Source organism: Asterias rubens, chromosome 12 (assembly GCF_902459465.1).
Source record: "Asterias rubens chromosome 12, eAstRub1.3, whole genome shotgun sequence".
Taxonomy (NCBI): Eukaryota; Metazoa; Echinodermata; class Asteroidea; order Forcipulatida; family Asteriidae; genus Asterias; species Asterias rubens.
Genome location: NC_047073.1, coordinates 12,809,334 through 12,953,512, shown reverse-complemented (window position 1 = coordinate 12,953,512; position 144,179 = coordinate 12,809,334). Strand labels below are relative to the sequence as shown.

The 144,179-nt window shown below is 39.0% G+C and overlaps 6 protein-coding genes across 10 annotated transcripts; 2 read left to right on the top strand and 4 right to left on the bottom strand.

The window, feature by feature from the left end:
- Positions 1-2,330: 2,330 nt before the first annotated feature.
- LOC117297775 (transforming growth factor beta-1 proprotein-like) lies at positions 2,331-8,297 on the bottom strand. Its single transcript, XM_033780923.1, has 2 exons — positions 7,817-8,297; positions 2,331-3,777 (listed from the first exon to the last, which is right to left on the bottom strand). Exons 1-2 carry the CDS (start codon positions 8,223-8,225, stop codon positions 2,948-2,950), a joined length of 1,239 nt encoding a protein of 412 aa, XP_033636814.1. The 5' UTR covers positions 8,226-8,297; the 3' UTR covers positions 2,331-2,947.
- Positions 8,298-34,468: 26,171 nt separating this feature from the next.
- Positions 34,469-39,093, top strand: LOC117297773 (E3 ubiquitin-protein ligase Topors-like). Its single transcript, XM_033780922.1, has 2 exons — positions 34,469-34,575; positions 36,689-39,093. The coding sequence occupies exons 1-2, from the start codon at positions 34,469-34,471 to the stop codon at positions 38,943-38,945; spliced, it is 2,364 nt and encodes a 787-aa protein (XP_033636813.1). The 3' UTR covers positions 38,946-39,093.
- Positions 39,094-42,942: 3,849 nt separating this feature from the next.
- On the bottom strand, positions 42,943-60,423 carry LOC117297409 (cysteine-rich protein 2-binding protein-like). The gene is made up of 16 exons (XM_033780430.1): positions 60,288-60,423; positions 59,841-59,926; positions 59,098-59,317; positions 57,831-57,945; positions 56,921-57,049; positions 56,154-56,308; positions 55,181-55,326; positions 54,526-54,645; positions 53,904-54,024; positions 52,873-53,140; positions 50,227-50,347; positions 49,690-49,884; positions 48,121-48,236; positions 45,514-45,722; positions 44,458-44,639; positions 42,943-43,901 (listed from the first exon to the last, which is right to left on the bottom strand). Exons 2-16 carry the CDS (start codon positions 59,892-59,894, stop codon positions 43,728-43,730), a joined length of 2,325 nt encoding a protein of 774 aa, XP_033636321.1. The 5' UTR covers positions 59,895-59,926; positions 60,288-60,423; the 3' UTR covers positions 42,943-43,727.
- Positions 60,424-60,576: 153 nt separating this feature from the next.
- LOC117297410 (beta-galactoside alpha-2,6-sialyltransferase 2-like) lies at positions 60,577-121,446 on the top strand. 5 transcript variants are annotated; one of them, XM_033780431.1, is made up of 6 exons: positions 60,577-60,725; positions 87,676-87,948; positions 106,266-106,907; positions 108,009-108,436; positions 109,723-109,830; positions 117,114-121,446. In XM_033780431.1, exons 2-6 carry the CDS (start codon positions 87,916-87,918, stop codon positions 117,475-117,477), a joined length of 1,575 nt encoding a protein of 524 aa, XP_033636322.1. In that variant the 5' UTR covers positions 60,577-60,725; positions 87,676-87,915; the 3' UTR covers positions 117,478-121,446. The 5 variants fall into 5 exon arrangements, with proteins under 5 accessions (XP_033636322.1, XP_033636326.1, XP_033636325.1 ...); XM_033780435.1 differs by lacking the exon at positions 60,577-60,725 and adding an exon at positions 75,444-75,461; XM_033780434.1 differs by lacking the exon at positions 60,577-60,725 and adding an exon at positions 83,150-83,214.
- A 381-nt stretch (positions 121,447-121,827) lies between these two features.
- LOC117297772 (alpha-N-acetyl-neuraminyl-2,3-beta-galactosyl-1,3-N-acetyl-galactosaminide alpha-2,6-sialyltransferase-like) lies at positions 121,828-124,424 on the bottom strand. The gene is made up of 4 exons (XM_033780921.1): positions 124,093-124,424; positions 123,756-123,866; positions 122,932-123,039; positions 121,828-122,179 (listed from the first exon to the last, which is right to left on the bottom strand). The coding sequence occupies exons 1-4, from the start codon at positions 124,422-124,424 to the stop codon at positions 121,828-121,830; spliced, it is 903 nt and encodes a 300-aa protein (XP_033636812.1).
- A 5,596-nt stretch (positions 124,425-130,020) lies between these two features.
- On the bottom strand, positions 130,021-139,270 carry LOC117297771 (alpha-N-acetyl-neuraminyl-2,3-beta-galactosyl-1,3-N-acetyl-galactosaminide alpha-2,6-sialyltransferase-like). Its single transcript, XM_033780920.1, has 6 exons — positions 139,231-139,270; positions 134,957-135,033; positions 133,302-133,604; positions 132,450-132,865; positions 131,922-132,029; positions 130,021-130,303 (listed from the first exon to the last, which is right to left on the bottom strand). The coding sequence occupies exons 1-6, from the start codon at positions 139,268-139,270 to the stop codon at positions 130,021-130,023; spliced, it is 1,227 nt and encodes a 408-aa protein (XP_033636811.1).
- Positions 139,271-144,179: the final 4,909 nt, after the last annotated feature.

The following is a 144,179-nucleotide window of genomic DNA, read 5'->3' as shown; positions in this document are numbered from 1 at the left end:
GTTATCACGCGCACGTGCAGAAACAAAATGAGCGTTCAGAATGGGAGACTTTGGGACGCTAGGTTGCAGCCATAGATGTAGAATTAAAATAACTAGATCGGCCGCGCGTACATACGCGCCATTGCCTGTGTAGAACAAGTTTTGGTTCGCCATGGACGCAGTAAAAATTTCACGTTCGAAAGGCGACGCGCGAAAATGAACACGGGAGATAGGCCTTTGACGCGCTAAATGTCACGTGCTGACGGCAAAAAGTCACGTGCTGACGGCAAAGCACAGAAAATGTACACGGGAGATAGGCAATGGCGGCCCCCATGCCAGAACCCGCGTATGTACGCGCGGCCGATCTAGTTATTCTATTCTATATCTATGGTTGCAGCAGACTTACCAGGTAAATTACCATTGTTTACGTAGTTCTGAGCGTGCGCACATGACCGAGATTTTACCTGGTAAGTCTGCTGCCACCAAGCGTCCCAAAAGTCTCCCGTTCATGTTTGGTCACAGACCACGTCGACAGTGCCCCTTTAAGTCATGTTGAATAATGATGGTTATGTCTCCAAGAGTAGTTGCAATAAATAACAATATTAAACTACACTATACTGTTACACTATACTACTTTTTTTTTAAACAAAGTTGCGTGTTTACACACGTGCTAATTATGAATGATATTATGAATATCTCCTCGTAAAACACATAATTATTATTTAAGAATAGTAACACACACATTTATCTATGACCATCAAAATATATACTATGTTTATAGGTCCAAGAGAAAACTATAAAACGAGCGCCAACAATAACTACCTTATAACTTATACCTTAGTGACGTTAGTTAAGCATTTCTTACTGCTATTCACTGTGCAATGACTTGTGCACTGACTTGTTGAAAATCAAGCATTTTGGGACATATTATATTGTAAATACCATTATAGTATATTAGTTGCATTTCATGCATATATTATTCATAGAGTACAAACACATAAATAACTTAGCTTTAAATAAAATAAATAAATAAAAAACCGCGACCCACCAAGTACGCTTGGAATTGTGTACAGGAAAGAAGAAAAAAAGTGAGTAATATTAGTATATTAATATAAATAATAACTGGAATGATGCATCGACAACATAATCAATAATCGATTTCCACCTCTGCGATACTTGGGTGAGCAGGGCCGATTTCACAAAGAGTTAAAATTGATCTTAAAGGGACATGTTGCCTAGGGTCGGGCGAGTTGGTCAATGAAAAGCGTTTGCAACCGTTTTGTTATGAAATACATGGCTAGAAAGATGTTTATATTGTGTTTATAATGATTCACACAAATAAAGTCTGTGAATGAACTGCATGGTTTCCTTTGGAGGATTCAAAATTGTGACTATATTTTGAATATTCTACTTTAAAAACATCTTTCTTACCATGCATTTCATAACAACACGGTTACAAACGCTTTTGATTGACCAACTCGCCCGATCCAAGGCAATTTCCACTATTAAACTGTGCATCAATAAAATGTGGTGGTCACATTACAAATCACTATACACTGACAACTTATCTTAAGACGAATCTTATAGTGCTTGGTGAAATCGAGGAGCCCTTTGAAATAGTGAAATTTCGATGCAATGGCATTATCCATAAATATAAATCAATTTTTCGTTTTAAGAAATTTGAAACTTAATTTGTTTTGTGAGCAGTTCGTGTACAGAGGTGTATTAATGATTTTTCATAATCTAGTGAAAGAACATTCCTGCCGAACATTCGGTACTTATTGTTATTTATTACTATTTCAGAATAGTCTACCGACAAAACGTGCATTATCTCGTCACGTCTATAAATCAACCTATAACCCTAACCTTTGACCCAAGTGAAAGCAAGTAATGCAAATTACAGGCAACCAGTTCATTGAGGGTATGAAAGTGTAATACATAATGTCCCGTGATGTACCTGAATGACGTCACAGGCCTTAAAGGAAAGGCACACGTTTGGTAATAGTCAAGGACCAGTCTTCTCACTTGGCGTATTCCAACATAAGCATAAAATGACAAGCCTGTGAAAATTTGAGCTCAATTGGTCATCGAAGTTGGGAGAAAATGATGAACGAAAAAACACCCTTGTTGGACGAATTTGTGTGCTCCAGATAGGAATAAAAGACTTCTAGCTAGAAGTATTTTTCTATTTTAGTGAGAAATTACCTCTTTCTCAAAACCTATGCTACTTCAGAGGGAGCCGTTTCTCACAATGGTATATACTATCAACAGCTCTCCAATACTAGTTACCAAGTAAGTTTTTATGATAATATTTGTTTTGAGTAATTACCAAACGTGTACCTTCCCTTTAAAAAGTGCGTCAGGCCTCAATACTCAATTATTGTCGTTGTGACAGAACATTCACAAGCTCCAATGTTTATGATCGATAGAGTGTGGGTTCGAGTCTTGGTTTTGTGACAGAACATTCACAAGCTATGGTGTTTCTGATCAATGGAGTGTGAGTTCGAGTCTTGGTTTTGACACTGTCTTGTATCCTTGAGCAAGATACTTTTTAAACCGTCCTTCGGATGGGACGTAAAGTGGTTGGCCCCGTGTGTTGTGCAATAAGGATGAGCCCTGGTGTTTTCTGGTGCGGGTGTCTGCAGATTGCACAGCATCAAATAGTAAACCGTACCATTGTGCTATGCTCAACTCAAACCACTACCACAGCCAAGGCCTACTCGGTTAATTTGGACATAGTCTTTTACAACAAGGGAATTGGTTCAGGCAACAATTTGACAGGTCAAAGGTTAAATCCTGATTGATTCTGAAAACTAAATATAACTTCGTAAAACACTTTTCTATCAATAAATATACCAGTGAGGATTGGAGGGCTGCCTGCCCTACCCTGCAACCAACCATAGGGGATTCCCCTTGATTAATCGATGAAATAGAAGGTTAGTTATCTAACTACGAGGTTTATTTGCTTTCATAAGCATTTGCATTCATCAACAATCATGTCTGGTTGCTCAATAAATTCAAGGTCCCCCGTGGAGTTAAACATCATGAGCCAGAGAGGGCTAAGTTTTGTGGGTGCACAGCACGGAGGGCCCCAGTCTGTGGGGTCGAGGTCGTGCATAAGGCTCTTGATTCTTGAGTACTCGGTTGCAACTCGATGATTCGTGGGGCACGTCCCCGAGCACTCGTACGAAACGAACGATGTCGGGAAGCATATCCAGCGGTGCCATCCGAGCTCCCGGAACGTCACCGTCTTCGCGTAGCGGCAACACTTCTCTTCATTGTCGCTGTCGGTGCACGTATACGGATCCCTCGCTGCCTCCGATTGCCTCCTGTCCCTACGCCGCGAGTCATAATCTTCTTCATAAAGTATCTCTACTCGTGGATGGTTAGGCAGCGTCAGTCCCGATGACCCACCAATGAAACCCTGGTCTAATTGAAACACTTTGTCCGCAGAGTGACCACTGACGACTACGACTAGGGCAAGCTCTGTGCCGTTCGGGTGATTGTTCAACCACGATCTCACGGCCTCCGTTATGTGAAACGTTTTCCAGCCGGTTGAGCGCAGGGAGAGCGTCCGGGTGTCCAGGAGCTTGTGGCCCCCGTCCACGCCTCCGTTGCGGAGGTACACAGAACATTCCACCCTCTTCTTGGAATGGCGAAGAGGGCGTGAGGTAGCAGCATCCAAATAGAGCTTGAGTTTACCGTCGATGACCTCGCCGGACTGTCTCGTGCGACTGCTGAAAAACAACGTGACTGGCTTCGAGAGGTGGTCGAAGTGGATTGTTTCCCGTAACGAACCTAGAAATTAAAATAACAAATCAAATTATTAGAATAAAACAAAAACAAGCAGATTGTTTCCATTCGAATCTAGTAATAAACAAACAAATCAAAATATAGTTAGTAAACAGAAGTTAATTGTTTCCCTGCTTCCCAAGACGTGACACCTATGTCAGTAAACAAGACACTTAAACCATGATGCGTTGTCCTTCGGATGGGACGTAAAGCTGTTGGTCCTGTGTGTTGTGTAACATACGTAAATTAACCCAGTAGATTTATCGGAACGGGGTTCGTCCCGGTGTTCCTGGTTAGATTGGCAGCATTTTTCGCCACAGCACCTTGTAAACCATTACATGGTGCTATGTAAAATGAGTAGGTCTCATAATTCAAACGAGGTTCCCACATACCTTTCAGGTCGGAAAATAACGAATGTACGCTTAGAAACAACCGTACCAAGCGCCAAAAAAACGGTTCATAGATTTTAGAAGGGCGCCCTCATCATGTCCCATACATAACTCGGACAAGACTTTATATAGCGACTGTAATATACACGTACAGAGTATCGACCCCCCCCCCCCCATAACTGAAAACAAAGAATACTTCGTTGAAATGTAAATTGTCCAAGTAAATTTTCACATTTTGAATTGTCCTCCTTAAAAACGGTTTCGCCATATCACGCGATTTGGTTAAATGCAATCTTAATACAATCTTCACGTATTTCCAGTGTACTCCAAAGTAGTAAAATAACACCATGTAAATACACAGAAGGACAGGTTCTTATCAGAACTAAGTAGAACCCAGGTTTTTCCAGCTACTCTAGGGCAGCAGAACAGTATAAAATGACAAATTATTATTTGAGCTCTGTAAACTTTTAGATTGTACTCCATCTGACAGTGCAGCGACTCAATTAGACATGCTGTTATAAGAGCGGTCTGCAGGTAGCTCTGTTAACCGGGGCCCATTGTCCCCATGGAGCTGCTAAACACGAACATTTGCTTAGCATGGAATTTCCTCCTTTTCTAGGCTTCTAGGAATAATATAAAGCACATACGTTAATGTATTGTGATGTGATGTAATGTAATGTTATCTTGCTTGTTAATTGGTGTGATGTAATGTAATGTTGTCTTGCACATTCATTGATATGTTGTGATTTATTGCATGTCGCATCATTACAAAGCTATATTTAATCTGAAGGTATGGTACCGGATTAGTAAGGATTAAACAACTATTGTTTGATTTTAGTATGAAAGCTAATAACTGATTAGAAATTTCATACGTCGAGCCATGTTTTCTGAGAAAGCTGTATCTGGAAACCTTTTAAATGAGCAACAGGTGAATTCAGTTGTTACAACCAAAACTAATTTACATGCTAAAAATTGTGCGTGGTGTTTCACTTTTTTTTTAACCCAAATTTTCACACACTTTTTTGTATACTTTTACCTTTCCCTGGATGGCTTCTGATTTTTACATTGTTAAAAGAATGTGTTTTTATACTAAAAATTAAATTAAAAATTAAAATAAAACGAAAAGAAGAGAAAGGGCATGTTGCATTCAACTGCAAAGAAAAGATAATTGTTATCTTACAAAAAGTCCATAGAATGTTGTAAAATCCCTGGACAATTCGCTTTTCCGGCCATATCATATCGTTATCGTTATAATACTCAATTTATCTCTATACTTCCGTCTGGTTTTATGTTATGTAAATAGAACTATCATAATTATCCCCAAATGTCTTGAAATAACATTTGTCTGGTCCTTGCTGTATGGTATGGCTAGGAGGTAATATCTAAGTAATAATTTGAAAATTTATTAATGCACAAATCAATTGACAAAAGAATATTTTTATCGTTGCACACACTTTTTGCGCTATCATGGTGGCAAATTTAAAGCAGTAATCTTGCCCTCGCTGTTCATCGATTTAGTTCGAACATTCAGCAACACCATAACTTGTCATGAACATCAACATATTGAAACTTCGAGTTGAAGCAGGTTAACTGAATATTGAACTCAGATAATGTTTTCATCGCGTTTACTTTTTCGTGATCAATTTGGGTGGCTTTTGGATCGTTTGCTGCGGGACTTTTCAGTTTACTGTCAGAAAGCATTTTTTTCTAAGGTCTGTAGTATTTAAGGGTGTGCTTGACACCACAAGATAGACAAGTAAAAAGTAAGCAACCAACAAATACAAACTATAATAGTAGAAAAAGAAAAAAGAAAAAAACTGAGAACAAAATAAAACATCCCAATTCAATACGTAACATTCGAAACACCCTCTAAATTCTATGAATAAACTCATAATTTAAATAAAAAAGGAAAGGAAATAAATAAATAAATACATCAAAAAATAACATTTTCTTACTTTAATTTTCTTATTTTAAATACGTGGACAATACATTTAAATGCACACAGGCCGTCAGGGAAAAGGCAAAAATCAATAAAATCCCTAATAAGGAAGAAGTGCCCCTTTAACAGCCATACATTGAAAACAAAAGAGATATAAATAATAATAATATTCAAAAACTAATAAATGCTAAGAATAAAATGAACAAAAACATATCTGGCGGATCCCTTACACATTACTATTATTTCCATGGCCCGTAGTTTAAGTAATGTCTGAAGCAATAATGGTGTCACCCTATCCCTGGAGCCGAAGGGTGATCAAATAATATGATGCGATTACGAAGAGCATGAACAAATCTTTCGCAATACGCTTACGATAAATCGAGGTCGGGTTGCAACAATTCTCGCCACGTGCGATATGCCCATTCTGTACTTTGTTATAAGATAAACGTAATCTAAAATTTGTTGCACTTGAACTTTTGAAGTATTTCAGCTATCTTAATAATGCAATAGTTAAATTGTCATAAATTGTTTCAAAGCTAGTTTCTGCTAGCATGTTCCTGGTGGCCGGAGACACCTTCAAAAATGACCTTGATAAATTGATAGGTTCAACTTTAGGTAGTGGCATTATTTACACGCATCCCTCGAATATCTTTATCTAATACCGTGCCTAAAGGCACTGGACATTGTTGGTAGTTACTCATAATACTGGTTAGCACAAAAACTTTGGTAACAAGGAATGGGGAGCTGTTGATATTATAAGACACTGTGAGAAACGGCTCCATCTGAAGCAACGTAGTATTTTAGAAGGAGGTAAGTTCTCAATAAAGTATTTGAATCTGATAAAATACTTCAACAAGGCAATTCAAACAAAGATAATGGTCGACTCTACTTAACGTTCTTAAAACAATACGCGATTCTCGAATAGTGATTCTAGTTACTTTGAAGGCACCGCACACTAATGGTTATTACTCAAAAGAATTGTTGGCATACAGATCTAGTGGTTAACAAGCAATAAAGAGCTGTTGATAGTATAAAACATTGTGTGAGAAACGGCTTCCTCTGAAGTAACGCAGTTTTTGGTAAAGAGGTAAATTCTCACTCAAAATATTAACAAACTTCAGGTCTGAAGTCTTTTATTGGGAATCAGAAAGCACACAAATTAAGTGCGAAACCGTGAATTTTTTTTTCATTATTCTCTTGCAACTTCGATGACCAGAGTCAAAATTGTCACAGATCTGTTATTTTATGCAGATGTTGGGAAAGTGCCTTAACGTTCATGAAACAACAGGCGCTTCTCGAATCATAAGATTTACCAACTTTCATAAGATTTGCTAAAACGTTTTAAAGTCTTACTCAAGCAAACCATGTTGACGTCATGCACCTTACTATGTTACTCCAATGGCCAAAACAATATTTGTTGCCCCACTTTATCATAATTATTTGGAAACGTAGTAAAATTGCTTTTGATATGGCCAATGTAAGTCAGTGATAATTATAGGGACATTCTAAATCAGGACAGTAAGACGCATTTTGATTGTTTAAAAGGGGAAAGGGATTTCCCACCAAAACATAAATTTACACACAAATTATTGTACCCTCTTTTTTGAGGATTATTACCTAATTTGACAAGCCCTGACCAATTGGCACAGTTAAATGTATCGACCAACTAGGGAGACAGTAATATTAATCAGCTGAGATGTATATAAAATTTACATACCGGTAGAGTGAAATTGATGCACCCTCCTCTGTTTTTCTGTTTGATGGTGGTCCTCCCTCTTTGGGAAGACTGATTTGGCACCTTGGTATAATCTGACTGTCTTTTCGTAGAGACTCCGGGCTTCTTCCATCCACTCGGGAGTAACTTTAGCCCAGGCCCGGGCGAGAACTTCAGGCGAAGGAGGCTCAGTCATATTCAGCGAGGCCAGGATGGACTTCTTAATCGCCTCGATGCGAGCTTCATGTTTACTACCACTTCTCTCTGATTCCGTACCGTTACCTCCATGGTGGACGGGTATACGATGGGATGACGGCATGCTTGTGGTAAGCTCCATGCATAACAGCATCGTACAGAGCAAAGGAATCAGTACTGTGTGTGGCTCTTTGGTAGCGGACCCCATATTCCTCATATCCGTTAACAAACAGATCGTACGGCAACATTAAAGACGAGACCAGTGTGCTGGGACGAGACACGGCCGGAGTTTGCGCTGACAGACTACCCCGTCAAGCTGCGAGGGAACTGGTTTAAAGCAGCGCACCGCTATTCAGGACCCTGTCACTCCATCCAAAGTTTATTTTCAAAGTCACCATGACGTGGCCCCTTACGGTTATTGCGGTTACCAGTCCTCGGTGATGGTTGGCCGAATATTGACCAATCACAAAGAACCCTTTGCTTCAGCTGACAACTTTGTAAGCCCACGTGAGTCACACGGCGCGCACTGCCTGTCATTTCTAAACATCAATGAAGCATCCAAAACCCGCCATGGAAACGGTAGACATCCGATCATTCATATTTTGTTCTTTTCATCCGGAATTGAAAGCTCACAAAACGCCCTCAAGTACTCGGTCGGATAACTGGAATGTGCAGAGAATTACTTATACAAATTGTTCTTGCGAAATATGTTGCGTCACAATGCCACACGCGCGGACGTAATCAATCAAACTGACGTCATCACCAATGATGCCCGGTCAATAATTCGCGGTCGGGTGTTGTATTGTTCCTATACACAGTAGTCGCAGATCAAGCAGTATAACAAAATAAACCGACTGTTTTTGAGTCGAGGCGAGATCTGATTACGCTACCGGGGTTAGAATATAGACGTTTATACACGCTGTTACAACTTAGGTAGTTTTTTAATAGTTCAATAAAACTTGGGGCAAATAAAACATGAGTTTTTTAACGAGCGGAAAGGCGGGTTCCTCCCTCCATTGTGAATGAACAACTGGGTATTGCGGTAACATTGTGGGGCACTGGGTGAAGTGGTGAGCCGGTTGCGGAGTGGAGGTGGATTTGTTTAGTGCCCGGTGTTCATTACACTTTGGCGTCTGCGGTTGCCTACCAACCAGAGGGGCTGAAACAAGTCATCGGTCAATATCCATGCATGTTGAAAACAGAAACTGAACCTACTTCGGTGGTTTGACTTCTCGTCAAACGGAAATAGTCTTAACGACACTCTGTAGGAAATGTTCGTAATTAAATAGAGAATTATTTTTGTGTTAATTCTGTAAAAAAAAAATACCGTTTTCGCCGTAAATAAAAGAAAATCCGTAAACTTGAGGTTGGATCTATGAGGTATTCTCGAGGTTGAATCTATGAGGCATTCTCGAGGTTGAATCTATGAGGCGTTCTTGAGGTTGAATCTATGAGGCATTCTTGGGGTTGAATCTATGAGGCTTTCTTGGGGTTGAATCTATGAGGCATTCTCGAGGTTGAATCTATGAGGTATTCTTGAGGTTGATCTATGAGGCATTCTCGAGGTTGAATCTATGAGGCATTCTTGCGGTTGATCTTTGAGACATTCTCGAGGTTGAATCTATGAGGCATTCTTGAGGTTGGATCTATGAGGCATTCTCGAGGTAGAATCTATGAGGCATTCTCGAGGCATTTGGGGGTTAAATCTAATAATGCATTCTTGGGGTTGAATCTACGAGGCATTCTTGAGGATGGATCTATGATGCATTCTTGGGGTTAAGTCTATGAGGCATTCTTGGGGTTAAATCTACGAGGCATTCTTGAGGATTGATCTATGATGCATTCTCGAGGTTGAATCTATAATGCATTCTTGGGGGTTGAATCTATGAGGCATTCTTGAGGTTGATCTATGAGGCATTCTTGAGGTTGAATCTGTGAGGCATTATTGAGGTTGAATCTATTAGGCATTCTTGAGGTTGAATCTGTGAGGCATTATTGAGGTTGAATCTATTAGGCATTCTTGAGGTTGAATCTGTGAGGCATTATTGAGGTTGAATCTATGAGGCATTCTAGAGGTTGAATCTATGAGGCATTTCGAGGTCAAATCTACGCTTAATGGTCCATAAGATTGGTTGAAGATGGTATAGCAAAATGACTTACGTGGCTGTATAATGGAATTTGAAATCGACCTAGTTCTTTAACACGCGCGATGGCCTTCATTCTGTCTTATCGTGAATGATAGTAACGAGAAAAATTATAATCATCAATATAAACAAATCTTTATTTGATAGAATACTTATTTCACTACATTCAAACTATAGCGCAATTGTTTTGCTGAATCATCTTTGATTCCCAACGTTACTTGTTTGTTTATTTACTTTTGTTTGGAGTAAAGTCCAGCCAAAAAAAGTATGAAGCGACTAAAAATAGCCACAGCTTATTTAATTCAATTCAATTCAAAAATGGTTTTTTATAACATGACTCGCAGTTAAAAAAACTGAATTGCACATGTCAACATCATAATATGTTAAAAAAATTACATCAAGTAGAAGTTAACATAGAAAAGGACATCAAATAAAAATTATTATTATATACATTGGCAAAAACACATTGGTAAAAAAAACCCAGTAGGCACAATTATTATATATACACACATAACTATATTACAAGGCATTTAACTTATAGTTATTAATAACCTTAATCCATAAAGACCCGATAAATCCGTGACAAAAACATAAATATATAAATAAACATGAATTTTTTGTTTTTTTCAATTTGTCCATAAGTAACCAAATTTTCTGAACAAGTCACTGATATTGAAACTTTTTTACTCTTTCTATAAATTCATTGTTTATTATCTCTTAAGCCAAACGCAAACCCTTAAAGGTTAAAATAAATGACAACTAATCGACCAAAACAAAATCCACCCCCGATTGTCTTTATTTTGAATATTACAAAACATATCCATCATTATCCCTGACATTTCAAGAACAGAACTTTGACTTTGTGGTATTGTTTTTCCACCTGACAGAAATAATTAATTTCATTATGTTTTCACGAATCTCTCTCACCACAATCACAGCCTCGTTTCATCGATTTTTCTTCCCCCAAGCAGCATTCATGAGAAAACCAGCTGCTTTCATATCGACAGACGAGTCTAATATTTACTGGTCAGAGTTCGAACTTTGGCTTTTTAATTAAAGTAGCCTCGCCCACTGTTTGTTATTTTATAAGGTAGAATTTTTATACAAACATTGTGTATACTGGACATGGGGCGTGCCATTTGGTATTTGCACTCAGTGGTCAAGCGTGCTTGGTGTATCTCAAACCGATTATAAGCACTGATAACTTTCAATCGCCGTTAAAAATAGATCTACTATCTCCCAGTTGATAAAAGTTGTGTAAATAATTATTGTGACAAGGGGTCATGTCACCTGCACCACCACTAATCTCATTTATCTCATATCTTGCAGAGTGTGTGGTGTTCAATATATAGGTGAAACAAGAACTACACTCAAGAGGTGTTTCTACGGCCACAGATCTACAGTCAAGACCCTGAAGCTAGATACACCTGTAGGTCATCACTTCAATCTTCCTAATCACTCCATTTCTGACATGATCTTACAGGGCATAGAGGCACTAAGGCAACCACAGAGAGACTGTGCGTTTGAGTAGGGAGAAACTCTGGATTAGACGCCTCCAGACCTTTCAACCCCTTGGTCTGAACATCCAAGAAGGAAACGACTAATAAACCTTTTGTTTTGCCGTCTCCTTTTTTCCCCATAGCCTTTTAGCCTGAGCCTCATTCACTAATAAATTACTTTTTACCCAACCTCACCACCCTTGATGTTGTCCTTTGTGTTTCCATCTTCTTGCTTGTGGTCAAGCCAGTCCCTTCCCTTCACCCCCCATTTTTGTCCCCCTATTCATTGTTTACCCCCTGCTTTTTTATGTATGCTTTCTAACCCCATTCATGTATTTCCACTTCACTGCCTATGTTTCACTTAGTTACTTATTTAGCCTTCGAGAAAGACTCTGCTAGGGTCGAAACGTCAGGCCATTAACTATTTTTTGCGTAAATAATTATCGTGAGTTTTGGCGCGTTGATGGTCACTTTATCGTCTGATCAGTTTGATGATGACTATCTCCCTCAAGTATTTTTACCGCGCGACCTTTTTTACAGGTTGTGGGTCATCTCTGTAATTGTTGTTTGTTTTGTTTTTCAACAGCCGACTTTCTGACTTGCACACCCGCCCTGTTGCTGTCGCCTTTGTTTGGGGGTACCCTGTACCTATGATGACACTTGTTGCAATCATTTTGCCTGCCATAATCGGTTTGGCACCAAATAAAAATGGAAACACAATGTTATCGATTTCATTGCCCAAAAGGCGGGGTATCCTTAACTCATTTGTCTTGTAGCGTTATAAGTTTGAATTATTGGAGGTAATCGTAGGCTTGGGTTTGAGTTACGGCGTAGAGCGGTATCCGCCTACCTTTATTTTCTAGGAGTGGATATCACTCTACTGCGGAAAAGTTTTATTTTAAACAATATTGTGGATTTGGCAATCGTGCACGTCTTGCACGTATCCCCCTCCCCCTTCCCCCTCCCCCATACCCAATAGCTATGCCACTGTACAACCTGAGCCCAATTTAATAAAACTGCCAAATTACAAAAAGCTGAGCCCAACAAAAGCTAGCACAACAAAACATTAACCAATGCCCTCTATTCAACCGAATCCGTTATTGGTTACGATTGCAAAAACGCACCCCATTATGCCGTGTGTGGTCACCGTCTCGATCTGTGTCACGTTAGCCCCGGGAGGTGATCGGTGTTACGACCCGTAGACACGGGGGCGTGAGTGGCTTCTGGTTATACCTATAGACATACCCGGAAGCCATGTCCGGTCGAGCTGGGCTTTGCACCCAGTCATCCACCCACGCGTTGCTTGGCAAAAAAGGAATATTTGGGTAACTGGGTTTGTTTATGGGTTTTTCGATGGAATTAACATCCTTAGTATGGATTTAAAATGTGTACAGATTGCTTTGTCATGGTCATGGTATGAAAGTAAGTTGGGAGGTCATTGTAAGTAATATAAGACGTTATATATACCACACCCATGAGCAGCAAATCAAATTATAGGTTTGAAGTGCATTATAAGAAATGTGCGGAAGTTTTGTCGTGCGCTTTTGAAACATTACACTTGCCATTTAGTGAGTCAAGACTGTGTTAATAGGCACCACGTGGCCGAAAAGTGCGCATTACGGGGACACTTACTCACAAAGCTACGCAACCAAAGTTAGTAAATTAATGACGTCATCAGGTGAATCGGGTCAATATCACTGAAGAAAGTTAAACGTGTACCCAACACAGCTAATAAAACTACACCGCCTAAGTTTAAAGCCACGCCCTTGACGACGTCACAAGCCATTTTACGCTCTGTGCTGTAGACCGGTGAAGTAAGCCGTATTATACGGTGTATGACTGATGTCTGCGTGATGGCACGGTATTTTCTGGAAGACGGGATCTATCTTTGTCATCCTCGTCTCCAGGGTATAAATAAGGCAGGCGCCATATTGGGTCACAGATGTGCCCTACTTAATATTGGCTGACTTTGTTTAACGTATACATGTACTCCCATCTGTCGTGAACGTAAAAACAGGGTCAACACTTTGGAAACAATTAATTATGCACATTTTAAAGTAGGAATTAGGATGTATAAAGCGTAAGTGTTAAAACTAATCTTATCTCGAGTTAGGACGATTTACTCGTCCCGGTTAGGACTTCCTTAAGTTTTCAATATAAGGGCTAGTCACAACTCTTTGTGAAATCGACTCCACGTTACCGAATCTTCCTTGCTGCATACAATGGGTGCGTTCGATTAGCTTCCCCGGGTCGACCCCGGTGTGTGGCGTTTTCTTTTTCCAGGACGAACGTGTGCAGATAATTACCCACGTTCGTCATGGAAAAAAAACACGCCACACACCGGGGTCGACCCAGGGAAGCTAAACGAACGCAACCATAAAGGACCAGATCCTTACTCTATACCGTGTTGTCAATGTTTGATAATTGCTTTACGTAGATTGATGTCTTGTTTTGAAAACTGGACCTTTGAGCTCTCTTTTAATTGCTTAGGCAAACACGCACCAATTAGCGCTTCAGATGGTGTAGACTGCGTCTAAACAACAGTCACGTGAGCAATTAGTCGAGTGACGTTGTCCCTACGTCATGACGGTGTATGTACACATAGCTGCGGTATAGTGGTCGACTGTGTCAGCTTGCACTCCGGTTCGGATCATCGAACCGGGTGCCCAAATACATAGAGCCGTCCCAGCAGAAAAAGTTAGTGTGTGCTTAGCACAGATAGTTGTGCGTGTCACGTGGTATTTTTGGCTGGTAACCTTATCCTGGTAAGCATGTTATGCTGAAGCAGCTCTTGAACTGCTCATACACAAAAATTGACTTGTTGGCTTATTATTGAGGAACGTAAAACATTTTTAAAAATAATATTCCTCATGTGTTACTATCAGCACTGACTGCAGTGTCCCGCCACTGACTGCAGTTAGTTGATCTCAAGTTGCCCCTATTGACAATGACCTTGGTATCGTCACACGAGGCAACTTTTACAGGCTACCAACCGCAACAGTCAATGCTACATGATAAACTTTGCTTGCAAAATCACATGAGTATGTTTAAAGGCAGTGGACACTATTGGTATTACTCAAAATAATTATTAGCATAAAACCTAACTTGGTAACGAGTAACTAATGGGGAGAGGTTGGAAGTATAACACATTGTGCGAAACGGCCCCTCTGAAGTGGAGTAGTTTTCGAGAAAGAAGTAATTTTCCACAAATTTGATTTCGAGACCTCAAGTTTAGAATTTGAGGTCCCGAAATCATCTGAAAGCACACAACTTTTTGTGACAAGGGTGTTTATTTTTTCTTTCATATTTATCTCGCAACTCTGACGACCAATCGAGCCCAAATTTTCACAGGTTTGTTATTTTATGAATATGTTGAGATACACCAAGTGAGAAGACTGGTCTTTGACAATTATCTATAGTGTACACTGCCTTTAAAACAAAGTCGTACAATCATGATCTTGTACGAGTGTTCAGGTCACAAAAGTGTCCCTCTTTACGGCGTCCGTGCGGGACACGCTTATAGCTTGCACTTTCGACCCTGTTCGTAACAACCGCAAATCCCTGGTGGTTTTGGGGTTACAATCCTCACCTTGCCATGAATGTCAGGCGGTGGTTACGAGCCGGATATTTCACCCCGTTACCAGCTGACAACGATTCATACCCAGAAACACTCACCACTTAAAGATAATATCAATCAAACGCACGTACACCTTTGCCAATTATCAAAGACCAGTCTTCTCACTTGGTGTGTCTCAACATATGCATATAATATTAACAAACCTGAACATTTGGGCTCAATTGGTCTTAGCCTGATTCGTCTGACGTCATTCTTCGAGGCTCGTGAAAAACGCCAGAGACCGGCTTCAGAAACCGGCGTGTAGTTTGACGTTTGACCTCCCACATTTGACCTCCCTCACCCTATCCACAAGCGGGTCACGTAGGGCTGACCCAAGGTGCTCTGACGTCACCATGAAAAGAGTCACGTATACATTTCCAAAAATAAGTTGATTTTTTTGAAAAACAATTCAACAAATCATAAGAGATATTTTGGCTTATGAATCGTTACAGAAAATTGTAAAACGATTTAATGTTTTGCCAACATTCGGCCGGCGGCCATGCCAACCGGACTGAACACCTAATTTGATTCTCTCTCTTATGTAATGAAAACACAAACCATCGTTGCTCTTATGTATACAATGAACCATATAGAGCTTGTGGGTTATATACGTGACTGGTTTAGAAGAAGCTATGACCCTTATCAGATGACGTGCCTGTTCTTGCATGCCATGCGAGTGTCACGCGCTCGTCACGCGCACGTCATGCACTAGAACTGTGAGTGTGCAACCAGCCCAGCCGTCGATTTCACCAAACTCTTCCTAACTTAGAAATAACCTTAGGACTTAAAGGACGAGGTAAGTCCCGTATCCGTCCTTAGGACGCATTGAACTCATCCTACTTAGGACGGGTTACTCGTCATAACTCGAGATAGGATTAAAGATGCTATGTCAGATTTTTTGCCGATTTGACCCAAAAATTTAGTTTTAACATTCAAACGGTACTTTGATGGGGGTAGAGAAATGTACAAGCTTTTCATTTGAGCCGTTGCTCGAAAAAGTCCGCCAATTATTAGTAGCAGTGAAATAAAATGCCCACAATTAGTTTTTGTCGGGATCCCGACAATATATCACATGGCCAATTCTTATGTATTTTATAAGAAACGTTTTGAATTGTTGTCATGGTTCCTGAGTTTAAAAGTTCGTTAGAGCGGGTGATACTCTTTGAAATACCATTCACTCAAAAAAAAAAAAAAAATTGTTAATGTTTGGGGCCAAAAATTTGACATAGCATCTTTAATCCTAGCGTTTCGTGAAATCGGCTGCAGGTCCTATACTGAACCCAAGTACGATTGCAACAAGACCTACATTAATCTTCACTGCAAATCAATCGTAGTTGACATTTAAAGGCAGTTGACACTATTGGTAATTATTCAAAATAATTATTAGCATAAAACCTTTCTTGGTGACGAGTAATGTGGAGAGGTTGATGGTATAAAACATGGTGAGAAACGGCTCCCTCTGAAGAGCCATAGTTTTCGAGAAAGAAGTAATTTTCCAACAATTTGATTTCGAGACCTCAGATTTAGAACTTGAGGTCTCGAAATCAAACATCTAAACGCACACCCTTCGTGTGACAAGGGTGTTTTTTCTTCCATTCATATCTCGCAAGTTCGCTGACCGATTGAGCTTAAATTTTCACAGGTTCATTATTTTATGCATATGTTAAGATACACCAACTGTGTAGGCCAGTCTTTGACAATTACCAATAGGGTGCATTGCCTTTAAAGGCAGTTGACACTAATGGTAATTACTCAAATGAATTATCAGCATAAAACCTTTCTTGGTGACGAGTAATGGGGAAAGTAGTAGAGGTTGATGGTATAACACATTGTGAGAAACGGCTCCCTCTGAAGTGCCATGGTTTTCGAATGAGAAGTAATTTTCCACGAATTTGAATTCGAGACCTTATAAGACTTGAGGTCTTGAAATCAACCATCTAAACGCACACAACTTCGTGTGACAAGGGTGTTTTTTCTTTCATTATTATCTCGTTAGTTCGATGACCGATGAGCTCAAACTTTCACAGGTTTGATTGATTGATTGATTGAATTTATTCGGATAAAAATACAGCAAGAACATACTCAAAATACAAACATGTCCTTAACAACAGGAGAAAAGACAAAAACAAGATAGAAATACTGCAGAAAATTATCCAAGGATAGCCCAAAAAAGCCAATAACTTAGACTTATTTCCATTGGGGTCCTTAGGGGTTTGTTATTGTTATGCATAGGTTGATGAGATACACCAACTGTGAAGGCTTTTTTTTTTTTTTTTTTTGCTTTGTGAAACCGTGCAGGAATACATTTTTATTTTTCAAATCTCTTGAAAAGATTGTATAAATAATGACCATAAAGATAAACAAACAAGTTGACACCCTTCGGGTATGACTTTACAAGAAATGAACATCAACAAAATACAGTTTACACATGTTTTATATAATGTGAAAAGACAACAAACACAGATTTTCAGTTTACACATAAAATATTACTTACAATGTACAGAAGCAAAAAATAAAAAACCTTTCAGCCCAAGAAATATTAGACCAAAATATTATTTTGCGTAATACAGAAGCACCATCCATAAACCTCACATCGTGCTATGATCTATTTCGAGGGTTCGTAGCAGCGAAATACCTGCTTTGTGTAGTGTCATCTTACATGACATCTTTGGCCACGATTTGTTAACAGAGTTGGAGTGCATCCGTCAGATGTCACTCTTTGTAGTGCACCAACACCCACAAAGACCTCAGAAAATAATCCAGTGTGGACTTAAAGGTACTACACACTATTGGTAATATTACTCAAAATAATTTGTAGCATAACAAAAACTATTTGTGAGCAATTGACAGATATTGATATAGTATACAACATTGTGAGAAACGGTTCCCTATGAAGTAACGTAGTTTTTTAGAGAAGGGGTATAATTTCTCTCTCAACTTAAACGACTTCAGACCCGAAGCCTTTTATTAAGCATCTGAAAGCACACCAACTTGTACCACAAGGGCGTTTTTCCTTGCATTATTCTCTTGCAACTTCAACGACCACTTTAGTCAACATTTTTACAGATTTGTTATTTAATGCCTAGGATGTTAGGATACACCAAGTGAGAATTATACTGGTTTGACATTTTTTTTAGCAAAGGTGTCCAGTGCCTTTAAGCAATACACTCCTACGATTCGAGAACTCAAAACGTAGGAAGAAACATAAATCCACCCATTTTGTTTATTGATCTAAAGATTTCATCATCTGTGCTCATCTTTAAATGTTGTGTTTGGAAAATGATTTTGCGGTTAAGACCTAAACATCAACCTTACAAAGGAGTCCGTTTATTTTTAATTTTGCAATAGACAAACGAAAACAAAAGGTTATTTGAAAAGAAAACCCATCTGTCAATGCGGTTTGGCTGTCTCACGGGAATCGTCTTACATTTGCATCTTGTAGATTATGGTAACACAATATCTTTATGTACAAAGATAATCGTAGTGAAGCACAGAAGTACAGTCATTCACAACCATTAAGTGTTTACAAGTGCTTCTTGCGAATGCTCTTCAAACAAATCAAGTAAAATTTGACCTTTAAGAAGGTGCAGAGGCGAGGTTGTTTCAACAATATTGGAATCAATATGCGTAGGGAAATCATGAAAGAAAACCGAACTACATTGTCTTGATGCAACCTTTGTTCATGTATATATAAATATATTATTTGTGTTTTGTTTGCATTTATTTTTGTGAGTGGCAGGTTTTTTTAATCTTAATTTGTGTCCGAAAACGTCATAGTGATATAGCAACGAATCTGAGCATACGGACAGTATCATTTCCGTATAGAATTGTGCATGGGGGTATCAGAGGGTGCCGCCATATTGGTTTCCTCCCATTCGAACAAAGCGAACCAAACCGAGGCTGGAAGTGGAGACAGTCTGTGGCCAACTTCACAAAGAGCAGACATTGATCACCTTTACTTTAAGTCAATCGAAGGAACTAGTATGTCTAAAGTGTAATGTCACAAATCAATCAGTCATAGCACGTTTATTCAATGTTGCAAAAATCACAGTAATTAAAAATGCAAAAATAAAATAGTCAAAGTGATAGTACGAGTACATTTTATAAAGGTAAAACAAAAGTGAACTTCAAACAAATTGGTAACGTCCAGGTCCGGGGAGAAGCACCTGCCAGTTATGATTCCAATCTTATGGACGGACACTAGTGGTAATACTATGACAATTTGTTTCTTTTATGAAATCGCCCCTGGTCTCCTTATTTTGTTCAGTTCTAATCAATTTCAAAGTGAATTGGATTTGTGGCATTGCATGGTGAGGTATCAATATTTATTTGGTTTGTATTTATATGGTAACACCATGTGTAGAGGTAGAGTTAGTTCTTTTTAGAGAACTGTCTTAATAATATTCTATGGCCTACCGTTGAGTATATTAAATTTTATCTGATTGTTCGGGAGACTTCTCAGTTCTAAAAATAACTGTCCTGCTTTTAACTACTACCCGGCGGAAGGATATAACTTGGCTGGGACGACTACTGTATAGTAAAGGAATACTACATTGTGTGACAACTGAAAAAGGGTAACGGGTTGCCATCCCATGCGCATTGATAACTTATCGTCTTTTCCTTCGCTGCGTACGCAGAGTTCACACAGTGTTGTCAACAAGAACATGTACATGCAAGTTAATTGAAACAAATGTAATTTAATTTTACAAAGAGCTTTTCTTTTAAATCTTTCATGGACTCTTTTAAAGTAAACGTGACTACTGCTGTGCTTTAAATAGTTCTATAACCCTCATACTGACTGCTGTAACAGCTTATAGACAAGCTGCCACGAACAGAACATTTCAATTTAGTTGAGTTTCATAATTCATTTCTAGTTTACAAAGAAATTTCCACCTTTACTAGACACATTGTGCGATTGGAATGTTGCAAACTTGCATTCTTGGAAAACAAGGGCGAAACTGGATTAAATTTAACATTTAAGTTGAATACTTTCTTTGTTATAAAACAGTCGTGGAAACAACCTACTGAACCGAATAAAATTGTTATTCAAACCACACAATGATGTACTATTATGATATTTTAGGCGACTTGTTCAATGACACAGAAACCCTCTGGTGTGGCACTGGTGCATCCACCAACCGCTCCATAAAGGAGAACAAAGCTATTTCGTGAGTTATTTTTGTAATAATTTATTGTTGTTGATTGGGAACAGTGAATGGGTTTTACGCAACGCTGCGTTTGAGTTTGCGGTTCATGGCAGACAGGGATCGGCCGGCCCAGTCGACTGAATCACGGCCTAGGGTCGGGAGGGGGTTACCCAGTATTCGTCCGTACTAAATGAATAAATGACCTACAAAATACAGTCATCATGAGAAAGGTGCTGCCAGTGGCCGTATTGTTATAACATTTCCTGAAAGGCTCCGAATCGAGAAAAAAATAAATGAGACATGGTCTATAACAGGAACTTGATATCGAGATTTGTTTTAATAGATACATCTTGTAACTAAGTAAATATATAATAAAGTAAATATTTAACGAAGTAAACAATATGCCTGCCAAAAGCTGGGTTGATGTTCTTTTCTTAAACGAAATTGTGGAAATTGCAAATAAGATCTGAGGTGGATTTCAAATAGGCCTGGAACTAAGATTCATCTTCGACACTGGACACTATTGGTAATTGTCAAAGACTAGTCTTCTCACTTGGTGTATCTCAACATAATATATGCATAAAATAACACACCTGTGAAAATTTGAGCTCAATCGGTCGTCAAAGTTGCGAGATAACTATAAAAGAAAAAACATCCCTGTCACACGAAGTTGTGTGCTTTTAGATGCTTGATTTCGAGACCTCAAATTCTAGTTCTGAGGTCTTGAAATCAAATTCGTGGAAAATTACTTCTTTCACGAAAACTACGTTACTTCAGAGGGAGCCGTTTCTCACAATGTTTTATACTATCAAACTCTCTCCATTACTCGTTACCGAGTAAGGTTTTATGCTACTAGTTATTTTGAGTATCACCCAAAATCACGTGACCAAAGAGGAGGAATTCCTCCTCTTTTGAAGTTTTCCGAAATGTTCCGGACGTGTTGTTGTCAATATTCGGACAGTATCGTTGATGTTCGGTACGGACTCGTAATGTCAGTCATGTCGGCCGTAGATCCAGGAGTTTTTTTGCCAGTTATTGCAAATGCAGGCGTTGTGTCTAAATAAAGCGTTTGCAAAGCGATGCGACAAGTTCAAAATATATAAACCTGGGAAACCGCTCCGGGATCTGGTAAGTTGTTGTCCTTTTTCTTCAAAAATATTTTTTTCAAAGGTGTTCTGACTTGAGTGTTCATTAGACATTGATTGAGGATTAAGTTTCATGATTTTTAAACGTGGTAAAAATGGGGCTAAATCTGGTGACTAGCTGTCGACATTATACGTGTTGAACCAGATTGTCATTAATTGACGATCAAAATAATCTCGTAACCCTCCGGCCTGATGGCGGCCGTTGGGAGGAGGGTTACGTTATCGCTAGTAGTAGTACGTGCAGACATGGTTTCCCTGGAGATGACCCCCGACCCTGACAAGTTGCGTCATGCTCTATTTTTAACCGTGGGTGATACCTGACCTAAGATTTTTAACAAGAGACGTCAAGGGAATCTTTGGTCAGGGAACCAGACTATAGAGTTGTGCACTTAGCAGACGCGCAATCGCGTCTGCGCCACGCGCCCATTAGCCGTGTACAAAACAGCGCGATGTTCCCTCATTTGCCAACCAAAACGTTAGTGCGCACGCGCTATGTGCAATTTACATATTTTATGGGAAGGGTCTATTGACCTTATTTTTACTCTATCTACACTTGAACTTGTTCCGCAACTGGGTGAGGGTTGCAGTCGTATCGCTGTGCAAAATTTTACATTTTTGAGATATAGTTTTTTTTTTACGAGGGCACTTTTTGGTTTTGGGTTATGTGTTTTGTGCTCATCCTGACCGAACTACACCATTTAATATCTCAAAAAGGCTCGCAAAACGCAGGGTGGGTCCCTATCTCTTTGTAATGTACACATATGAAGATGTACCAATAAAGTGCATTTTTCCGATAATTTGCAGAGCAGTAACCTTCAGTTATTACGAAACGAGTACAATGGCTTAATTGGTCTTGATTCAAACTCACCCGAAAGATTTCGTTAATTTGGGTTTTAATAATATATTCTCAGATCTAGGGCGGGTCGATCGAAATGTTATAGTAGAGCTTGCAGTGTGTGCATAACCCCCCAACGGAAGTTTGCGTTTGCACAGGTTGAGTTTCCCCGCCGAAAATGGGGTTCATTTCGTCTACCGTGAAACCACAACTATTCGCCTCGAGTGCCTTTTCGACATCAATCAATTAAAGTGTGGCAGAAATGAAATTCTTAAACTTTATATGACCGTGTGATATTGCTTAAAGGAGATATACATCACCAGTATAGTAGTGCACTACTAACACAAAATGTAGGCCCAAGCCTAAAAACAAAATAAATAATATGAATGCTTACTTATAGTTATAATGACAAAACTAATATTCTTGATTTCGTGGACACGACCATCGACAGTGTCCGCAAAAACGATGACTGGAAAATATTTGTGTTTGCCTCTGAGGAACAGCCTACAACTGCAGATAAGCGTCGCGACTTTGCTTATAATTTGTATGGGCATGTGGCATTTTTATACGTGATGTTAAACGCGTTCCAACCTACACTGAATTAATAGATCATTAAACTGATCAAAATTGATAATCAAATTGGAAGACACACTCCTTACATTTATAGATTATGAGGGAAGGTTAAATCATGATGTAAAATCTCGTTGTTGTCCAGTTCGTACACATTATTTTACAATAATTGTAAATAATTTGTACGCGAGACTAGCTGGCTTCTAATAAACAAATAAATAAACAAATACAAGAATCATGATCACAACAAATAATATTTAAATATAATTATATAAGTAATTATAGATGTAAAAATTATTTGAATACAAGTAAATGGAAATTTACCTACCTAAGCTATCAACAAAAATCAGACAGATCAGGATGCGTTTTGCTGGCCACAGTTACAGGAGCAAAGACGAACCAGTGTCCAATATTGTTCTGTGGACCCCTAAGCATGGGAGGAGGAAACCTGGTAGACCGGCACTAACGTACACTGACATTCTCAAAATAGACACGGGTCTGGAATCAGCAGATTTCAAGTCAGCAATGGGGGACAGGAAGGCTTGGGGAACCATCATGATTCGAGGACATCACTCGACTTAAGCAAGGTAGCAAGCAAGCAAATGGAAATTAACAAGACAAATAATACACAAAAGACAAAAAAAAAATAAAAAAAATAATGATTTGAAAGGTCTTAAAACTTACTGCACTTGCTGACACCTGTCCATAACATAAAATGTGATTCCCTTGCCATTTTTTTCAAATCCTTGATTTTTTTTTAAGAGTTCAGACAAAGTTACACTTATAATGTTACCTCCATAAATGGTTGATTGTGATATTTAGGCACCTTTCCTTTAAGGGCCGGTAAGTTTACTGAGTTCATTGGTAACCGCAATTCAAACACCTGTCAGTATAAAGATAATTAATGTGTCCCCGTTCGTAGAAAATAAAAGCCAGCCCTATTCTGTTTGAGGCAATTGATTGCAAAGATGAACCAAAGCACATTATGTGGTTTGTATGAACTGGAGACTAAAAGATATGGAGTTTATAAGAAAGTACAATGTACAGCCCCCGTTTACATGCCCCCCCCCCCGCCTCGATCCCGGTCACCACAAAGTGCTTTCAAAGACTTTCTGACAAAATTGACATGAAACGCAGGCCTGGAACTACAATGATCATCAAAGGCACTGGACATTTTTGGTAAATACTCAAAATATTTATTTGCATACAAACTTACTTGGTAACGAGAAACGGTAGAGCTGTTAATAACTGTTAATAAGCTGTCAATAACTTACAACATTGAGAAAGAGGTAAATGTTTTCTTACTCAAACTTCAGGCCTGAAGTCTTTTATTATTAATTTGGCGTCATCAGCTGAGGGCACGACAAAAACAAGAACTTGTGTATAACAAGGCAATTTTTTGGGTCATTACTCGCTTGCAACTTCGATGACCAATATTGACTGTCAAAATTTTCACACATTTTATCAGTAGGAACGCTGGTGACTTTAAGGATGTATGCGAGTGTGAGTGTGAGAAAGTTGTGTTTGCATGAAAGGATTAATTGAGAGCCATCCTATAAATAATTGACTCCCCCCACCCTCAGTCAAGTATCTTCTTATTTGAGTTTGAATCACCAACCCACCGATAAACCGTGACAATTAATTCACTCAATCCAATGTATTTTCTAGCAAGTAGCCGTCGTTAACTCTCTGCGGCTTTCAGAAAATAAAACAAAAATCGGCCTACACAAAGCAAAACACTTTTAACACTTTAGCTCATCAAGACGATATTATGTTTAACATGTTTACGGGGCCAAACAAAAAGTGACCGCATCATAGTATCTCCTACTGTGTCAGAACTTAGGAAGGTGTCGCAGAGAGGGGGGGGGGGGGGGGGTTGTCAGCTTTGAAGAAACAAAAACAAGAATAAAAGGTCAGCCCGATATTTCCATATTTTGTGACGTATATTGGTGTTACACAAGTTGCAAAATGCCTTGAAATGAAAAAGCGGGGGATGGAGTTTGGGTAGCATTGTGAGATGTGTCATTATGGATTTTTCCTGATCCCATGGATTCTGCTAATTATAGTCTCCGCCCAAAAGGAGTCCATCCTTCTTTGATCCGCTAAGCTCGAAAGCAAGATTTTAAAAAATGTCCTACAAAATAGAACCTGCGATTTTACCAGAATCGAATATGCATCCAGCACCGAAATTTCAGAGACTGCTACTGGTTATACAGACGGTGTACGAGTATCTACTGGATGATGTGACAAAGTTCAACCACAAACCCACCTCCATGTCCCATCTTTGTCCCTGTGAGTTGGGCGGGCGGGAAATTAAATTTTATATATTTGTTGGTATTTTGTGTAAGTGATTCGTAGCAACATAGAGTAACACCACGGGGACAACACTCAGAAAGCACTCAGGTGCGTGTATTAAACGAGGCTGCGTCGGTGGCGTAAAATCACACCAAGAGGGGGCGCTACATTAGTTTTTATGATAATTACTGCGAAATACTGCAATTCATGCTGGTGTTACAGCCACTCTGCAGTGTAATGACTGACCTTCAAAAAAAAAAAAAACAGCCTGAAGTAGAAACCTATTTAAAATAGGCCTGTACATTTTTATACCGGCCAGCCCCTATATATGGGGCTCTTTTTCCCCGAGGGTCCACCATCAACACTCATGTAATATTACCCATTAATGGTAAAAAAGCATCCCCTGAACTTGTACGATCAGTGAATATTGACGTAACCTTTTTTTTCAATCTTCAAATGAAATTTTATCCGTTCTGTTCTTTTGTCACCCCTAAAGAAACAGATCGCGTAACTCGGTGTAGTTCCGCTGTTTGAGTGCTCAGTGGTTGCCGTCAAATAACATGTTTCGTTTGAATACAAATAACTATTTTTTAAATTTCGGCTTAAATCCAATTGTATTGCACACAAAATTCTCAAAAATTTGCAGAAGAAGAATACGACGGTGCTTGGAGGTCAATTGAGTCACTAAACCGTCGTTTACAGTTGCAGTTATTATGCAGCAGTTGCATTTTCCCCTTTTTTTCTTTTTGATGCTAATATTAAAATACCAAACGTGTTCAGTACCTTTAAGCAGAAAATACTGCTTGGAATTTGTTTAAGTAAACATTGAGTGGGGCATCAGCCACGACAACGCAAACTTAAAGGAACACGTTGCCTTGGTATAATAGATGTTAAATTTGCATCGGGGATAAAGAATATTAATTTTGGTTATTACCCATATAAAACCGATGTGTGTTAGCACTGTATACTCAGTACTTTCCCGAGTCCTGTGAAAAAATATCACAGGCATGTTATTCGGGTGGGATTCGAACCCACGACCCTTGCAATTCTAGAGCAGTGTCTTACCAACTAGACTACCGAGGTTGCCCGGTAGCTAGAGGCAGTTTGAAGTCCGTTGCCTTGGGTCGGTCGAGTTGATCTTTGAAAAGCGTTTGTAACCGTTTTTTATAAAATGCATATGGGTAGAAAGATGTTGTAAAAGTTGAATACAATGATCCACACAAACATGCCTCGAAATTGCACGGTTTTCCTTTTACCTCGTCGACTAACACGGTCGGCCATTTATGGGAGTCAAATTTTTGACTCCCATAAATGGCCGACCGTGTTAGTTCGCACAGTTAAAGGAAAACCACGCATTTTTGAGGCAAATTTGTGTGGATCATTGTATTCTACTTTTAAAACATCTTTCCAACCATATGCATTTTATTTAAAAAAAACGGTTACAAACGCTTTTCAAAGACCAACTAAGCAGATCCAAGGCAACGTGTTCCTTTATAGTAAGTTTGGCTGATTACCTGTCTCTGCTAAGAATTTTATTCTGTGCTCAGCAATTTTTTGTGCTCAAGGCTTTATGAAATAATGGGCCGACGAAGACAACGTTTCTATGACAAAACTTACATCAGACGTCAGTGATCGATCGTGAATAGTGTATATGCTCGCTGGTGGGCGTTTAATTGTCGTTCACTTCGTCGTCTGCGCCCGTAGCTTGAAATTTACACCTTAGCTGTAATTAATGGTTTTAAGGTCATACAAGTAATTAATTAAAGGCAAAGAGTTGTCAGACAAAATGTCATGACACTTGGCATGGGGTGCTATCTTTGTGTGCTGGCAGGGGGTGGGGCGATTAGTTGGTGATGAAGAGGACTGGCCGGTTCTGGCTTTGCACAATCTGGGGACGACGTGATAATCGTTTACCTACAACCACCATACGTGTAAATTGTTTTAGGATTCTACGGAATTTGTTTTCTTCTTGTTTACAGTTAAAGAAGCAATCGGAAGAGTATTGCCACTGTGCCTATCTCACGTCAGAGGGAGCCGTTTCTCACAATGTTTTTGATGGATCAACAGTTAGGCTACCAAGTAAGTTATTATGCAAACAGCTATTTCTTGAGTAGTTACTAATATCGTCCAATGCCTTAAAAAGACCTGCTTGAACGAAAATGTACAGTCGTGAACTTTGCTGAATTTCATTTAAAATGTTTTCAATGAATAAGGAAATCGAGTCATTTGATTATAAATAAATTTTAATTGTGTAAAAAACAATCATTTCGTATACCCTTATCCAGCGCTTTTCTGAGAGATTTGCGAATAGCTCTGTTACGTAATCACTCTCAAAACCTCATAGTTGGGAGCTCCAATTTGTAAAGCCGCTTTGTTGCAGCGTGGGGTAAAACAAAACGAACTCCCACAATGACGTCAGCGGCATTGACCTTTGACGCGCGCTCTCAACGGCAGAAGTGTTTTTAGTTTTTCAAAACCTTTAGGTTGGGGCCTGATTTTTGAATCGATAATTACGAAAAGTTCATAAGTGTACACATATCAAAATTACATTAAAATGGTCAACAAGTGCATTATAAACAAGGTAAAATACCACTTCCGTTAAAAACATTCCGCTCGGGTAGCTGCTACAGCTTTATTAATTTGGGCGCTGGTGATAGATCACGATCGATTTGACCATGGAGCAATATTGACAGAGGGGTCTCGCAAAAAATGTTACCATACTCTATACGGAAGTAACGCCCGACTATCCTCAACACAATTAAAAGGGGGTGTCAGATGCAGTTGTGTCCGCCATGCAATAGTTTATTAAAATTATATTCAATTCGCTGCCAGCAGTAGAATTACATGAACAGTTACATAGTTAAAAATTTGGAGTAAAACATTACATTACTATTTAAAATTGCCTAAATCTTATACAGAAAGACTGAGATGGAGAAGTACTGTACACTCCTATAGGGAGGAGAACAGTTACTTAAAATTAATTAATTAAACATATGAGGAAAACATTACAATCACAATTAAAATGGCGTAAAAACTATCACACTCAAAAACGGAGATTATTTAGAAAACAGTTCACTCTCAATGGGAGTCAATCCAAAGGACCGCAGTCAGGGACCAATCCACTTCATGGACCCCCCCAAAAAACAGTGGCACTGAAAAATTTAGTGTTTACCCCTAAATCAAAATGGACCGGTCTCCAACTGCAATCCCCCAGACCAATGTGCAATATTGTGTCCGGGGCTATGCAAAAACCGTCCGGTGGACATGTACATGACTGTACATGTATGTGCGCGCGTAAGCGAGCGTGCATGCACTGAATCTACGTATATATGCAGCATGATTATTCACGTATTTTGTGATTGCAGCGAATACCCAACGGCCGAACATTTCCCATGCCATTCGTGACATGCACTTAGCTTTAAAAAAAAATTGCGAACTTGTTCCGTCGACCAAGGGCATTTTTTTTTTTACTGCCAGGACGGTTTAGCACGGGGGGCGGACACAACTGCATATGCCGATGTGTCCGGGCGACACGATTGCATTATGCAGCAGCGTCCGGGCGGACACGATTGCATATGCAAAACCGTCCGGCGGACATTATTGCCGAGGACATTATTGCATATGCAATAATGTCCTCCGGATAGTATTGCACAGAGGACATATTGCATGCGACAGGGCCACTTGGCCTAAAAACGAAATTCCTGTAGAGACCATACTAGTCGTATCTCGATATTATAACAATCTGTATCACTGGGATAAAATAGTTACCTTTTTAATAACCGGGAACGTCGTTATATTGAGGACAGAAAAAAAAACTAAACACAAACCGGAAAATGAGATTCGTGTCCTAAGAATGTACTCACTTTATAACCAGTCCCCTTTACAGGCCTGATATTTCACGGACGCAATGGAGGCGATTGCCTCCGTTGCCCCTTGCCATTGCCTTGGTGCCCTTGAAATGCTCCTATAGAAATTTACAATTTCCTCATAGGGTGCCATTTGCCAAAGATAAAACGCCTTGGTGCCCTTGCCCTTTCAAAAACGAAGCATACAGCCCTAACTCTATTATAGCTGCTTTAGCACATACACAAGCTAAGCTAAACAAACTTATGCTTACCAGATTAAAGTTGCTGGTCAAACTAACATGTACAACTTCCGACTGGTATCCTGCTCATTTCTGCTTAGCAGAACACTGTTTATTGGGAACAGAACCTCGATCTTATAACAGTGCTCTTTAAAGGCAATTGGTAATATTGTCAAAGACTAGCCTTCACAGTTGGTGTATCTCAACATAATTTATTCATAAAATAACAAACCTGTGAAAATTTGAACTCTATCGGTCATCGAAGTTACGAGATAATAATGACAGAAAAAAGCACCCTTGTCACACGAAGTTGTGTGCTTTCAGATTCTTGATTTCGAGACCTTAAATTCTAAACTCGAGGTCTCGAAATCAAATTCGTGGAAAATTACTTCTTTCTCGAAAACTATGCCACTTCAGAGGAAGCCGTTTCTCACAATGTTTTATACTATCAACAGCTCCCCATTACTCGTTACCAAGTAAGGTTTTATGCTAATAATTATTTTGACTAATTACCAGTAGTGTCCACTGCCTTTAATGAGAGCGGGCCGTGGTTCCACTAAATACGCCATATACTTGAAATTACGAAACAAATAACAACTTTCTAGTAAAAAAAACAAAAAAAGTAAATGAATAATGGAGAGATTGTTTCTCGTTACCTGTAGGCTACTGAATACAATAAGTCCCCTGCCCCGCTAATCTAGACCAGGATAAAACTAAAGAAAAGAGAGAAAGACTAAACAATAATATTAAATTATTTATTCATAGTACATGTTTTATTTTGTACAATAAGTTTTTATAATAACAATGGAACTTGTAATGCGCCATGTCTGTCAAATAGTGACACTTCTGGCGCAAAAAACAAAAACAAAACTAAGGTGACATCTGGGCCCAATTTCATAGCGCTGCTTAGCGGCCGATTTTGTGCTTACTGTGCTTTTTCTATTTCATAGCACTGCTTATCGTAAGCACACGAACAGTCATGCTAACCTTCCGGTGCCTACTACACGAAAATACCCTGGGCCCAATTTCATAGAGCTGCTAAGCACATAATTTGCTTAGCATGACATTTCTTCCTTAATTGAAAAAAAACAGGATTACCAACCAAATTTCCATTTATTATGCTTGTTACTGGTATTCAGCCGTTTATTTATTCCGAAAATCACCCAGAAATTTTGTTTGTAATCCTGTTTTTATCAAGGAAGACATTTTTTATGCTTAGCAGCTCTATGAAATTGGGCCCTGGTTGGAACCAGAAAACACATAATAAGCAGAGGAAACAACTTATTAAAAGAGATGGGTTTTTATTCCATTCTTGAATGCGAGATATAAAGTCTCCTTTCTCATACATACCCTACAATCTTGCACCAAGTACAATTTCAAACACTCCAAACTCTCATCTTGTAAACTGTCCCAAAGCCTGGCTACATGTACTTAATCTGTGCCATCCCACACCCTCCTTTTGCATATCTCTACATCCGGATGCTTGTCCCATTTCCTAGATTTATTGTTCAAGATACTTGGAGCAACATATCTGGGTCCAATTTCATAGAGCTGCTAAGCACACAAATTTGCTAATCATGAAATTGCTTCCTTGATAAAAACAGGATTACCAACCAAATTTCTTGTTGCTGCATATTGCTTATTACTGGTATTTAGCTATTGTTTGTCAACTCTAAAAATCATGTGGAAATTTGGTTGGTAATCTTGTTTTTGTCAAGGAAGAAATTGGGCCCAGGTAACACTATCTTTGACACAGTTTGTATCTTGGTGAAACAAAAGCTGATAAAGCAGATGAATAATAATTGTTAACATTTGATGGTTTTGACTTTCTGTTATCAATGGACAAGGGCTTGTTTTCAGTTGACCACCCCCAAACTAAATGACACCTGTTCTTTCACATTGATAACAAAGGTGTAGATTTCTTGATAAAGATTTAGATCACACACCTTTGTCATTAAGACATTTTCACATTATCTTCCTCAAAATTCTATGGTTTCAAATTGAGTGGACGGTCGACCCTGTTAGGGTTGAACCACAAGGATGATCATCACCTGGCATTATTTATCAGCAAGAACATCGAGTCCGAGTGCTATCAGTGAGTGGAAACATCATGATCTTGGTTTGAATCTTATTCAACATGTTCAATTTCAAACAAATGGTTGAACTGTGACCGACACATAATTGAAGCCCATCCCTCTGATCGCTTTCAAAACAGAGGAGTTGAAAGTAATAAAGACCCTTTGGTCACCATCGTTGATGAAAGGTGCACGCGTAAAGGGCTATAATTGGCCGAGAGTCATGTTAAGCGCGCAGTAGACTCATGCATCTTTCTTCAGCTGTTTTTCATCAAAGATGGCGGTCAATGCAGCATGTGTAATCCATCTATTGGATCTGGAACGCCATTATCAATCTTTGTAGTTTTTAACCTGCTGCTTTTTCAACATGACCGATCAACATTAATATCTTTTATTGTTTATTTTTCAGCCTGTATCAATCCACTGGAAGATGAAGGCCTCAGCATGATGTCTCCAAATGACTCTATTCTAAACTTGTTATTGGTAATGGGATTGACTGTCCCCCAGTTTGGTTGCGGTTCGTCTCTCCATCTTTCCTCTGGTCTGGTGTCCCCCCTTCCCTCCATAATAAGGCATCCGGGCATTGATTGCCAAGCTCCAAATGTTATCTGTTCTGCGGCAATGTGTCCTGCCAAGCTCAATGTTCTCCTTTTCACTGTTCCTGAGATGTCCTGAACCGTGTGCTTTTCAGTCATTGTACCAGGGCCCATTTCATAGCGCTACTTAGCGGCCGATTTTGTGCTTACTTTGCAATTTCTATTTCATAGCCCTGCTAACCGTAAGCACACGAAAAAACATGCTAACCTTCCCGTGCTTACCGCACAAAAGTAAATGATGTCACAATGCAAATCCACGCTAAACACGCAATATGGCCGCCCAATTTTTCTGCTAACCTGTGAAATACGCTAAGGCTAAGCAAATTTTTCTGCTACAGTAAGCATACAAATTTGCTTACCGTTAAGCAGCGCTATGAAATTGGGCCCTGATCTTTAATAAATGCTTTTTTCCATGGTTTGTTGAGCTGTTGCTAGTTTTCTTTCCATAATGTCCAGGTTGCAACTTTTTAAGACAATGGTCTTTTTGTGATCACAAACACCAACATTTCCAAAGCAGAGTGTTTTTCTAAAGGCCCGTATGCTTCTTTTTTGAAAGGGCACGGGCACCAGGCATTTTTTCCCTGGTAAAGGGCACCCTATGTGGAAATTGTAAATTTCTACTCGATCATTTCAAGGGCACCAAGGCATACGTAACCAGGGGGGCATTGAAGCCATCGCCTCTGTCATGTTTGTTGCCTCCGTGAAGTTTTAGGCCTGGTGATGTGGGTTTCAGGTAGCTGACTGCGTAGCCCAATTGTTGAGTCCCTAAAGATTGAGTGTTTGTAAAACACCACTACATTCTCTCTCAGAGAGAACATCTCATTCTTTTCCAACAGCTTTCTGCATCATATGTTGTGCAGTTTTTTCGCTCCAACTTTCTTCATAGAATATTCTTCGGAAAAGCATCCATGGAGGTATCTCAGAATGTTTGAGACGTTCAAGGAGGTGGTAGAGCTAACTGTGGGTAGACTCTGAGGGCAGCAACTCGGCCTGCGTAGATGACGTGGCCCCATGCTATCAGGACTACACCAAATATAACCTGCAGATAGTTTTAAAATACAAACAAAATAAATTCAATTGTTATATCTTTATGTTTCTCAGCAAACAGTTTTTAAAATAAAATAAATTGTTTATTTGTTGTGTTGTCATTTACATGTAGCCTTCAAGAAAGACTCTGCTTGGGCAGGTTCGTTCCGCTGTAGACCCAGTTACTGGGGCGCTGTTGGCCTACTCCCTTATTTTTTTTGAAGATTGTCATTCATTATCATGGGGCGTACAATCGATAATGACAAGTTTCAAAGAAAAAAGAAAAAGAAATACAGTGCCCCAGTAACTGGGTCTAGTTCCGCTGCATGGACCTCAGACCTCATTATGTATAATGCCGTTGTTAATAGTTATGAAGGTGTGTGTGTGTGTGTGTAGACTGTAGTGTGTGTAGGTAGTGACTGACACTGGCACAGACAATAATGACTGGTGACAGGGTCCCTGTTTGCCCACTCCATCATGGACTCCATCAATCATCATCCATGGTTGTTTGCCCAAGTTCACTTTGAACTGAATGAGATAACAAAATTGATAGAAAAAGAGGTTAATCGGGGCTCCCTCTGACCACTAAATCCTACTTATGACATGTATGACTACGACCAATATCAAATAAATAATATTACATTGCTGCTTTACAATTACATTCAATTTCGAATGTTATTTATAAAACTACAAATCATACAATTAATAAATAAATGTGATTTGTCAACACAAATAATCATAATAATGCATTGTCAAGTCGGTTTACTTACCACAGAAACAATTATTTCTGTTGTTTTTTTCCTACACAGGGTCATGATGAAAAGTAAAACACAATCCCCTTTAAACAAATCACATGAAGCTCGCTAACTTAGGTTAATCAGGCTCCTTTTTTATGTTTAATTCACAGTCGTCAAAACGACAATGTTGCTGTACGATTGTAAACAATACCAGGAAAACCGATCCGATGTAACGACAACTGTGGTTGGCTTTAGAAAACACTTTTTCAATCTTGGAGCCAATCACAAAAGGTTTTAGTTTTAGAATGAGAGAGCGGAGTGATTAGTCTGAGCAACAAAACAAAACGTAGCACAGTTTAGCGACACCGAGTCCAGCACCAGATCAAACTTGTTACCTAGTCGTTTGTGCGTTACAAAAAGGCTATCTCGTGTGTTATTTCGCTAAGAATTGCACACAAAGAACTTGGCAAGTTGCGTAATCTCAATTCGTTTGTGTGTAATCAGTCAAGAGTCATCAAGCGCTCAAGAGATTCGTCATTGAGACACAACATGAATAAAAATCCTTAAATTCCTCCGAAGTTTTTTATTATTTGTCGTGGTAAGTAAACCATAGATATTGTTTATTAAGTAGATGGACAAATTGGTCACGAAAATATTAGATTTACTGATAAAATATACGCCCGAACTAACGATGGTTCCTGTTGAGTCAACTCGACTCTCTGATAGTGATGTGCTATCACCTGACACTGACAGACCCGGCCCCTTGCACTATTCTGTGCATGGTGTTGGACTATATGGGTGGGTGTTTACTATTCGCTGTTTGGATGGCTGTCCATTCCTAGATCCTCCTATTAAGTATTTCTACCAACTACACGAACGACGAGTCGGGGCTTTTGGGGGGAAATTTCATTATGGCGCCACCACTTTTTCATTTGATAAGCATCTAATTTTCCTTAAATTTTAATGAGATACTGATGTAGGCCTATTCCTTTTTGAAAAAAATTAAGTGAAAAAGTGGTGGCGCCATAGTACGGAGAGTTATCCCATGATATTTCTACATTATGATGTAGAAATAGAACACACATTTCTCCTTTCATTTTTATTATAAATCATATCAATTAGTAAATCATCAGATCATTCAAAACAAGTACGTTGTTTTTGTTGTCATCCCCATAAAAGGTTCATTGCGATTCAGAACCGTAACGTAATGCATTATTATATAGGTAGGCAGATGGGGCATTTGCTACTGATGCTGTGTATGTTGTCATGCTCTGTTGCGCGCGAATGGCCTATAATAATCTTTGTGTGGGCTCAGCAGCGGGAAAAATTGCGATAAACCTTATTATTGATTAAATTAAATAAAATTTCTGTATAGCTGAATTAATACAGAATAGTGTTACTGTGTAAGCTTTAACAAAAGGCAAAGTTTAACTTTGTATTTGGAACTGTTGGATTGTTTTATTTTTACCCAATTAAACATGTGAAAATTATCGCATTTACTAGTGCCGCTGCTATGTGTTTAGTGCTAGTGCCTACCACATGTAGGTAGAGTGGCAGGCAGTGCTGCTGTGGAGTACTGTAGACGTTCCCCATAACCAGGGGTTCAGTGGGTTCCCTCCCCCATAACCAGGGGTTCAGTGGGTTCCCTCCCCCATAACCAGGGGTTCAGTGGGTTCCCTCCCCCATCCCTACTAGAACTATGATGAGGTTGATTCCGCTATCATCTCCACGAAAACGATAGAGGAACGAACCTCATAATGTAGTTCTAGACCCCCATCCCCACCCAAGTCTTGCAAGACATGGCATTGATTGGGCTGGGCAAGTGCCGTTGCTTGTTGTGTTGTGTATACATGTATTCATTACATGTAGACTTATTGGCCACATTCTCCTTTTTCTGCAGAACTTTCCTGTCACTTTCTCTCTTCATCATACATTTGCTAATTGTGATGTATTTGTTTGTATAATATTTTTCATATGGTTAACTATTATCCTACATTATTGATTCATATATTTGTCGTTTACTTGATTTATTGAATTTATTGTTCATCCTGTACCAAATTATTAGTGTCTGCAATACAGTGATTTCGAAAAAAAACTCATTGTGGTCATGATGAAATGTTGATTTTTGCTTATTTTTATGTATTTGTTTGTGTAACAATTTTCATATGGTTACTATTATCCTACATTATTAATTCATATTTGTTGTTGTTATTAACCTGATTAATTGAATTTATTGTTCATCATGTACCAAATTAATATTGTCTGCCATACAGTGATTTTGAAAGAAACTACTGTACACGTGGTCATGATGAAATGTTGATTGTCTTACAGGCAATGTAATTGTTTGTTGTTTTACAACTTTTAGAATAGTGTTAGTCTTTGCTTGCCTTTCTTTGATTTTTCTACCAAAGTTTGAATCATTGCTCAGACTTAGTGTAGTTTGTTTGTATTAATTTGTTACCCTTTTTTGTGTATTCGATGAATGCTTGCACTTTAATACCCTTTATCTTTTATTCTTGTGTAATTATTTTGTAAAATTGTTGGCCTTCCTTTTGACTTCTTGTTTAATTTTTCTGTTAATTAATGAATAACCCAGAATAATATTAATTTTGTAATATCTTCTAAATGATCGTAGCCTCGCCCCCATTTTGAAAAAACTAATCATGACTTTCTTGTTGATATGACAGGAAAAAAACAAAAAAAAACAGAGTTTGTAAAAATAAGTAAAATCCTTTATGGAAGTTGCTGCTTTCAATTTGTTAATACATGTACTTAGGCCTACAAAGGTGATAATATTTGTTCACATCAAATATAATTTTATATATCCGATCTCCTATGAAGTTAAAACAGCTCCAACATTACAGAAATAATAACTTTGAAATTTGTGTTCTTTTTCTCATTCTGTCATTAGATCCAGGATGGCAAGCCCAGAAGTGACCCCGGAACGGCTGTTGCCAACCCTCAAGAGCGATGGCTCATCATCCCGTAGTGGTACGCCTGATTCTGACTGCTCAATCTGCCTTGGAAAGGTCAACAATAAAGCCTTCACCGACGCCTGCTTTCACACTTTCTGTTTCGTCTGTCTACTCGAGTGGTCAAAAATCAAAGCAACTTGTCCACTGTGCAAGACAACGTTCAAGTCTATCATACACAATGTGGTGTCGAACGATGTCTACGATCAATATCATCTGAAACCGACTGACAATGGTTCGTTTGGGTCGGATCGACGTGGGAGGCGGTTCAGGTACTCTACAACAATGACCGAGGAGCACAGGAGTGAGTTGACTTGGCGTCGTAATCGTGCTCTACGCAGACGCTACCAAAGTTCATACCAGATTCACATACAAGCTGCTTCTGAGGAGCGTCGTCGTCTCATCTATAGAGCCAACCTGTGGGCCAGGCACATGGGATCTAATCCCTATACTCTGTACCGCGATATCTCCACTGATTTCTTCAGCAGGAATCCTGCCATAACCCATCGCTTGGTGCCGTGGCTGAGACGAGATCTTGGCGTACTGTTCACTGGAGAGGACCATGTGACCTTCATGACTCAGTACATTTTATCACTGCTTCCAAATGTACACCTTCAAACTGAGGAGTTCCATGAACAGTTGCGACCCTTCCTGTACGGCCAAACAGAGCATTTTATCCACGAGCTGGTCAGCTTTGCGCGATCCCCTTATGATATGAACACGTATGATCGGATCGCTCAGTATGACTTTACATCCACCCAACAGACAAACCAAACAACGTCACAATTGCCACAGTTTGGCCCTCAAGGCAGCTCAGATATTGATGTAATCAGTGTATCATCAGAAGATGAAGTCATCGAAGTCCCCACCTTGAGTAGCCTCTTAAGGTCAGACAGCACCTCCTCCAATACCTCACGAGCAGCAAGTGAACAAGTTGAGGCATTAGACTTATCAAGTACTCACAACCCTGAGCCGCCTTCCATCCTACCGGATCCAGACCAACCTGGCCCATCGGGATTCTTTTCCAATCCACCAGTTGATGTGAAAACAGAGCCAACTTCTTTCCCAAGTCTAATCACCGACGATGACAGTGAAATTGAAATCGTCGAAGTCCTCAAACCGTACGAGGAACGCACCCCAGAGTTTGTGATCGTTGTGTCCTCTAGCACTGAAGAGGAGCATACTGATGTAAGACGGACAAAACAGGGCGGTAAACGACACCAGAAGAAGAAACATATCCAGGACCCTGAAGGTAGTCCAGACACTCAAGGGTCATCTAAACATCGCAGCCAGTCTGTCGAGAACGGCCACAATGAAGAAACTCACAGACATTCAAACAAGAGAAAACATAAAGACCGCAAACATCATAGACACAGGGATTCCGCTGCGTCCTCAAAGAGTCATAGCTCTCAGTCAAACCATGCAGTAAAACACCAGGAAAGGTCGTCACATCTACATGAAAGAAAATCAAGGTCAAAATCCAAGTCCCTCCATACTTTTAGAGAAGTGGATGGAGATAGAAGTAGAGAGCAGAACAACAGCAGGAAAGATTCCTCTAGTTCGTCACACTCCAGAGGCAGCTCAAAACACAAATATGTTAACAGAAATTCTCAAGAAGCTTCTGGTGTTGGACGAGGATCGCATCACGAGGAGACGTTGTCTGCCGACACTAGGGAGTGCTGGGAATTACTTTGGAGGAACAGGAGCCAGAAGAATGCCGTTTCAGAGTATGGAAACTGTTTCGAGCATCCTTCAAGAAGGGAAGCTGTTAGAGAAGAACATACACACAGTCATCATCATGACCCAGCAATCTCCCGAAAACACAAAACCAGCGGCTCTGAAAATGGTAGAGAGAGAACAAAGAGCAGACGTGCCGACGATTCTAAACATTCACTCCTACCTCTTACCATGGTCATAAGTCGGAAAAAGAGAACATTAGCGGACAGGTATGAAAGATCCGATAGCAGCACCGATGTACTGTCGGTGTCGTCAAGCCATAGTAGGCACAAACACAAAAAGCACAAGAAACATAAACGCCATAAAAGCAAGGAAGATAGGAAACAACTTCATTCAGTGACAGAACAACGATTGTCCACAGACAGGGTCTATGTGCAGGAAGATACAGCAAATGATGGAGATGAAAGTTCGACATCCACGGAGGAAGACTTTGGATCCAGGCAGCCCTTTTTTATTTAAGCCCATAGACCAAGTTCAAACCGAAGTAGATTAAAATCTTAATGTGTTTTACAGTGAACAATGTGTCAATCAAGGGGCCATTCAGAACAGTCTTAAAGGCAGTGGACACTATTGGTAATTGTCAAAGACTAGCCTTCACAGTTGGTGTATCTCAACATGTGCATAAAATAACAAACTTGTGAAAATTTTAGTTCAATCGGTCATCGAACTTGCGAGATAATAAAGAAAGGAAAAAACACCCTTGTCACATTAAGTTGGGTGCGTTTAGATGGTTGATTTCGAGACCTCAAGTTCTAAATCTGAGGTCTCGAAATCAAATTTGTGGAAAATTACTTCTTTCTCGAAAACTATGGCACTTCAGATGGAGCCGTTTCTCACGATGTTTTATATCATCAACCTCTCCCCCTTACTCATCACCAAGAAAGGTTTTATGCTAATAATTATTTTGAGCAATTACCAATAGTGTCCACTGCCTTTATTGTTTTTTTTTTCTTAGATTCCCAGAAATGAAACAAATCCTGAAAATATCTTGCGGGGCCTGTGCGGTGTCCCTGTGTCCCACTTCATCCTAGGCCCAGAACCTCCCAGAGGATTAGTCTCTCGACTCGATGCATCATCAAAAAATGCCAAACCTCCGGGTGTGGACACAGTGTGGGTACTTCTTTCTACCTTTGGTGATTGATTTACATTCTTTCAAAACAATTTGAAGGCCCAAGGTGACTTTGAGGAAATCTTGAAATCAGGGGGAAAAAAACACATGAGAAATCACAAAACTTACTGGAGCTTTCTTTCTTGCCAGTTCAGACTTTTCCCATGTTGGAACTGTACTCTTTTTTATTTTGATAACATTCACAGGGTGTGGTACATGTTGTTGACTTTAGAAGTTTATTTTGGGTTTATTAAAATCTGGTTGTTGGTTGTGTGCCAAGATAATGTCAAGATAATGTTAAGATGTGGGTCAGATGTAAAAAACCACAGTGTAAGATAAGGGGTTAGGTCGATTAGCCTTCTATCTTCCCAAGCTATCCAATAACCAGTGGAGCATTGAACTACGCAAATGCAGCATTTAGGTTTAAGTTTTATACCAATATCATTACAAATATCTTGAACAAAACATATTAATAAGCAATAATGAATTTTAAGGTAATGTTAGCAATTAAGGTACGATAAGCAATATTAGCCAGCATAACAAGATGGTCACACCATGTCAAAGGTCAACAGAAACTGTAAATGACTACAGACCAGGGCCCAATATCATAGGGCTGCTTTAAAATCATGCTTTAACTTGAATCCTCTATTCGGATTGGTCTATCCATAGAAACAAGAGTGAACTTGCATCGTGGCTCGTATAAAACCATGTTCCAACTCTATGCATTGCGCTATTTTGAGCTATACATGTATCATGTTTTTCACAGTTAAAACCCTTTACTAAGTTTGCTACAGAAAAATAAAGCGTGTTTGCGTCCCATATACAACTTGGCCTTCAGCCTGATTGGATGGCAACAAAAGAGCTATAATTTTCTGTATTCCACTCATATACGAGACTACATGTAGAGGCCGGAATAAAATATGCAATAATTAGGTCAACATTTTTTCATCCGAGTCTTGCAGTCAATACTGCTTTTGTTCCTGTACAGGGAGCAAATATCATGCTTGTTAGGCCTATGTATTTGTCATTACCTATGGGACAAGGAATTTAAAATGAAAATCAAATGCAATTCCTGCTGACTTTTTTGTGACATGTATGTTAACATCAGGGCCCAATTCCATGGCTCTGCTTACCACAGAGTTTCGCGCTTATGGTTTCTAGTAATCGCGTTTGTCTATGGGCTTTAAAGGCAGTGGACACTATTGGTAATTACTCAAAATAATTATTAGCATAAAACCTTTCTTGGTGACGAGTAACGGGGAGAGGTTGATGGTATAAAACATTGTGAGAAATGGCTCCCTCTGAAGTGCCATAGTTTTCGAGAAAGAAGTAATTTTCCACGAATTTGATTTCGAGACCTCAGATTTAGAACTTGAAGTCTCGAAATCAATCATCTAAACGCACACAACTTCGTGTGACAATGGTGTTGTTTGACGACCAATTGAGCTCAAATTTTCACAGGTTTGTTATTTTATGCATATGTTGAGATACACCAACTGTGAAGGCTAGCCTTTGACAATTACCAATAGTGTCCACTGTCTTTAAGTGTAACTTTCCGTGAGGCATCCACAAAATTAGGTTTGTGTCTTTTAAAATTTTTGTTGTAAGCAACATGTGCATTGAGTGTTGTGAATAGTCCTTCCATTGGTGTTTTTATATTGTATAAATTAAATATTATGTTTTTACTGGGTGTAGGGCCTACATTTTAAATTATGTTAATTATATTCCTTTTGCTGGGCTTATATAGTCTTGATTCAATGTGCCACAGTCTGTTTTTAAATACAGTCCCTAATAGCTTAATCATGGATCGATCACAAGAAGTTGATCATTTCGTATTGAATCAAGACTAACTGGATTCATATTTGGGGGGTTGCAAATTAAAATATCATGTGTAGTCTTTGACCCCTTCCACCATTTTGAAAACTAAAATACCAGCTATGCTGGATATTAATAATTGTCTTGACCTATATAACTTCCAAGTGGTATAGGGATCCTTGAACTTTTTTTATATTTAAAATGTTAAATTAAAAATTTTAATTAAGAAGAATTTTATATATTATCTTTTGTAATGAAATTACAAGCAAATTTCTGAAGCTCTGATATATGTTGATTATTTTAGTAAACATAACAGACGGACAACTGATTTTCCTCAACTGTTATAACGGTACTCTCTTTTCACAGACTTTATTAAAACAAAAGTACCAGTAATCAAATGTTACACTTCATTTATGGATCCAACAGTCTTGATGCTGCCATCCTTTATTGTGTTTACATTCAATAATAATTGTTGAACAAGGCACCATACTAGTGTCTTTCAAGCCTTGCTTTTGATAAACTGCAACCTCGTTCCCAGTGGTGTATGAACTTGCCGCGCCATTTTTGGTTCTTTCCCAGAAAGCCTTGCTCGGTCATAACCCCTTGAAGTGTGACTTAAAAATATCAAAATATTTTGCATATTAATTTTAATAAGTCCTGCAGTGGATCCATACTATGTTAGAGACTCAGCAGAGTGTGCTGTCAAAAGATGCGTCAAGTCAAAGATCAACTGGTCCACTCTCATTCTTTTTTTCGTTCATGTGATACGTGTAACTGTATGGGTATATCGATATGAAACACAGGATGGCCACACCATGACAACATTATACTTTCAACAAGCAATAAAAACAAGTGATTTCAACAATAAACATTTTTAACATTGTTTGTTATTTTTTTCTTCCGACATCAAATCACAATAACTGAGCAAATATTAACAGATGCTTCTAAACCTTGTTTCAAAGTGCCTTTTCTTGTACTTTTAATTCTCCTGTTTTGGGGTCCTTCAGCATATTTTGAACAATCTCAACTCCTTAGGAGTATGCAACACTGGCAGCAAAATTGCACCCAGGTAATCACCTAATCACCTAATTAATAATCTCTACCCTAACAGCTACCCATTTACTCCTCAAGTACACTTTAGCTTTGCGTTTGGATTTTTCTCACTGAACTCGGGAGAGTAGCGAGTATACAGTGCTATCTTTACCCTCGATGTCGGGGGGGGGGGGGGGGGGGGGGGTAAAAAACAACTTTCATCCGTGATGCAAAATTTATATCTAAATTGTTGTGGTATCCGCTGCTAGCACATCAAATTTGAACTGTCTCAAGCCATTTGGCTAGCCCGGTGGTCTATTGGTTAAATGTCTGCTATAGCAATCCAACGGTTGTGGGTTTGAATCCCACTTGAGTGATTTACCTGTGGATGTTGTTTACAGAACTCTGGTGTACATGTATACAGTGCTTACTACACATCAGCCGGGTATAATAGATCAATTAATACGCTCCAGTTCAAAATAACCTAAGCTTCTCAACTTTTTCTAAGAAGATTTATGCCTGTGTTTATGTGTGTACATGTAGCTTGCTACCAATGTGCGTCTGTATGATGTATGTCCTCATCAACATAACTAGCACAGTTTTTTCTTTACTGTTGTCTTTCTACCAATAACATCCCAACGAGATTTGCGCTGTAACATGTAGGCCTCAACACAGTTGTGTGACAAAAAGTTTATTTTAAATGGTCCAGTTTTTTAATGGTCTCAAGACTGATCACTACTGAAGAGATTTGCGCTGTTACATGTCGGCCTCAAAAGAGTTGTGTGACGTAAAGTTGATTGTAAAAAATGTGCAGTTTTGCAATGGTCAAAAAACTGACTACTACTGAAGAGTTTTGTGCTGTAACATGTCGGCCTCAACACAGTTGTGTGATGAAACTTTTATTATAAAATGTCCAGTTTTGTAATGGTCTCGAGACTGATCACTACTGAAGAGATTTGCACTGTAACATGTCGGCCTGAAAATAGTTGTGTGACGAAAAGTTTATAAATTTTTTTTTTCCAGTTTTGCAATGGTCAGAAGATTGACTACTACTGAAGAGTTTTGTGCTGTAACATGTCGGCCACAAAACAGTTATTTGACAAAACATTTGTTATAAAATGTCCAGTTTTGCAATGGTCAGAAGACTGATCATTACTGAAGAAATTTGCAAAGACTGATCACTGCTAATGAAGAAATTTGTGCTATATTTTTGTAGGACTAACAGTCGTGTCACGAAAAGTTGATTATAAGAATGTTCAGTTTTACAATGGTTCTAAGACTGTTCACTACCGGCGTAGCCTCAAGAAGAAAGCATGTCTACATTCTTTACTCTCCTGTGGGTAGTACTTCTCATAGAAATCCAACACAAACTCCTCTGGTTTAAAACCAAACTTCTGATAGAGCAGCATGGCTGAGTTTGTCGCTGATACATGGAGGGTAACGTCCTTCCCCATACAGGTCTGAAAAACAAACAAATATATTTTGTCAGGATATCAGGCTTAATTTGATTGAGGCAATTGAAATAAAGCAAGAGTGATTTTATTGATTAGTTGCTATTTTCCTGAAAGCAGTATTTCTGGGGGAAATATTTGTCTCGAAAATTAGCAATTTGACAATGACGTGCCGCAAGTGAACGATCAAATTTAAATTCCACTGACTATAGAGACAGTGGCTATATGTCACAAGATTCAAAGCAAGCTTAAAATTGCGTAGTTACGAACACAATACACAACTCTGAATGAATGTGTATGCCACAATGATAGCAGGGTCTGCTCATCTGGAGATTGCTATACAGAAGTGAGAAAAAACCTCCTCCTCAAAAACACTACTTTAGGGGGAGCCGTTTCTCGACATGTTTTAATACCATTACCAGCTCTCCATTACTCGTTACAAAATAAGTTTTTATGCTAACAATTATGTTGAGTACTTGAAAATCGTGTCCAGTGTCTTTACTGAAAATACTGCAAAAAACAAAGTTGATTTTTTTTTCTTCAATGTTACTATATCAACCCTTACCTGTATGAGATGATACACCATGAACGTCCCAATCCCAGCATCTCTCCACTCTGGATGAACAAACAAGAATGATATGTAGGCCTCGTTGAACTTGATGTCTGGCACCATGAATCCAAATCCAATAACTACCTTACGATAGAGTACCACCACACTAAAGTCGGGGTACTGAAGGCATTCAGATACTGTAAAAAATATAAACAAAATTGGTAAATAGAGAAAGAAGGTAGAAACACAAATTGGGACAATGTGCCATACTTTGGACCTCGTGAGGGCACTCTCAATAGTATTATCACTAGTATTCCGTCACCTGTGCTCCGTAGTTTTAAGCTGCTTGAATAATAATAATAATAATCATAATAATAATATAATAATAATAATAATAATTGTGGCTTCTTATATAGCGCACATGTCCGTCACTCAGTGACGCTCCTGGCGCTGTAACATACAGTATGCAAGATGCTGGACTACGTTTGAATTATGAGACCTAATTCTGATAGCACCATGTAATGTTTTACAAGGTGCTGTGGCCAATTTGCTGCCGATCAGACCAGGAAACACACAGGGGCGAACCCCTATTATAATATTTATAATAAATATTATTATAAATATTATAAATATTATTCTCTTTTTGATAAGTGACTGGGTTCTTTTACATGCGTTACATAACACATGGGACCAACGGCTTTACGTCCCATCCGAAGGACGAAGCAATGGTGAAGTGTCTTGCTTAAGGACACAAGTGTTACGGCTGGGAATTGGAACCCACACGCTGATCAGAAACACCAGAGTTTGAATTTGGTGCTATTAAGCACTCCACCAAGACACTTCCACAGATGGGTTGTATTGGCTCCTTTAAAGGTCTTGTTGTCCGTGATGGATATGATGTCCGTGTATGTGTTCTAGTCTTTAACAACTGTTTTGGGTATGAATGAATATACCCCAAGAAGTGATACAAATATGTTTAAAAGCGCCCTCACAGGGCCAAAAATACGGCGTATTTTACTTTAGGAACTAAACTTGACTAAATCCAATCCATCTTTGTTAAACTAAACTTACGATCGATTCCCGGCCAGAAGAACTCTCTACACAGACCATTAACTGCTGGAATGTGTTGGGGTCGGAGGTAGCAGTAGTCGATGGATGCTAGGGGTCTGGGGAGGAACTCGGGGTCACTCTGGTGCCTAGGGTGATGGGTTATCTCTTTCATGAGTCGTAGCTTCAGTGGTTGGGATTCGTAATCTCGTCTGATGAAGGGCTTAAGTACTCTGTATTGAGGACGAGGATCGTAAGGTCGCAGTCAGATCGAATAACAACATCAAAGACACTGGACACTTTCAGTAATTACTCAAAGTAAATGTTAGCATAAATGGAGAGCTGTTGCTTGATAGTATAAATCAATTTTAGAAATGCGCCCTCTGAAGTAATGTAGTTTTTGAGAAAGAGGTAATTTCTCACTCAAATTTTAAAAGACTTCAGGCCTGAATTATTTTTGAAGGCATCTGAAAGCCCACAAATTTGTGCAACTAGGGTTGTTTTAACTTTTTCTTTCATTATTGTATTGCAACTTCGATGAGCAATTGACATAACAGTCCAAATTTCACAGATTTGTTGACTATACTGGTCTTTGGCAATTACTAAAGGTGTCTAGGGGTCGATTTCTCAAAGCAATAAAATTCATTGTAAGACAAATTGTCAGTTTTACCACAGTGATTTGTAATGTGACATCACACTTTACTTAGCCACTACGATTGATTTGCAGTTCAGCATGTTCAGATCAATCTTAGTTTTTTTTTTTTTTGAAATTGGCCCCAGTGCCTTTTAATAATAATAACAATACTAAATGACATTTATATAAAGTGCACTCAGAGGTCAAACTAGATGGATTTGGCTTGCTCATCTAAGTGTTGTGGCCAAGCGGTAAAGAGCACCACAATCAAGCTCTGGTGTTTCCTGATCAGTCCTTGTTGTGAAACTTGTGTCCTTAAAAAAATTAAGACTCTTGACCATTGCTGTGTCCTTCGGATGGGACATAAAGCTGTTGGTCCTGTGTGTAACGAACGGTTCGCCCCAGTGGTCCTGGTTTGATTGGCTGCATATTATAACTATAACACTTTGTATAGGATTTGAGGCATTGCATGGTGAGGTATCAATATATATTTGGTTCGCGGTAACACCATGTGTGTATCTACTTGCCAGGTAGAGTTTGTTCTTAGAGAACTGTCTTGCTTTTTAACGCTTTGTTTGCAAACCACTATAAAATAGCACCAGCCACCATACATGGTGGCTGGTGCTATTTATATGAACTAGGTCTCAAACTTCAAAATGAAAAAAACCCCAAACTACTAAGTGCTTTTAGACGCCCATCAGGTGCGATAAATGACTATATAAGAATTACGCAATATTATTATGTAAGACTAGTTATCAACAAGCAGGCTTGAACATTCAATTCTGATAAGTCGATCCATAGCTACAAGGAGTGTGATATATAAACTTATATTGAACGGCCAATATCACACCTAGCATATTGTGTGTTCTAACTCTGTAAATTGCCCTTTTATTAAGCTACATGTACAATTGTATACACAAAATGTACATCATATAGACATCTTGCATGTGACGTCACACACTCAACATGCACCCTGACTGCGGTCAAAAAGCACGCTCACTGGGGTCAAAGGTGGCAAATGACTGGACACTAGTTGTTCTTTGTGCATGAAAACTCGCGCTTGTGTGCTTATATACAGTGTATTGTGTAATGAGAACAGAGAATGATCGCTATTGCATGCCTGCCTTGACATGGCAACTGGAGGGGCATACATGTAAGACCTTTTTATCTGGCACTGCTGATAGCTGAAAGTATTCTTGGAAAGAGCCAGGTGGTTGAGATTTTGGTTATCATTCCCAACCCTGATAAAAAAAACTTGGTCTTGCTCCATGAAGCTAACTTTGACATTGGGGTTCACAAAAAATTGCATCTTTATATTTGTATTTATTTATCATTTGAAACACTGTTGGTATTGATCATTAACCCATTTTAATCAACAGGTCTGAAGATACAAGTGTAGAAGAAAAATGAAGAAATGCTTAGTTTTTAACTGTGGAGGAAAACAACCCGAAGGGGGACACCATGGTAATTAAAGTCTGTAAGCACAAGAACTTGAACTTGCTAAGCACATATCAATCTCGCTGAGAAAAGAATCATGTAATCAGCTGACTGTTGGGACTGGCGACTCATATCCTGCTTAGTGTGAAATTTGCTAAGCATTTTTTTTTGGCTAAACAGCTTTATAAAACTGTGCTCAAGTAGGGGACAAATAAACTCATACCTCATACGAGGCGCTGGTGGCGCAAAGATGGGATTTGAACCGGGGTCCACAGAGATGAAAGGCACGGAAACCACTGAGCCAACCTGATCCCTGATCATTCTATGTGTAATGATTAATAACACCAAATAAATTACTGTTTAGTTGTGTTCTTCATTGAAAAACAACTATTTTTGTTACTCAGCAATGTCTGCATCCCATGAGCAAACAGCCCCCCCATACTCCCCCCCCCCACAAACAAAAGAAAACCCAACAACAAAAAAACAACAAAACAGAAACAAAAACAACCGGCATGGCCATAGTCAATGGAACCCACAACCACCTTCATCAAAACATCTACCTTGAAGTGTAGGGTGAAATAATACTCTGGAACATAGCTTTCTCGTCACATCCCACCAGCCTGGCGCGGAAAGTTGTATGGTGGCGCTTTTGGGGCCGCAAGGAGATATTGGGCATCTACAAAATATAAAAATAATAATAATAATAAAGACATTTACATTACGCATAGACATATCCACCCAAGGGGTGCTCAAGGTGCGGAAAATATAAATAAGTTATTTAAAATGATGTGTCATGAGGTGAAATAATCAACAGTCCCACATGTCTTCACTGAGTTGAGAAGTTCTTTTCGATTTCGGGACATAGACCACTGGAAGATATACCATTGAGCAATCCTTAGAACTCCTCATGAGAACTTGATAGCTGACTAAATCTTATCAAACAAATCTTGGTAGTCTAGACGGATTAATCTACAGAATGGTATTGTTGGCTTAATTTGTTGCTTGTCTGCGTTTGTGTCTATGGCCTACGTGTGCAGATGCACGTACGCAATTTGCCAGCGGGTCACGTACTCAGACTTTTTGCTTTTACCGGCGCCAATAATGTAAGCTATAAGTTCCATTTGTACTAAACCAAATCTTTTCAAAGTACATGTCGGATTTGAAACTTTGCATGGTGGGAGTACATTGTATAGTCAGGCGAGGTTTTCGGTAGAACCATGTGTAAATCTCTTTAAAGAGTGTTGGTTCTGAAAAGACACCGGTGGATGACAACTCCATTATGTCGAAGTGTATGTCAAAGAAAACTAGGTCACTGCACTTTCTTTGAGTGTTGAAGCGAGACTGTATTAAGAGTGGCCGTAGTTCACTGAATACTAAGTCACACTTAACCATCAACAGGATATGGCTGCTTGAGAACTTTGCATTATGGAAGAACTGGCTCCATTCAAACAAAACTACAACTTTTTTTTAGACTTTGCCAATATTGGTAAACACATCGCGCCGAATGGCATGGACGGCTGAATGTAGTAAAACCTTAGAGCACCTTAACATAATTATTGTTTTAACCAAATTCAACACTATTTTTTTAATATCCGTGTAACATCGTTAAAAACTGTTTTTGTTTTGCACTTTGTGACATTCTATAGTTTCAGGTAAACAGTATTGTCCAAGGCCCACACTTCGTGTATCACAACTTCTATATAAAATAACAAACCTGTTAAAAATTAGGCTCAATCGGTCATCGGAGTCGGGAGAAAATAACGGGAAAACCCACCCTTGTATCCGCATGTTTCGCCGTGTCATGACATGTGTTTAAAATAAATTCGTAATTCTCGATATCGAGAATTGATATTGTTTTACTGTTTTCTCAAAAAGTAAAGCATTTCATGGAATAATTATTCAAGAGAAGTCTTTCACCATTACCTTCTGTAAACCCTGTAAGTTATTTGTAAATCTGTGAACTTTTTTTTTTTTTTTCTGTACCGAAATGGTCCAATGGCTTTAATGAGGGTAAACTCCGATCACTGCCCCCAGCACTGCTTACCATGGAGGCCCCTCAGTACAAAAATATTAAAATAGTTTAAGAGGAAAGACACCATGGTCTCCTGCTAAACAATGAACAAGTTTACCTGAAATCGGTCTAGAATCCTATAGTCTCCACTGTCCATACTTGAGGACACCTTGGACGGACTGAGGTGTCGTAGGGGGCTCTGACTAAGAATGAGGTCAGAGACCTCTGATGACCTTATTCCTGTGACCTTCTGGAGAATTTGCTGCATGGTTGCATCCAGGTCAAACAGAGGAAGCCCTCGCTCTCGTTTCTCCTGAAAAGGTGAAGTTTGAAATGAGTTGAACTTTGAGAAAAAAGGTGCACTGTAACTCCACAAGCCTACCTCTTCCACCTTGTGTTTCGGGTTCTTTTATTCTCCAATCCAAAGGACACAGTAACTATGGTATGTATCTTGCTCAAGGACACATGTGCAACAATTTTTCAGGATCAGAAACACCAGAGTTTGAGTCCGGTGCTCGGCCACGACACACCACAAATGGAAAGACTTTTGTATTGCCAACTTTGAGCAACCACTGACATAGCAATCTTTCACGGGTGGACATTTTTTTTAAGCAATAATAGCCTCTGACTGGCTTATACTTAATAGAGTTCATACCTGCCGCACAAGAAGTTTCCGCCTGAGTCGCCTTGCGACTGGATCCTTATCGACAGCTTGAGGGCAGGCTTCGATCACTCTCAGTAACTGCTTCTCTTCGTAAACGCTCATTGGTAAAAATCTGAGCACAACAAAAAGTGTTGGTTACTAAATGCATACAGTTTTTGTCAATATTGTTAACTCAGGCGAGGCCCGTACACCCCCTCCCCCCCCCCCACCCCTTGTAATTATGACGTATCTTTGGACAGAGATAAGCATTTGTAAAAGTAACTTTTTGAAGGCATCATTTTTTAATGTATTTTTCTTTTTGGGGATAAAACTCCGATAGTTTTGAAGTATGAAGGTTTGATACCTTTCATACAGCTGGTCTAGTGGGAAAAAATCTCTGAAACATTAAGACACACTTTTCACTTAATTTCAAACAAATTGTCATTGTTCCAAATCTATACTGGATCAGGTTTCTGTGGGTAAATTCCTATATCAAGTCATCAAACTTACATCAATCTGGACATCTGGCAAAGGATCTCCTGGCAAGGATAAAACTGAAAGCGTTCCAAGTTCACAGTTTGATAAAAGCACTGGGTGGCCAGGCATCATATCGCATGAACAGAACTATTCATACCTTTTAACCAAAGTCTCTTTTCAACTGCTGAGAAATAGTTCCTTTCAAAAGTAGGTCTCAATCGAAAAGGTTGAGTAATCTTTTCTGGTATGTTGTTTACAAGTTGAGGTGATAGTCATACAAATGCTACACACTTATTTGTTAACTACATAGCTTTAGAGTAGTGTTATGTGTGGCTGAGTAGTCTAGTGCAATACACTTCAGTTCTAGTAGAATCACCAGGGTGTAGGTTCGAATCCTGTTCACATGCCTTTTCACAACACTTTGTTGTTGCTAAGTTATTGCGAACGAGATGTAATTGCTTCTCTACACCCAGGAGTAAATTGGTTACTGCAGGGCAGAGAGATGGTTCCTGCGATTGATTTATTAATTCTTCTTTTCGCCCTCTCTTCCCAGGTTTTTAGTTTGTCTTTTGTGTTTCTATAAACCTCTTGTGGTTAAAAACAATGGACACTATTGGTAATTGTCAAAAACCAGTCTTCTCACATATATGCATAAAATAATAAACCTGTGTAAATTTGAGCTCAAGTGGTCGTCGAAGTTGCGAGATAATAATGAAAGAAAAAGCACCCTTGTCACACGAAGTTGTGTGCTTTCCGATGCTTGATTTCGAAACCTCAAAATCTAATTCTGAGAGGTCTCAAAATCAATTTCATGGAAAATAACTTCTTTCTGAAAAACTACTCCACTTCAGAGGGAGCCGTTTCTCACAATGTTTTATACTATCAACCTCTCCCCATTACTCGTTACCAAGTAAGGTTTTATGCTAATTATTATTTTGAGTAATTACCAATAGTGTCCACTGCCTTTGACCAGTTGCTTCACTCTACCCCCACCCCACCATTAAATTTATCCTTCATTGTTCATCCTTTGATCATCCCTTGCTTTTTTTTCTGTGTGCTTTCTGTCTCTTTCTCTCTCTGTTCATCTCTTTCCAACTGACTACTTCTGATCATGAATGTTGTGTCCTCATTTAGCCTTCGATAAAAATGCAACTGCCTGATTTGATGACAGTGTCACATAGACCTTAATTATGAAAATTGGGCCACAAGCTGCAAGCTTTTTTAAAGCTGACATACCTCTTCCCGCCAAAAAACACACTGGCAAAGGCTGTATTATAAAGTGGTGCAGCTGTCAATAGAGGGCGACATATCATTGAGTGAGTGGTGTGTTGCTAACATTACATACTCTTTAGTGTAAAAAAACAATATTCATAACCTGCCTTGTTATTGGTTTGTGAGGGTGTTTACCAAAACCTCTACAGTTTGTTAAGGTTCCTAATCCTAAAAAAATCCCCAACTTTATTTTAAGAATAGTTCTCCCTGCTGATTTGTTTACTTATATTGAAGACAAACTTTGATCAGCGTTGGTTTTGAATTTGGTACCCCGGTGACAACAAGGGCCCAATTTCATAAAGCTGCTTTGGGTCAAATTTTGTGCTCATTGTAAGATTTCCATTTCATAGCGCTGCTAACCGTAAGCACACGAAAAAGGCATGCTAACCTTCCAGTGCTTACTGCACAAAAATGAATGACAACACAATACATTTCACGAAACACGCTTTTTTGTTCTACAGTTAGCACAAAAAACTTGCTCAACGTTAAAGGAATGTTACACAAATGGTAAGAAACAAAAATCGTGAAGATCACAGATTTACATAAAACTTACACGGTCTAATGATGATAGTTGAAAACATCCCTTGAAATATTTATGTCTGAAATGTCATATTTGATGAGAAATAAATAATCCAACTTAGCGTTTGGAGTTTATCACTCAGTGAGCGTTTTATTCATTTTTGTTTTGGCATCGATGCAATGCAAAATTTGTAATCGGTTTTTCACTATTCTCTTGTGACCCAGATGGCCGACCGATCTCAAACTTCTACAGGTTTGTCAGTTTATGTATATGATGGATTACATAAAGTGCTTACACTGCCAGCAACTGTTTCGTTAGCAAAAACGATTCTGTAATGTTCCTTTAAGCAGCTCTATGAAATTGTGCCCTGATCAATATATTCAACTTACTTTGGTCCTTCCTCTGGCTTATCATCCGCAACGGCCTCAATAACCTTTGACCTGCGGGTCATGACCTTTGTAACCGTTTCCGCCCTGGTGTCACCCATTACAGTTTTAGCACTCTCCTTCTCGTTGTCGCCCTCTTTCTCATGACACGAGGAGCTGTTGCTACACTGGCTCCCAAGGACTGGGGTCGGAATCCTAAAGAGAGGGATGCCTTTTGATGGAGGAACGAAATCCTCTTCGTCGCCGGCCATCAGTGCGCTAGGGATAGTCTCTGTAGAGAAGGTTAGAACGGCAATGGTGAGATTCCGCATGGGTTTGATGTTGATATCGAAATAATAAAGGCTCACTTGTTATAACTTACTCGTCTTATTGGAAGATGACGGATTACATGTATCAACCCTATGAGGGCGCTAATTGTAATGAAAGTGGCAACAGACCTTATCGAAAATACTTGGTACACGCATAGGGCCACTGGCCAAATGCTAAAATTACCCTGGCCAGTAGACCAGTGGGTTATTCATGCCCTGATGAAGGATCGTGTTCAGACTTTCCTGATTGATCTACACAAATAAGAAGTTAAGAAGTGATGTTTAAAGCTTTGCACAGTGTGAAGGATAAGTATAAACTATAAATAAATAGTAAACTTGCGGGTACAACCATGCATTAATTCTCTTTTGAGGGAGTGTTGGCTCTGAAAAGAGGTGCTTTAGTCTCAATTTTTTTAACAGTATACTCTGCTTGTCTTCAGGAGAAAAAAGTGCCAAGTTCTTGTATTCAGACTATTGTAGTATAGGGCTTGGCTATGGGTTTGGCCCTGAGTCTCGGCTGAATAAAGGTGTAGAGGATGAACGTCTTACAAGGGTAGCAGCCGACTCAAGACTGCCTCGTGGCTGGCCCGCTCGCACAGTCCAGCCACTGACACGCTTGAGTGACTTTATTATTTCAGTATGTAACGTCTACAACATAATACTATACATCACTACACTATCCTGATTGATCTACAATAACAATAAGTCAAGATACTAGACTCTTACCGGCTGGAGTAAGATCACTCTCGTTGAGGAGGTTAGAAAGAAGAAAGTCAGAGCTGTTATCGCCTCCCAACAGGCTCAGGACAGACGGTGAATCGGGAACGGATGGAGGTAGACCAAAACTCTACAACAAAACAGAAACAAATCTACAGCTTGAAAAAACAAAGTAGAAGTAAGAAGAAGCAACCAAAACACAGTCTACATGTAGTTCACCAGTCCTAAGCTATTATCAGCAGTAGAGTGTGGGTTCAAATCCTGGTAATGACACTTGTAATCTTTGAGCAAGACACTATAAAATAATTGCTTTGTAAAAAGTCTTGAATGTCATATAAAGGTAGTGCGTTCTGCTCTATCAGCAAGTCTCCTAGTGGATGATACCCATGACTGCATCGTTACGGACCGTCGGATCAAACCCCGTTTCATACAGCCCTAGGAGTAGGTGGCAATTGGTGGCAAGTGATGTACATGTTCATTGATTGTGACAGATTCCCTGGTGCAAGTTGCTTAAAAATAATAAAAAAAACTGATAAGCAGGATTTATATACGCCCAACATCTGAAAATCAAACCAGTCACTGAGCGCTTAGCATAAAAGAGGTTTCTTTTCTCATCCAGGTGTTGACATACCTCACTGCCAAAGCTGTCCATACTACTATCATCCAGGTCAATCTCTCGTTGAGGCTTTACTTTCTTGATTTGTTCTTCACTTGCAGTTGCCTGCTTGGCCTTGCGGATGTCTTTAGCTTCCTGCAATCAAATAATGAAGAAACATTCAATACACAAATCCAACATAATCGAGCTCCTCACTCGAAACTGGGTAGCCACGCATCTGGAACTCTCTACCACTCTTAGAACTTTTCTTTGTACCACAAAATTCTTAAAACTTTATCTTTTATCACAGGTTTTCAAGGACTAATTTTGTAGTGTCTGTTTTATTTTGTCTTTGGTTTTACTGCACCTTTAACACCCAGCAGGATGGATACGTGCTCATTACAAGTTTTTACTATTATTTTTATTACTATATTAGACAACATCCAAGAATGGTCAGGTTGTGATACCACCGAACTCAAAGCAGCATCAATGAAAAGACGGGCTGAGGTGGAGCGGTACCAAAGATTCAAGCGGGATAGGCCTACATGTGGCAGGACTTTTGTTGCTCCAAGCCCGTCTGGAAGAACCGTTTTGTATTGTTGTTCTGGTTTGTGATGGCTGAATAACACAATAAAAAATTAAAATAATAATAACAATATTAATAATAAATTATGATAATAATATAGATCACCTGTGTTCTGGATCGCTTCTCTTTCAACTCAATCGCAGACTCCACCGACGTGCCCCTCTTCCTGTTCCTCAACCCCTCCACTTTAATGGTAGGTTCAAATGGCACCTTAGCCTTCCTACCTCCTCCAAACTGCTTGCCGAAACCAGCTGGAAAAGTCCATCCACAAAAAGGGTGAAATAGTGAGAGAGCAAAGTAATTCTAAATTTGTCAGTTCAATATGACTCAAACTTTTGATATAGTGTACCCCATAAAACTAGCCCAGAAAAGTTTTTTTTTAAAGAAAATTTTATTTAATCTTTTACGAGTTTGACCCAGTCAGGGCCCAATTTCTTGGCTCTGTTTACCGTAAGCACGGATTCTGTGATTACGGAAGCAGATAATTCTGCGCTTACGGCATGCATCTTTCACGGGTTAGCAGCAAATTTTGGCTTCTGCATGTGCGAACTCCATCTTACTAGGCATTCTACACTTACAAGGCTAGCGCCGCAATTCGGCGCTTGCACGTAAGCGGGGAATCGTGATCGTAAGCGCAGAACTCAGCGGTAAGCAGAGCCATGAAATTGGTTCCTGAACAGTTGATCATCATATAAAAGTACATCAAAAGCAAATCAATTTAAATGACACGACTTTGGCAGGAAGGGTACAGATAAAAACAAATGATTAACAAACTGCAATTCTTATTGGAGGATAGAATAGCTGTTTTTGCAACAAGCACCAAGAAAAGATTTATCTCATTTTTTCTTAAGGAAAATTCTTCAGTACTCAAAGAAATTAAAAGCTTTTGTATTTAACAGTTCAAATTAAAAATGCAGTGAGGTGTTATTATACAAAAAAAATACACAAGACTGCCGGACTTGTACGGTCATAGGTTTACTGGCCCAGTCATGAGTTTACTGGCCCAGTCATGAGTTTACTGGCCCAGTCATTGTATATCTTTCTATCTGGAACAACGTTAAGGTGCTGTTGTCCTCACCAGGAATCTCAGGTCTCAGCTCAGGGGGTTTCGTCTCCATCAATGCCCACCAGCCGGCCTCTCCAAACTCGGTCACCCCAGACTTGAAGAGGGTCTTGTTACTGACGGAGAGGACGCCAGCGACTGTGCCGTGCCACGTCTGCGTCTTGGCTTTACTGATAAAGAAAAAAATCATATTGCATGGAGAAATTTATGTGGTTTTAGAATCACTTCTAATAAAGCCTTTGATATTGAATTCATTCCCGTAATTTTCTTGTGCCGTGCCACGTCTGCGTCTTGGCTTTACTGATGAAGAAAAAAATCATATTGCATGGAGAATTTTATGTGGTTTTAGAATCACTTCTAATAAAGCCTTTGATATTTAATTCATTCCCGTAATTTTCTTGTATAATATAGCACTTGGCTTGTCTCCTTTATTTCATCTGATCGAACAGTTGTTGCTACAAAAGCTTGGCATTTTGTATGTATTTAGTCTTTTTCAAACACTTGTGTCAAAAGACTTATTAGTGCTACAACTATCTTCCTTCTTTAGAATGTTAATTATAAAACAGCTGACCACAGTCAACATTGCTTAACTTTCTCCCAAACAAACCATGCCAATACAAGAAAAAGGCTCCCATCCAAGCACTGACTACAGTCATTGATACCTACGAAACAGAACTTTGTATGGACTTTGTATGTAAAGCATCAAGTGTACGTTGGTTACCACTCATCGATGTATGGTTAAACAAATAATTAATTAAAGCAACATATTGGTTTAAAACTACCTGTTGCCAAATATCAATGTCCAATGTTGGGAAATAAATTCACAGATGTCCTCTTTCCAGCGGAAAAATCCTTTTCTTCCACTTTTCTTGAGACTCAGATTATACAGTGCCAAGATAACAACCTGCTGCCTGAACAAAACAAAGAAAAACACCATTATGATTATAAGACCGACACTTATAATCAGTGCTGTTGTGGCAGGATATTCTGTCCCCCTGGATATTCTGTTCCCCCATCTGGCAAACTGTGTACAAACTACTTTTGAGTCATCCTTCTCCAGACCTGCCAGAATCTCCAGCGGTCAGATTTCCACGTTACACCGTAAGCAGAGGTGGAAAGACTTTAATGTGAGTAGAGTTGCGCATTGGTTCTCTGCTATGGTACGAGGGGTTTTCTACAGGCCCCATTAGTTTTCACACCACTGGAAAACTTGAACACTTGCAATCAATGGCTGTGCTCCGTGGTAATGTTTGTTTGCATAGAAACAAAAATTATTACCAGAGATTGCCTAATATCACAAGGCCAGAAGGCCGCTTCAAGGTGAGGGCTACACTTCACTGATTTGGGCGTATCGACCAAAATCAACTGCCACCAGGGGCATGTTTCCACCTACTTCTGGAGCTGAAACAGGGTAACCCCCTTCACAGTCCATAAGGATGCGGGCCTGAGTATTATCCACTAGGAGCCTAGGTGGTAGAGCATAAAAGACCAGCTTCCCACATTGAAGGTGGCTGCCTAAGGCAACCTTGCATATGCTCAAACGCACTGAGCCACTTTCTTGAAAATTCAGTTTCTGAGCTGTACATGTATATTTCAATGAGTAGCCTCCCAAATTATGATCACTACTTTTTTTATTTTTTTAAGGGGAAAATGCCACCAACAAAGGATGAACGTAATCTCGATCTTGCTTACCATGTGAGCTTCATCCTAGTCACTACTTCTTCATGCGTGTGACTGCATCCTTCACATCTCAGTGTATAGAAGATATCACCATCTAAGATGCTTGGATTACCCGTCTTGAGACAAACTATAAGTGCAGAGAAGCATGAACAGTTATATACACTGATGAGAAAATATAGATCATGTCAGACTGTACAATTTTGGGTTTGAACAAAGACAAATTGATTGAAGCAAGACTTTAACCAATGACCTTCAAAATAATGTAAAAGCACTCTGCGAGCAAAAATTCCCTGCTAACCAGTGATATTTGCTTGAGGTAAATGTGGAATTCTCTGCTTCGATAGGCGCCGATTCCTTGCTTATAAATGGTAAGCATAGCCATGCAATTGGGCTCAGGTCCTCTCTACTCACGAACACCTGTAATGGAGGACCTTCCATTGCCCCTCTTTTGTTTGTACTATCTAACTTTTTGGCAACAGGTCCCATTGCAGGGTTTGCCCTTAAGTTTTTCAGTGGCATCTAGCCAGCAGGACCAATTAGCTTGTCTATTCATTGGACTGTCAGGTTTGCCACTTTGTTACAAGCGTGTTTCAACACTGAACTGAATTAGCCAGTTGGACTACTTGCACAGAACTTGCACTGGTCCTTCTGTGTTTTAACTAGCAATTGGCCAGCGGACCAATGTTAAAGACACTGGACACTATTGGTAGTTGTCAAAGACCAGATCTTCTCACTTGGTGTATCTCAAGTCTCAACATTTGCATAAAATTACAAACCTGTGAAAATTGAGCTCAACTGGTCGTCGAAGTTGCGAGATATAATGAAAGAGAAAACACCCTTTTCAAATGAAGTTGTGTGCTTTCGGTTCAGATGCTTGATTTCGAGACCTCAAAATCTAATTCTGAGGTCTCCAAATCAAAATCGAGAAAAACTACTTCTTTCTCGAAAACTACGTTACTTCAGAGGGAGCCGTTTCTCACAATGTTTAATACCATCTAGCTTCTCCCCGTTACTCGTTACCAAGTGAGATTTTATGCTAATAATTATTTTTGAGTAATTACCAATAGTGTCCACTGCAATGAAAAGAGAACATTGCATTGGCTTTTGAATTGACTTTCTAACCGGGTACCTTCACCCCACCAGGGACCCTACAGGTTCCCAGTTTATACCTGGTACATGTACCTACCCCACCAGGGACCCTACAGGTCCCCAGTTTATACCTGGTACATGTACCTACCCCACCCCACCAACAGGTCCCCAGTTTATACCCGGTACCTACCCATGTGAAACATCCTCTTACACATGTCACATTTCAACATCAGTCCCGCCTTGGGTTGATCACAGTAACACTGTGGGTCTGTGTCCTGGGGTGTGGCCGGCTCCCCTGGGGGCTCGGCCAGGGGGATGGGAGAGGTACGGTCGGGAGTAGTGACTTCAACTTTGACCTCATCACCTGACTTGGTATCCATGGAGACGACATCAATCTCCTCAGTGTCAGCCTGTCAACAAATTATGGAAAGACGTATAGAACAGGTTTAAGGAAGAGTCTGTGAATTGTGACAAATTTCCACTGTTCAAGCAAAATTATTAGTTTCTGTGACATTTTATTTTGTGCATGACGGCTCCAGAATAATTTCCCTCCATGCTCCTAGTGAAATGGTGCCCTTTGGAATGTTTTAGTCCATATACAAGAACAAAGCTCATGTTTTTGTAAAAAACATGAGCTTTTAAAAAAATTAAAAGAAAGTAAAAAAAGGAAGTTTAAATATATAAAAACCTTTGTTTCACCTCAATTGTTTTTGTGTGATGTGCTGCTTACAACACTTCTGATTAAAGTAACTTTTCCCTTTCTGCTTCATTATTATTATTATTCAAAATTCCAGGAAATTCACTTCTCTTTCATCTTTGTTCAGTAAATCAGACTAATAATTATTAATAAAATGATTGGTGAACAACACGTGACACTGACACATCAAAAGCAAAATTAGTTTGCAAAATTTGTCATAAGTCTCAATAACTTACCATATCAACTGAATCTTCCCCAGATAGCTGAGCTTCTTTTGTAGTACTTGACATGGCTTAATCAGCAACTGTTTTGTCTGTAAAAACTGAAATGAACACACGTGAATCATTGTTAAAATAACATTAATCTGTTTCTGACTGACATTGACAAAGTAAACAAAGTAAACAAAGACATTCTTATAAAAAACACAGTTCGGTGACTTTGTCTACTTGTCTACTTTTGATATTTTTGCTTGAGTTTAATACCTGAGCGCTAGCTGCCAGTGTTACCTACATTACACTGTCACTTTCCATACAACCCCAAAAGTATACCATATCATAACTGGTTAACTGATTGTACGTGCATCATTAACACAAGCATACAAACCGAAAGACAGGGACGGGGTACAAGTAGTCGTACAAAAACCGCCATCCAAACGAAACAAATGATATTTATTTTTAACCTACCTGTTTCTGGTCGGAGTAAAAACAACGTTAATAATTTCTTCGCAGTAGTACGGTCGACCGGGAATTGAGTGTCCTCTCACAGTGTTTAACATGCATCGCATGCTCTATATAGTTACTCATCACCATTGACATAATATTTCACTGAAATGTTCAACTCAATGTAATGTTATTTTTTTCACAAGTTTTTAGTATAGCGCCACCAATAGTTTAAAAGTGTCCATGCAGGCGGCCCAACTTCTCTCGCGTGTCTTGAAGAGGAAGGGGTAGAAATCAACAACAATCAGTTGTGATTAGTTTCTGAGTGTGGACTGCCGCTAGAATTTGGACATCTCCGGAGTTCCTTCAAATGAATAACTCTCAAGCAGTGATACTTCGTAATGTGACGTTAGTTACGCAGTTAGACGAAGCATTTCTATCACAATGTTGAGACAAAACTCGGTGAGTAAGACAGGATTTCTCTTAATTTATGTATTCCAAATTTCTTGAACAAAAAGTTGACGTGCGGTTTGGTTGGTGACTCACAACACACACACACATGGAGCGCCTAGTCACTGCTAGCAGTCTAGTGTGTGCTACAAACTACTGTGCGCTGTGCTGTAGTGTGGACCGTTGCTGTTTGTTTTATCGTATGGTCTATGTTATTCGGGTTGATCATGGAGGTAGCAGCACACCATGAGCACACTAAGCACAGTAAATAAGTAATACAAATGGAAAGCAGACGAAATATAGCTCGCAATATGTTAGATTTTACCTCTGTATTTCTGTGTAGCTTTAATGTAGTTCAGAGCTAAAATATAAACACAGTCGACCATGAAGGATTGAAGGTAGACATTTCTACCGCCATGGTGAAGACAGTGCTGCGAGGCCTACTGGCACTGATGTTCAATTGTAACTTCAATACTTCTTCCTTCCTATATCATGGGTACTAGTACTAGTGGAGTCGTACTATTTACCGAAGGCTCACTGAGTCCAGTAAGTAAAAACTCTTGAGTACTACTAGGATTACAATAAAAAGAAACGTACTAATTGTGTGTACACGAATGCTTCAACGGACTGGATATATAGGCCCTATACGAAAACATAATACACATTCTAGGATTTGAGGCATTGCATGGTGAGGTATCAATGTATATTTGGTTTGCGGTAACACCATGTGTGTATCTACTTGCCAGGTAGAGTTGTTCTTAGGGAACTGTCTTGCTTTATTCTACTGCCGTGGAGTAGATAAACGGAGGTTCGGGAGACTTCTCAGTTCTGAAAAGAACTGTCCTGCTTTTTAACTATTACCAGGGCGGATGGTATAGAAATTAGACTGGACTACTACTTTAGCTTATAGGATCGTAATTAACTGTACTGCCGCGGAGTCAGTTCTGAAATTGGTCTCAACGTTTCGACTAGCTTGCTCTAGTCATCTTCAGGAGACTGAAGAGGTAAGAGAAGAGTGGGCTTATTCTTCTCTTACCTCTTCAGCCCACTCTTCTCTTACCTTTTCAGCATTGTTCCTCATAATTACCCAGTATTAAGTCCATACAAGATGCACTTGCCATTGTATTGCAAAGAAAGACTGTCTTAAAGGTAGAGTTGAATGATGATTAAAAACATTTTTTTTTCCTGTATTTTTGGGTAAACACTTGATGAGTGTTAGAGAATACTTTTTTTGGGGTTTAAATTCTACATAAAATCCTTACGTATAGGACTATATTCGTAAGAAATATTACCTAGAATTTACAAGGACTCAATTTCCCGGGGCAATTTCCGTTATCATTATTTCTGTTTAGTTTCAGTCTGTTAATGCTCTCTAAAAAAAATGTCCAGAGTTTTCTAAGGCTTTTTATAAGACTGTTCACAGGAAAGTACTTTAAAAGTCAACAGTAAATTTGTGTTTCAAATAAAACTTTAAATGCCTGTAACTCCCACGCCCCCCAAAAAGTACATACAAACAAAACAACAATGCAATAATTATTACTTTATTATGCACAAGCGCACAATATAATTTTTGATTTATGTTGTGGTGACGCGTCACTCACTGGCATTGAAAGAGTGTGCGTTACTTAGGTGTGAATTAATTCATCGCTCGATGTAAGAAAAAGTGAAATAAATCTGAAACTCCTCGGCCACGCCAAGTCTACCATGTTACAATATTACTCCTCAGTTAATTAAATAACGACTCCAGGTAATATCAAGTGTCCATTGTAAATAAAGCAACCGCAACGTAATTTTAGACTCTGGAATCTTGGCTTGTTCACATGTAAATTCCATTTATGCTTGTTATAATAATAATAAAGAGCATTTATACCGCGCTATACAAAGAACAGAGCGCCTGTCAGACAACTTGGCTACATGCTTTGTTGCAATTAACATTATTCATGCAGAGAGTTTTGTTTCAAAAAATAAAATAAAATACATTTTGTAATTCCATTGAAGTGTTTAGGAGCATACACTTAGTGATGAGGCGTTATTCCCCTTTACTGACTGTTTTGGAGGATGCCCTTTTTTCATTTTTTTTTCTTCAAAGCTTTGTTGCAATTAACATTATTCATGCAGAGAGTTTTGTTTCAAAAAATAAAATAAAATACATTTTGTAATTCCATTGAAGTGTTTAGGAGCATACACTTAGTGATGAGGCGTTATTGCCCTTTACTGACTGTTTTGGAGGATGCCCTTTTTTCATTTTTTTTTCTTCAAAGCTTTTTCTTTTGAATGGTAATGTACGGTTTGGCTGGATGGTTTCTCGTTTGGAGGATAGAATGTTTAAAGGTTAATTCAGTATAGCAGTTTTCTGGGAGAATCATGAATTGTGGCAGTAACCAAATAATACAATTTGTTTTACATTTGAAACTACCACTGTATTTTGTACTAATAGGTTTATTCGGGCTGGAAGTTCAACACGTAGCTGAATTACCCTACAAATTCAAAAGAGGAAACACTAGTTTTAAAGTTCAGTTGAACATTATGAAGAAGTAACTGGTGTCATTACATCAGCTCATTTTGCAGATTATAAAATAAGAGTAGAGTGGGGTGCAACAGTCTTGCAATTTTAGAAACACCCATGGCAATGGCATCGGTCTAGTTTCTTGTTCAGGAATCATTGTCTGGACATCATCACCCCAAACTGCTCCTCTAAGGACCCTTGGGATAATGTCCAACGTACCAAGCTATTGTGTGCCAGCACCTTGTGACCCCGACCCATCGGGGGGTCACAAAGGGGCGTCACAAGTCACAGGTGTAGTGTTCGCCCTTTCTTGGGCATTTGGGGTATAGCACCAAAGGTTAAGTTAAAGGAACACGTTGCCTTGGATCGGTCGAGTTGGTCTATTAAAAGCGTTTGAAACCGTTTGTTATGAAATGCATATGGTTAGAAAGATGTTTTAAAAGTAGAATATAATGATCCACACTTGTAAAGTATCACTCGAAACTGCACGGTTTTCCTTTTACGTCGCGAACTATCACGGTCGGCCATTTATGGGAGTCAAAATTTTTATGGGAGTCAATATTTGTGTAGATCATTGTATTCTACTTTTAAAATTTCTTTCTAACCATATACATTTTACAACAAACGGTTACCGAACGATTTTCAAAGACCAACTCGACCGATCCAAGGCAACGTGTTCCTTTAAACGGCTCAGGTATTCATCATCATGACTTCTAAATTCCATAGCCTTTGGAAATTCTTCACCTCTCTCTCCCATGCATTATATATACGGAGTTAGATCGGCCTCTTATAGGCACCCTGTAAGAATGCATCACTAAAATGCAAAACTGTTGACATGAACAACCTGCTAAGTCATGATTTTGAAGTGAAGTGGTTGACGGTAGCCTTGGCTAAACCCAATCGACCCCGGGGAATCCACTTGAGAATGAAACGTTTGATTTGAGGTGGTGCAACTTTTGGTTCGATGCACTTTTTTTTCTTAAAAGAAGTACTTTATCTGCACATTTTTAATCGAATGTAGCTGTGTTTAATTTTTTGTTATTTGAGTCTACAGACTAATAATAATATGTAACTTAGTATAGGGCTAGGGCTAAATGTTTATCTGCAACCTTTTCCTTGGAATGTAAATTGGTATAAAACAATTGTCCCGGCAGCCGTTTCCAAAACAGGTGTTCATCTATATCTGTTTCTTTTCCTCGGTGGTTACAATAGGTGCATCCTGTTTTGGTGCATATTCCCTACCGAGCAAACACCATCCGGTTGACAAACTCACCCGTACGAGCAGCAGTCAAGTCAAACGCGGAACGGAGTCCGAGTTTGCAAATAGCAGTTTTCAATATTTATGTTGGCAATGATTAAAGAAACATAACACTTTACAGAATTGGTTTTTGCTAACAAAAAAGTTGATGGCAGTGTACTATGCACTTTATTTAATTCACCATATATGTTTTATATTCATGAACTGACAAACCTGTGAAGTTTGAGATCAATCGGCCATATAAATAAAATCGATAGCACATTTTTTCATGACATCGATGCAAAAAAAAAAAAACACAAAATGAATAAAACGCTCACTGAGCGATACATCTCCAAACGGGAAATTCGTTTTATTTGTTTCTCAATAAATAAGCAATTCAGACAGAAATATTTTAAGGGATGTTTTTTTTTTAACTATCATAATCGTTATAGACTGTGTAAGTTTTATGTAAATCTGTGATCTTCACATCTTTGTTTGTCTTTCCAATTCTGCATTAATGTTCCTTTAAGTATTCACAAGGAAGTGCTCACCCATGTTGAATGGACATATATTTAATCATACCGTATGTCCATGCAGTAATCGACTTACTGAGAACTGACCACGATATACAAAACCCACTGAAGTCCTTGATTCTAGCGTAATGCGTAACTCAACCCGACAATGTTTGGACTACATGTATGTTTAGAATAAGTGGTGAATAATAGATTGGTGCAACTTTGCTCTTTCTAAATAAATGAGTAAAGTTCGCGTTCGAAAATCCATTATTTATTAAAGAACATGTGGGACTACTCTTAATGATTCGTGTAACGCACACTGGAGTTCACTTGTGAATTTAGAATTACATAATCAAGACACCTGTAGTAGCCTACCATTAAAACCTTAGTAAGCAACAATTCAATTTTTTTGTTGATCATAGTATTGACTTCCAAGTACATTGTAAATTGACATTCTACCCATTCACGTCACCCATCCAAGCGTTCAATTAACACCCCTCACATACACACCCAGCACAACAAGGCGATTGATTTGTTAATTGTTGAGCAATGCAAACAGTGCCATCAATAAGTAATGAATGCAATGGGGGTATATAATGAGGGAAAACGTCGATGCCGATCGAAAAACCTTTTCCCCTCCCACGATGGTCATTGGCTCTTGGCCAAAATAATCGTTCTCTTTATTTTTATACTCTATTATGCTGAGATGTTGATTATATTTCCTTCAGTTATTTCCGTCTTTCAACCCTGTCCATAGCTAACCATGGTCATTGTCAACGACAACATTAATGACCGAATTCTATGTGAACTTGATTATTATTCCTGTGGTGTTGTTTTTTTATCAAACTAATATTACATTTCTTCTTCCTACATTTGGATGATATTTCTATTTCATTCCTTTTCGGTTTTAAACCAAATTACTTAAAAATAATTTCAAAACTATTAAATTGTATAATTATTTATTAACACATCCTTTGTCCTCGCCACTTGGTTCATAGCCACCAATATTGTTTCTGAAATAGAAACTTTGATTAGCTGGTATTTTCCCGCTTCTTTCTGGATCCTTTCCTTAATCCCTTTCCCCCTCTCTTTTTCTATAAATGGATATGTATTTGTTTGTACTTGCTTTATGCCTCTGAAGAAGGTCCGGTTTGGATCGAAAGCTAAGGCCATCTACCCATTTCATCATTTATTTTATTAACGCTTATAAATAAACCTGTTGTGGTTTATATTAATAGTGATTACGCTCAAAGTAGAATTATATTCCGGCATAATAAGAAAAAGGACTTCTTACAAAAATTATTGAAGGCTATTAAGAAAAAAAGAGATTCTTACAAAAATGAAGAAGAACAAGAAGAAAAAGAAAAAATCCACGTTGACGGGATGCGATAAGAAATATTGTGTTATACTTTTTCGGGGTACATGTTTAGGTAAAGGGCCAAGGGCGGGGCTTTTCAACATTATTAAAAATACCTGTTCATCTGGCTTACTCCGACCATGTAGATAGACATTCCACCCCCATGCTCAAACCATCCATCTTTGTCAACTCGTAGGGGTAAACCTCAAGCAACTTGAAATATTAATGCCAAGGGGTTAACCCAACACAACGACTATCTTAAAGGAGCACGTTGCCTTGGATAGGTCGAGTTGGTCTTTGAAAAGCGCTTGTAACCGTTTGTTATAAAATGCATATGGTTAGAAAGATGTTTTAAAAGTAGAATACAATGATCCGCACACATTGGCCTCGATATTGCGTGGTTTTCCTTTTACTTTGCGAACTATCACGGTCGGCCATTTATGGGAGTCAACAATTTGACTTCCATTAATGGCCGACCGTGTTTGTCGACGAGGTAAAAGGAAAACCACGCAACTTCGGGTGATACTTGTGTGGATCGTTACATTCTACTTTTAAAATATCTTTCTAATCATATGCATTTTTTAACAAATTAATACAAACGCTTTTCAAAGACCAACTCGACGGATCCAAGGCAACGTGTTCCTTTAATATTAAACTTACATTTTGGGTTCCCCTTTATTGTTTGATTTCATTCCCTGAAACGTTGATGGATCACTCGACAACATCGTCTCCTCGAGCCCGAGAGCCTCAAAACGATCGTTGATGCAGTCGTCCACAATCCAAGTCATTCTGACACACACAGCTGTCCTCTTTTATTAAGACACTTTCTGAAATGATCTGAAGAAAGACAGTTTTGTCTGAATCTGATTGTTGTGTATTATAACCCCAGGCGAATTTAACTGACTGCAGTTAGTTTCCAGTAGTGTGTTTACCACCCTGTATATGAGTGGGAATTAGGTCGCAATAATAATCCAAAGTTCTTCTGCCTTCTTCTGGCATATCGAAATGATATTCTTATCAAGAGCTCAAATCGAAAAGATGGGATAAAACACTACTAACACAGTAAGTTGAAAACCCTTTAGGGCAAAGTATAGGATAAGATTGTCCAATAAATATTTTATTAGCTTCAATCTGAGAGCCCACTGGATAAACAGTATTTTTACAACAGTCCCCAATCCTCCAGAGACTAGCGAAATTATAGGTCCGATAAAATATACCCACATTACAGAGAAGCTTTGCGTGCACACACAAATGATATTGCTTTCGAATCAGCATTCAACTTGTAGCAATCAAATTAAGCGGTATAATGAGCGTACACAAAATGGGAAGAAAGCAAAGAAGATGGGGGGAGGGGGAAGCACCTTCTCTCAAACAAAAACTATATAAAAATACACAAACCACAAACCTTTTTTTCTTCTCCAAATTGCGTAAATTATTTAATTGTCCCTTAAAGGCACTGTACACTATTGGTAATTGTCAAACACCAGTCTTCTTACTTAGTGTATCTCAACATATGCATAACATAACAAACCTGTGAAAATTTGAGCTCGATTGGTCGTCGGAGTTGCGAGATAACTGTAAAATAAAAAAACCACCCTTGTACAGTCATGTACATGTCCGACGGACGGTTTTTGCATATGCAAAAGTGTCCGGAGCGGACAGTATTGCATGGCGGACACGTTTGCATCTGACACCGGCAATATCTTAAAAACGAATCCTCTTTTGAAACAAAATTATCACATGTTCGCTTTATTGTATAGACCTATATCTACACTTGTTTTATACAATCTTACGACTCCAAAAAGACACTTTGCCTTGCTTGTAGTGGTTGAAAACCAGGAATAGTTGTTTGTTCAAAACGTTGTTTGCATCCACATGGCATTTATATTACAGTATAATGTGTATTGAATTGTTTTATTATATAACTGCAGGTAGCTGGTTTGCCTGTCAGATTATGGCGAATCGGTATTATATTATCGTATTTTTACAGCAATAGCAAATCTACTTTAAAAAGCGTAACTTGTTATGTAAACTTGCTGAGACCATGCTGAGACACACAGCAGCATGGCGAATCCAATTATCAGACAGGTCCCAGAATCTCTGTAATCTACTCTGCGACAGTAGACAAATAAACGGGCAGTTTGACAATTTTACACAGCGAGGTATCGTACACTGCATAAGAATGATAGTCTTTACGTAAGAAAACATTCTTATTCAAAGAAATAGTTTGTGTCACTCCCCACAATCTTTCAAAACATGTTTGGCCTGACGTTTTGACCCTTGATAGGAGAGTCTTCATTTTATCCTCTTCGAGAAAGAGGACGATGTGGTCGAAACGTCTCACCCTCAACTTACTTTTTGCATTTATACCCAACGGACCGGACCGTTGGGTAGGCAGTTTGCAGCATTTATTAGTTATATTTTCTCCCAATATAATCTAATTATAGAACAAATTTCTTAGAGTGATACAACATATTATGTTTTTCTTGAAGTTAGATTTGTTCTTGTTTCAAGAATTCCATTGTAGCAGTGTAGTCTGTATCCGCAAACCAAATTGATTGTTTGCATTATTTAAGTTTTGGTAAAGTTGGTATCTGCGCGATACGTGCGTGGTTCCATTGGATTCAACCAAACAGATCAGCATGACTCTGAAATCAAAGAATTTGAGTCAAAGAGGAACATTATTGAATGTAAAATCGTAACATTTCAAACCTTAGAGTTCCGTCCATGGTTGCACCACACCCTTCCACTTTTAACTTTCGACAACACGATTTCCCATAACCACGGGAGTAAATAACTTTAATTCGATTTTCCAAGTTGCTGTTAAACTTGAGAATACGATAGGGCGATAAACAGTTGGATGGAAAACATTTCACGTTCTTGTCACTGGAGAGTGGCTTTCAAAATGGGAGGCATTCTTATCTTACATGTCACTGAGTGAATGGCATCACTTTTGAAGGGATTGTGTGCCCCTTTTAACATTTTGTGTAAATATTTTGTTAAGTTCGTTGCAGTCGCTGCCCTGGCCAGCAAGACATGTTGTACACTTTTGATTAATTTCCAAAAAAAAAAATATTGTAATCTACCTCCATGGTATACACGATGATTGACCGTATTACCACTTGGTGTATCCAAGGCATGGGATAACAAACCTGTGACAAGTTGGGCCCAATTGGTCCTCAAATTTTTCAGAAAATAATGAAAGAAAGAACATTCCTTGTTGTAATGCATATTTTAAGCTATGTTTTGTCTTTGCATTTGCCTTAAAAGGGCAATAAAGGAACACGTTGCCTTGAATCTGTCGAGTTGGTCTTTAAAAAGCTTTTGTAACCGTTTGTTATAAAATGCATATGATTAGGAAGATATTTTAAAAGTAGAATATAATGATCCACACAAGTATCACTCGAAATTGCGTAGTTTTCCTTTTACCTCGTCGACTAACACGGTCGGCCATTTATGGGAGTCAACTTTTTGACTCCCATAAATGGCCGACCGTGTTAGTTCGCAAAGTAAAAGGAAAACCACGCAATTTCGAGGCAAATTTGTGTGGATCATTGTATGCTACTTTAAAACATCTTTTTAACCAATGCATTTTATAACTTACGGTTACACATGCTTTTTCAAAGACCAACTCGACCGATCCAAGGCAACGTGTTCCTTTAGAGGATTTGGGTACTTTTTCAAAATGTCCACAGATTTACATTAAACTTACAGGGTTTGGAGATAATGATAGTGGAAAGCTTCCCTTCAAATATTACTAACTATTAAGGGTGTGTAGTTTTTGAGAAATTAGTCAAACAAGTCACAAAATAGTTTTCGTCTCATGAGACCAACATTATTTTAGCATGTAAAATCCCCTTAACCAGTTATGATATTATACCAAAACCATAGCATAACTGGTCACATGCTAAATCTGAGACGAAAATTATTACTTTTACTCATTTCTCAAAAACTACAGCACCTCAGTAAGTAAAATTTCAAGGGAAGCTTTCTACTATGATTATCTTCAAACTGTGTAAGTTTAATGTAAATCTGTGGACATTGTGTTTTTTGTTAGGAAAAAGTACATAGACCCTTTAATATCTGAAGCCTCATTCAGACTCTTTAACTTGTGGGGTAATTATTTAAATTGACTTTTAAGTTTATGTTCGATTGCATTTTTTTTTTTTTTTTTTGGGGGGGGGGGGTAAATCAAGCGGCAGATTTTCTTATCATTTATTCGAAAATCCCACGGGCCCCCACAATCATAGCAGCCAAGGCATTGACCTCCACGTGTTATTCTGAAATTCCTGTCGGCCCCTTGGGGAAGTATAGTCATGTAATTGGTTAACCTCCACGTGGAGCAATTTTAAAGGGGATGTACAGTATTATGTTTTGGTAATCACTTTTAAAATTATTGGCAATAAAAACCGTTGGTTAGAAGCCACATACGGCAGTGCTTGATATAGCATTTTGAGAAACGTGGTTTGGTAAAAAAAACCTTAACATTTGAACATGAGAAGCGTTCGGGTTGCTATATGCAATAAAATATGGACATACATAAAATCGTCATCATTTTTTTAATGAAATTTTCTGATGTTAGTTCGATTGTGTGCATCTAAACATTGTTATAATATTAAAACAAGCGAGCTGTTCAATTTTTTTTAGAGACCTACTTTGCCTATTTTGCTAAATAGTACTCTTTGCGATTGATAAGGATTAAAGGAACACGTTGCCTTGGATCGGCCGAGTTGGTCTTTAAAAAAAGTTTGTAACCGTTTGTTATACAATGCATATGACTAGAAAGATATTTTAAAAGTAGAATATATTGATGCACACAAGTATCACTCGAAATTGCGTGGTTTTCCTTTTACCTCGTCGACAAACACGGTCGGCCATTTATGGGAGTCAAATTTTTGACTCCCATAAAAATGGCCGACCGTGTTAGTTCGCAAAGTACAAGGAAAACCACGCAATTTCGAGGCATGTTTGTGTGGATCATTGTATTCTACTTTTAAAACATCTTTTTAACCATATGCATTTTATAACAAACGGTTACAAACGCTTTTCAAAGACCAACTCGACCGATCCAAGGCAACGTGTTCCTTTAACTCACCATTGTCTGAAAGCCTTCTGCATATTATGACGTTCATGCAAGAACAATTGTTGTTATGTGAAATGTTCCCAGTGAAATTAATTTAATGAAGTCGTATTGAAGAAAATCCTCTATCTGGAAACTGTGAATGATTGCGGTTAATACAATAATGAGAAGGACAATGTGTTTATGCTAAGAGATGAGTATCATTGTTCAATGTCTTTTCACTATTTTACTCTCGAACAATATATTATTATTATGGATGTCGAAAGCTGTCAAATTCTCCATGGTTTAGGTTTCTGCAATGTGAAGTCAGTAGTTAAGACTAATAGTTGTGACTACGGTGTTTATGGTTATCATGGCGATGAGTTACAAATATTAACCTGTTGTAAAGGGTCTTTAAAAAGATGTTTTGCCAATTATCATTCCATGTTGTTTACGTGTCAATAGATTGTATGTACTATTGAGCTCACTAACTACTGTGATTTGTTTGGCCTTTGTTCATTTAACCAGTCCACTCATTGCTTGGGGGGGGGGGGGGGGTGGTCAAGTGGCCTTGCGTTCTTCTTTTAGCCAAACACTAGCTCCGTGTTTGGACAGGCAATTTTAGGCTGTCCACATTCGAATCCAATACAAACTATGCAGAGAGAGAGAGAGAGAGGGTTTTTCATGTTGTGTAAAAACGACACGTTTCGTCTCAACGGCCAACATCAACACCATCTCCTTGAAGTACGCGTAGGCTTTTTCTATGGTGTGGTGCTGGAGACAAAAATAATAGTGAAGGTTGTCAAAAGAACGGACCAAAGATGATGAACTCAGAAGCCATTCTTGGCTGAAGCCTTGCCTAACCCCGTATTCCCCGCTCAAGGGGGTTTAGCAATACACGATGTAAGCAAATAGAGGCTCTTTATCTCTGTTGCGGGTGAGATGTTGTTGATGGTAACCAATGTATACAATAAGGAGTAGCTATGGCTGTGGCATCCGTCTTAACCAAACCATGTCGCCTCAAAGGCTTCTGCTGTGTTCTTGAGTGGCATGACTAAATACACAGAGAGACGGGAAAGGTTTGCCCGTTACAAATACTGACAAAGAGGGATTCAATGTTTGACAAACGCTGTCGTGTCTGCTCAGAATACATAATTTCTCCCTTTCAATTACACGTGTGGCATCGCATACAGTACGGCTAGCGTGTCGTCTGTCTGATGGCAACATTTGCCGTCGTTAGAAGAATCATTTTGGAAACCTGGTTCGATTTTCATTATGGTGGAACATTGACACGGCGGACAAATCAAACGAACTACCCACTGGGAGGGTCCGACGTTACGGTAATACAAACAATTTTTTGTATTTCAGAGAGATAAGTTGTTTTTTTCTCTGTGTCTTTGCTGTGCCGTAGGTTTTATTTGTATTTCAACTGACGGCTCTTTCGGCGAGTGCTTGTGAAAATAGTATTTAAAATAATTGCATCAATTGGACAACGACAGCGGAACAATAATCGTTGCGTTTTTTTTGGAGTGGGTAACTTCAGTGTACATGAGGGATAGATTGTTTAAGGTTGGGAACATTTTTGTCGCGGTTGGGTTGGGTTGGGGGGGGGGGGGGGGCTTCCACTCTGGTACTATGCTGTGCCAATACCCGTGTTCAATTTCATATGGAGTAAGCAAAACAAACACTGCTAAGCACACATCAGCAGGGGACCAATAATTGGGCGTATACACCTCCTATATACGATACTTTCGCCGGTAATCCATTTCTTCGGCTGAGCGATTCGGTTTTGCGCAAAGGAAATTGTAGTGACTTGAAATGGGGCCAACCGTTTTGTGCTAAAGAATGTGTTATGACTTGAAATGGGGCCGACCGTTTTGTGCTAAGGAAATGGTTGTAACTTGAAATAGGGCCAAGGTCACACTTATCAAGTTATCAGAGCACTGCGTGCGAGAATGGAGGAAGGAAATGCAATATGTATCCTCTTTCCTTGGAAAGAAATCTTCATTGAAGTGTATTATTTAACTTGTATCGTATTACTACAATGCGTTCTTTTATCATATTTTCCAGTTAACATGATCAAATATTGGAATATTATAATACATGTAGGAGTTGCAATGTCTCCCTAGACTCTATAAAATAAAATAAAACATATAAATATAGGCCTACAAAATGAACAAGTTAAGTTTTAGGTTTACAATAAAAAAAATTCTGGTTACAGAATATCTGATATTCTCTGAACAAAATAAACCAAATAAAGTCACATTTTGATTTGAGGTGGCAGGGTTGGGGCTTGGGCATCTAACATCATGACGGCAGATGAACAATCGTCTTCTTTACACAAGTTGAATCAACATACTCTCGTAATGTAATCTGCATCTAACGATTGCATTGAGTTGTCTGTTTGTTTCTAAATTCTAAAATTTCAGGAAAGTTTTCTCACGCGAACCAAATTGCATTTGCCACTGATACTATTTTGTGATATTGCTTCACATGTGTTATAACCATTTATACATAGTCATGCATGATGGAGTTGACAAGTGAAAGCAACGAGTGTTGATTTTATTGGCTGTTGATTTGTCTTGACCTTGACGAGGGATGTAGTAAAAACTAACTATTGTATAGTGAACCGTTCTGTATTGAAATTCCTGCCCGTGTCATCTGATTTGCTGGTATTGATTTCGTGTATAGAAAAACACGTCGCACATGGGAAGGTGTACGTTTAATAAATAACTTTTGAGTGGGAAATTACCTTTATTTCAAAAACTCCCTTTATACTACCAACATACCTCCATTGCTCGTTACCGAGTAGTTTTGTTATGCTAGCAAATATTGTGAGTACAGCAGTTACCAATACATAATTGTCAAGTGCCATTAAAGCTATTGGACACTTTCGGTACAGGAAAAAAAAAAGTTCACACATTTTCAAATAATTTACAGGGTTTACAGAAGGTAATGGTGAACGACTTCTCTTGAAATATTATTCCATGAAATGCTTTACTTTTTGAGAAAACATTAAAACAATTTCAATTCTCGATAGCGAGAATTACGGATTTATTTTAAACACATGTCATGACACGGCGAAACGTGCGGAAACCAAGGGTGGGTTTTCCCGTTATTTTCTCCCGACTCCGATGACCGATTGAGCCTAAATTTTCACAGGTTTGTTATTTTATATATAAGTTGTGATACACGAAGTGTGGTACTTGGACAATACTGTTTACCGAAAGTGTCCAATGGCTTTAAATGCAGTGGACACTATTGGTAATTACCCAAAATGATTTCTAGCATAAAACCCTACTTTTTTGGGTGACGAGTAATGGGGGAGCTGTTTAAAATATAAAACACTGTGAGAAACGACTCCCTCTGAAGTAACGAAGTTTTCGAGAAAGAAGTAATTTTCCACGAATTTGATTTCGTGACCTGAGATTTAGTATTTGAGGTATCGAAATCAAGCATCTGAAAGCACTTCGTGTGACAAGGTTTTTTTTTTTTTTTTTTTTTTTTTTTTTCATTCACATTTCGCTACTTCGTTATTTTATGCATATGTTGAGATACACCGAGTGAGACGACTGGTCTTTGACAAATATAAATAGTGTCCACTGCCTTTAAAGCCTTTGAACACTTTCGGTAAACAGTCCAAAGGCCCACATTTCGTGTATCACAACTTATATATAAAATAACAAACCTGTGAAAATTTAGGCTCAATCGGTCATCGGAGTCGGGAGAAAACCCACCCTTGTTTCCGCACGTTTCGCCGTGTCATGACATGTGTTTAAAATAAATCCAAAATTCTCGATATCGAGAATTGATACTTGTTTTAATGTTCCCAAAAAGTAAGCATTTCATGGAATAATATTTCAAGAGAAGTCTTTCACCATTACCTTCTGTAAACCCTGTAAATTATTTGTAAATCTGTGAACCTTTTTTTCCTGTTCCTTAAGTGTCAAGACAAGCTGTGCCATTCCCTTGCAGTGTGTGGAGCTTGCACATGCACCACGCAGCGAAGACTTCCATTGATAATACTAGTTAGAGTCTTCAACACACTTCATTATGGAATCTCACTATTTCGAGGTAACGATGGTCACAGTCCATTTATTTAATGATTAACTTACAGTTAATATTTAATATTCCAACTGAAACCTCGGGTCAACCCCCATTTTGATTTGTGTTGTTGTCTTGCGCATGCAGTCAGTCTACGTTTTAATAAGTTTTTAATAAGTACCGTTACTGTTAACAATATAACAAGGAATGATTGAAAGGAACACGTTGCCTTGGATCGGTCGAGATGGTCTTTGAAACTTGCACTAAACATGAATTATGTTGGTGATCCGCTCGCCCTTAAAGTGGACTTGGAACAGTTTGATTTATTGTCCACCACTAAAAATAAAATCGGTCTAGCTACGTTCGTCCCTGCATGTAGGTCTCATCATCAGCAAAAGGTGATCAGCCATGACATATCTAGGTCGTGATTATTGTGAATGTTATCGGTCGAGCGTCGTTTGGAGTATATATCAATATTTGTTTGTATCTTTCCTTGAGGTTGGAACTCAAGCGCAACCAGGGCCCAATTTCACAGAGCTGCTTAGCACATAAATTTGCTTTGCATGACATTTCTTCCTTGATAAAAACAGGATTACCAACCAAATTTCCAGTTGTTGCATATTGCTTGTTAAGTCCCTGGTATTCAACTGTTGTTTTGGTTTTGGTTGGTAATACTGTTTTTATCAAGGCAAACATTTCATGCTAAGCATTTTTTTGTGTGCTTAGCAGCTCTATGAAATTGGGCACTGGCTGGAATGGATGAGAGATGATCCCATATCCTCTGCATCCAACCTTTCATGTGCAAACAGAGAGTAATGTGTATTTCAGTTTGAAGCAGAGCGGGGCTACTTTAAAGATGTACTGTAACGTGGGTATTTCGGAGGTCTTGCCGGCTTTTAGTTGTAAAAGGAAAGCTCGATTTGTTGCCTTATCTATAGGCCGATGAAATGGGTTAGAATAAATGATATCATTTCCACTGCGTCCAACCTTCAACATGTGCAAACAGACAGTAATGTGTATTCTAGTTAGCAGAGCAGGGCTGCTCTAAAGATGTACTGTATTAAAACTGGGTATTTCGGAGATCTTGCAGGGCTTTTTGTTGAAAATGGAGAGCTCGAATTGTTGTCGTATCTAGACTATGGAATGGGTTAGAATAAATGATGTCATTTCCACTGCGTCCAACCTTTCAACATGTGCAAACAGACAGTAATGTGTATTCTAGTTAGCAGAGCAGGGCTGCTCTAAAGATGTACTGTATTGAAACTGGGTATTTCGGAGATCTTGCAGGGCTTTTTGTTGAAATGGAGAGCTCGAATTGTTGTCGTATCGAGACTATGGAATGGGTTAGAATAAATGATGTCATTTCCACTGCATCCAACCTTCAACATGTGCAAACAGAGAGTAATATGTATTCATGTTTATAGAAGAGCAGAACGTGGGTATTTCGGAGATCTTGCAGTTTTTTTTTGTTGAAATGGAGAGCTCGAATTGTTGTCGTATCTAGACTATGGAATGGGTTAGAATAAATGATGTCATTTCCACTGCATCCAACCTTCAACATGTGCAAACAGAGAGTAGAGTTATATGTATTCATGTTTATAGAAGAGCAGAACGTGGGTATTTCGGAGATCTTGCAGGGTTTTTTGTTGAAAATGGAGAGCTCGAATTGTTGCCGTATCTAGACTATGGGATGGGTGAGAATAACTGATCTCACCAACCTTCAGATAATGTGCAATAGAGTAATGTGTATTCCAGTTTATTATCAGGGCTACTACTTTAAAGACGTATCATACTGCAACATGGGTATTACATTATTCTTGCAGGATTTTCAATGTAAATGGAGAACTCGAGTTTGCTTTCTAAACAGACCTCTGGAAGGTATGTCTTCGGAATGTCTTTATGTTGGGCGAACATTTTACGAAGATTTTACAATGGACACTACACAAATTGTTGTATTTTCAAACGTGGAGCATTGTGTAAAGCATCATTGCTACAATTTAGCAAGGGACCCTTTCTAAGTTGCTGTCGCGTGAAAGGAAAACTGTATTTTAAATGTCGGGAATATTTGCTGGAACACAATGTATGCCCGGTGAAAGGGTGATATAGAGAGAGAGGTGTCTATATGTTTACAGCAATGTTCAATATAACTTGGGTGTAATTTTGAGAGCAACCTTCGTGTAAATCTATTGAGGTAATTGAGTAACGTTTATTGTGAAGTACATCAAGGTTTCTTCCGAACAACGAGGGGCGTTTATGAACTTGAGGTTAAAGGGGATGTGTCGACATGATCCAATCGGGCCCGTACAGTTTTTGTACGCGCACGCCCTCTCTCTTACTTCGTATCTTAAAAGACCGTACGCATTGACGTCATCCAGCAATATTGAAAACACACACACGTTTGTTCGCGTGGTTCACAATTGTTTTTCTTCTGCTGGTCAGAACTGCCAGCCTAAAAAATGTCCCCCCCCCCCTCTAAAAAATGACGTCATGTGCGTAAAGGTATATCCCATGTTTAGCAGCTGCCCCGGTGTGGCGGTTTCAGTCTTCCGCCGTGTTCAGTTTTCCGGGTGACGTAGTCGGACATATCAAAACGCTGTTCGAACGGTTTTAGCTTTCCGGCGTGTTCAGTTTTCCGGGTGACCTGTCAGATACCGCCGCGAGTACCCTGGCGAGTACTGTAGTTCTCTCAGCAGTGACCCCCAAATTGTTTATATTACGATTCTTTTCTGTGTAGTCACATAATCTTGCCCCATCTTTACATGTATTCATTGGTACAACTTTAGGCAGGTCACACTGTGCTTGCATAAAAAACAACTCGTACGATCCACGCGTTTGCCGCTAGTTGTACTCGACTCGTGGACGCCGCCATGACAGCTACCGGAGGGTAATGGATAACTCAATACGGCACTAAAAATGGACTACTTTCGCTTGCTGTGCGCAGGCATCGCATGACGTAATGCTACCGTATTTGGTCATTCGGAAAACTGAACACAGCGGAAAGTTGAAATCGCCACACCGGATCAGTCTGTGATCATGACGAAGCAACGCATATTGTACTACTTTTTGTTTATGCACCAAACAGTCGGTGTGTACACTGTGCAGAACATCAGGTCTTTGCCAAGAATTTGGAAATGATCAACAACGACCTAAAAACATATTCTGTAATCCAGAGGAATTCGAAAACATTTTAATTACTGTTCGTGATATCCCCTTGTATTGCTTTCAATTCAGTTATCAACTTTATTACTGTTTAAACGTAGCTAGCATTGTAGAAACAGGAAGACCCAATGTTTTTTAGCCATAGCCTGTATAGTGTTATTAGAGGCAAAAGGAAATGAATGTTGATGTACTCAAGTAGGGAAGAGGCCAAGCTACATTAATGAGTACGGATTCCCCATGCACCTTAATATGAGAATAAATTGAATTCGTCTTGATGTGCAGCATCAGACTTTTGTTCAACACTAAGTGCAAGTACTTGACGGGCCACTGTCCTGGGGGTTGTACTCTATCAATGTTTTTACTGTGGACATGTTACAACTTATGGATGTTCGTATAATAAGGGGAATGACGCGAATAACATCATGGGTTTTGTCACATTGCTTCTAAGTACAATTGCTTCAGATTTGAGACGGCATGTCTACAGGTCAGAGGTCACAATCACATGACTTGTATAACATGCATGTTTTATATTGTGGAAATGTTACAACTTGTGGATGGTTTCTATGGGCCACCGTTGTAAAAAGCGATTGGTTTGTCCCATTGCATGCATTGCTCCTGAGTATGGTTGCTACAGACATGCCTACGGGTCAGAGGTCACAATCTAATGACGTGTAAACCACACCATGATTTGCATTACTTGCGGTTGTTTTGAACCATTATTGAAGAGTATTTTGATTTGCTATAAATGGCTGCTGTATGGGGGGGGGGGGGGCTGCGAGTAGGACTTTGGTTCTTGAACATGGTGCGATGATATTTTAATTACACTTCCGTAAAGCCCTGCTATATCAATTCGGGATTCGCTGAGAGCCGTTTTGAGAAAAATTGATTCGCGTTCGCGCATCCACGGGTTTTGTGCGATTGGATTTGCCTTTACTCTACAACGGTTTTATATCAAGTACACATGCGTTATATTCAATATTGAGTATAGTAAAACACCCCTGAGAATGCCGAAGGGATTCCAGCTGCCTGCCCGCCCGTGATACCGGACACTTTATTCACGGTGAAGTTCCCGCCAAAACAGAAAGGAGCGGGAAGAAATGTGATTTAGCGTGAGTACTGCATGAAGATTCGGCATGCCTGGTCCCTAGTGAGGATTCAGGACATGTTCTTGGGGGGGGGGGAACAATTTGCTTTAGTAATGACCAACAGACTGTGGTGTTAGGGTTGTATTTTGGGGTGTTGGTTTATTGCATGGATAGAAATCAATGTTCACTGTGGCGTCGTCGGCGGGAAAATGCATCATCAACCGATATTGTTAATTTTGGCCGTATCCGAATGGGCGGCTTCGGCTACGACTGTTGCAGTGTTGTAAAGGGTATTGCTTAGGACGTCATATTATGCTTAATAATAATTGCATGACATGGCGATCCAGTGGCGTAGCCGTAGCCATAGAAACCAATACGAAAGCGGTCTTTAAATTGGGTTCTGTATGAAGACGCTGTACCCATCGTTGAAATTTACCGTGAAACTTGTTTTAAGGCAGTGGACACTATTGGTAATTGTCAAAGACTAGCCTTCACAGTTGGTGTATCTCAACATATGCATAAAGTAACAAACCTGTGAAAATTTGAGCTCAATCGTTCATCGAAGTTGCGAGATAATAATGAAAGAAAAATAACCCTTGTCACACGAAGTTGTGTGCGTTTAGATGGTTGATTTCGAGACCTCATGTTCTAAATCTGAGGTCTCGAAATCAAATTCGTGGAAAATTACTTCTTTCTCGAAAACTATGCCACTTCAGAGGGAGCCGTTTCTCACAATATTTTTTTACCATCAACCTCTCCCCATTACTCGTCACCAGGTTTTATGCCAATAATTATTTTGAGTAACTACCAATAGTGTCCACTGCCTTTAAACTGCCTATTGCCGGTAGTGGTAAACTGTATTGTTTAACAGGGATTGTAATAGCGGTATTTTTTTTCTTTTTTCTTTTTTTCGTTTTAACATTGTTAGATGTAGGCCCGACGTAAGCTAGAGGTAATGGTTAGCCTCATCCACTATACCCCAAAAAGTACAGCCACTCTGGCGTCACGCAAGAGTTAAGTTTTCCAATTGATTATCAATGCCAAGGGAATGTTGTTGATAACATCTTGCATATTTCCTCGCACTGATGGCAAGTACAGGATAACATCTATTGCGTGGCCCTGGTAATGATTAAGGTAGCCGTAGCGCTGCAAAAAAGAAACTCCGTTTGTAAGACTGTGTGTAGTTCATAAGACCTTTTCGCAACTAACCAATTGCGCAAACGCAAACTGATGAATGAGGTGCATGCTAGTCTAGCTTGCGATCAAACTTGACCAGAACGCACACCATTTTAGTAATAAAACAACATTTTCTCGTATATAAACCAACCTTTTACTCATTAAAGTGATCCTTTACTCGTTTACAAAGCTACCTTTTACTCGTTACAAATCAACCTTTTACTCGTTATAAGGCGATCCTTCATCGTTACAAAGTGATCTTTTACTCGTTATAAAGTGATCTTTTACTCGTTTACAAAGCTACCTTTTGCTTGTTATAAACCAACCTTTCACTCGTTACAAAGTGATCTTTTACTCGTTATAAAGCGAACTTAACTCGCAATACACTACAGCAATGCTTTACTCGTATAACGGATAGTTGAAACACTATTCGTTCTAAAACAAAGGTTCGTCCCTTTAACGAACTGCCTTCCACTCGATGTCTTGTTTTGCTCATTCCAAATTTATGGAAGGGGCGTACTGCGCAGAAAGTAGTAGCTTCCTGCATCCGTGGCTCTGCATTAACAACATACATTCTTTTTTAAATTATATGGTTTTTTTTGTGACGAAGATACATAGGACGGAGAAAATGGGAGGCAGTTCCCGAACCCCACGCCGGGGGAAATCAGAGAGAGCTGGCAGATGGTTTTGTTGAAATAAATTTATGATTCCAGCGGGGGAAAACTACCCAGGGAAAGTTTGACGTTTGAGAAATCTTTTGTGTGGATTTTAAATTGTCGGTACACACACGAAAAAAAGAATACATTAAAAATGATGCGACAGTAGGTACACATGTTCCTTAGGGAGCAACTTTTCTCTGAGAGTTTTTTTTCTTCTCGCGAATTGCATTTAAAGCAATGGATACTTTTGGTAATTGTCAAAGACCAGTAGTTTCATTGGTTTATTACAACATTATGTATGCAATTTTTAAAATTTGGGCTCGATTGGTCATCGAATTTGCAAGAGAATAAAAAAAAAAAAACCTTTTTGCATTACTCTGTGTGCCTTCAGATTTAAAATAAAATGCTTAGCTGAAGTATTTTATTATTTGAATAAGCAAGTTACCTCTTTCTCAAAACCTGCATTTACTTCAGAGGGAGCCGTTACCCACAATGTTTTAAATATCAACAGCTCGTCATTGCTCGTTACCAAGCAAGTTTGTATGCCAACAATTATTTTGAGTTATGTAAACATGTCCAGTGCCTTGAAGGAGTATGTTGCCTTGGATCGGTCGAGTTGGTCTTTGAAAAGCGTTTGTATAACCGTTTGTTATAAAATGCATGTGGCTAGAAAGATATTTTAAAATTAGAATACAATGATCCACACAAACATGCCTCGAAATTGCACGGTTTTCCCTTTACCAGTACCTCGTCGACTAACACACTCGGCCATTTATGGGAGTCAAATTTTGGACTCCCATAATTGGCCGACCGTGGTAGTTCGCAAAGTATATCGTATATGCATTTTTATAACAAACGGTTCTAGAGTCCAACTCGTCCGATCCTAGGTAACGTGTTCCTTCAAGAAAATATGTTTTTTAGTGGGGAATTCCCGCGGCTGTGTGTACATTTATGTTTTAAAACTATTGTATTTGTTTAATGACAATTATAATGTTGCGAAATTTTCTTGTGTGAAAACAAACAGAAAACGAAACTTAAGAAATAGTTCAATATTAATGTACAGCTGCCTTGGTGAAAATCGTCAGTCGTTTGTTTGTAATTGTTTATTGTGCCTATTTAATGTTGGTGTAGTTCAATGAGTATTAACACACACAAAATGCAGAATGAAGGACTTGGTGGTTTTTAGTGACAATTATTATTTTGTTCCATATCGGTTTCAGCCTGCTTGTGCATGATCGTTGATGTATGTGGGTTAGGTTTGCACAACGAAACAGTTGGTACAATGTACGTGTATAGGCACAGCGTCGAGTACACGGAAAATATCAAGCACGTCCACTTCATGTGCTATTATTTTGTCATATTATTTGTAATAACACACAATTGTGTATATAATGTTCAGGGTCCAAAACTACATGTATACACAGACTTAACAGTATAGGCATTGCTCAAACGAATTTTTTTCAAACTTCAGGTCTTTGTTAAAATAGGGCGTCTCTCCAAATTGCACTTGTAAAAATCCCGGCAATATCTACTGGGATTTTACGGACATGCGCATTGACCAAACTGATGAGAAATACTTCTCAGAATGAGTATGCTCTTGTTGTTCACTGGAACACATTTCAGTTTATCAGTTTTTCAGTTAATAAAATTATTTCCGATCGGACCTCGGTATTCAAGATTCTACTCGTGGTATACATATGGCAGGTGAGTTAAAGACACTGGACACTAATGGTAATCGTCAAAGAGTAGTCTTCTCACTGGGTGTGTCTCAACATATGTTTTAAATAACAAACCTGTGACAATTTGAGCTCAGTTGGTCATCAAAGTTGTGAAATTGTAATTGAAGATAAAACACAATTTTCACAGTAACGAAGTTGTGTGCTTTCAGACGCTTGATTTCGGGACCTCAAAATCTAATTATGAGGTCTCGAAATCAAATTCGTGGAAAATTAATTCTTTCTCGAAAACTACGTTACTTCAGAGGAAGCCGTTTCTCACCATGTTTTACACTATCAACCTCTCCCCATTATTCGTTACCAAGTAAAGTGTTAAGCTAATAATTATTTTGAGTAATCACCAATAGTGTCCACCGCCTTTAAGTAACCGTTTGATTTATTTCAGTAGTATGTGTTTTATATAGTGATCGCCATTGTTATGTGCACAGAAGTAAACTGTGAACGTGTACAGTTTGCTGTGTGATGTACCACATTATGATGACATATTACTGACATTCTTCGATTGTTCATTCAAAGCCGCATTGGGTGATATTCAATGGTCACACAGTAGGAGGGTTGACTGTGTTCTATGTATTAATAATAATATGTATACATTCACTGAGTGATGAAATTGCAGGCCAGCATAGTTGATCAAAACCACCTTGGTATGCATTCACAAAAATACAGGCTGGGTGGATATCCTCTGTGATCATCCAAAATCACAGTGGATGTTAACAATGCCACTGAATGGCTGCGTACCTTAATATAGGAGTCACAATTACGTTATTCATCATTGTAAGCTTGTTAAGTACCTGAAGTACCCACACATCAATTGTCAGTAGGTAATTAATTATCATTCAAAACACGACATGGCTGAAAGCAAAGCAACCGTGAACTTGTTGATGGTAATAATGTTCTTTGCCATAGGGACAAAGCACGCTCGTCGGACCAGTTAAGCTTTTATTGATGAATGGATGCATGCCATCCAGTTAATTTGACAGTGTTATAAGAAACTGTCGACGGCCATTAAGCTGGCGGGCTTGTGTCTTGTTTGTGATGCTCGGGCGAGCTGCGGCGACCAGCTGGCTAGATGCGGGACAACGTTGCTGTTGGGAAAAGCCCTCTCAGAAGGCGTTGTTTTTGGGATGTAATCCAAAGCTGTACTTTGCTGCGCTGAACCTTGATACGGATTGAGCATCATGAAGAATCGATTCATTCATAGTTATGTGTACTGGGTAAGGTATCATAGTTGCAGGTGAGGTTACATGGATACGAGGTGCTCATATTCCATCATACACATAATCAAATAAAGTTTATAATTTCAACTTACCATTCGGTTTATGACGAGCAGTCTATTTGCTTAAACAGCATAAAACCACAGCTGTATGGGATTATGTATAAAAACAACTCTCGAACAATGCAATACGTATATCCAGTAAAAATAAAAAGTTACGATGCAAATAATAAAGTTGCAATATCATTTTGTTTTGTTTACTTCATGATTTTAGTTTGCTGCTTATCTTATTTTGTTTACCTAAGTTTGAAGATGTTTTAATGGCCTGTCCAGTTGTTTTTATAGACATTTTTGTTAATATGATTGATTCCCTCTGTTTAAGATGCTGTTTCTAAATGTACATCGCCTTGGGATCCAGTCATGGCTGTGTTATACGCTTTGAAAACTGAAATGTATTATTAGTTTAGGGTAAAATAAAATGTAGAGTTCGCAGTGCGTATCATGCAGTGCTTTGCCTGTACCTGTTGTCTGTACATAAATTATGTCCGCTAGAAAGCCTGCTAAATGAACCACACACATCCAGGTTAAGTCATCATGCACTCTTTAAAAGCGCCCGCAATACTCGTGAAAGCATGCACCGTTTACCATCTCAGACCAAGGACTAAGCCATTAAAGTTAAGTGTCCTTGCCCAGGGACTCGACTCTTCTGGGAGTCGAACCCCAAACTTCACACCGACCTCTCAACCGCAGGGTTATGCACCCATCATCTCTTGTCTCAATTTCATAAAGCCTGTACGCAACATAAGTCGCTAACACAGAAACAAATCTTGCTAAGCTGAAACTTGGTGTAAGAAATAGGGCTGGACTGGATTGACAAGTTGTAGTAGAGCGCCGGTACGTTATTCATAAGGGTGGTTGGTTCAAGTCCCATTCCCAAGTCAAACCCATATAGAGTTAAGTTGCCCTAAAGAAAATATGTCGTCCGGTTGTTTTCTATACAAAGCCTTAAATACCCCGAACACTATATTGGTATTTGTCAAAGACCAGTTTTCTCACTTGCTGTATCTCAACATACGCATAAAATAACAAACCTGTGAAAAGTTGAGCTCAATTGCTCGTCGAAGTTGCAAGATAATAATGAAAGAAAAAACAACCTTGTCACACGAAGTTGTGTGCGTTCAGATGCTAGATTTCAAGACCTCAAATTCGAAACCTGAGGTCTCGAAATCAAATTCGTGGAAAATTACTTTTTCTCGAAAACTACTCCACTTCAGAGGGAGCCGTTTCTCACAATGTTTTGTACTACCAACCTCTTCCCATTACTCGTTAACAAGTAAGGTTTTATGCTAATAATTATTTTTAGTAATTACCAATAGTGTCCACTGCCTTTAACGTATGCTTCAAGGAAAGACATCAGCGACATAAAATCAGGCTCTTCTATGCAAACGCGAAATTAATGTGAAGCAGGACTTGTTTGAACAGCTAATAGAGAAGCTTGCCCGCTGTGTATTTATACGAGTAGGTCTTTCCGTTATACTCTAATTGATCGAGTCGACAATCGATATGCCGTTTCACATAGGTCTTTCTATATATCATTCGTTTCTTTTGTTGATGATTGTGGTAAACTGTTCATTAAAGGCGCTGGACACTATTGGTAATTACTCAAAAATAGTTATTAGCATACAAACTTATTTGGTAACGAACGAGTAATGGAGAGCTGCCGTTTCTCTCTGAAATAACTTGGTTTTTGAGAAAGGGGTTACTTCGCACTCAAATATAACCAAAATAAAAATAAAAACCTTCAGCTGAAGCCTTTTATTATATATCTGAAAGCACACAAAGTAGTGCAAAAAGGGCGTTTTGTCTCTTTATATTATCTTGCAGCAATTTTAATGACCAATTGAGTCAAAATGTTCACAGGTTTGTTATTTATGCATATTGGGATACACTAAAAAGTGAGAATAAATACCGGTTCTCGTTAATTACCGAAGGTGCCTTTAAGCTAGGTTTTAATTAATGTACGTCAGACCTTGTCTACCTCAATATCACTTGTAAGATAATTGTGTGCTTTTGTTACCCCCCCCCCCCGTGCTCTAAAATAAACAGCTTTTGTTTATGCTTTGTATGAAGAGGTCATTTGATTGGTAATTTATTTTGACAATTAATTAATTTTAATTTGGACTATAACTAACTTCCGTGAGAAGCATTGTTTAATGTAGTGTTATAAATTGATACACATATTAATGTAATATATATATATATATAATATTGAATGTTTTTAAATGAGAGGAATTGTGGAACTATATGCGCACTCGAAGACATTGTATTCGCTCTATGCTGATGTTTCAAAACTCCAAAATCGCTGACAAACATAGTCACAATTGTTCTGATTAACCTGGTGGTGTTTGTCATGTAGTTGCACATGCTGTGTATGTGTGTGTTTAATAATATAAAAAAACTTAAGTGGCAATAAGTTTACTCCACCACGAAAATCAATCAAAATAAATAAATAAAATAACAACACTACACCAATGGTAAACTGCAGAAACAGGCTAAAACCGAATAGTGCCATTGAAGCTTAGATGAAAAGGCATTCACCATGATGCATTTACACAATCTATCGTACCTGAAGCACAAACGGTAGTTCTATTTTACAAAACCAACCATCATGCAATCGCCCTTGGGTGCTAACTGACATTTTTACATGTTGTCATTCTGTTGTGAAATATCGCAATTCGATTTCCGGCTGTAATGACGGTTCCGTGTTTGTTTCAAAATGCACAATAACTTCATCATATTGGCCACAGGCTGGTTTGCATACAAACAAGCCATCGCAGTTTCTTAAACTACGCTTGCAAACAAAAAGCACCTCGATGCAAAACCTCCGTCAGTGATTTGTATAAACCAATCAAAACTGTGTGGATATCTTTTATGGAAACTATAGGCCTACCGGATGTACTTTGTAGTTCCTCAATATAGCTACACTTAATGAATAGAACATCTGGAGAATTGACAACAGATTGACATTTACACGAGAAAAAAAAAACAATACAATAAAATAAGATTATTCAGCATTGTCTATACAAATTTTAAGTTTGCATCAGGCACCTGTATTAATAATATAATTCGCACCTGTCAGTGAAGATCATGAGGGACAGTGCCTACAGGAATTGGATGTGAAATTGACTCTCCACTCTAACCCGTCTTCTTTTACAGCGAGGTGAGTGGACAGGTGACTGGCGTTAAGTGATCCATTTAATCACCACCGTACCGTGCTATCTTCAGTAGATGTAGCTTTGGTTCATCCATTTGGGGTGCAACGGGGAGAGAAGGCGAAGCAGACGCGTGTCGTACAGCTTATTAGAGTTGGGGCGTTGCAGCCCCGTTGTGTGTCTTCAGAACAGACTCGGGGGGTATCGGATTTGCCTCTTCTGTGGACGATTTCTTGTATCAAAGATGAGATTGGGTTGCTGCCACATTAAGCTATGGGTAAGTTTAAGACAATTTTCTCTGTTTTTAGGGTACTTTTCATATTTCTGGTTTGAGTTGGTGCAGTTCTTTTTCAATTAATTATATTTTTTTTTACGATGACTGATGAGATAAGTAATTAATACATTAAAGACCTTTTAGATGGAGATGTTGTGGAGGAAATGGAATCATCATCCATCACGCAATATTATGTGAGCGAACTGCTCGAACCACTACAATGGGTTTTAGCCGTTTGTTAGAGAAGAAGATATTGAATGCAGCATATCGTTTTTTTTTTTTTTTTTGAAATCAAATCATAAATCGTCGTTTCAGTTACTATGACTTTTGAGGTGTTTTTTTTTATATAATTTGTATAAATTTTATAAATTTTGTTGAGCAAAAGCGCCATGTGAATTATATCGATGATTATCATAACCGGTGTTTATTGGTCGAGATGAAAATTGAGTCCTTTGGACACATTTTGTTCTTGCTGTGGGGCCTTGATATTTGTCCTTATTTTAGCGTTTTAGAGTGAGAGGGTATACATGCCCAAATTGTACCTTTTCGTGAATTTTTTTTACATAAATGTTGAAAAACTTTTAGCGCGATAGTACAAAAGAAAATGCACCTTGCAGCTGAGCAGTTAACAAATCGCCCTAAAGGAGCATTTAAAGTAGTTTCGATATAATACTGATATATCAATAACAACCATAAACATCACAAAACTTTAAAATAATCATCGCTGAAATCCGGACCACAACCCTTTAAGATTGCTAAATCTAAATCGGTGTCTTCCCAACTTTATAGAAATCTGCATTACAATCAAATTACTTGACGGAAGAAGACAACCGTAACGGTGACGACTTCGAACCTTCATTGCATCGAAGGATCGATTTACAAACGGCCCTTATGTAAATTTCCCCCGCGTCAAAATGGTCTGAATTTAAACGTTTTGCAGAAGGCCTTCGAGAAAACCGCTTTTTTGTTTTACTTGATTTATATGAAACGCTGACTAGTGTAATGTCGTGCAATATACCGGTTTCCCTTATCTGTGGTGATTTTGTTCAGCTCGAACTTTTAGGGAAACATCGCCAGTACAAACTCTATAATCCCACTTGTCTCAACGTTAATTAGATCTCGCCTCTCGTTTATAGAATATAATGAGGTCTGGTCCCCCGACTCTCTTGTCTCCTCCATCGGGATTTAATTCATCTGAAGACCAATTAGACACTCCATCTTAAAGTTAAAACTTAGTGGCAAAGTACCGTTGGTGATTGTCAAAAGACCACCAGACCACAGAGTGTTGTGTATCCCAAGATACGCTTAGAATAACAAACCTGTGGAAATTTGGGCTGTGCCGTGACAGTCGTCGAGGTTGCAAGGAAAACATGAAAATAAAAGCTATCCTTGTTGCATAGAATTGTGTTTTTTTAGACGTCTGGGAAAGGATTCACGCCTGAAGGCTTTCTCAGATTCAAATACTTTGGTGAAAAATCACCTCCTTTCCTCAAACATCATTACTTCAGGGTGAGTCGTTTCTAACACTGTTTGATAGTTTCAACAGCTCTCCTTTGCTTTTTAACAAACAAGTGTTTAAGGTCATTAGCTGGTGAATAATTACCAAATGTGTATACTCCCTAGGGGCACTGGACACTATAGGTAATTACTCAAAATAGTTGTTAGCATAAACACTTAGTTGGCAACAAGAAATTTAGAACTGCTGGTAGTATAAAATATTATGAAAACGGCTCCCTCGAAATTAATGTATAGTTTTTGAGAACAAGGTAATGTTTCACTCAAATATTAAAATACTTCGGGCCTGAATTCTGTATGTATGTATCTGAAAGAAAACACTGTGCAACAAAGGTGTTTTTTCTTCTTCTTTCATTATTCTCTTAAAACGTCGATGAGCAATCAAGTTTGTTAAAGCAACCACACAACATCGGTAAATATTATTGTCTAAAGGCCCACACTTCGTGTATCACAACAATCGGTCACCGGAGTCGGGAGAAAATAACGGGAAAACCCACCCTTGTTTCCGCACGTTTCGCCGTGTCATGACATGGTGTTTAAAATAAATCCGTTATTCTCGACATCGAGAATTGATAATTGTTTTAATTGTTACAAAAAGTAAAGCATTTCATGGAATAATATTTCAAGGGAAGTCTTTCACCATTATACCTTCTGTAAACCCTGTAATTTGTAAATCTGTGAACTTTTAGTTTTGTTCTGTTCAGAAAGTTTTCAATGGCTTTAAATTGTGATGTATCAAGTGAGCACACTGGTCTTTGACAACTACCAAAAGTGTCCAGCGCTTTCACACACCATTGTCGGGTATACATGTACGAGCAGTAGTATTTTACACCCGGCATAAACAGTTGAGCTTTGCTGATCTTGTTTAGACCCCAGTGGAGTTAATGACGAAAAGCCGAAACTTGACGCGAAAGATTGCGGCACCGTATGGAGCTGCACGGGAACGTTATATGAGCAAGGTGATGTTGTTTAAATGGAGTGCCTCTTTGGAAAAAAAAAAACGACTTCGGTGATAACTGAACACACAAACATCAGGGAGATTTTTTTCATTCGATATGTTGTTATACTGTGCTGATCATTAGATGACTCCATTTGTCGTTCTTTGTGGTTAAGGGCCATGACTGCACCCTTCTCCAAAGGGAACCAATGTTGATAACAATAGCTTACATTTGGAAGGCAACTTCGTTTAAAGGCAGTTGACACTACTGGTAACTACTCAAAATAATTATTAGCATGAAACCTTACTTGGTAACGAGTAATGGGGAGAGGTTGATAGTCCAAAACATTGTGAGAAACGGCTCCCTCTATAGTGCCATAGTTTTCGAGAAAGAAGTGATTTTCCACGAATTTGATTTCGAGACCTCAGATTTAGAGTTTGAGGTCTCGAAATAAAGCATCTGAAAGCACACAACTTCGTGTGACAAGGGTGTTTTTTCTTTTATTATTGTCTCGCAACTTCGATGACCGATTGAATTCAAATGTTCACAGGTTTGTTATTTTATGCATATGTTGAGATACAGCAAGTGGGATGACTGGTCTTTGACAATCACCAATAGTGTCCACTGTCTTTAACTATCCTTTCCTATATTTATATCTAATAATGGCAGCGTCTCATAGTCGTAACAAAGATAAGAAACTTTTTTCTCCTCTCCTCCAATCCAGTCGCAAATAATTAGGTCTCACACCCCTCGTTGATCGACATAGCCAGGTTAAGGGCCTAGTCTTGCCACCTCCTTCCCCCCGTTGGGTATACACCTCAAGTGTTGAGACCCATTTCCCGCTCACCACACACAACCAACCCCTTTCCTTCAAGGGGCAAGAAAACGACGAGGTGGTAAAGGACCCTCGAGAATGTTCAAACTGCCTCATTCCCTCCCAAATATATCAAAGATAGAAGCGCTTGTTTGAGAGCTCTTCACCGAACACTCAAGTACTTCCAGTGTCCATGGGCTGCCTCTGGTCACGTGGTAGAGTCGTGAGTGAGTTATGCAAATGGGGATCAAACAGCGTTTGATTGTGTTTGTAAAGGGCACTCAAAGTAGCCCAAAACCTAAATGTAGCACCAACTTACTACGGCTAACCTTCATTTAGCATTGGCTATACGTTTGGTGTTTTGTATTTTCTTCCGAGTCTGTGAAGAGGTGTGGCCTGATGCCAAGTTCCATGTCCAGTTCCCCCGTGATCATTTGTTTTGCACACGAACGAATTAAAGATGTGAACCAGTTCAGAAAACCCGAGTGCGGGCGTTGAAGGTTTCGTATAACGATAAGACTTTTCTTGGAAATACACTTATATTGAAAAATCAAGGATGGTTTGGGCGGCTCCTTAGTGTCCATTCGCAATCAGATTTTCTTGGAAGAGGTTATTTCATGTTAGGAACGACACAATTCTCGTTATCCATTCTTTAGATGTGTATCTCTGTTAACATGACATTCACGTGGTTTTTTCTTCATTAACAGGAGGCAACCACAACCAGTTCTTTAGGATTTGTCGTTAATTTGTCTAACAAGCCGATATTTAATTATTTAAACCAGATAATCACTATCTCGTAAGGTTGTGAGCCAATGAAAAGTCTTTAAGTCGACCCCTGGCTCTTGTTGGGTGCTGTTTGGGCATTGATCTCAATATTGTTTGGGCCTGTGACGTCATATGCAAGGGTATTGACCATGACGTCACTGACCACTATCTTTGATGTGAAACAATTGAAAAGTGCTCCGTAAAGGCATCAAAGATGGCGGTCATTGCAGGGGAGCCATACCGTGCACGCTAAGTTTTGATATCTTCGGGGGACGGTAGATTGTAATTTACATCACTGTACCTCGTGGTCCGGTCTCCCATGGGTGATTCGAGATACTGAATGGACTGTTGATCAGAACATGCTAGAGAGTTCGAATTAATTGTGATAAGTTGATACAACAAATTCCGATTTCTGGGCAGGATTCTCGTACTCCCGCGCGAATGCTCGAGACCGTGGCGAGAATTGAAGCTCTGTCAAATCACCATTGCCGAATTCGGTTGCAGCATTAAATATTAACCATGAACGTGCTCAAAATCCCCGATAGAAAACCAACCTTTGTATTAAAGGGGGGGGGGGGGTGATATCCCTTAAAACGTGACCTCAGATTTTGATGGATAGACTGTGTTGATGGGAGCTACTACTTTTCCAGGAACCAATCTTTTAACCGATGCCTATATTATATGTTTGGGTTTGATGTTAACATTGTGCAGCCTTTGCTCAAGGCGCTCGTTGATCCCCGTTATCTGCTGGTGTACCATTGTATTATAATTATACACTCTTTCCGCTTGTCTCTTGCGTGCCGTGGAATGGGATGCATGACACGCATTGACCGAAGACTATATTAGTCTGGTGGATTATATTACAAATCAGCATTAAAATATTGTTATTGCGAACACGAAAACACAGGGGAGATGTCATGAGCGTGACTTTAGAGCAAGTCATGCCGTCATAGGCAGACTCATAGGCAGGACTCAGATGTATATATCGGTTGTCTACCTCGGTATATCCCACGACAACTAACTGTGGGGTGTTAGGCGGCATCATGCCTATCATATGTTATTGATAATTTCCACATAGCCATAAAGGATTTCGTCCAGCAATGTTGCATAGCAAAACAAATTAGAGTGAACTTATTTTGCGCACACTGAATGCCAATAATGAGTAGCGAATCGTGATCATGAGTAGTAACTGGCACAATTTGTATAATGCTGTGCTCTGCCGTACAAGGGAAATCGTTCGCTGATATGCATTGTATTATCCCTGGTTTGAGCGGCAATAATACCTGCGAGATTTACCACTGTACTCCTCTGTTATTATTATGTTATACCATTCTACCTCCATGGTTATACAATCCATGCAGGCTTGGTTATATGATATCCCTGCTTTTAATGCAAAACAAATCTGCTGTGGAAAGCTTCTAGCTAAAAGAGACAGTACATGCAGCAGGCATGTATGTTTCGTTTTTGCAAGGGCACCAAGGCATTTTCTCCTCGGTACCCAGCGAGGAAATTGTTTATTTCCACATGAGCATTTCAAGGGCATGGAGGCAATCGCCTCTTGGGACAATAAAGGGATTGTAATCCTTTCGACTGTATTTGTGCCTGAATGGACGGGAGGGGTTGGGGGGGGGGGTTGACGATCCCCAAGGCAGGGATGTTAAGTATCAGTATTGTTGACTAGCCATAATCCTAGTCTAGTGATGAGCTAGCTTGATCACGGGCTTAGCGATGGATTATGCATCCCCATCGAGGGGTGCTTTCAGTGCGAGAGGGGGAAAGTGAGATGGCAACTGAGAAATGTATTCATTGTGTTGTGCTGTCTGTGTGTACCCCTTATTTGTAACACCATGGAGGTCTACACCATGGATGTCACATCCATGGTTTGGAAGTCTACCTATCATGGTTACATGACCCATACTTGATATAAGCAACCGTCTTTCCACTGGGTTAAAGGTCAACATTGTATATCCGATACATCCAGTCTCCTTCACTTTTACCTTTGGGCGTGGTTTATTTCTGAATGTGAAACTTCAACTCATAATGTAAAAGAAGCTTTCAGACGTCATGGGATTATGATACTGATACAGAGATTTCGTTAATGTTAGTTTTACCCCAAGGCTCTTCAACATGACCAGGAAAGAACTCAAGTACTGCGTACACTCAATCATCAAATACTGAGATTGAAACGACTTGAGTCGAGGCTGTGTCTATAGAGTGCCCAATCATGAAACACTGAAATTGAAACGACTCGAGTCAAGGCTACTTGATGGTTCTATGGTTTTCCTCTTTCTTGGCTCAACGTATGTCAACCATGGAGGGAAAACTAGAATTTTACATCCATGGTTAAAAAAAACAGGTAAAACAATGTTTTGGGTATACCGTGATGACTTGTGATTCTAAAAAGAATCGTCTTTTTAAATTATCTACGTTTTGATCGGGATGCTCTGATCGTCTTCAGGAGAATAATTGGTCGCTAGGGTGGTGGGGGTTCGATGTACGCATAGAGTTGAGTAAAATCACTCCATGTGCATGCATTGCAAAAGTGGCCACGAAAATCGAATTAAGGCATAATAGAATCTGGGCTTCACGCGAAGGATGTCTTCAACAACCGACAGGTCTTGAACGTTATATTTAGAGACCTACATTCAGTTGGCTCTTTGAATATATGCCAATTATTGCACAAGTATCAGTTATATTCAATTTGTGGGCTGGTTTTATTCAGTGGCATACACACGGAGGTAGAATTGAATTTATACAAGATCAAATAACGATGACAGTCAACACACACTCCTGGCTCACTTTGTGTTCTCATACAGGTATTGGTTAAGTGAATTGCAGCGAATTGTATTAGGGTAACCGGCAGTTCGTTTGAGACTGTTGTTATGAAAAATCTCAATGTGGACGCTTGGTGACAGCAGACTTGCTTGATAAAATCAACTGTCCTCGTTAATTTCCGTTTGTTCGGAACCACTGATCTCTATATCAGTGTTCATAAACTATGTAAACAATGTTATTTTACCTGGTAGGTGCGCTGCCACTTAGCATTCCAAAGTCTCAATTTGTACGTATTTGCCAAAATGTTGAGTTGTGGGCGTGTAAAGCCATTAGTCAGATGAGTGGGCAGACCAAAGCTTTGTTGCACACGTCATTTTAGCGATCAAAGGGTATTTTGTACTCAATTGCTCATAGATACTTATAAATTTAGAGGTATCCCTGTTTTTTCCTCTTCCATATACGCACCTGTCAGTAACACACTGGAGAGTGACTCAAATGCGGTCATATCCCCCTTTCACGGCAAGCCATAAACCCACGCGTCTCTGCCGAGCTTTCCCATCAGCGAGCTAGACCCGGCGGGCAGCTCTCAACCCCTGCTAAAAAGCAGTTCATTCCATCAACATGTTTTCCCCGTTGGTTGTCTCAATCACCGCAGATCTAGGCCAGTCAACATATTTTGTATATATATAATAAAAAAATGGATGTGAACATTTTCGAAATCCCTGCTGTACGTCCACGCTTTGAAAAGTCTCAACGGGCAAAATAGATTGGAGAGATAAACTTGGGAGTTCTTCAGCCAGCCTAAAAGGGAAAGCGGCATAAGACGAAAGGAGTACATGCCCAAAGGCGACGCAAATTTAGGAGTGAGTCTGTCGGTCGATTCTTAAAGGCACTGGTTACAGTAGAAGAACCTATACATAGTAAATGTGCATGTATACAACCATGTGTAAATCTCTTTTGTGTGAGTGGTGGCGCTGAGAAGAGCCGGTTTTGTCTCTGGACACGTTCGGTAATATTGTCAAATAGACCCGCATCCACAGTCCGTGTATCTCGACTATGCATCAATTAAAAAATCTGTGAATTTTGACTCGGATTGGTCCCCGAATTTGCAAAAGAACAGTGAAAGGAAAAAACACCCTTGTTACACTTATGTGTGTGCTTTTAGATGCATATTAATAGAATGCTTCAGGTCAGATGAAGTCTTTTACTATTTAAGTGAGAAATTACCTCTCTCCATCAAAAAAAATAATACCGGTTCCGACAATGTTTTATATACCAACAGCTCTCCGTTGCTCATTTTTACCAAGCAAGTTTTTTATGATACCAATACTGTCCACAGTACTTTTAAGAAAAGAGATTTTTTTAAATTTTGCCCGATTCACCGACACGACGAAAGGAGATGACTATTGTGCGAACGAAGAGGGGGACTCGGTTGGGGGGGGGCAGTTCGTCGGCCGGATGCTCTCGAAGACGTCCCATCGATTGTCTGGAGATGTTTGTAACTCTTTCTGAAGATGGTGCGCTGAAGACTGCGTAAAACAAACATGGCAATGTTTCTTTTGCATGCTATAACAACACTGCCGCTTCCAGCGCGGCGGATTCATAATTGAGAGATTTGGGTTTGATTATTTTTTTTCTGATTTATTTTGAAAAAATTCAAACGGTTATGTGTTTTAGTTGTGTGTATATTGTGGATGTTTCAATGTTTAAACCAGCTCTGACTCTGACCGGGATTCCAATGAAGCGAGTTTGGATGTCTTTTGGTGAGTCGTGTAATGCATTTCGAAGAAGTATTACACTGCATTTCCGCAGGCATGTGCAGACTGCATGTGTGCTTCGTCTTTGAAATGATATGGGCACCAAGGCATTTTCTCCTTAAAGGGCACCCTGTGGGAATTCTTCTTTTATACCGGAGCATTTCAATGGCACCGAGGCAATGACCAGGGATGGAGACAATCGCATTCGTTGCCCACGTGAAGATATCAGACCAGGCATGAATTTGAATCATTTGCAAAACAATTGAGATGATTATTTTCACTTAGCAAGCGACTTGTCCTGAAAGACATTTTAGCTTATCAACAGATTTCTGCTGAGCGCAAAACAAACAGTCACAAATGATAATATATTGATATATTATTTAGACTCTCATTCTGGTGAAGCGAATCACCTTAAGCATTAAAATATATAAATTATGTCCATCAGTATTGTTACGGCGCGACCTTAAAAACATCATCTACACGTTTGTTAATGTCATCACGCACGTCATCTACACGTCGTATCCTAAATGACAAGCCATCATCTGAATCATCGTTAAAAGTCAATGTCTGAGTGTATTTATGGCGAAGGTCTTGAGAAATGGCGCTTCCTGTCTTGATTGATGTGTAACATTATGGAGAGAAACCCGCTGATTGCATGAAACTGGCTGAAACAGTCATTGGGGCATATGGTGCCTGTGTATGCATGCCCTACATCATAAGCTAATGGAGTTAGTTCGATATTGGACATTGCACATTCACATGTTTGTGTACAGCGAATACCAATGTTGCTTATTGAGTATTGGACATTCCCTTTATGTTTATACGGAAAATATTAATACTGCTTTTTCGAGTTTGGATATTGGACATTTCCATAATTATGTTTGTACAGCGAATATCAAATGGTGTTTTTTCGGTATTGGATATTGGACATTCACAACGCTTTGTGCAGTGAATGTCCACCTTGTACATCGATATTGGATATTGGACATTCCCATAGGTTTGTACATTGAATGTCTACCTTGTACATCGATATTGGATATTGGACATTCCCATAGGTTTTTACAGCGAATATCAGTGTTGCTTTTTCGGTATTGGATATCCGACATTCCCATATACATGTAATAGCTGTGTGTAGTGAATGTCCACCTTGTACATCGATATTGGCTATTGAATATTCCCATAGGTTTGTACAGCGAATATCAATGCTGCTTTTTCGGTATTGGATATTTGAAATTCCCGTAGGTTTGTACAGTAAATATCTACCTTGTGAAATCATATTCACAGTCAGTGCTGTTCTTCCCTTGCGATGTTAATTTCATAATTTGATAAGTCAAGGTATCTCATCTCAAAGGCGGATTTCAAGATTCCTTTAAAAGTTAAGTGGAGGTTGGCCGTGCAGCATCTGCTTCAGTTGGAAAACAAGAGAAGATGTAATGAATGGAAATTTGCATCGGGGATAAAGAATATTAAATTTGGTTTTACCCATACTGATCGATGTGTGTACTGTTAGCACTGTATATTACTCAGTACTTTCCTGAGCTCTGTTAAACATGAGACAATGTCAATGTCAAGTCGAGATGAAATAATCTTTTCAATTCAGGTTGCCTTATTTCTTAAGAAGTCCCCCCTGCCTCAGACACTCTGTCAAAGGGTTATTCATCCATTTGAAAGAGGCGACGGTTACACTCGACAATAGTGGATGAAAGACACATCTTGAATGTTTTGTCAACATCCATCTTAAGGACGGAGCAAAGCATAATGCAATTTTAGAGATATTTTGTGGACCACACAATGGGGCTAGGTAAGCGGATGGTCGGGGGACAGACGCGACAAAATTAACCACCGGTGATATTAACATAATTCAAGGTGGCGGTTTGTGTATACAATGCACTGAATGAAGCCATTATTGTTTCTTATCGCAATAATGTGGGACGTTATAGAAGTCATCATTTTCTACCTTCATCGTCACACATGCACTGCACAAATTAAATTTCAAAATGAACCATTTGGAATGTGTAACATTAATTGACTAATAGTTTGAGTTGATTGGGGCATACAAGTTTTATTTGGGTCACGTCAACAGTTAACTAAGGTTTCAGTACCATACATCTCCATCGGTGATGCTCGGATAGCTCCCTCGCTGAAAGCTCGGAACTTAGGGGTTATTTTTGATTCATCGATGACACTTCAGCCACATCAACAACATTGTTCGTTTATCATCATATCACATCAAGAATATAGGTAAGATTCGCAAGTACTTGGACAAAAGTGCCACTGAAAAGGTCATTCACGCATTTGTTACTTCTCGTCTTGACAACGGCCATGCTCTTCTCTACAGTCTTCCTAACAACCAGATTTCCCGACTTCAACGGCTCCAAAATACTGCTGCCCGCATTGTGACACTGTCTAGAAAATCCTGTGCTATCACCCCCATTCTGAAACAACTACACTGGCTCCCTATCTCTCAACGAATCATCTTCAAGCTGATGCTCATTGTCAACAAAGCTCTTAATGGCAAGGCTCCCCACTATATTTCTGAACTGCTTCAAGTTTACACTCCATCAAGGAATCTTCGATCAAGTTCCATGCTTCTTCTCATTGAACCCAAGTCTCGACACTCATGGGGTGACAGGTCTTTTTCTTCAGCCGCGCCACGCATCTGGAACTCTCTACCACTTAATCTTCGATCTTGTGTTTGTACCGCAAAATTCAAGTCTCTTCTCAAAACTTATCTTATGTCACAGGTTTGCAATGACTAATTTTATTGTTTCTGTTTTTCTTTGTGTTGTGTATTGTTTTTTGTTTTGTTTTTGGTTTTACTGCGCCTTGAACACCCAGCAGGGTGGATATGTGCGCATTACAAGTCTTGTTATTATTATTATTATTACAAGTTTTAAAATACATGTTTGTGTTTATTTAGGGATTAATTTGTTTTTATCATCATTGCAACTTCGAAGACCAATTTTCACAGATTGGTTTAGTGTGCATTGCATGTGTTTGGATACACTACATGCACTGGATACCTTTGTTCAGTTCATTTAAAGGCAGTGGACACTATTGGTAATTACTCAAAATATTTATTAGCATAAAACCTTACTTGGTTACGAGTATTGGGGAGAGGTTGATGGTATAAACAATTGTGAGAAACGGCTCCCTCTGAAGTGACGTACTTTTCGAGAAAGAAGTAATTTTTCACGAATTTGATTTCGAGACCTCAAGTTTAGAATTTGAGGTCCCGAAATCAAGCATCTGAAAGCACACAGGTTCGTGTGACAAGGGTGTTTTTGTCTTTTATAATTATCTCGCAACTCCGACGACCAATCGAGCTCAGATTTTCACAGGTTCGTTATTATGTGCATATGTTGAGATACAGCAAGTGAGAAGACTGGTCTTTGACGATTACCATAGTGTCCACTGGCTTTAACTCTCACGTTAGCCAACTGTTTTGCTGTATGGACAAGCAACTGTTTTACGTTTTACCCCAATTATCCTTTGCATGTCCCGTGTCACATCTTAAAGCTCCATGGTTCAGGTAATTTGATAAGGGGTGAACGTGTACTAATGTACAATCCAGTGCCCTATCCTATGCAAGACTGTGCTACTGGCTGATACACCAACTCCCGTGTGTCTGCCTTTAAAGGAACACGTTGCCTTGGATCGGACGAGTTGGTATTTGAAAAGTGTTTGTAACCGTTTGTTATAAAATGCATATGGTTAGAAAGAAGTTTTCAAAGTAAAACACAATCATCCACACACATTTGCCTCAAAATTGCGTGGTTTTTCATTTTACTTTGCGAACTAACACGGTCGGCCATTTGTGGGAGTCAAACATTTTGACTCTCATCAATGGCCGACCGTTTTTGTCGACGAGGTAAAAGGAAATACTTGTGTGGATCATTAAATTCTACTTACATTTTTGTTTCTTCTAATCATATGCATTTTATAACAAACGGTTACAAACGCTTTTCAAAGACCAACTCGACCGATCCAAGGCAACGTGTTCCTTTAATGTTTGCTGAATAATTCCTACCATACATTGGTCGTGATGGACAAGAGATTAAGCTTGGATTTAGCCTTGTCTCAAGTCGGTATGGATCAGAATCTCACCGGTCGTGAGAAAGAGTGTAGTCTGCCGTTGGACGGACGTGTTTTAAGTTCCCATGGGACATTATTGATGTAAATGCAGACATTGTATAATATAAGGTTTTTAAATTACTTAAAATAGAATTTATTATAAACCAAGTCGATTAGGCCGTGTAAATGTTGCCAAACAGAGGATGACGTGCCGTGAAAGTGTGGTATCTTATATACCATGCTTAAACTACAATATCTGGTGGTATAATATACCACTAGATGTTACTTTATTCTCAACATTCTGCGATTTCCGTTTGAAACTTTGACCTTGGTTTGGGATAGTTTGGTCTTCGGTGTCCATAAGAATTTGTTCTGTACAGGTGGTTAGTCTCAGAATGATTTTCTGTTCCAGCATGTTCATCTTCTTGTTGTACATAATACATGAAGCCTTCGGGGAGTGACATTGGGTATAGCATTTTGGAAACCACGGCTTAAGCTCCGGCTTAGGGCTCTGCTTAGGCTAAGGCTCATGCCACATCCGCCTGTTGTAAACCCCGTAGTACTGAAAGTGTATGTTCAAAACAACCTCCTGCTGAAACCCAAGCCCAGTTAAAAAACATGGTTTCGAAAAGCGCCTGTAGCCAGGCCCCCTAAGTTTACTGACATAGAATAGCTCTGTGCATAACAGCATTTCTGTTTGAAAAGTGGAATGACATTTGAAGGATATAGTATTCATATATTTGAAAGGAGCAAAAGTGCTTCAGACCTTGTAATTTCTCCTAAGAAGCTTCTCATCTCGACAAGACTCATGTTACAATCGGCTTAAACACCGTGCTCGAATGTCTTGTGCTTCAGACCTTGTAATTTCTCCTAAGAAGCTTCTCATTTCGACAAGACTCATGTTACAATCGGCTTAAACACCGTGCTCGAATGTCTTACAGATGCAGTAGACGAAATGTCAGGCTGTCTCGGGTACGAGAGATGTGTCCATGAATATTTAACTTGGTGTCATATTGGAAAAAAGTATTACCGTATATAGAAGGACCAAAAAAATGATAAAGTGAGATTAGTGTTTCCTCTCCCTTTTTCTTCGTCCAATTCGGCGGGAGAAGCAAATCAATTTCTGTCCGATTAGGCGAGGGCAATATGGCCCGCAATCTATTTTCGTTGCCATCTTCCCTCCTACTCTATGAATATCACCGAGAGGGGTCCCCTGCCACACTAGATTAATATAAGGTACTTCTTTGCCTGCCCGCAAGCCCATGGAACTAAATTAAGCGACATTCCCTTCCAATTCTAGTTGTCTAGCTTCGATTTCATTTCCCATGCCCCGGCCGGTTTCATTTTCAAACCGGGAAATATCTGTCTGTGTTAATGGGTACCGTGTTTCTCATGTTCTTATTGCCCATAATGTATGAGGGAAACCAAGTAGCTAAATAACAAACGGGGGTGGCAATAAATTAGCAAATAAGCAATAATAATAAATCAGCAGGACGGATAGAAAACGCGAAAGGGAGATCTTGGTTTGATGGAGTTTCGAATAATATATTATTACAATCTATTGCCCTTCTATAGCAGAGCCAAACGGATGGTTTAATAATAATCACGTCGAACTGTCGCTCCGGGGGGAGTGAAGTTTATCACCACTGACACGCTGCTCCTGGCTTGTCTCATCCCGGATCTAGCCGGATTTGGCGATTTGCCCCGGATCAACCCTGCAGGAATATACTCCTTCATTTCTCATCTGCTGCCAATGTGCTCCGTGGATATTGAGCCCATTTGGAGCTTTGCTCTCCCCGAACGCCCGATAGTTCGTCAACAAATTTGCTGGAATTAGGGATTTTTTTTATCGGGTGTAGATCGCGCCAGAGATTGAAGCGTCAGCGCTCGTCGTGCACGGTAATGAAAGGGAAAATTAATTTAATTTCTTATAATATAGTCATTATACTATTTTTAGTGTAATGCGCCAATTTCAGACAAGGCTGTCCGAAGGAACATTGCAATTTGAAAACATAATTGTCAAACCGTACTGTACACATCAGAACAAATACGGTAAAAATACACCGGGTAATTTTTTTACCGAAGAGAGAAGAAACAGTATAAAGAAAATTGGAAAGAGAGAGATATAATACATATATTTATATAGGGGGGGGGATAGAAAATCAAAATGTCAAAACTCTTAATGCTGGGCATTCAACAATATCTACCTGATGGGTGGGGTACGTCCGTATTTGTATTTTAAGGTACTGGACACTATTGGTAATTACTCAAAATAATTGTAAGCGTAAAAGCTTACTTGGTAATGAGCAAAGGAGAGCTGTTGATAAAAAACATGTGAGAAACGGCTCCCTCTGAAGTAGCGTAGCTTTTGAGAAAGAAGTAATTTATCACTAAAAGTATTTTAGGTCTCAAATGCAAGGCACCTGAAAGCACAGAACATGTTTGACAAGGGTGTTTTATTTTCTTTAATTATTCTCTCGCAACTTCGACGACCAATTGAGTTCAAATTTGCACAGGTTTGTTATTTTATGTATAATTATGTTGAGATGCACCAAGTGTATAAAAAATTTACCAAGGTGTCCAGTCAGTGCCTTTAAATCTCAAACGAAACCCTCCTCCAAAACTTATCTGCATTTACCTGATCTGATACGTGTCTTATAGTCGAAGAGGTATACATTTTAAGTTATTATAGGAGAGCCATCGTAACTTCAATTTGAGAGTTAATTTATTTGATTGCCATCCTCTTTTTCAAATAAACACACGGTTCATTCTTTTCAATCGAATTACACGTACGCGGTCACGTTTTTGCGGCAAGCTGTTTTGGCAAACCGACTTTGTGGCAGCACGTTCGTATCTGGCTTATTTCGATTGGCGGCAATTTATATAAGCAAAGGGCGTTTTCAAAATACCGTCTTTCCATTTTAGTTGTATTTTTATGCCTGAAACGTTAATTCCCTGTAGGATTAGTTATAGTACTGATAGGAACTTTATAATATAATACTAATAGGCCCCCCTATTTGAAGTTATATGCTGACACCCCTTTTCCAACTGCTTACCCATGCAATTTGTCATTAATCGGAATTTTTTTAAATTAAAGGCACTGGACACATTTTCAGATGTGGCTGTGACTAGGGTTGATGACTGTGGCTTTTACTAGGTTCATTAGCTGCGCGGCTGTGATGTTGGTTGCGGCTGCCGTCGATTTATATACATAAAGGAAGACAAAAAAGCCACTTGTTGACGGTTTGTTACACCTCGGCCCAAGGAGGGTCTCTACACACTTGGATATTTGTTTTGCCTAAGAATCCAACACTGGGTATGGACAGCATGTGTGACGGTCCACATTTAATATGTGAACAATCGATTGGAATTCCTGGCAACTAACCCCGGATTTCGACCATTAAAAATATTCCTAATAAGATTTATTTGCCATCGATATATATGGTCGCAAACGGGAAGTGCAAAAAGTGTTAATAAATAGTAGAGTTTGCGTGAACCACCTGTTTCTAGAATCGTGCCGGGATTAATTGATCCGAGTTCATTCATATAACCCTGCGTTATCGAATTGGCGATGCGAAGGGGGAGCCTTACACTCTTATATTACTCACATCGCAACACACGGATATGTGCAGGAGGTTGCAAATACATCAAAGCTAAAGCTAGTGGCAGTGTACTATATGGGGAGGAGGCTTATGTGTCAGTTTAAAAGTACCTGCCATACTTTACCGCGGGGCCCAATTTCATAGAGGTGCTTAAGCAGAGAGTTGTGCTTATGTTTCTGATATGAGCAAACTAAAGCAGGATACCAGTCGAAAATTGTACATTTGGCACCGTAGTTTGGCTGGTAACCTTATTGTGGTAAGCATAATTTTGTTGTGATTGGCTACTTGTTGTGCTTAAAAGCAGCTCCATAGACGATGTGACTTGTGACATCATATGTTCACAAAAGAGCCACAGAGCCTGGACTTCCTGCAGGCACGATTTGTACACAGCCTAATGGACGAAATAAAAAAATCTAATATTTTATGGAGATTGCCCTGTCTAGTTCTTATCAACGTTTAATATGATGAAAGAGGGCACATCTCAAAACTTGTCCAGTTTTTACTTTCATAATTCTTGGATTTATATGGAAAGTATTACACCAAATGTCAACTTTCCCATCTGTGCAGTATTGTGCCTGCCAGAATACTCAAAGAATGTACCAGGTCACACTTTTTGTAAACAAAGTTCACATGGTCTATAAAACATGGTCTATAAAATTGGGCCCTGGAGTGTTAAGAGGGTCAGGCATTCCGGTTACTTAAATTTATTGGTGCATCACACTATATTAGCTAGCAGTGATATAAGTGAAACGTCACACAATTTCACGATGGATGGAACATGGTTAGGGTTCCTTCAGTTTGTTTGAGAAGATGGAACTGTTTAGTTTGAAGGAAACATGGCAATTTCTTTTAAATTTTAGCAGGTTAGTCAGTTGGTCTATATGAGCTCGCATGTCTCAATGAAAGTGACATATTTGACCATTCTAATATTCTAAATTGGAGAGAAATGAAGCGACTTAAAAAGCATGATGAATTGACAATTTATAAACATAAATTTTAATGACGTAATCAATAAAGAAAATTGCTACCCTCTGGAAAAAACTAAAACATTTTATTAAACAATTTTGAGTTGGTACAGAAGTAAAACAAAAAACAGCAATGCACAGTAGTTCCATCTTTAAAAGCAAAGTTTTCCCGGCTGTAAGATGGCCAGCAATTTGGAGTATCGATTACAAATATTGCTTTCGTAACTGTTATGTTATTCATGACTATGGCATTTACCAAATTGTACTTCAGGGTACAATCTACCGTGGGAAATATTATAGCAACACATCAGGTGCCTGGTGTGTTTCGATACTGAGTTGCAACCATGCTCCAGGCTCTCTTTGAAATTAAACAAATTGTTTTCCCGCGCAAAGGTAAAGTCAACGCTATTGCTATTGAATACAATCGCTGGCCTTAAGCGCAATGCAATCTTCAAAGTGGATACTGTGAAGGATATCAGATTCTGAATAAGATATCCTGAGTTATATGACAGCCTGTGTATACGTTATGAATAAGATACGGGTCTAAAATAAATACTTGATTTCACCCAATTCTGAATATATATCTATACGACTCCCTTGTGACGAAATCTTTCTAGAATTCCAACAAATCTTGGAGCTGTGATAACATATAACACGAGCCTAACTTGGTGTGTTCTGCCGTAGTTGGATCTTAGTTGATGGACAAAAATAAAACGAGTTGTTTGAAAATTAGTGATCAAGTTCAAATGTTTGAGAGACTCCTTCATGAGACTCCATCATGAGAAAAACCGTCATCCCCACATATAACTTTGTTAACTAACATTGTAACAATATATGTTTTGCTGAAGTAGAGCGAGGAGCCATTCCAACAGGTTTTTTTCCACGTACTTGATCTCTTTGGAACTCCTTGCCTGGTGCATGTTTCCCTCCATCCTACATACTGTTTTAAGAGGAATATAAATTTCTACACTCAGCAATTCTGTTTTCAGATGAATAAATTACTCTTCTGGTAGCCCCGTATTGAGAGTGGCTTTACGCCTTTTGTTTTGGGGCGAAAATGTATACAAACAAAGTTTTAAAAAATGACATTGATTATTTCTCTCTCTCTTTTCCAGGGCCGTCGCAACATTCTGTTGATGAGTTTCTGGTACTTTATCCTCATGGCATCATGCTACATGTATTACACCTACACAGAATGGCGACCATCCCTCAAAGTCTACCAAACCATCATAAACAGACATGACAGCAAGGTCCGGGAACCACCGGGCCAGGTTTATCTCAGAAACAGGGACTTGTCTTTGCGTTGGCAACAAGCAGAGAGATTACGAATCCTAGAAGAGAACCCTAGGTACACTCCGGACAGTGTCCGCCATGGAGCTGACGCCGTTCCTCCGGGTAGTGGAGCATACAATCAACAGTTACTCAACTCAATTGTAGATTCATCGAGAAGTAACGACAACATTCCAAAGAAATCGAACTTAGCGTCCGGCTCAGATGCTGTGGCTAATAGAACTCGTAACGCATCCAGTGCCCACGGCACTTACTCGCATCGTGTTACAAACGAGAAACGTGTAGTAAAGGAGGAGCACACAGCACTATCTGAGGAGGAGGATGAGGACGAAACTGAGGATGAGGATGATTTAAGGTACCCTGTGACTGACACAGTGGATATGACCACTATCCACTTTGAGAATGCCACTTTGAAACCCCCTGTACCTCCTATAGTGGACGGTTATGAGCGGATTGATTCAGATGAGGTAAGCAAAGAGAAACATCTCCCCAAGAAATTTATACAAACATTTGAACATTTTTAAAGACACATTTATGCTGTATACCACCGGTCTTTTGGGGACATGGTGGACATAGGAGTACACTGTTTGCTTAACCCAAACCTAACTGTTGTGTCCACCATACCTCGAAATGGCTTATTTGCTTTAACATCACTATGCAATTGTTTCAATATGATTTTCATTGGACATTACTCTTGTGTGTATGGTACTGCATTATTTCTGACCAAATGTTTCTGTATTTTCTTATTGTAAATACATACATTTTAATGTGACATTGAATTGAATTGAACTATATGAAGACTGTTGATTTCATACCTTTGTTCTAACTTTCCTTCTTTCTTTATGCCTTTCTGCCCTGCAGCCACCTGTTGTGTTTTATATTTTAATATTCATATCGTAATTTTGCATATTGTTGTCATTGTTTGAATCTGTATTATATTGTTATTATTATCATTATATAATAGTTCAATTGTTAAACTATGTTTGTTTATTGATTTTGTTTTTTGTTGAATTTTGTGTCAGGTTGTATTGTATTGGTGGGCTTTTTAATACGAGCCAATATGAGGATGCTCCTTTTATTTTTTTGTATTGGATTCAAATAATTGTTTTAATTTGTTATAATGTTTTCTCATTTTATTAAACACTAATAATTAAACTCGTTTTGTGCTAAGCTATTTACACACTGTAGGTGGAAAACAGTAATTTTGAGAATATTTTACAGAAGTTTTAATTAGGCCTAGCTTGAATTATAGTTTTGTATCTCGTAGATACAATAAAAACTTACGGTAATGCTCTCACGAACGCTTCTACAAACAAACTTTGCGAACAAATTTAATCAACATACAAGTAGTGTTTAATAAACTCATCGAATAACAAATTAAATGCTGAATTGAAACAACCACAAGTCACACCATTAAGAAGTCTATTTACTTCCATTATAGAAAAATATTACAAAACTGAAAGATAATTGTTTCTATAATTGCAGCTGGTAAAGTAACAATCATGCAAACAACAGCTGCAACATACATTGATGTTGATAATGATTGTAGTTTTGTTATTGGTTTTCAGAGTTTGCGAATGCGTTGCAGTCAGTGTGCAGTGGTATCCAGCTCCGGTCATCTCATTAACAAAACCAGGGGTCGCGAGATCGATTCCGCACAGTGTGTATTCCGTATGAACTCATCGCCAACTATTGGGTACGAGGATGACGTGGGAGCGAAGACCACTGTACGGGTCATAGGTCACGTCAATATGATAGTCTTGAACACCAGCCGTGAACTGCAACAGGAAATATTCATCAACCAGTCGTCGCGCCCGGATAAAGTGATTATACCGTGGCTTTATTCGGCGGATAAAGTCGACAAAGCAACTAATGTGTACTACAAAATTGCACAGAATTTCTCAAAGACTTTTCCCAATGTAGAAATGTACTTACTAACGCCAGAAAAAGTGAAGCTGGCCGACGAACTTTTTAAAGTAGAGACAGGTTTAACGACGTAAGTATTCCTTAAGCAGACAGCTATACATACTTCTAACTAATGGTCATAAAGTTACAATTAAAGCAAATGAACTTTAGATTTTAATGGACATTATGATATTTACAAACCCGAACGGCTTGTGATGAGTATTTGTTAAAGGGAAGGACACGTTTGGTAGCAACTCAAAACTCCCTCTGAAGTGACGTAGTTTTTGAGAAAGAGGTAATTTCTCACTAAAATAATAAAAGACTTCTAGCTAGAAGTATTTTATTCCTATGTGAAAGCACACAAATTCGTCCAACAAGGGTGTTTTTTCTTTCATCATTTTCTCGCAACTTCGATGACCGATTGAGCCCAAATTTTCACAGGCTTGTTATTTTTTGCTTATGATGGGATACACCAAGTCAGAACACTGGTCTTTGACAATTCCCAAACGTGTACCTTCCCTTTAATGTATTGTGAAAGGGTCTGGGCACGTTTGGCAATGACATTTTTGGCGATAAAGGGTGCAGCTTTGGATAGTACAACGCATTTTGAGAAACTTTTCGCTTCGAAATACTACCGTTATGGAAAAAGATATCACTCGTTGTCCACCGTCTGAGAAGCGTTATTGACAGTAACCAGCTCAGATTATGTAAGCCAATGTGACTGATTATTCTTACTGCAGATTTTCGGCAATATCTCAAAAACCCTACCACCTTTTGAAATGAAGTTTGCACAGATTAGTTTTATGGTGTATACAAAAATGTAGGATTGAAACAAACAGTGGGTTCAAATTACCAACACAATTCACTGAAGTGTTTTGAAAAAGATCCCATGTGATGAACTTGGCTAAGGAAAAGTTTACTTAAAGGAACACGTTGTGATGGATCAGGCGAGTTGGTTCTATAAAAATTTTTGTAACCTTTTTTTTTTATAAAATGCATATGGTTGCAAAGATGTTTTAAAGTAGAATACAATAATCCACGCAAATTTGCCTCGAAATTGCGTGGTTTTCCTCTTACTGTGCGAACTAACACGGTCGGTCGGCAATAAATGGCCGACGGTGTTAGTCGACGAGGTAAAAGGAAAACCGTGCAATGTCGAGGCATGTTTGTGGGGATCTTTGTGTTCAACTTGTAAAACATCTTTGCAACCATATGCATTTTATAAAAAACGGTTACAAACGCTTTTCAAAAACCAACTCGACCGATCCAAGGCAACGTGTTCCTTTAAAGCCCGAAGCCACAGCCAGATAATAGTTATACATGTATTGGTAAAATCCTGGATGCATCATTATCAACCTAAACTTTCTCACCACACAGGAAAGAGGCGAACACGTGGCTCTCAACGGGTTGGATGACGCTACTCTTTGCCATTGACGTATGTGATCAGATCGACATTTACGGACTGGCTGAAGAGAACTATTGCAGGTAATGATGGCAATCAGCTAGAGATCAAAAACAATAAGGGGGTGTCTGCTTTCAGTTCCAGGAGATAAATCATTCTGTGATCTTATCGTATAGGATTATAAGAAAATGGTTATTGTTGGCTCACGACCTACTTCTGTGGTGTAAACCTGAAATCAGGGTTAGATGGTATGATAATGTGATTTCAGAGAGTGACTATGGGTCGATTTGAAGCAGACGCTGTGATGTATTGATGTTAATGTATTGGAGATGTCTTGCATGGCTACTCTCTTTGAATCAAGATAAGGTACGATGTAGGAAACTACATCTACTTCTCTACTGATAAATCTACTTCCTTAGGTTGGTAGGCCTGTAAACATGTACCCATATCAGTAAACATGTAACAATACATCTGAATATGTGTGTATGTGTTGCAACGCTACATGCAAAGTGTGGACATGAGAACAAATGAAGGCAACACAATGTAGGGACTTGAAACACTATGTGGGCTTGCACATGTCCACATAGTGTAAGCTGTTGTTGATGAATAGGATCGTCACACGGGAATGTCCACACATTCTATTTTGGGTATCCATGTGGAGACATATTTTGTTCTTTCCTTTTGTACACAAAATTCCTTGCGGAACACCCCCAGTCTTTAGATTTCCCCTACGGAGACCCTTTGTTTTCCATTTTCTGTTTTGTTCTCGGTCTCCATAATGTGGATAGTATGACATCACAGTTACTGCAACACAGAGCTGTGTTTGTGTGCGGTATATCTTGCCACCCCGTCTCTTGCATTGATCCTACTGTTGAATTTGCCTTTGCAAAAGGTGCCCTTTGTCCACTGCAGAATAACACCCTTGTAAAACAACAACGTAAGAACCTCATTGCACTCAGATGTGTGTCCTCATTGTTTATACACATTCCCCCAGCACCCCTCATGAAAGTCAAACTCAATCCCAAAGTCCATCGACCCCCCCCCCCCCTCATCGAGTCAATCTGATAAGTCCATGTTATATTCCTTCCATCCTCTCAATATAAACTGCTTTGCATGATTTGTATTTTGAGTTGGATTTAAAGTATAACTTACTGTACAGTCCCTTTTTGGGTAACCACTATCTATAGAGGCTGAGCAGTGTATGATAAATGAATTACATTAAACGTACACCGAATGAAGATAATGATAGTAGAAAGCTTCGTTCAAATATTGGTTGATGAGGTGATGAAGTTTTTGAGAAAAAAATGTGTAAAACAATGTTACGAAAATAGGTTTTACATGCTGAAATAATGTTCGTCTCCTGAGACGAACATTATTTTCGTGACTTGTACTTTTTTTTTCTCAAAAGCTACAGCACTTCAGTAAGTAATAGTTTAAGGGAACTTTCTAACATCTTAATCTTCAAACTGTGTGGGCTTTGGACATTGTTTTTTTGTGCATGTGTCCTACAACAAGTACCTAGACCCTTTAAAGCATGGGATATTGTAATGTAAAGAGCTGATTACAGAGTATAGCCGATTTTCGTTGGAGCACATTTTTTCGTTGCAACCATTTGGGTGTGTAGCAATAATATGACTATTGGATTACATGTACGGCAACCTGCAGGTTGTACGGCGTTATTTCAATTGTCTTGCTCGCTTTGATGAAAACACAATTTACTGATAAATGACAGCCGCATTGCTAAAGTGCTCATAGCGATCCGGAGCCGGACCGTCTTAATACCAACGAAGCTTAAGGACTTAAACCAAAGGCCAAGTGGATTTTATTTCCTTAAAACCATCAAGTCCTAAACGAAGTCTTTGACGAAAAACACACTGTCAGTTAGTGATCATTGGGTGCGTTAATGTTATGTATGTTTTGTGTTTTTTGCATACATTTTTTAACCGGATCTGTGTAATGGCTGTGTGTAGTTTTCTGTGTGTAACGAACTGTCACGGCGGTGTGTGTGGGTTTGCTGACGTCATCTCTGACGGTGTAAGCGTACTTCGTAAATCACAAACTTTTCATTTTGTTTTCTCCGCATCAGTTTTGTTTCTCGCAAAGATAGTTTGGTAAAAACTCGGAACAATTATATCCTTGCAAATTGTCACTAATAATAATAATAATAATAAAAGTCGATATTTATACAGCGCTTTGTACACCCGAAGCGTCTCAAAGCGCTGAAACATACAGTATTTCCTGCAAGATATGTGGGACTAGGTTTTTTAATATGAGGTCTATTCCTTTTACTTAGCACCATGTAATGGTTTACTTAGGTGCTGTGACGCAACATGCCGCCACTAATCGAAATGGAGTTCAAAGTTTTTCAGTTATTTATTTATTTTATATTTGTTTTATATTCTTTAACAACCTTTTTCTGCACAATGGTAACAAGTTGGACATGGGCTGTCGAGATTATACAAAAGTATAAAAACTATACATAATAAGATGTGTGAAACCAGTATCCTTCCAACGATAAACATGTAATATTATAAATAGGAGATTGCGCTTTAAACGATTTGATGGATTTCAGCATCAAGCATGATTCAATCCAAGTTATTTTATTTTTTATTTTTATCTTTCCGGTATTACCAAGGGACCCTGAAAAGCGGCTTGCGTTTGTATCCCTTGTGGTGGAAGATAACTGTCTAGAGAATACGATGAAAATGAATGGTTGAAACATATGGGAAGGAAACCATGTGAAGCTCTAGTCAACGACAGGGTTCGAAACAGGGCAACCTGATTTTCAAAACTGAAATGTACTCATGCCATTTTTCGACATAAATTAACAGTCTCATACTTGCTTTAAGTTGATGACATTTTATCCTGATGGATACAACCATGTTACTTGAGTCGCATTCTGGCTTTAAGATTTCTGCATTCCATTAAAGTGTATAGATCCATCGCCAAGGGAAGGATTAACATCCATGCACTGGGGAAACGTCAATCAGCGATCATATCATAAATACTTTGTATTCGTATTCCGCTTTGCCATGGAGGTCAAATTACAAAATATATTACAATCGTTTGATATAGATCGTTAATCTAACTACATAATTACATATTCATTGGTTTTTGTATATCTGTTTAGCCAGGGGGGATAATATGGCTAAAGGGTGCCGTTTTGTATTTCAAACTCAAACCTTCATCCAACATACAAAATAAAATGCAAATGTCGTCTGCGTTTCATGCATCGGAAATGAGAACTTCGTCAGTTTGGTTTCCATTTTCAGATAAGCTTAAACTGATGCTGGCCTTGAGGATAAAATAATATACATAATTCATAGCAATATTGATTTCTGAGTTTTACGTTTCGCACAAATCTGACCTGAACTGAAGTGTGTGTTTTATCCTGGTGCAGAGAGTGTATACAAGACGGGAAATAAATTGTGGAACAGTGTTGCGTGATCGTAAAACACAATTAACACATCGCGTGGATTTCCCCTTTTTCCCCAGACGTTCACAATAAGAGGACGTGCAATTGTTCGAGCAGCTGTGCGAACAACCATGCACATCCAATCCAATATAGCAAACAGGCAGGATGAGTTTAAAGGCACTGCCGTCGATTTCACCAAACTCTTCCTAACTTTAGATTAATCTTAGGACGAGTTAAAGGAACACGTTGCCTTGGATCGGTCGAGTTGGTCTTTGAAATGCGTTTGTAGCCGTTTTTTATAAAATGCATATGTGAAGAAAGATGTAATAATAGAAGACAATGTTTCACACAAACATGCCTCGAAATTGCACGGTTTGCCTTTTACCTCGTCGACTAACACGGTCGGCCATTTATGGGAGTCATTTTGTTGACTCCCATAAATGACCTACCGTGTTAGTTCGCACAGTAAAAGGAAAACCACGCAATTTCGAGGCAAATTTGTGTGGATCATTGTATTCTACTTTTAAAACATCTTTCCAACCATATGCAATTTATATAAAAAAAAAAACGGTTACAAACGTTATAGACCAACTCGTCCGATGCAAGGCAACTTGTTCCCTTAAGTTCCATATCCATAGACGGTATAGGACACATTGAACCCATCCTAACTTAGGACGAGTTACTCGTCCTAACTCAAGATAGGATTAATCCTAGAGTTTCGTGAAATCGGCTGCTGGACACGTTTGGTAATAATTGTCAGAGACCATTATTCTCACTTTAACATATGCATAAAATAACAAACCTGTGAACAGTTGGGCTCAGTTGGTCTTTGAGACTGCAACAGAGCAATGCAAGAAAGAACACCCTTGTTGCATTAACTTGTGTGCTTATAGATTGCATAAAAATACTTTAGGTTTGAAAAAAATAAAAATATTTGCGTGAGAATTTACTTCTTTCTCAACAAGGTACGTTACTTTCAAAGGGAGCTGTTTATCACAATGTTTTGTACCATCAGCAGCTCCCCATTGCTTGTTAGTAAGTTCCTATGCTAACAATAATGTTGAGTAATTACCGATAGCGTCCAGTGCCTTTAAGCTGAAGATGGCGGTGACCAAGAAACCGTGAGTTTGTAATGCGACAAGAATCTCTCGCCGGGACGGTAATTGGCTGGTGAATCAGCCGGTCGTAATTGCTAAATTCCCGGGGAGACCACATGAATGTGTGTGTGTGTGGGGGGGGGGGGGTATACTTAGCGAGCTGGGCTAGCGGGCTGTGATATGTTGCAATGTTTCATAAGTAATGAGATCATTGCACATGTATTTCATTGGCGTGAACCCAGACGTTATAATATTAATCAACATGTGAGATGTGTTGTCCGTATGTAACAATTTGAGTAATGTAGACAGGAATTCTGAAATTGAGCACCAGTTTGTCAAACCATAGAGAATGGACCTTGTCAAACCATACTTTTGTAACAGTTGCATCCTGGGACATTCAATGAAAATCTTTAGAATATGTGAGACGTACTAGTCAGTCCTTCATTTAATTAAACGCACTGGACACTATTGGTAATTAATCAACCATTTGTTAGCATAAAGAAATGAGCAACGGGGAGCAACACATTGTGAGAAACGGCCTCCTTGGATGACTAATTAACCCAACATTTTTGCTAACTCACCGATTCAACACAAACTTAGAAGGCAATACGTAACGAGTAACGTACAATGAGATTATCACACATTAATTTCTAGAATTTAATCCAATTGAATTCATTCCAATTCAATATGACGTTTATTCCGTACTCTTTTTGGAAAATAATTCAATGTATGAGAATTTATCAAGACATAGAAAGGTAACAAAATCAAAAGCGCATAATTATAAGTTAACAACATTGATGAGGCAATAAATATCTAGAAATGAACTGTGTACAAGAAAGGGGTGAGAGGATCAGGCATAATTAATCTCGTGTGTGTACGGAGCTTTGGAAGTACCATCCGATTTATTAAGATCCTGGGATAATTTACTGCGAGATGATGGCATCATTAACGTAAGATTACGACATCCTGAGATGATTTATCTCGGGATGACGACATCTTGAAGGTAGAATGTCGTCTTCAAGATATGTTTTCTCGTAGAATGTCGACACCGTGAAACTAAGATGTTGACTTCCAGAGATGATATATTTCAGGATGGCAACATCCTGATAGTTGTCAATTTCCAGGAGGAATCCATCTAAGGATGAGGGTCATCCATCTTAAGATGATAGTATCATTTCCGACAATCAATTGTCATTTATATACCTGCAGCCGATTTCACGAAACGCTAGGATTAATCTTATCTCGAGTTGGGACGACTAACTCGTCCTAAGTCAGGCCGGGTTCAATACGTGTATGGATAAGGCAATAAAACATACACAATGCTGGCGCGAGAAACTTGTTTCCATTCTTGTTTCGAATCGCGTGCAATAAGTAATTTTGAGGTATGGTGAACAAATCACTATGGCACTTTTGGGTTTGTGTAGGTTTATCCCTTTAGACACTCAAACCTAACAGTGCAATACTATAGAGTCCCCGTACCTCAAAATGGCTATCGATAGTAAACCACGTGAGTTAATGCAACTCATATAAACAAATGTTTACTTTTTTAATAGACTCATGAGATGGTAGACTTGACCCAAGTCCCAATGCCGTGCCATCACCATAAAACTTGTGTTTTGTGATAATCTGCATCCCCCCAACACACGAGAACGGGACTTGAATCAAGTCTAACGAGATGGTGGTTCTTTCAGACTACGCAACTCAATAGACTCGCCAAGACACATGAATAGTTTATGTCTGGCTGTAAAACCTATACGAGAAAGATGAAACTTAAAACTCGTGAGACTTGAACTCGAGAACTCTTTGGAGAATTCTTTGCTATGCATTTAGGTTATAGTTAATCCCTGTCTTAGATCACACAGGGTTCGTTAGACTCTCTATGGATGCTGATACATTCCGACTTCGGAATTCCAGCCTCGGCCCCCAAGGCCAAGCACAATAATCCTTCAAATCGAGAACTATTATTATTTATCAAAACCGACCTCATTAAAAAGGGTGTGGCGCCTGCTTCAAGTTTATCTAAGATGCAAAGCCCACACTTAAGATGCATTTACGGGACTAAATTAACTTTTGTCTGAGATGTTTAAAATGCCTTAGGCATAACTCCATAGAGTGTTACCTTTCATAAAAGCAGGAGTCAAGGGTGTCTGTTAATAAAGGCTTGATCTAGTTACATGCCATGTTGAATATCATTGTTTTGTGTTGCTTGAAGCTTTCGTAAATCACGTACTAATAATGACAAATGTCAAGCGGCTCATTAAGAAACACAAAATGTGTTTTTGAAATGCCGTGTTATTTGAGGAGTTTGCGTTGGCGTGTTATGGGATTAAGTAACAACAATCTTTGGCGTGGTCCAAGTAAATCAAATAAATCAGAATAAGAAATAGGGTTGCATTTTTGTTTCTTTTCTTTTTTGAGCATTGTTAAGTTCGTATTGCTTTGCTTTGCTTCGTGTCCCTTTGCTTCACCGTGCATTTAGTGCACGTGTTTTTACCAAAACAAAAAAAATGAATTGAAGAAATGTGTAGTGTATCAAAAAGTTGGTTAGCTTGGTAGGCCTATTTGTATTACTCAAAACGTATTCAAGCTTCAATGTCAGATTTTCGTTGAAACAGATGTTTAGAATCAAAATCTGAACTATTTTTTGACAGATGATGCTGTTTGATGCTGTTTCAAAACGAAAAACTTATTTGTACATTGCAAAGCGGATTTGATAGTGCATTTCCTTAAACAACTTTAATAATTGTCTCTAATCTATAAACGTAGCTATTGAAAGTTCAAAATAAATGTTCAGTACAAATCTGCAACCGCTAGCATCTGTAACTGTTTATAACAAATTTGCTAACTTTTACAGGGACCATCCGAACGACACCACACCGTACCACTACTACGACCCAGACGGTAAAGTGGAATGTAAATACTATCAGACCAGCGAGGAACGACTAACCGGTGGCCACCTCTTCATCACAGAGAAGGCAGTCTTCGCTCGCTGGGCCCACAAGTTCAACATGAGTTTCCACTCGCCGTGGTGGAACATCACAGCATTAGCTCCCAACACCACGGCCCTGGAGACACCTTTCTTGAAGAAGTTCTACGAGGCGAAGCGGAACAACAGGACGATCGTACGGCATCGGAGGGTGATCAAACGAGTCATCAAGCGGGTGGTTGTACGACGGAAGGTACCGGTGTTGAAGAAATCACCCAAGATCAAATCATGATATTAAGACAATCGTAATTATTATTTGTATATTTCTCTGTATTGTTTTATTATATTGAATTGTATTATCAGGTATCCGTCCCTAGAGAATGCACTTAAGAGAGATGTGTTTATTATAAACGATGAAGACAAGTTACTTTAACATACAGTTAATTACTCGTCAGTAAGATTCGAATAAGCCAAAAACATGCTGAAATGCCATATGTGCTACCTTCGACTGGTGACTACTCTATGTTCCAAAACTTACAACGCCCATGTTCCGACAACGCCCATGTTCCGACAACGCCCATGTTCCCTCCATGAGACTCTGGTGTTATGGTTAGGATGTACTTTATGCACATGACGTCATTCGAGTAGGGCGCCCTCACATAGAGGTCACAGTGGGGTAGACTGGGCCCCTGTCTTTATCCGCAAGGATAAAGACAGGTACCTGCTATTTAGATCCAGTGATTATATTGGATACAATCATTATATTGGATAAACGTGCACAGTGACATGAGCTTTCCATATGCCCCAAACAGTAAACTCCTATCACGTCCCCATAGAATTTGATTGTGTATTTTCTATGTTAAAATGGATGTAGGTCAAAGGTGAAAGTACACGCCGGTTTGGAGGTAGTTATTCACAAGCCTTGAAGTGTGACGTCAGATTATCAGGCTAACAGTGAGGTTGTTTATTGGCCAATCCTGCGCGTGACACTTTCTTTATCATCGGTTTACCTCTGAGAGAACAAACTAGACATCTGCTAAAATGCCATAAATAATGCATTTAACCAGTGACCACTCTATGTTCCGAAAATGTTCCGATAATTCCTCATTATAGATGCTGAATGACGTCAAAGCAAAAATGGGGAATACCGGAGTGTTAGAACGTGCATGTGTGCATGGAGGAAGACTGACCCTCAAATGTTGTTTTTCCAAGATTGGGTTGTACCTTTTAAACAGTGGACCAGGTGGCGACTTTTGGGCTACATTAGATCTTCTTAGTGTAGCATTATAATAAAGGCATACTGACAAAACATTAAACAGTAAAAGTGGCCTCCTTGTCAAGATGTAATACTTATTCGGTGACAAATCTACAACCAAACTGGTATCCCTTTTGCTCACTTCAGCGATTCGCGGATTCAATACCTTCCATACAAACAGTTTCGAAAGGTGGAGTAGCAGTAGTGTTAATATCTTAAGAAGTTGTCTGCCTTTAAAGTGATTGTTTTATGAACAAAGCTTATGATTGTCAATCCTTATGAAAAGTTGGTGCCGTCAGTACGTTTTTCCGTTTAGGTTTCCATACTGTTAATGACGTCATTGCCTTAATCTTTTTGCTTCCACAAGGTGTTAGCAATATTGAATAATGAACTTGTTTGCTAGTGAAATGCGAGCGAAAACCAACAATGAAATTACGAAATAACTGTTCTAAGATCAAAGTGTAAACACAGTATTAGAAATATTAACATCTCACTAATTGAATCATTCTTTATGTATAAATTGTCAAGCCTTTTCAAAATCATTTTATAGTTCTCAATTTAGACTGATCTTCAGAGGTGCTGTCACTTTGCGATATCACAGACACACAATTTGAAAGAAGATTTCTTACCCGTTGGCCTGATTTTGGTTTTGATTTAAAACAGATCTTCCCATAGCAATGTCATAGCCTCGTGAGGAGGCCTTCTCTACAAATAAACGCAGAAATTACAAAAATAGTATCACGAGACCTACTTAATGATACACCAGTCATGATACCCCTAACAAAAAGTACACGATTTCCTTATATGAAATACAAAAAGGTTTTAATATTTTTTTTTTTTTTTAAACAGGCAGATTTTTGCCAAGCCGAGTATATTCATGTTGGGATACTCGAGGCCTTCAATACAAAACGGTGGTCCTTTTTTTTTTTGGTAAACAAAAAATACATGTCTTCGGGTAGCTTTTGCTTCTCATGTTTAGAATTGCCCTCCTCAAAGATGTTCCTGATTTTTTTTTAAGAAGTCCCTTTTTTTTAATCGATTTAGAAGAAGAAAAAAAATCCACATTGAAAAGCACTTTACGAAAGTGGCAATTTCGTTGTGCAGACAGAAATTGCCATCGGTTTTAGGCGCAATGAGAGTAACAAACATGTTGAAGCATTTGATTGATACACCACAGAGTACAACTCAATTTTTAAAGCCTTTAAAGCAACTTTTAATCAATGCTGTTTTGGATACTGTTTGCTACCACTCTAAACCTCTGAAATCTTAAACAGCAGTCGTGGTCATTTTGGTATTGTTGTGGTGTGGCCTTAGTGACTGTCCCAATCATTTGTTACGTGCATTGTATTATAAAATGTAACTTGACGGTTGCCATAGCAATGATAATGGCAACATTAAGTGTCTCCTTGTTAAGGTCGTTGAGGGCGCTATACTACAGTAGCAAGTGTTTCTTGGGCACACGTATTTATTTTAGTGGTTGATCATAATTATTTTTTATCAATACATTGTTGATGTAGCATTCGAATCAGTAGCATTCAAATCACAAGTGTTTTTGCACTTTTTTGTTTTGTAAATTACGTTTTAAAATCTTGGACCTACTCGACTGTGTCAAAATGATATGAGTTTACTTACTAGTCGATTAAAAAATTCGAATAATGAACACAGATCCAATTCACACAAACTGTTTTTGAACGTGAATTCCGTTGTTGGCCCTTTTCGACTTTAATGTTTGTACTAATCGTTGTGATGTTTACTAACTACTGAAATGAGTTATTGAAAACCTTGTGTCTTTCGGTTTCAATTCTTTTGAACAGTTATTATATATATTACAAGGAAATCACTATGTCAACTCGAAATTACATTATTATAAAGACAATTGTTACTTCTACTGGACACGTTTGGTCAAAGAACATTATTCTCACTTGGTGTATCCAAAAGTATTCATTAAACAACAACTCTGTGAAGTTGTAAGTTGCAAGAAAACATTGAAAGAAAAACACCCTCTTTATGTGCTTCCAGATGCATAATAAAATACTAAAGCTGGAGTGTCATTATTTGAGTATGAAATTACCTCTTTCTAAAAAAAACTACGTTACTTCAGTGGGAGCCGTTTCTCACATTGCTCATTACCAAGTAAGTTTTTTTAAGACAATTTATTTTGATTTTTTACCAATAGTGTCCAGTGCCTTTAAACGGTTTAGGTGAAGTTCTGCTTGGATGTTAATCAAGTCCAGTGGGGCATTGAAACTTTGTGGTTATTATTTTCATAAAGTACGTTTTGTTATCAAATAAATGTGTTGGATGTGCAACGATGTTGTTTATTCCAAAAACAAACAAATCAAAATGCAATTGTTTTGGTACATCCGCATACAGTAAACGATGCTTAAGATACAGTCATTGCAATTTTTGTTTCCAGTATTTTATTCTCGAGATGAGTCATTTGGGCCTATAATTAAACAAAACAAAATTTAAATTATTAATATTTTTAAAACGAGACTTTGAGCAAATTGTTTACTTCTAATTGATTTGTGTGCTTTCCTTTATGGGTTGCTTATTATGATTGTAAGACGATAATTAACTAAGGAACTCAACTAGGCTATTAAACCTTGAATGTTATTTTTCTTAGAGAGCTTTAATGAGGTTCACTTTTGTTCTTATTTTTGTTTTGTGTAAAAGCAAAAGAGAAATGCATGCTAGAACAGATGACAAATTTGCTTAGAAACAGTCATGTTTTATACCACCGTAAATCAAGTTGATGGAGTGGAAGTTGGTGTAAATTCAGTAAGAAAATGGAGCCTTCAAAATGACAGCAAACATGTTGAAGATGCAATTATTTACCAAAGATTGATTTAACCACTCATGCCATTATGCTAATTTGTGACCTTGTATTCCACGTTGCTTATTTCTAAGAAAGTGCCAATGCACGTTTTTAATAGTTTAAACGAGTTTGACAACTCCATATTATTATTTTAAAACAATGTTTGAAATAAAAAAAAAGTGAAAGTACACAAATCAGACTTGTTTTTGTTTCATACTTTATTAAAGATTGTCATGTTAAGATGTTGAAATTATTCGTTAACACAAAATACGTAATACCACTCGAAGAAAAGTAGATTTAAAAAAGTCTTACATTTTAAAGTAAGTAATCCTGGATGTTTTTCCCCTTCTTTTTCTTGAGGGGTTACCAAGCGTTGCTTGATAGCTGTAGCAAACGGTTTTTAGTTGCATGGGGCATCATTGTTCTGCTTGAATATGCCAATTGCACCTCTCTGTCGTTCAAATAAAAAATAACAAAATCATAAGAGTTTCGCGTGCATATACTGTCGGGGAATAAAAGCGGCACCTCTCGCCAAGTTCAAAGGTCTGCAATCAGCAAAAGTGCGCCCTCTAGTGGCCTCGTAAGATCTTGTGGCGTACCGCCGGCTTTTGTTTACGACTCACTCTTCGTTTGACAATTAACGGGGATTGTTTCTGGTGTCGTCCCGTCCGTTCGTACTCCTTGAACGTTCTCTTAAACAGTGTGTCGACCACCGTGTTTTCGTCGTACCCCTTCAGGTGACCGTCCCATGATGGTTCGTGGAAGACGATGCCGTACGTGGCGGCCCACTTGGCAAAAACAGCTTTCTCAGTGAGGAATTTGTGGCCGGTCTGTGTACCTTTTTCGCTCTTTGTGTAGTAAGCACACTCTGTTCGTATAGTGTCGAAGTAGTGGTAGGAGTAGGTGTCGTTTGGGTGCTTGCTAGATGGGGAAAACCAAAAAGGCAAAAAACAGTAGGTTATGAACGTTCATTCGCTGTTGGGCTAGGATGTATTTCGTCTACATTAATCGTCCATTCAGCTCCTATTGTTTGTGGAACTTTGGTACAAAAGTAAGAAAAGTTGAGACGTTGGTCTTCTAGAAAATGCCGACATTAAGTAATGGCATTTGAAAGTAAAAACCAGCCTTTTGACATGAGACACTAGCAAGTAAATTTGCCGATACATATTGCATGACATGGTGGCAAGAAACAAATTAAACACGTTGTGTGTAAACACTAGGTAAGGTACACTTTTGGTCAACCAATGGAAACGTGCAAGTATGTCCCATGTACGCGCCGCACACAACACTCGGCCAATGATAGGTCTCCATTGACCTCACTGGGGTTGTTGTTTGGACTTGTGACGTCAGTTTAATAATTACGCTTTACACTGGCATAGATAAGATACAAAGAAAACAGTTTGTTTAAAATACCAAGCAAGTGAGTGGCAGGGAGGAACAGGTGACCAACACCTCTACAAAGCTGTCCTGCCACAAAGAATGTCCCATCCCTCAGTTATAAACCACACACTCCTCGGTTTAAAAATCACCCATCCCTCAGAAAAAAAGGAAAAAGAGTGGGGGTTGCGGCTTGAATACGGGACCGACAACGAAAGAAAACAAGGGCAACGGCAATAGTTTACCCTATGAACTGGTTTACTCTTTATGAACTGGGTAGTATGTGTTAAGATTACCTGCAGAAGTCTTCATAGATCATCCCATACACTTCGATGGTTTCACATACATCAAGAGCAAACAACATCGTTCCCCAGCCTGTTGACATCCATATTTTTACTGTCGACCTAAAGTATTGCAGAATGAGAATGATGTATTAGGTTTGACCATAGAGCATATGAAGAGTAACGTATTTGTGTTTTCAGAGGTTTGTTGGGAGGATTCGAACTCACGACCTCCCGCGTGGTAGGAGATTATGTGGTGTCCCCCCCCCCCCTTCCCTACGGCGAACTGTGTAAGAATGCGTTCGTTTAGCTGACCTGGGTCTACCCCGGTGTGTGGCGGGTTTCTTTTTTCAGGACGAACGTTGGTAATTATCTACACACGTTCGTCCTGGAAAGAAAAAAACGCCACACGACGGGGTCGTCCCAGGGAAACTAAACGAACGCACCCTAAAATTACTTCTGATAGTGCCCTCTTCCGAATCACCCACCTTCAGCCCATGTTAATTTCCAATTAAAAGAATCTCAGATGGACAGTTTTTGTTTCATGACACTGGCTCTTGAACAAGATAGTACTGTATTCAACATTACCCGTCTGTTACTAAGCCCCATCCCTGTCGTTCTTAACCCAATACAGTGTGACACAGTAGATGTTAAATTTGCATCGAGGATAAAGAATAGTCATTTTTGGTTTTTACCCATAAAATACACCGATGTCTGTTAGCACTGTATATACTCAGTACTTTCATACGTTCTTTGAAAAAACAAAAATCACAGGCATTTCACTCGTGTGGGATTCGAACCCACGACCTCTGCAATTTAACACTAATTTAGAAGCTTACTTTGAGACGTTTAGTTCCTTGTAGAATATCATCTCGTTTCGTCTCATAACGTCTTCCGATGCTAGATATACAGCGGCGTTAGGATACAAACCAGCGTACGTCTTGCACCACCTGATAATAATAAAACACGTTTTGGTAGCGCAATATGAATACAACATTCCTCAAAGCGCCGAACAGCAAAATGTAAAGGCAAAACATAGTAAATAATGTTCCCAATTTAAGCCCACCAACATGTAATTAGGCCATGACCAGCTGTTACCAACAAATGAAACAATTAAAAATACTACAAAACTACATAAAATGAACTGTAACATTATTGTAAAGTCTAATAAATTACCGAGAGGGAGAATTCTGAATCCAATCCACCTGGTAGTGCCAGACAACTACAATGTCAGACAAGGTCGCCTTATCCTCCAGGTACCGACTCCTGTCTGTCATAGATCCCATCATTTTGGGAAAGTTACGGTGACCCATGACCCTGAAGGTTGTCCTGGTACCCACGTCGGCTTCGTAGGTTGCCGTCGGGGCGCCATTCATGCGGATGACGCAGTCCGCTTCATCGATGACGCTACCGGCTTTGGATCCTATGAGTCGACCAGCACTGTTGACGATTGCACAGGAGCTGCATTGCTTGGATATTGGCTTCAAAGTGTGGAGAACCAAAAACATAAAGTCTTATTTCAACCTTAATGGGTCGGGTGTGGCAGGAGATGCTGTCCCCCCGTATGGCGAACTGTGTACCAACCTCTTTTAGTAGCGCCCTCTTTTGAATCAACCTCCTCCCATATGGGGGACACAGAATCTCCGGGGGGGGGGGTTCCCATTAGCCTTATTTTGGGATATTGCAGACACTATCGTGACAACTAAGAGTGCACTATTTGCAGTTTGTCCTGGAGTGAAACCTCTATAAAAGAGTCAACAATAAAAACGGGACTACTCGAAATGTAAAGAGTGGTGTTTTTCACTATTACATTTAGAGTGGGAAGCCCTAATCCCATATTATGCTTTGGTGGTGGCTGGAAAAGGAGTGAGGAGAATTTGGGAGTCAGTTTCTGCTGTAGTTGGCTTGTATTATGCAATTTAACCCATATGAAAGCTGCATTTTAAAAGCACTCTGCTAAAATCGGGTATGTTTCTGCCCCGTGAAAAAAAAATGATAGTAAAATATGAAGCTTTACCGATAGAGGGCGGTAAAGACCTTTATCGGGAGAAGATGTTAGGCCAAGAAAACATTAAACCATTGCTAGCAGGTACGTCTATGACGATAATACTTCCCCTGACTTCATACACAATCGTTGTTATTTTGTCACTCTTATACCTATCATGATAATATTATCTAATCGAAAGAAGGAAATAGAAGGGCGTCAGGAAATAATCGTGTGCCCCCCCCCCCCAAAAAAAAAAAAAAAAAAACGCCTACCTTTCTGTCTTTGAAGGTAATATATCCATTGTGTCCGGGCGAATGTTCCGGCTTGATGACGTGCTTGGTTATGTTGTACTCCGTGGTGTCATTCAAAAGAGTTATTTTTTGTTCCGTGCAATCCAATTGGTTCCATTTGTTCCGCCTGCTCCTGATGGCGTTCCGGATGTCCGGATGGATGTATTTGGTAGCGCCGGGCGAGGGTCTAGTGGTTGATAGATGGTTCGACGTCCACCAAACCCTCTGGTTGACTTGAGCAGTTTTAAAATACGAGACAATCACAAGTGTTACGATTGCACTGTAGAAGCACAACGATCCGAACAGTTTGATAATGGACTGCAAGACAACAATAACTAACGGAACATTAAAAGGAACATTGCAATATTAAACTCCATGTACTCTTAAACAAGACAAAAACAAAAAAACCGAGTTGAGTCAGACTTGACCCAGATCAGTGTCCCGTAGCGCCTGATCCCTTCTGGGTCAATATACTCACTGCTCTCTTAATGTAAAAGAGAGAAAAATCACTCTTTGAAGAGCCATATGAAGGACAACTCTTTTTCGAGTGGTCTTCCACTCTTTTAAATTGAAGTTTGCATCTTTTTGAGTGATTTTCACTCTGTCCTGGAGTGAAACCCCTCTAAAAGAGTGAAATAACCACCACTCTTTTTGAAGAGCCATGTGAGGGACAGCTCGAAAAGTAAAGAGTGGTGTTTTTCACTCTTTTACATTTAGAGAGTACTTATACAATTACTTCTTATAATAATAAAGACTATATACTTTTTAGCGTCTGTATTCTCCTATATAAGGTGCTCTTGGCGATTGAGGATGAAGACAACATTTAATTAGAACTGAGGATTGTGCGAGTACTCTTGTTTGAACAAGTGAGATTTTAAGTTTGTCTTGAATGTTGTGATGGATGGAGACGGTCTCCTGTCAGTCATCGGTCCCATTCCATGACTTCTTTTAAAAGTCTTGAGACACTGACTCATTCTTGACTTGTATGTGTTCATTACACTGTCTGCATTCCCATTTTAAATTCCTCTTAAAATGAAGTACATACATGTTCAAAAGTCTCCATGATTAATATCAATTTGATTGAACATTTTCGGTCAAATTCAGTTTAGCCTAACTTTGATTTAACATGTAATCGAACGTTTGTTTGTTGTCATGGTTTAAAGAGACGGATTTTTTTTTTGTAAGTTGTAGTTGCCGTCGTGTTACGCAACATTTCCGGTCAAATTCAGTTAAGCCTAACTTTGATTTAACATGTAATCGAACGTTTGTTTGTTCTCATGGTTTATAGAGAAGGATACTTTTCTTTGTAAAATGTTGTAGTTGCCGTTGTGTTGCGCATTAATGTTATGTTGGCCCACAGTTTGCGAACTGTGAAACAGTTAACAGATTTGGGCTTGGGTGTTTTGGCTCTGTCAATTTAATGCCCCATACTGAAAGCATACATTCAAAATAATTGACGCAGCTTATCCGGGAGCCCAAACACAATTCGTGTGGATTCGAAAAAAGAGACACATACTTTACATCAGGCAAAAAACCTTGGTTTGGTTATCTCTGTTCTTATATTATTATTTAAACATCAATAATCGAAACCATGTAATGGCGGACCCCCTTCTTGTTTTCGGTTGCTAAAGAAATTGTTAATAAAAGTGTAAACTTACACAATTGAATCGAGCCATCTTTAAGACACTCGGCCATCAGTTCTCTGCAGGTTCCATCTGTACAAAATATTCCCGTCTTTTGACCAGACATCAGATCATACAAAATACTGCGGGCAACGCAACTCACTCCATGGTCCTTATGCCTGGCACCCCGAAGTCAAACAATTCTACCTCCGTGGTCAAACCACAAAGCTACTGCGAAACACCCAGACTGACGGATGGTAAATTTAGCTAGCAGTGGAAACTCATGAAGACACACTTTGGTGTCTTCAGCAATCTTGTTACATAATAAATGTTTATCTTTCTCTTTACGCCGGCTTGTTGGACGCTCGTGGCACAACATCATCTTTTGTGTGTTGAGATGTTTGCTGTGCCAACCAGAGGGTGTCCACATATTCAACGAGATTTTGCATGAAAGAGAGGAACAAACAAAAAGCTGCAGACATTTAAAAATACACGGCCCTATGTTTAGATGGTGTTTTCGGTTGATTCAATCATCGGTATTTGCTCTACATTTAATAAATAAGGCCGTGTCCGAAACGGCGACTTCGGCTACAGCTACGGCTAGATCGCGCGCGTCTGCTATTCTTCAACACTGGTAGACGCGCTGATCTAGACGTAGCTTAAGATTCAGAGGGTAGTACTGATGCATGTTGCTGGGTCAATGGAAATCCCCTGAGTTACCGTATTAATCTATGACCAACATGTAGCTTCGCTCTAAGGTTATACTCAGGGCCCTGTCATTCAATTCAATTCATCTTTAATGGTATTATACCATGGCGAAACATTTCTTTGCATACATGTAACTATTATAATAATTGCAGGCAACATGTTTTCTAGGTATCTCTTTGGTATATCAAAGAGGGAGAAAACAAAACTTTCAAAACCAAACCAACTAGCAATCAGATTTTCATTTTTCACTTGGTTTCAGACCTTAGCAAAGACCAAGGAGTGATGTCTCTGCCCTTGCCCTGGTGTGACCATGGTGATCGAGACAGTTTTCGCACTGTGTGTCTCGTGCTAGCTACACCGAAGAATGTCTCTAAACATTACGCGATGTGGGAAGTTGGTTGTGCTATTAAGCATTGCCCCCAAGTCAGCGTGACAATGGTGTGACAAGGCCCCCACATCGAGGGAAGATCCCCAAGTGGCTGTACGCTTATCATCAGGCTACGGACCTTCATCATGCTGCCACCATCTTGGTCGTGTTTCCCGTATCCAACAACACCCATGGATGCAGATATTCATTAAACACATATAAACCAGACTACCCCCCCCCCCCCATCGTACTGGGTACATTGGTTTGAATGTTAGGTGTACCAGTGTACGTATACTAACCTCCCATCGCGATCAATGCTACAAAACAAACAAAACATTCACACAATGTTTAAACAAGTATATTCTCTGAAATTCATTTTTTTCTCTTTTCCAAAATGTGGTAGGTTAGCAGTTTTGCCCTTGCTCATCCAAAAATAAAAATGAATAACGCTCTACCTTAAAGAAAAATGTCATTTTTCAACAATAATTGTTTTCATTTGATACTGCAGCCATTTTAAACTGAACACGTTTCATCAACACCGATACAGGGAAACTAGAGATCAAGTAAATGTTTTGCTAAGTCGGGTATGGAAAAAGAGCGACAATGACAAAAAGCGACAAATCTCTAACTTGAGTCAGCTTAATACTTTAAATTTATTTCCTAAAATATTGCATACAATACTGTAGTTTTATCGTTTTTGCACAAACAGGGTGCAAGGACTAGTTGCGGTTTAAAACGTTTGAGATTGAAAGAACAATGGTCTCGATACCAAAGCACATTAACATTAGTGGCTGGTAATTGTAGGTGTATCCTTTGGTTTAATAATAATGTCAAAGACCACACTGAAAGTATCACAACATAATGCCTAAAAGAACCAAATGTGGACAGTTGGGCTCATTTCATCATCGAAGTTGCAAGAAAGTAAAACAAAAAAATATAAAAACAAAAAAATCATACTTTTCGTGCTTTATGGGAAAGGCTTCATGCTTGCAGTCTTTTTCAGAATCATTTTGATAAAAAAATACTCCCTTCTATAAATAGCAACATTTTTTTCAAAGGTAGGTGGTTTCTGACAATGTTTTATAATATCAACAGCTCACCATGCGCTCCATCCCAAGTGAGTTGATACTGGCAATTCATGTTTGGAGTAATTACCAAACTGTTACCAAATTTCTTATGGATTATGATGACAGTTTTTCGATTTTCGGGTTACTGACTAAGAGTCACCAATTTGTATTGTTTTAAACAGTTTGTGGAAAATCGTGCAACAAATTTGGACGACTGTGTATTAAACGTGATTGATTTGGCATTTCAATTCGCCGTGCTATACATCAACATAATAATGATTAGAATACATTTTCTTAAGCCCCCTCCCCCCCCCCCCCCCAAAAAAAAATAAAAATAAGAAGGGAAAAAAAATGAACCAGCTGTGAAGTTTCTATCTATCATAATTATTTTAAATCGTCTACACAGTTTTCATTCATTACAGTCTGGCCATCTTGGTTTTCCTCCCTCCCTATCCAAACCATGACCCAATTTCATAGCGCTGCTAAGCACCAACATTTGCGTAGCATGACATTTGTTCCTTGATAAAAACAGGAATGCCATCCACATTTCCAGTCTTTGCATGTTGCTTCTTACTGGTATTCAGCTGTTGTTTGCAAGTCCTGAAAATCACGTGGAAATTTGGTCGGCATTCCTGTTTTTATAAAGGGAGAAATTTCATGCTAAGCAAATTTGTGTGCTTAGCAGCGCTATGAAATTGGGCCCAGGTTCAACCACACCTTGGCTGGAAGACGACGGTAGACCAACGTGACAAAACCCCTGCTTCAAACGAGACAGAGTATATCATAGATGCACAGCTCACAAGATAGAAAATCCATGCTATGCGTGATCAACATTTCTGTCTCGGTGGACACTGTGACCTTATCGTCACAGTCAGTAAACAACAATGCTGATTGTCCTCTCATGACGCGCCAGCCGAACTTTTCAATCTCGTTTATTTAAAAAAGAAGGTTAACAACGAAGCAATTTTAGTGTTTGTCGTTCACTGCTTTCGTAGTAGTTGCATTTGACTTCCTGAAAACGAGATTGAAATAACACATGCATAGATGTTCATTTCATCATTCGTCACGACTTGGTGCTGTTACTTTCCCGTTGCTCTTCATAGTCCCTAAACGTTCTCTTGAACAGTGTGTCCACCACGGTGTCATTGCCACTATTCTTCAAGTGACCGTCCCATGATGGTTCGTGGAAGACGATGCCGTACATTGCGGCCCACTTGGCAAATATAGCTTTCTCCGTTAGAAACTTATGCCCCTTAAGTGTTTGTCGTTCACTGCTTGCGTAGTAGCTGCACTCGGTACGGGCCTTGTCAAAGTAGTGGTACGAGTAGGTGTCATTCGGGTGTTCACTGTTTGGGACAAGACGAAACAAAGCACAATCATTACAGGAGGCTGTGACTTTCGGTTAGTTAATGTGAATTAGTTTGGCGAACTGACGAGAGGAAACCAGGGTCAAATTTCATGGCTCTGGTTACCGTCGGATTTTTTCGTTTACGACCGAATTTCTTCGTAGCTGAGTAGGTTAAGCGTATAATTCCCACTAGCCCGTGAAATACGCTTGACGTATAAACACTTAATGGCTCCGCTTTTAACATCGGTCTCATCACTGTCGCCATTACAGCCCACCTTCGATACATGTCTAAACGCTAAGTTTTCAAAGGTCGCAAAATGCGTGGTAGTTTGATTGCAAATTTCTCCCATTTACAAAAGTCCTATACTACTCCAACGTACCTCATTTTATTCCTTACATTTGTGGAATTACTATGACACATAACAGGGCTTACTAAATGATGACTTTGTCCGGATGTGATGATTTGAAAATTGGTAAACAAAAAAGTGTACAAAAATTACATTTAACGTGACTCGTTCATGGGTTCCGCCATCTTTTCATGATTCTCCTCTTGTTGGTCGTGAGAAGTCAGGGCACCAGGCAAATCTTGCAAGTCATGAATATCCAAGATAACGTCACGTGACGCGGCATGACTACTCTGATTTATCAATTTGTGTGGTGTACAAAGTAAATATGAATATGTATGAGGTGACGTTGCGCGGTGGTAGTTTCCAGGTACAGCGCAGCGCCACGTCACCCTAAACATATTCAGTTTTTACTGTACACACACGTCGATAAGCCTAGCCATCATGACGTCACCTTATGGATATTCATGACTTGCAAGATTTGCCGGGCGCCCACGATCAACAGGCGGAGAATCATTAAAAGATGGCGGCAGCCATGAACAAGTCACGTTAAATGTAATTTTTGTACACTTTTTTTTGACCAATTTTCAAATCATCACATCTGGACATAGTCATCATATTTTAGTAAGCCCTGTTATGTGTCATAGTAATTCTACAAATGTAAGGAATAAAATGAGGTACTTTGGTGTAGTAAAGGACTTTTGTAAATGGGAGAAATTTGCAATCAAACTACCACGCATGTTGCGACCTTTGAAAACTTAGTGTTTTAGACATGTATCGAATGTGGGCTGTAATGGCGACAGTGATGAGACCGATGTTAAAAGCGGAGCCATTAACAGCTCAACAAGGTGGGCTACTTAAGCAGAGTTAGTGAATGGGCCCTGGTCTGGTTTGATTCACCTACCTCCATGATTTCACAAAGAGCCTAAGACTAACCTTTATAGAGTTAGGACGAGTTTAATGCTCATCCTAACTCAGGACGAGCCTTAAGTTTTTAAAATCTCCTAGGATTAGTCAAGTCAGGACTAACTCGTGACCACAACCCACGAAATATTTGGAATATTATAACGAATAACGTACATAAATAAACCACAGCCCAACCCAAACAGTATAACATAAAAACCAACATAAGATGCACCAGCAACAGCACTACAAACATCCGTGGCAGAAACAGCAACGTCAGTAGCAGTATCAGAAACAGCACCAGTATTTATGAGCAATGACACTGCAGCTATCTTGTCTGATTTAGCCACCTTTGCTCTTCTACTTTACCTGCAGTAGTCTTCATAGATCATCCCATACACATCGATGGTTTCACATACATCAAGAGCAAACAACATCGTTCCCCAGCCTGTTGACATCCATATTTTGACCTTAGATCTAGAGTGTGGGAAATAAGACAAAATGTGTCAATTTGGAAATGATACAAGCTAGCCTAGTTTCCCAAGGTTTCCGTGCTTATTTTGTTTATTTTAGTGCGTGTAACTTCATTTACCATACATGTTCACGTAGACTCATTATAAGTTAATAGTTTGACAGCCTCACAATTATTAATGGATCCTCTCTTATGAAGAAGCTTGTGGGGAATTGTTGAAGCTAAATCTGTTTTCCTCTATCAAATAAACCACGAATGTGTAAAAATCGAACGTCCGATAACTGCGTCTGTCGTCTACGACGATCACATGTACACACTTATAAACAGGTCAATTGGGGGGAAACATACAAACGATCAAACAAATAAGTTCACCCCAAAACAAAAACAAAACTGAAATGTTGTTTGCGCGCGAAGTGACGACTTACTTTTGGATGTCAAGCTCTCCGTAAAACATTTCTTCGTTTCGTTTCATGGCCGTCTCAGACGCCAGGTAGACTGTGGCCTTTTTAAAGATAGAACAGAACACCTTGCTCCATCTTGCAGGGGAGTTTTTCTTCCAGTTGACGCCGTAATGCCACACGACCACAAGGTCGGACCTCGTCGCCTCATCGTCGAGGTAGTGTCGCCTCTCCTTCATTGTTTTCATCATCCTGGGAAAGTTTCTGTGACCTATGACCCTGTATGTTGTCTTGGTACCCACGTCGGCTTCGTAGGTTGCCGTGGGGGCGCCATTCATGCGGATCACGCAGTCTGCTTCATCGATGTCCTGACCGGCTTTGGATCCTATGAGTCGACCAGCACTGTTGACGATTGCACAGGTGCCGCACGTCTTCTTTATCGACTATAAATAGAAAATTTGATATAATTATGTTATGATGACACTAGTTATTGTTATGCAACGACAACCACAACGACAACGACAACGATAACGTCAACGACAACGACATTGACAACGTCAACGACAACGACAACGATAACGACAACGTCAACGACAACGACAACGACAACGACAACAACAACGTCAATGACAACGTCAACGATAACGACAACGTCAACGACAACGATAACGACAACGTCAACGATAACGACAACATCAACGATATCGACAAAACAGAAACACAACAACAACAGCAGCAACAGCAATGACAACAACAAAAGCAAAACAAAAACATCAACATCAACAATAAAATCAACAAAAAACTAACAAAAATAAGAGGTGTTCCGGGCTGTTGGCCCTAACACCTAACAAGTGAAACAGTAAAAGAAGCTAGCCTCACTCTTTTATTATCGTGTGTGACATATCCTTTAGGTCCAAGCCATCTCTGTGGAATACGTTTCGGTGTTGGCTTGATGGTTATAGTCTCAGTCTTCAAAGTAGGTGTGGTAGGGTTCACATCCTGTGGGCTGCCACTAAGCCGTGCATCTCTGCATATAGTACCTTCCCCTGCCTGTACGCAGTGATTAGTATACGCAGTTTGTCGAACGTAATTGGGTAGTATGTGTCTATTGACCAGGACGACACAGATCGTTGTCCATAGCGCACTATACAGTAGGACCAGGCACAGGCGTTTATAAGCTTTCTGAAAGAGAACAGAGAAGTAAATCCAATAGTAGTTTAGTGTGACGTTGTTCAGAAACGAAATATATCGTTTGTCAATTCTAAGATTGAGAGCGGTTAAGAGCACCGAATGGTGTTTCTGATCAGCTGAGTCTGGGTTCGAATCCCCAGCCGTGACTGTTGTGTCCTTAAGCAAGACACTTACTTCGTCTATCGGACGGGACGTAAAGCCGTTGGTTCCGTGTGTTGTGTATCGCATGTAAAAGAACGCTACCAGTGCTCTTATCGAAAAGAGAAAGGGCTCGCCCGGTGTTCCTGGCTGTGGCTGCTGTATGCGCCGTAGCGGCTTGAAAACCCTTGTAAAGTGCTACATAATTGGGTCTCAGAATTCATCACTGCAATAACCTATCTTTATATAACCTAATAACCTATCTAAGTTTGTATACCTACTCAGCGCCTTGAGTACCTTGATTGGTCACAGGAGTGCCCATAAGCACCAGGCAGAGAGGCTTTTGGTAACAAACCCCTCCAACTCATGACAATATTCATCAAAATAAGCTCAGAATGTTCTCAACGGGTAGATACCTAAATCAATGAGGTCCTGTAGCTGAGACCAGTCCCAACTTTTACCCGAGGAAAGTCAGACTCACTTTTCTAATTTATGTTTTCAAAGAGAGCTGTAGGCCTTTCGTTTCTTCCTTATTCAACAAAAACATTTTGTGCCAATTTCACAATTTTTCCTCCGGGTCACCAACTCGACCCCAAATCCAAATCCAAAGAGTTTCGTTCAGTTGACTCAAGTATTACCGAACTAAAGTTCTGGTCGGATCATTGTGCTCAAGAATCTTGACTCGGTTACAGTCAAGCCTCGAGACCTCCCACGCATTAACTTATTAAACGTACACTTTATAATGAGGGTACGAAGTTACTCGGCGAATGTTCACTTCGTACCCCGCCACGGTATGAAGTGACCAATTTGGTTACGGTACGAAGTGAAGATACGAAGTGTCCAGGGTACGAGGTGGCAAAGGTACGACATCCGACATTTTTTGGGGGCATTGTATGCGGGTCAGAATAGAAAACTACCTATGCATGTACTATTGTGGGTGCGTTCGTTTAGCTTCCCCAGGTCGACCCCGGTGTGTGGCGGGTTTTTTTGTAGGACGAACGTGTGCAGATAATTACCCACGTTCGTCCTGGAAAAAAAAAACACCACACACCGGGGTCGACCCAGGAAACGAACGCACCCATAATGTTATGTTCTTACCGATCGATTCCTTTTTGTGCGCCTTGGGTGTCTTCATTGACAGATGTGCGCAGTCTAAATATATATAATAATAATTATTATTAATAGTATACAATTACCTTACTCACAGAAAAGGATCCGAATTGTGCCACTCCGGATCCATGTTCCCTGTCTCCAGTCACGTGTTGCCGCTCCTGATAATTGCCTGACGAACAAAGGGAATACACGTCATCAGTGTTTTCTTGGTAAAACACCATACATTTTGTACACATGTAGTATTATTTATCCCAGCATGTAACCTCTAATAAACATATTGTTTTGTTTCTTATGGTATGTTCACCTCTCATTACAATTTGAGTTTGATAAACAAAGATGGCTCCAAACTTATAAACACGAATTACCTATACCTTCTGTCATGATAAGTCAAGTCAGCACACATAGCGTTTCACGGCGAGGAAACTTCCACTTATATCCACCAGATGTCGTCCTTGACGGTTGGTGAACCATCCAACAAGGGAAATAGAACAACCTTAACTAGGAATGTTCCTGTTGTTGTTGTTGTTGTTGTTGTTGTTGTTGTTGTTGTTGTTGTTGTTGTTGTTGTTGTTGTTGACGATTATGCACTTGTAACTACTCGTTTCACTGTCGTGCAGCCCACTGCACCAGTTTCTATTGATCATTGGAGTTATTCCTGATACACAATAAAGGCTATACTTTGTGTATGGCGTAGGTATCGATCCGGTGTGGTTTTTAAGCCTTGGTGGTATACAATGAATTGCAACGAATGGTTTCACTGATCAAAGTCCTTGATTCAAGTATGGAGCGCCTTATCTTTAATGGCAGTTGAATGTTGCAACATTAAACTGCCATTAGAGTAAAAGATATCTGACACCCTTGGCAATATTGTCAAAGATCAGTATTCTCATCACATGGTGTATCCCAACAATGATGGGATGTGTATGCATATTGTGTTACATATGCATACACAATCAAATCTGTGAACATTTTGACTCAAATTGTCATCGAATTTGCAAGACAGAACAGCCCTGGTTGCACAAAATAACTGTGTGCTTTCAGATGCAAAAACAAAAAAAAAACAGGCTTTAAACCTGAAGTATTTTAATATTGAGTGAAATATTACCGTTTTCTCAAAAGCTTCGTTACCCAGAGGGAGCCGTTTCTCAATGTTCTGACTATCAATAGCTCGCCATTGCTCGTTACCGAGTAAGCTTTTTTTTACACCAACCATTATTTCATTTTAGTAACTACCACATTGTCCACCACGCAGTGACTTTAAAATCAACCAGTTTGTTGTATGACAAATGGGCTCAAAGATCAAACCATCAAGTGTTTCATTCAATAGTATGGAACGCCTTATCTGGTTTCAGTTTCGTCTTATGAGGATCATTATGATTTAAGTTTTATTACTAAAACTGTTTATAGTTAGAACTACCCTGTTTATAAGCTGATGAGTTGTTCTCTGGTTTAGGTTTATGTTCCTCACTTTTAAAGCTCTCTATGAACCTTTAAAGGCAGTGGACACTATTGGTAATAGTCAAAATAATTATTAGTTGAGCATGAAACCTTACTTGGTAACGAGTAATGGGGAGAGGTTGATGGTATAAAACATTGTGAGAAACGGCTCCCTCTGAGTAGTTTTCGAGAAAGAAGTCATTTTTTCACGAATCTGATTTTGAGACCTCAAGTTTAGAATTTGAGGTCCCGAAATCAAGCATCTGAAAGCACACAACTTCGTGTGACAAGGGTGTTTTGTTCGTTCATAGTTATCTCGCAACTCCGACGACCAATCGAGCTCAAATTTTTACAGGTTTTTTATTTTATGCATATGTTGAGATACAGCAAGTGAAAAGCATGGTCTTTGACAATAACCAATAGTGTCCACTGGCTTTATTTAATATATATATATATCCTATTATTTAAGTGCAAAGCACTTTTTTAAAAATTTATTTCACACCTAAATGCACTCACAACAAACCACGCACACACAAAACAAAATTAGAGGACAAAACAAAGAAACATTATCAGGAAATAATAAATAATTAATTAAACCGTAAACCTCCAATTTGTGATAAACTTATGCATTGTGTTTGAGCCAGTCGCAATTTTTCTTTCCAATTCATAGTTAAATTTTACCAAATTAACAACAGAATGAAAATTAGACCTTTGTTGATTAAACCTACTTCTAAAATATCGTCTTCTTTGTCAATAAAATGCAAAGGTTTAATAATAGGTCTATCTGGTCAGTGTTTTGACCAAACAAAATGGATTTAAAACTTAAAGTTATTTCCTCGGACCCTTTAATGTTTAGTATTTGGAATAATACGTCTCTCGTGCGGATCAAACATCACTGGAGATAACTATGTCCCAAGTAATAGCAGACTTTCCAACGCTAGGTGGCAGCAGACATACCGGGTAATTTTCCATTGTTTACGTAGTTCTGAACATGCGCATAATTCTGAGAACAATGGATTTACCCGGTAAGTCTGCTGCCCTCTATCGTCCCAGAAAGTCTCCGATTGGAAATCAGCATAGGCTGAAGTGGGATAATTCAACAGAGGGCGCTGTCAGAGGAAGTTTGTACACGGTTCGACATATATTGGGGGTAAATTTGAGATTGAAGATGTAGGGACTTTGGACAGTCCATGCTTTAATTAAGCAAGGGACTCCCGCTAGTCTGCTGTCGTGTGAAAATGACCTTTAATACTTACATTTTGTGAATTGTGCACTTGAACTCATAACGACCATTATTCATACGATCTTTTTGCGGTGGTAACCAATTAACTGTTTCGGTTGAGCTTGCTATTGGTTAATCATTGACCATTAACCGAAACAGTTATTGGTCAAAATGCACATGAGCACGTTTGATAAAGACCAGTATTCTCACTTGGTGTATCTCAACATATGCATAAAATGACAAGCCTGTGAAAACTTGGACTCATATAAACTGGTCATTGAAGTTGCAGAAGAAAAAACACGCTGGTTGTATATAATAGTGTGCTTTCAGATAGGAATAAAAGGCTTCCGGCCAGAAGTTTGTTTTTATTATTTCAGTGAGAAATTACCTCTTTCTCAAAAACTAAGCTACTTCAGAGGGGGTTCTCACAATGTTTTATACTATCAACAGCTCTCCGTTGCTCGTTACCAAGTAAGTTTTATGCTAATAATTATTTTGAGTATTACCGATAGTGTGTAAAGTGCCATTCAACTTACATCCGCCATTAACTTACATGGTCATCTATTCCATAAGACCCCAACCCTACAAGGTGTGTGTGTTTGGGGGGGGGGGGGGGGGGGGGTAGTGGTTTTGTGCGATAAAACTCCGTCATCGTAGTATGTTTGGTCTACAAATCATTCCGTTGCTATGGTAAGCCTGTACTTGACCCTCTAGAAGCAGTCAGAACAATCTATAATCAGATTGTTTGCAAATAACCTTTATTGCCAATGACGAGATCCGGTTCCGAAATACCTTTGTAGTCTTTGTTTGCTGATTGCAAGGAACATAAAAGCCATTCAGAGAAGCAAGTTGCACAGGTAGATGGTATGTGAAAAGCGTTTGTAACCGTTTGTTATAAAATACATATGATTGGATAGATGTTTTAAAAGTAGAATACAATGATCTACACGAATTTGCCTAAAAAATGCACGGTTTTCGTTTTACTTTGCGAACTAACACGGTCGGCCATTTATGGGAGTCAAAAATTTGACTCCCATAAATGGCCGACCGTGTTAGTCGACGAGGTAAAAGGAAAATCCGTGCAATCGAGGCATGTTTGTGTATTCTACTTTTAAAACCTCTTTCTAACCATAATATGCAATTTATCACAAACGGTTACAAACGCTTTTCAAAGACCAACTCGAACAAGCCAAGGCAACGTGTTCCTTTAAGTTCCGTAATAGAAGTTAGGACGCTTTAAACCCATTCTAAGTTAGGACGGGTTACTCGTCATTGCCCCATGCTCGTCCTATGAGTTCGAGTATTAATCTTGGCGTTTCGTTAAATCTGCTGCAGGAACAGATAAACTTACACCAAATTGAGATTTTTTATTTTTTTCAACTACAAAACAAAAAAGGTGTTCGTTCAAATTGCGATTGAAAGTTGCCGTAATTTTACATGGTTCAGTGTTTATATTTTGTCCGATGTAAAGCTCAGAATTAAGCCCTTTCAGATAATGTATGATTTTTTATAAATTCGAAATGTGTCATGCAGGAGTTGTGAATGTAATTATTTAATTAACTCATCCCCTCCACCCATCTTTATTTATTCTGTTTCTCTCGTTATGATTAGATATAAATTATAAAAGGAAAACAAATATAATAATAATAATACAAACTTAAATATAAACATAATGCTACAAACAAAATAAAGCAGGAAAACACTTACCCATGGTCAGTAAACCACGTAAACTCCGTCGAGGAACCATGGCTGCAAAGTTCACCAAACTCCGAGAAGCAACGAATGTTTATTAATATTTCACACACTGAAACTCATGTTTAAGATTGCAAGCTATTGACATATGCATGATATGGTCTGAACTACACGAGCTGGCACAGGGGTGGGGTCCGTTATCATCGATGGTTTACCACTCGGGATCAAGAATGTTGAGTTATTAAAAAACAATGTTCTCGATCAGCAATACTTAATGTTTTACCTCCATGCTATAAGTAACATATTGGCCGAACCGAAAGAGGAATTCATATCAGGCTGTCCATGTCGAGTGGTGACTGAATACAGGTCCGGCATTTGGCTAAAACGTGTTTGAGTTTGGTGGCGTTATCAGATGGTCTGTTAGCTTAACTGATTCTACAAACATTGATACGGATCCGGCACACCCAACTCCGTACATTCGTAGCATATACTTCACATCACTACATAATATTATAATAACTTAGAGGTACTGGACACTGTTGGTATATACTAAAAATGATTGTTATAACAAACTCTCTAGTCAACGAGCAATGGAGAGCAGTTAGTTGATAGTGTAAAACAATGTGAGGAACGACTCCCTCTGAAGTAACGTAGTTTTTGAGAAAGAGATAATTTCTTACTCAAATTAAAAGGCTTCAGGCCAGACCATTAGTCATAAAAAAAAAAAAGTACACACATTTTGTGCAACAAGGGTGTTTTTTTCTTGAATTTTGTTCTTACAGTTTTGATGAACAATGAGTTAACATTTTGACAGATTTGTTAAAATGTAATGTTTTAATGTGGGGATACACCACGTGGGGACACCTGCCTCTGTTTAAGAGTGTCCATACAGTGCCTTTTATGCAGGTCATCATGCGCTACATAATGCATACACGTTTCTTGGCTCTGTAAATCCCCAACATTATTATATGGGGTCAAAGTCTGAACATGGAGGTTGAAATACATCACTGTGATGAATAATCAAATCTTCTTGCAGCAAACCCACCCAGAATAATCGAAGCGCCGCCCGAGTTTGCTGAAAAGATCCCATAGTTTTCAAAGATTCTTGCAGTAAATTTTTACCTATAGAATTGTGGTTTCAAATTTCAAAAGATAGAAGGCCTATTACTAGTAAGTTTATGTACAAAATATTGTGTTATTTTCTGTATTTTTAATTGTTCAGAAGTAAGTCCTTTTGAATAAAGGAACAATAAATGTGTTTTTGTTAACGGCTACATGTAATTTTTAAGGCGATTATTTGTAGATAAGGTTGAAATGAACACAATAGCTTTTCAAGGCTTCTAGCTCATTGCTTAATATGGATTAATTTGTGTGGCATTGGTTTGCGACAATATCATTATGATGGAAGCCCAAGTTCACTGTGTTTACACTCGATCGTTTGATTCGGCTATAGAACTACAGTATGTCACCATCATCAGCGTCGACATATTATCACAAGTCAACTGTGAAGGGGAGAATTACTAAAATAATGACCTTGAAAAAAACTTGATGTAAAGAAAAAGTAGTATAAACCTAGCCAGAATCCATCTGGAGAAAGGGCTCATGATCAACGCTTGTTAGCAGTAGCGCCCTCTGTCGGCTACCCTTTCAAGACTGAAACAACACTGGTGCGTTTTTAAATGAAGACGTGTGTTCGTACCGCTCTTATTTCGACCGCTGCAGTATATACTCAGCGTTACATTGTCGTATATCGTTGTTGCGCCCTCTTTTGAATCCTCCTTCTCATCCTGCAAATATATTATGTGACCGGCTCTACAAAAATGCTGAATTGTTGTTATTATAAGCTTTATTTTGGTGTATTGAACCCTGTGGTATTCTGCGTTCTGGATATATACTGATATTTGCATATTCATATTTTACAATTGAATGAAAGTGCCTTCAGAGATACAGCTTCTTAAACCCAGCAAAATTTAAGGGAAGTTACCTAAAATTGATACAAAAACCTTTGTTTTTTCCAACAACAATAAATAAAAATGATATTTTTGTGAATGAAATATGGAAGCATTTATGCAATAGAAGCCAATAAACCAAGAAAGACAAAATTATGGTTTGAAAATATTTTCAGGATCTCAACATTGAACGCCCCTTTTAAGTTAATTAGCGTAATTATCGCCCTTAGTACCCTTTTTTGCAGAGCGGGTCACATTTTCCATAAGGGAGACAGAATCTCCAGTACAGATTTTCCTATGACGCCGACACTTCCTCATTAAAACAACATTGAATTATTTATCAAACTTAAAGGCAGTGGACACTATTGGTAATTGCTCAAAATAATTTTTAGCATACAATATTACTTGGTTACAAGTAATGGAGAGCTGTTGATAGTATAAACATTGTGAGAAACGGCTCCCTCTGAAGTAACGTAGTTTTCGAGAAAGAAGTAATTTTCCACGAATTTGATTTCGAGACCTCAGATTTAGAATAGAGTTCTCGAAATCAAGCATCAGAAAGCACTCGCGACTTCGTGTAACGAGGGTGTTTTTTCTTTCATTATTATCTCGCAACTTCGACGACCACTTGAGCTGAAATATTCACGGGTTTGTTATTTAATGCATATGTTAAGATCAACCAAGTGAGAAGACATGGTCGTTGACTATTACCAATAGTGTCCAGTGTCTTTAAGCAGTGCGTATAGCAATAACCGGGTAACCACCGTTTACACCAATTATTGGTAACGCTGTGACGTCATGCAATGATTTAACAGGCTGGAAGTGATAGCCCCAACCTAGATTTGTAACGTGGCTGCTCATTCTCTGATCCACTTGACGTTTGATTAATCATTTAGTTAATCTTTCTATATTCGTATTATTAATTCACTGATGAACAAACAAGTGGATGTATTCATTGCTTGGGCCAGACTATCCAATCAATACGTCACAACATAAAAACTATACTGTATATTACTTCTCAATAAAAAAATCAGGACCATAATTTATTCAGGGAACTTATACTTCAATGTTTGTTCAATAAAAATAATGCCGTGTCTTTGGCGGGGCGAGTTGTGAATTTGTGGAGCGGAATTCCGAAAGAGGCTCGCGGCATGCTATTGTCTTCTGGAATTGTGATCATCACTCACTTCAACAAGTATCAACAATTAACTTCATTCTCAAGAGATCTAATCTTAGCGTTGCTCTTTAATAAAAAGTTCATGACAATGAAATAATCAGTAAATGTTAATATGTCCATGCTCCCTTTTGATCTAAAAGGAGTGCCTATGTAGTCATTGAGTTCCCCCTACCCATTAATCGGCTGGCTGCTGTACGTTTTCTTGTTAATGTAAACAGCTCTGTGATTTTACCCAACATTGTAATTACACGGTGATGTAGCTTGAATGCATTGAATGCTTTTAGTTTTTGGAGCCTTTCGATTGATTCAATCCTATATACAACATATGTAGATGTATTCAATCAGACTACCATGTAAACATTTTTATTTCAAAATAATGGTCAGGTTTTTGAGATACCGCCACAAATCCGGAGCGAATAATAATGCTCAACGAAGAATAATCTCTACCAGGAATGCGCAATTTGAAAAGCGTTACCGTATAGTAACGCTTCTCAGTTAAACAAAATAAATCGGGCATAAAAATCTTGTTATACTTTTCAACATTACTTCAAAGTGAAATAATTCTCAAACTGTTTTCTTAATACTAAACGCTGATGTACGAGGCTTCCAGCAACCAATTAAGAAAGATTAGCAAACATACATCCCTTTAACACCAATCTTAAATTTATTCTTTGAGCAACGTTCTCCATAAACAGACGACCCAATTCCCCCGTCCCAAGTTACCCGGTCTTCCCTCCTCCGATTTCAACTCTGTGCTGTTCCTCTTTCCCACAAGAAGAGAAAGGAGACAGGCAGAGAGAATATTATTATTATTTGACCCCGCAATGAACAATTAGCGAAAGGTCAAGACATCCTATAAAGAGCTCGACGATGAAACATGAGATGTTCTGATCAATCAATTGCTTCCTGACTTTTAAAGAGGCTCATGAAACAGCCGTTTACTTTCGCATTTACCCTTCTGGTTTGTTGTTCTCTTGAACCGATCGGTATTTTTTCTGAAATCAGCCGTAAATAGCCGCCGACAAAAAGAGACAAACATTTTTGTCTATGAATGTGTTAAGTGAAAAACGGCAGTCATTTCAGAAGTCAGCCGCATAGCCGCCTACAAAAACATAATCTATTTTGTTTCTTTGAAGAACAAGCATAAAATAGCACAATAGGCTTGTGAAGGATGCGTTGTAATAAATTTACTAGACATAAATAACATGCTTAAGTTCCTAATAGAATGGGATTGGAGGGGCGGAACTGAAAAATGGTAAAAACATAATTGATGTTTTGTGCAACGGCTGAGAAGATTGACTGTAATGGCATAATATGCAAACTCCCCCGCTGTTTATCCTAAAAAAAAAAAAAAAAAGCACTATAATGAACATGACTAATGCAGAATGGATAATTGATCAACATTCATTGGATAAGCAGGCTTTTGAGTCATAGTGTAGTAGTACGCTTTTGTTTATCCTGGCCGTCTTAGAATGGATTGTTGTCCCTTCCTCTTCCTTACTCCACATGCCGTACCTGTCCTGTACCCTTTTGTCTAATCCCGCTCCTCTAGTTACCCTGTATTTAAGTTACCTTTTTGGAAGTCTTATTATCCTTTGTTTTACTTGTATGAATTTGTTTTTGACACTGGCCGAATAAATAATAATAATAATAATAATAATAATAATAATAATAATAATAATAATAATAATAATAATAATAATAATAATAATAATAATAATAATAATAATAATAATAATAATAATAATAATAATAATAATAATAATAATAATAATAATAATAATAATAATAATAATAATAATAATAATAATAATAATAATAATATAATAATAATAATA

Excerpts from the sequence above, each read along its gene's own strand:
- LOC117297775 (XM_033780923.1), bottom strand. The coding sequence starts at position 8,225 with ATGAGGAATATGGGGTCCGCTACCAAAGAGCCACACACAGTACTGATT. Across the intron at positions 3,778-7,816 it reads GCATCAATTTCACTCTACCG|GTTCGTTACGGGAAACAATC; the intron begins GTATGTAAATTT and ends TTTAATTTCTAG.
- LOC117297773 (XM_033780922.1), top strand. The coding sequence starts at position 34,469 with ATGGTTCCTGTTGAGTCAACTCGACTCTCTGATAGTGATGTGCTATCA. Across the intron at positions 34,576-36,688 it reads CATGGTGTTGGACTATATGG|ATCCAGGATGGCAAGCCCAG; the intron begins GTGGGTGTTTAC and ends TTCTGTCATTAG.
- LOC117297409 (XM_033780430.1), bottom strand. The coding sequence starts at position 59,894 with ATGTCAAGTACTACAAAAGAAGCTCAGCTATCTGGGGAAGATTCAGTT. Across the intron at positions 44,640-45,513 it reads CTTCTGGCCGGGAATCGATC|TATCTGAATGCCTTCAGTAC; the intron begins GTAAGTTTAGTT and ends TATTTTTTACAG. Across the intron at positions 43,902-44,457 it reads TGGTGTATCATCTCATACAG|ACCTGTATGGGGAAGGACGT; the intron begins GTAAGGGTTGAT and ends TTTGTTTTTCAG.
- LOC117297410 (XM_033780431.1), top strand. The coding sequence starts at position 87,916 with ATGAGATTGGGTTGCTGCCACATTAAGCTATGG. Across the intron at positions 106,908-108,008 it reads AGCGGATTGATTCAGATGAG|AGTTTGCGAATGCGTTGCAG; the intron begins GTAAGCAAAGAG and ends ATTGGTTTTCAG. Across the intron at positions 108,437-109,722 it reads GTAGAGACAGGTTTAACGAC|GAAAGAGGCGAACACGTGGC; the intron begins GTAAGTATTCCT and ends CTCACCACACAG.
- LOC117297772 (XM_033780921.1), bottom strand. The coding sequence starts at position 124,424 with ATGTTTTTGGTTCTCCACACTTTGAAGCCAATATCCAAGCAATGCAGC. Across the intron at positions 123,867-124,092 it reads ATTCAGAATTCTCCCTCTCG|GTGGTGCAAGACGTACGCTG; the intron begins GTAATTTATTAG and ends TATTATTATCAG. Across the intron at positions 122,180-122,931 it reads ATCTATGAAGACTTCTGCAG|CAAGCACCCAAACGACACCT; the intron begins GTAATCTTAACA and ends TTCCCCATCTAG.
- LOC117297771 (XM_033780920.1), bottom strand. The coding sequence starts at position 139,270 with ATGGTTCCTCGACGGAGTTTACGTGGTTTACTGACCATGG. Across the intron at positions 132,866-133,301 it reads TCACACACGATAATAAAAGA|TCGATAAAGAAGACGTGCGG; the intron begins GTGAGGCTAGCT and ends TTCTATTTATAG. Across the intron at positions 132,030-132,449 it reads GGAGAGCTTGACATCCAAAA|ATCTAAGGTCAAAATATGGA; the intron begins GTAAGTCGTCAC and ends CCCACACTCTAG.